This window comes from Alligator mississippiensis, chromosome 5 (genome assembly GCF_030867095.1).
Source record: "Alligator mississippiensis isolate rAllMis1 chromosome 5, rAllMis1, whole genome shotgun sequence".
Lineage (NCBI taxonomy): Eukaryota > Metazoa > Chordata > Crocodylia > Alligatoridae > Alligator > Alligator mississippiensis.
The window spans coordinates 160,539,817-160,667,701 of NC_081828.1; the positions used below are offsets into that span (position 1 = coordinate 160,539,817).

Here is a 127,885-nt window from a genome sequence, read left to right on the forward strand (position 1 = left end):
GAACTTTCTGTTTAAAGAATATGTTTTAAAGTTAAAAATGCCAACAGCCTTACACCATGCAATAACTAGAATCATAGGAACAGATCTGAAAAGCTGTAATATTTGTTACACTGCTTAATATATATATTTCCAGGGCTGTAGATGACAAGTGTAAATCACTGCACGAAACATCTATGTTTACACCATATGCGCAACTGGGCTTATGTGAATCATCTCAAGTCACCTGACAGAATCTTTCCCGTGTTGCGTATTGAGTGATAGCAGGTCTATAGCTACTCTGAAGATTATAAATCAATTAAATGGATAGTTGTAGAGACCTTGACACAAATGATCTCTAGCAACACTTGATAACTGATGATTATGGAACCATTCCATAGCCAATCCTCAATGATATGAGCCACCCAGTGGAAATGATTCAAGCCCAACGTCCAGTTGAATTATCAAAGGGAAGATTGGCAAAATACACAACTGAGTGCCACTGGGCACTTGGCAAATTAGAATCAAAGTACTAAAAATGAAAATGTAACAATGTAGTATCACGATACACACAGCTTCCCAATGATGTGCTGATACATTTTTAGTGCCCACTCATACAAATGCTAGATATTGACTTGCATCAAAGTTAAACAAAGAAAGTAAATATTGGGTTAAATCATGCATCATCCCATTGGCTTCAAAAGGAACCACCAATGAGGTGAGATTTGGCCAACAGTAAATAACTGTAGAATGACTTCATACTTGATCGCCAGGCAGGTCTCTGCTACTGTGCACAAGGCTCTATGTCTGAACTCTCCTGGCCCTGACCTCCATCAAGTCCTTCCATTCTTATATGTCCATGTACAGACTTTCCATAAAAGAGCTAAATTGTTTTTTAAATTCAGATCTTCTGTTACTTCAGAAACAAAATCTCAGCTTCTCCATCACTAGCTTTGCTTTTCAGAATCCACTCTTTTCTTGTTTTCCCCAGTCCTTTCCTTCTTCATTTTTTTGCTGTACATTAATCCATCCCTCTCTTTCTTCTCACCTCAACAAAAGGGTGAAAGTAACATAACATTTGCCAACCATTACCTTATCACTTTGCTTGCTACTCTTCCCACTACATAAGCATCTATCCATGGAGTTCCATGGGGTCCACAGATACTCAGCTGACCTCATTTTCAAATCCTTATAACTAAAAAGAAAAGCACTGGAATAAATTAGTTATTTTCAGCAAATACATTGGGCTAAGAATTTCAAACCATACTTAATGTCTAGAAATAAGTTGACCTTTAGTTACATTTTCCCCCTTAGCCATTGATTGGTATATCTGAAAACAATTATTTTTAGTAAAGTTAGCTGCTAGAATAAGGCCTAGTATAAATATTAGTTTACCATTCTGTTTTAATATAAGAAGATGCTTTAAAATATCAATTAATGCTTTAGCAAGTTAGCACTGCTACCAGCTGAGCATAACAAACAAATATAAAGCATCCAGGACTGGTTGGAAAATGAGATCTGTTTTTACTAAAAATTTGGCCAAGAAATTGCCCCTTCTTTCATTGAAAATTACAACCAGCTCTAATCGTATCTTGGTTATATTTTGAAGTTTAATGTCATAATCACTGCAAAAAAACATTTAACGTGAAGGTTAACGTTCAATAAGCTCAGGAGTATGATATGTCACCCAAGCATTCCATGTGAAACAAATATTAAAGACTTGGTTTAAAAATGACAAAAGCAAGCCTCAAGGCTTGTTGGTGACAGTTTATATGAAAAATTTTACTCTGCCAGGTATTAGAGCCTGGGTAGCAAAGTCAACAAGACAAAACTTCAGCCTTAAATCTGTGTATAACTATTTTTCAAGTCTAAATCAGTAAGAGGTAGGCATGGAAGTGGATAATGATGGTTCTTGGACATGCTTTGCTTATGCCTGGTGTTGCAAAATGCCCTTTTCCCACAGTGGGAATGTGCTTTAGGGATTATACTTATGCATAAACTGTAGACAAAATTAAAAGGAGTTAGAAAGAGGGGAGACCCTACTTTATCTCCTCCCACTTTCCAATCTTAATCTCAACAAATCAAATCAACAAAATAATATCTGCTCTTCCCCTCTGGGGCGTGCAATTAATCCTGAGGTAGAGCACCAGGGCTAGTAGAGGAGCACAACATAGGTAGCAGCCACTGAACTCAAGAAAACAAGGTGAAGGCCCTGATGGCCTTTGGTGGTGTGCAGGAACTTTCCGCTTCCTAGAGTCAATTAACCTGTTTGTTCTTCTGCAGAAGGGAGAGGGGTGGGAGGTATTGGGGAAGGAACCATCCCCGTCTTCCTAAGGAATTACCAGTTGGAATTGGTACAAGTTTTCATTTTGTTTCCCCTAATCTGTGTAGGAATAAATGCTATATAATATGCTTTGACCCTAAATTACTTGAGTTTATAATTTTGTTCTATATGAGTTATATGAGTCTGCATTCAACTATGGGGACACAAAATTACAATCAGATCTATATATAAGTCTTAGTTTAGGTAACAAACTGAGCTACATGTATCTCTGGTGTAATCCAACCAATACTCATGGTTGAACTTAACCTAGTAAGGATCAGCTTCTTAACTGGGTGACAATTTTTGCAGTTATGTTGTAAACACCTGAGAACAAGGCTGACAATCAATTTACAAAGTGACCTGAATTAAACAGGACCAGATTTTCAGTTGGTGTCAATCCATTCACTCTATCTAGTTGGTGCTTCTTTAATATGCCTAAAGGGTATCGAGAGACAAACTAGTTATAATGAGATAAAAGGAGCTGGGGAAGACTTAACACACATCAGCTGCTTCATGTAACTGTTTCCTGTGTCCAATCCTGTCCATCTCCAAGAGGAACATCCTAAAATGAAGTTAAATCAGAGCAGTTTACCCTTGAATAAAACAGTTAAGTTATCATGGCTTAGCTTCACTTAGTAAAGAACAGGAGCAGACACTCAGAACAGTTCATCAGACCATGCTGTAAACTGTCTGCTGTCCCACCCTCTCTCACTCAGTAGTGTGTGTCTGTCTGTCCATGCTACAAGATAGAAGATACTGAAAAATGGAATCTAATATTATTACAGATTTGTCTTTAATGATCAATGATTCTGCATTTGCAATTATTATGGTTAGGCTTTGTTTACCAAGTAACAGAGTGTAAAATTATTAGAAAAAAAATTATACCCATAGTTGGAAACATAAGAAATTCCTACCAACAGCAAAACTTTTTTGAAACAGAAAATATTAAATGCAGACATCATATACTTGTTTGTGCCACTAAAGAGGTCACAAATCATTTTTCCAACCAGTAACAACATTGTTGTCTCTAGCAGGAAACACTCTTCCTTGATATTTCCTCAGTTTACTGCTATGTTTCATTCTCAACTCAGAAACACCCTTCCTTCTTTTTCTTTTTTTTTTTTAAAGATACAATGGTCATCTAGCTATAAATTTTCTTTCAATCACTGCAAAGCAGTGGCTTTAGGAGTATGAAAATTCTTCAGACTAGGAGAGTGGATTAGGACTAGCAAATATATATCCGTTTTAGCGTGACTGCCTGGACAACTTTATCTCAGTTCCTAAGTTTTGTGGGAATAAAAAAATTGCACAGATGGGACTATAACTGACCATAACCTGCTCTATTGTATTTCCAACAGTCTCTAATTACAGCAACACACCAGAGGAAGAGATTTGAAAGGGCAGGTGATAGGATAGGAGAGAAACCTGTTTGACTTAAACAGCACAGGATCCCTCACCATCAGGGCTGATGTACATCAGCCTGACAGCTAATTAGGGTAGACATGAATTTTTCCAATGTAACAGATGTTCGCTAATCAGGCCAGATTTGGAGCCCTTGCGCCAGCAACATTTCATGCACAATTTAACTATCTAAAAGGAATAAACTACTTAATGCATTGTACTGGAGGCACAGCTGTTTCACAATCAGAAAATTTGCTGTCAAAGATGTTCTCTTTAAAACTGACATGTTTTTATATAACTCTGATGGGGTGTTTATAATGTATTAATAGTTGTCAGTAAGAGCTGCTGTCATCATCAAGAAGTAAAATATTTCTGAAGGTATATTAAAATGAACAGACTCCTTTCTCTTACCAAAATCTATTCACATAATTCACTCTGAATGTGGCCTGTTTAATTCTAAATGTACTTTAAACAAAGGGTTTAACATATATCTCCCAACTTATATTGATTTTAAAATATAAATGTCTACATTCTGAATATGGAATAAAACTGAAATATTTAAAATATCACTGGGCTATTCAAGCAACTGGATTTCTTTATTCCCTCTTAATGGAAATATATTTTATTTGCAAAAAAAAGATGCATACACAATAGATTGTGTTAACATAATGCGAATGTTCTCATTTCTGTTCCGAAGTATCAGGTCCCTGGTTGAAAATTTTGTTGTAATACATCCCTTCCTTTGCTGTCTGGGGGTTACATACTATACAAGGTACAGACTATACAAGGTATAGACTATACATGCTATAGGGGGCTAATTGTTGGAGGATTATGGGGTAAGTAAGTCAGAGTTTCAGTCTCTTATAAATATCATAGTCTACATCCTCAGATGGGCTAAACTAGGTTACCTTCACTGAAGTGAATGGAGCTCAGTTGATTTACACCAAGCTGGGAATCTAACCCATGTCTTCTGTCAATTCAAGGTAAAATTTCACTGCTGTATTGTTGCATTTCCTTTCTAAGGTTCCACTTTAAAAATATAGAAATAACAAAGGAACTGACATTTCTTGGGCTGGTAGGAGAGTTTAAATGGGGATTACGTATGGTACAGACCTTAATGGCATGGAATGCTGATGGAACAGGGGAGCAACTCACTTTCTCCCAATTTGGGATTTTTGTCTTCTTAGTAAAACCAGGTGGAGCTAAAGGTACTCAGCATCTTGCATGAAGGAGCTCTCTTCATGACATCACTAGACTAGTCTTGTGGACATTAATGCTGCTTATACTTCCTGTGGTCTGAGTTGCAATCCCAATGTGAGTCAACAAAATTAATCCTGTGAGTTTCTACTGGCTGATTGTGTGAAGAAGGGGTTCACAGTCTGACCCTGGAAGAAGCAAAGGTGCACAGTTATAGAATGAAAAGAAAGGTTTTTACCTTTGAAGGGAAAGGGACCTGGGGCCATAGAGGTGGGGGTCACCATTTCAGGGGATATAGTCATACACCATTTAATCTATAGAGCTCTGTGATTCCCAAAGATGTGAGGGTTGCAACTCCTCATTCTTCTTGAAGGAAATGTTACAAAGTCCTCGCCTTGGAAAAAAATCCTGCTGAAAATGTCAATGGGAGTAGAAAACAGGATCAACCATCAGTAGAAGGCAACAAAGTACAAACTCCCACCATTAAAAAGAGATATGATGAACAAGAATCAGCCAACAGAGTTTTATGAAGTGCTGCTCAAAGATCTAAGATCCAAAACAAAAAACCTGAACCTGAGCTGGAAATAGAAGGAACCAAATAAACAAAAATGCTGTGTGTGTCAGGCAAGAGTAAAAGAAAAGATAGAGAGCGAGCTGGAAAACTTGGTAAGTCAAAGGTAGCTGGAAAGGTCAAAAACTGAAGGAAAAGCTTTTATAATAACTCCACAGAGAAAGAAAGCATTAATAGTTCCATTAATACATTAGGAAGGTAAATTAAATTATGGGTGCAAAATGGCTGACTATTTAAAGATGTTATTTTTTTTTAAAAAGGGAGTCATTTGGGCAAGTTTAAAAGTAGGAAAGATCCTGTAAAAATAGCTTCCAATCAAGAACTTTGGAGGAATTACTTGGAAAAATTTGACATTTCAAACTAACTAAAAAAAATTTATTTAATGTAAAAAGTTATTAAGGGAATTCACTAATGAATACACATTTTAAGTGTTTTTTTAAAGGATGGGTAATTGGAGAAGAACCAGAGGTTCTCAAGGTTTGGAGGAAAACAGAGGTTTGGAAGAAAGCAAACTTTGTACTGATTTTCAAAGCAGGAAGTAAGAGGGACTCTATCATCCTATCATCTTGTCCTAAATAAAATAATAGCTTATATTAAGAGGGGTGGTAAGGAAGTCATTAAACATCTACAGATTAATGAACAACAAGCAATCATTAGCATTGATTTATGAAGGATATATTTTGTAAGCCAAGCATAATTATTGTTTTAAGAAAATAAAGTGACAAAAGCCAGACCCAAATCCTGCAAGCACTGACTCCGAGCATGTAAGCACATGTATGTTTGTAGCGCCAGGTCTATAAGGATGTACAGAACATGCGAGTCCACCTGGTTTTCACCAAAGCCTGTGAAGCTGCATCTCAGGAGATTTTCTTTAGAGTTTATTCAGACAGTCCACACTATTCTGTAGACTGACAACTGACTACCAGAGGGAAAACAAAGAGCGACAAAAAGAACAGCGTGTTGAGCTGAGGAAATGGTCTGGCAAGTTTTTCTGTGTAAGGAGGCTAGTTCTGGTCTTATTTAACATATTCAATAATGTGCTGAGAGAGAAAGAAGGTAAAGCGTTTGGTTAATGAATTCACAGAAAATAGTAAACTGGGAGGAGCTGCAAGTACCACTAGGAACAAACAAAAGTATAAAGAAACCTTGAGAGATTAAGAATATAGGCAAAAATACTGTAACAATACCGGGCTTGGATTGGAAGCATGCAAATTACACATGCATTTGATGACAAATACCAAATTCAATATTAGAGTTCAATATTAGAATACTCAATATAAGAGTCAGGCAGCAAATCTTAGACCTTCATTGGGAATGCAAAATTGTTGCAAAAATGGACCAATCTAAACTGCACTGACCATTCAGAGGTGTTATGGACTAGGGAGATAACAATTAGTCTTTCTACAGCACTGATACTCTGGGTGACAATGATCATGATTTGATTAGGTTCACCATCCCCCGGAAGGCTAGGATTTCAATTAGTAGAACAGAAGTCCTAGATTTCAGAAGGGCAGGCTTTGACAAACTCAAGAGTGTAGTTAGAAAGGACCTCTGAGACCAGCGACTGGACAATTTGGGAGATCAGGAGCAATGGTTCATCCTCAAGGGAGCAATCCTCACTGCTCAAAAAGAGGCCATTCCCATGTGATTAAAAAGCGAGAAAGGAGGCAAGAGACCCACTTGGCTCAACAGGTATATTAGAGAACTCTGAAAAAGGAAAAAGACACATATGAGCAATGGAAAAAAGGTTCAGCAACCAGAGAAGAGTTCACTTATATAACCAGGGTCTGCAGGTAAGAGATATGGAAAGCCAAGACAGGAATGGAGATCAAGCTGACATCTGAAATAAAGGACAACAACAAGTTCTTCTACAGGTACATGGGGATCAAGGGAAAAAAATGAGCTCGACTAACAGGGATGGATGAGGACCAATGGGCACAAACTAATAGAGGGAAGTTTTAGGCTGGATATAAGGAAGAACTTCTCCATAAGGGTAACTAGAACCTAGAACATACTCCCAGCAAAGGTTGCCATCCTTGGAGATGTTCAAGAGGAGGCTGGATAAGCACCTCATTGAGCTAGTTTGAGCTCATTAACCTCCTGCCTATGGCAGGGGCCGGACTTGATGATCTTATAGGTCCCTTTCGGTCTATGAGTCTACATCTGCCTTCTTTGAATCCTCTGTTAAGAGTTTGCTCTGGTTATTTAATAGTAGGCCCATAGCTTCCTTAGTTATTCTTTTCTGGCCAATGTATTTAAAGAACTTCTTGTTGTTGTGAACTATTTTTGTCAAGTGAAATACATTTTTTATCTTTGCCTCTGATTTTATTCTTGCAGATTCTTGCTATTTTCTAGTATGCTTCCTTGGTGACCTGTCTATTTTTCCATCACCTATTTGCCTTCCTTTTTCATTTGAGTCATCCTAGAAATTCCTTGTATAGCCACATTGGTCTCTTACCATTCTTCTTGTGCTTCCATCATGTCAGAACATTTTCTTAAATAAAGTAGAAACAAGATAATAGCCTACAAATATCTGAGCCATGTAATGACTAAAGACAGAACATTTCAGTGTCACAGGAATGTAACTATGAGGAACAGGATGAAATTAAGAGAAAATTTATACTAAACATCAGGAATTTTTTTTACACCAACATCTTAGTATGAATAAAAGGACATAGTAGGAGCTTGGAATCATTTAAAATGGATCAAGACCAACACACAAATGTTGACCTGCTGTGATGACTGCAATTCTGCTGATCAATACTCCTTCATTGTTTCCTTGGGGTTTCCCCATCTCTCTGTATGCAAAAATTCATTGTTGAGTGTCCAAAATCCTTACTGGTTCATGCAGGCTAGCACTAAGGACTTTGTGCATATAAAAAGCTATTTTTGCACATAAATTTGATACTGGGATACCCACTCAGCCACATGAACAATGTAGGTATTCATGTTTGGATTCACAGGTGACAGTTTGGCTTTAATTTGCTTCAAATACTACTCCAAATTTGAACTCAACAAGCCAAGTTCATACTATATCTTTCATTCCATGAAGTCTCAGTGCAATCAATGACATTCTATGGAATTTAATGCCACCAATAGTAGCAATGTACATAAGTAAATGGCTAAAATTGGCACTTTCATAGATATATCTTTAGAATTTTATTCTAGCAGATCTCCAAAAAACAAATGTGCTTGACTCAAATTTGGCTGACTTATTCTGAAGTTCTTCACCATGCATGTTACCGTTTAGTTCAAATGTCACTGAAATCAGTTTTGAGCAAGTAAATTAGAACTCACTTTCAGTCTAGGCTTTTGGATTTTCTTAATATTTAGCCAATTTAACTGTGACTATATGAAGTTTTAAAATGTCTCCATCTTTAGTTTTACAGACTTGAATGTCTATATATGATATTGCAAACGTCTTCACATAGAGATGTAATTACTTGCTGCCAAATCTCCATCTAATAGCTGTAGGTCAAGGCATAACTTCCTATATTACTAAATAAATTATATGATCCCTAACATGAATCTGTTAAACAAAATATGTATGTTGGCTGTAAAAATGTATTTAACAGCAGAAATATTTATATGCACCAGCACTGATCACCACAACGGTTATGAAAAGTTATCCTCCCAACAACAATCGATTGCCTGACACTTACTTTGAAAGTTTGAACAAAACATGAAACAAAAATTGTCATGAATGTTTCATGAAAGCAGTAAAGGCAAGGTACACTGGGGTCAGCCCCAGGTTGGCAGAGGGCATGGTGGGGGGGTGGGGGGGAGCAGGCGGGGGGGAAGAGGAATGCATTAGACCTCAGCTCTGGGGGGATGTGGGGAGAAGCTGGGGACATTGGTACTAGAAAATGGATCATTAGACTAATCTACTGCACAGTAATTGCTGCACATATGTTGATGCTGATGCTTTACTGTGCAGTAGATTAGTTTAATGCGCAGTAAAGGGTCTCATGTAGACACACCCAGTATTCTTTAGAATGTTGTTATATTATTCCACAATTGCTTCTGTTAGAATTACAGTAAATGCTCCAGTAACAGCACCTTACAAGCCGGCATGCTCTGTTAACTGGCATGCCAACTTGTAAGGCAAAGTAAAATTGGAAGTGCCCACCATGGCACTTCCGGTTTCTCCGAGCCCCCACAGCCTGGGGTGAAGCAGCCTGCACTGCTGAGCCCCCATGGCCTGGGGGCATAACAGGCTGCATGGGCCCCGCGGGAGAGGCAGCGATGTCCCGGATGCAGCAGAAGTGGTGGCTCAAACAGGTAAGGATGCCTGTTTGGGCGACTCTATTAACTGGCATATTTTGTTATCTGGTATCCCCTATTCCCGGGGGATGCTGGATAACAGAGCTTTTACTGTATAAACAACACCTTACCCATTGTTTTCTATATTCCTATACTTAAAAATATTATTTTAAATAGTAACTAAGGTTGTCATCTAATTTATTGTTCTTATTGCTAGTTTTTGTGAACCCTGTAGTTTCAATAAAAAACACACATTTTTTACTGGACACATTATTTGAATAAAAGTGTCAGCAGTAGTATAGAAATAGATAATGTAGCAACCATATTCATATTGCTGGTATTAACACTACTAATGTAAAGTCCAAAGGCTCTGATAGTACCTCTCAAATCTCTCAGAGTAAGCAATAGGTTTGCAGTTGATTGGCTGCTTTGCACATACTGGTGGTAAAATTTATGAGTACTCAACTCTTTGCCTGTTTGAGAACGTGTCTTATTTTGATGACAAACTACTATAAATATGAGGCATAGCAATGGTGGAGAAGAATATTCTGCTTGGGAGGGAGCACTGTGGTTTGATATGCTCCAAGTGTCTTTGTAAGCCAATAGATTTTCCAATGGGATATGGCTGCAGATCAAGTGCAATCATTTCAGCTACTTTCCAATTTATGGACAGTGTGAGTGGATGGCTTCTTTTAACATTTGGCGCTTTTTTTTGGCCAAAAAGCTTGTGTAAATTAATGACATGTATAAGTATATACTGCCACTTTGTAATGATGCAAAACAGGAGGCATTCCAGTCTGTTTGTCTTTCAGTACAAGCTCTGTTATGCTGCAGTTCAGCAGGATAGCATTTTATTTAATGTCCTGAAAGCTATTGGTTTTATTCCTATTGCATACATTTTTTTGGTTTCTTCTGCTTATGTATGTTGATCTTACAAGAACTATTATGGATTTCAGAAAACAACTCTTTTTTGTATTTTACAACTATCTAACTGAAAGGCACTGTGATGTCTTCAAAAGCCTGACAAAAAGGATATAAAACAAAGGAAATACTATCACCGACTATAGTAAAGAAAGATTTATTTGCCTTTTGTTTCATCACCTGGGGCATTATCAACAAGGAAAGGTAGTGTGGTCTCATGCACAAGGCACTGGCCTGCGAATTAGGGAGGTGTCTGCCAATGACCTGCTCTGTGACCTTGGAAATAGCTATACCTCTCTAGGCCTTTGCCTCACTTCCATCTGTTTGTATTGTCTATTCAGATTGCATTCTGTTTCTTTAGTCTCTCAATATGGCTCCGATTTAACACTTGTGTGTTATCACTTGTATTTAAACTTATGTGCTTAAAATTAGGTATATAAACAAGTATCTTGTCAAATTGTGACCGATGTTTTGTACATGGAGTCCTCTATGCACTCCTGTAATACCTTAATAGAAAGGGCAGAAATAAAACATCTACTAAAGGAGTAGTGTTCTCCAGTGGTTTTATCTGGGAGGGCAGGAGCTTCAACCTGCTACATAAACCAGGTAAAACATGTGATGTGGCCGTGCCTTTGTTCATGGATCACTAATACCTTACGTCCTGTTTAAATGGAGAAAGATAAGGGGGGAGAAAACAAAGTCCTTGTACACACATGCAGTTTCTACTGGGAGAGTTGCTGCTCTCCTATGAAAAACTACATGTGTACAGATGTTCAAGCTTTTTCTCCCAGGGTAAAAACAGCCACTCCAGGAGAAAAATGACGTGGAAACAATGAGGGTTGAATCACTCCTAAAAGAGTTTCTCCAGGGACAGAGAATGTCTGTACAGGCCATGGCTTCTCTCAGAAGAGAACATAATCCTCCAGCTTCTCCCCCTCTCCCCAAAGGAGAACACTCCCCCTTGTCAATCCCCACATTGTGCTGCATGGAAACACAGGTCAACAATGGGCAGTCTGGGTCAGCCAGTCAGGGCTGCCCTAAGTCCTACTGCAGTCAAACAAACTAAGGAAGCCTTCAGGGCATGCTGAAATGTGTGCCTAGGGCCCTCCCTTGGCTACACAATGTCAAGACTGCAAGGTCTCCATTATTCAGGGCCACAGCACATGTATGTCTGCAAATGCAGTTCTGGGTAAGTTTCTCTACCTGGAAGGCAAACCTGGGAGAATTCTCCCAGATTATTTTAAGATGTGTATGAAGCTAGTGTTATTTATTTTACAGTTCTTGTAACCCTCTTCAAGACGTTATGAGCTAAATAGCCTTACTGCAACTGAAATTAATGTGATTACCCATCATGCTTGAATTTACAACTCCAGATGTAGGAGCTAACATGAAAATACAATTTCTTACACCAATTCCAGTTTATTTCCTCATTTTGGAGTGGTGGGAAAGTGAAAGTAGAGGACATGATTCTCAGTTACACTGGGCTTGTATACATATGCATCTAATTGGGCCCAAATTTACTCTGGTGTATGCTACTCTGGAGTAAGGGTTTTTGTGTTGGCATCTGCACATGTGAGGACTAAGGAGAAAATTTGCACCAAGTTTCTTGCAGCCCTGAAATGCCCCCTGCTGCCTTCGGGGGGAGCTCCAGCTGCAGGGAGTTTCCAGCAATTGCAGTTGTGGAGCAGAAGCTGGGAGCTCCCTGCATGGGGACAGTTCATTGCCCAGCTTAGAGCTGGCTGGGACCTGCCCCTGACTGGGATGGTTCCCAGCCAGTCCCAGGGGGGCATTATCTCAACCCCAGCAGCAGCAGCCCCCTCCAGGGCAAAGAAACATCTGGGTGTTAGCCCAGGGGCTGACAGGGAGACAGATGTTTCTTTGCTGGGAACAAAATCTCAGCCTGTTCCCAGCCCCTGCTCCATTATCATGATCAGGGAGCAGGAGCTGGAAACTCCCTGCAGCTGGGGCAGTGGGACATTGCCCTACCTGGGCAAGCAGGGCAGGGGCTGGGAAGCTTGTTCCCCACCCAGCTCTGTGACCATGAATCTGGGGGGGGAAACAGGTTGGGGAGCTTGTTCCCTGCCCAGCTCTATGCTCACGGAGTTGGGTGGGGAACAAACTCCCTAGCCCCTGCCAGCAGGGAGCTCCCAGTGCCAGCACACTGACAGGAGATTATCTCCCAGCCTGAGCTCCACAGTCATAGAGTTTGGGCTGGGAGATAAGGGTCTCCCAGCCTGAGCCCCACAACCACAGAGCTAAGGCTGAGAGATATGGTCGCCCAGCCCAAGCCCCGCAACTGCAGAACTCAGGCTGGGAAATAATGATCTTCCAGCCCAAGCCCCATGACCGTGGAACTCAGGCTGGGGGACAGCAGAGTGGGGGCTGGGAGATAAGCCTGTCAGGGGAGAGGGGAGGGGAAGGGAGAGAGGGGCTGCTGGCACTCAAGATGACTGCCACCTCTGCCCCTCACCAAAGATTGGCTGTGAGGGCCCTGACTCTTGCCACTAATAGATGGCGAGGGGTGGAGTCATGTGATGGACAGCCCTCACAGTCAATCAATCATCAGTGAGGGACAGTACCACCAGGGGCCCTTGGCCAGGGATATGAGGGGGGCCCCACATTATGGCCATAAAAATGGCTGCCTGGGCCACATTCTGCATGCAAAATCAGTCGGGAGCTGCTTCAACTTTGGCAGACCACTCATAATAGGCTAGTTATAAGGCTAAAAGGTCCCGGTGATCATCAGCTACTGTAATCATCTGCGTTCCACAGGTAAAGGGATTTCTCAAATTATAATCCTTTTGAACTAGGGCATATTTTTTAGAAAAAAAAATACAATCTTGATTCAAAATTTTCCAATGATTGTATTGGAATGGTGGAGAATTCAACAGAATTCTTGTTAAGTTATTCCAGTAGCAAGTACTCACAGCTGCAAATTTGTACCTTATCACCTTATCCAGACATGCAGATGGGCAGTTTGTAGCACAGCAAACTTCTTTGTGGAACTACAAACTGCATGCCTAGCACATAAAAATGTGCCCTGTGCTGTAAATTTGTAGTGCGGGAGCAAGACTTGCTACTAGGAAATCCCAGTAGGAAAAAAAAATGCTGCAAAAAAAAGCAGTATGGTACATGTCACAGGAGCATGTGCCGGCAGACAGAGGCTTTGTCCTCCTGGGAGATGCTCTGGTTTCCAGTCAGAGTATCTCCCCTACTTTAGCTCCCCACCCTACCCTCCTGGTTCCTCCAGCATGCTGGGAGCCAGGAGGAGCAGAGAAATGGCAGTTTCCCCAAAGTGAGGCATTTTGTCCTGCACCAAAGTGCACGTGCATGGGCATGCACAGCAGCAAAAAGTAGCAGCAGAAATTTGTGCTACCTTTTTTGCTGCTGCAAGCGTATGCATGTGGGGATGCGCCCTAAGGCTGCATCCAGACAAGCATGGATATGTGGCATGTGGTGCTCCAGATGCATCTGCAGTACCACACACTGCACATGCAGGTATTCCTCAGGGTCATAAAAAACCATGCCTAAAAAAAGTGGGGCAGTGCACATGGTGACAGTGTGTGCTGTCCAAAATTGGTGCCTGGCCAGCCGCAACCATGCCCCCTGGACCTCAGGTAAGGCTGCTGGGGCTAGCACAGTTGCTTGCTCCAGCGTCCCCTACTACACCTGAGGTAACCTGCTGTGTGCTGGAGCACGCATGGCATGGGTATTCCCTGGGGACAAGTAGCAGTGGCACAAGGCTGCTACTTGTCCCTGAGGGAAACTCCTGTAGGCACATCCTGAAGAGCACACACATGCAGGGGTGTGTTTCCAGCCAGACAAATTGCAGCAACGCATATTTTCTACTGCTACTTGTCCCTGGGCATGTCCCTGCATGCGTGCTTTGCTGCATGGCCAATTGACCTGGGTAGGGTAGGGGAGGCTGGGGCCAGCACCTGTACTGGCTCCAGCAGCCTTACCTGGTGTCCTGGGGGCTTCCCAGGGCAGCAGCAGCACCTCCAAGATGGCTGCTTAGAGCCTGGCTCACAGTAAGAGTGTGGCTCTGGACAAAAAAGCTCCCTTTCTGGCAGCTCACACTGCTGCCGTGTGCACTGCACCGCTTTCTTAGCATCTTCTGGTGTCAAACAAACCCACTGTGCTGTGAATTAGCAGTGTTGTGTATGGGTGCACATGTGCTGCATACAGTTTTCAGAGCCTCAAATGGGTTTGAGGCACCACAAACAGCATGTGCGTGCTTGTTGGGACACACCCTATGGCTATGTCCAAATAAGTGTGGATGTCTGGTTTCCTCAGAGACAACTAGCCACGGGACACCTTGTGCCACTGCTAGTTGTCCCTGGGGAATACCTGTGCCATCGTCAGGTTGCCCTGGCTGGGGTAGGGGAGGCTGGTGCCAGTAACTCTGCTGGCCCCAGAAGCTTTACCTGGGATCCTGAGGGCTGGGGATGCTGCAGACACATTGTGCCTGCAGCTTGGAGCCTGGCTGACAGCCAAAGTGTGGCACCAGCTGGCCAGGCTCTGGTTTTGGGCAATGCATGCTGTCCCTGCATGTGCCGCCCCGCTGATTTTCTGCACAGGATTTTTTGACCCCTGGATCTCCAGGGGTCAAATCCCTTTCCCCATGCTGCAAGGTAGCAACACGGGAAATGTCTGAATGTGCAATATGTGGCACTGCAAACGGGTCTGCAGTGCCACATGCTGCATGGCTGCGCTCATCTGGATGTGGCCTATGAGTCTAATTTAAACTTCCATTCCTGTGATCCTGGTATGATTTGAAAGCTCCTTTATTATTAACATTTTCTTTGACACCTAAGTAATACATTCTATGGTCAAGGTACTCTTTAGTCTTCTTTCATAAACAGACTGAGCTCCCTGATCTAGCACTGAAAGGTATGGCTTCCAACTCTTTACTCATTTTTATTGCTCTTCTCCAAGCCATCTCCTATTATTCAACATCATTCTTCAACTATAAACACCTGAGGTATTTTAATGATGGTCATACCAATGCCAAATACAGAGCTACCATAACTGCTCCTGCTCCTACACAATACTTCCTAATTACACAATCAAGGATAACAGCAGTTTTAGTCACACCAAGACACTAGCTGCTCATATACAGCTGATTATCAGCCATAAATCCCAAATCTTATTTGAAGTCAGTGCTTCCCAGAATAGAGTCCTCTCCCTGTAAATCTGGCATTCCTTTGAGCTTGATAAATTTGTGAGAGGGATGAAAAACAGGATAGTCTGTGAATAGCATAGGATTGGATTATTCAGGATGTCTCTTTTTAACTCATGTTCCTAAGAATAATAGAAAAATTGTCTGGGATATTTTTTTAAAGATAAATTAAGATCTCTCACTGTAGCACATCCTCAGTAGAAATTTAGAAACAACAGGAAATAATGAGGGGTAGAGCTCAATATAGCACACAATTATGGGTGCCCTAAAAATCTGTATTTACCTAAATCCGAGACAACTTCAAATTTAAGGTGACCCCCCCCAATAATTAGATTCTATACATGGAAAATGATACATTTGTTATAATTTTTATACGTATTGAAACTAATTATTGGTGGATCACCTTAAATTCATTCCCCCCATCACCATGGCGGGAAGAGCAGTGGCAGGGGGACAAGTGATGGGGAAAGCATCAGCAGGGAGACAGGCTGTGGAGGGGCAAGTGACAGAGGGGAAGTGGTCTTCCTGTCCTTCCTTTGCCATTTGCCCCTCTCCCTACCAACACTTGCTTTGCCTCTGCTTCTGCCACTGTTCCCTGCTGATTTGGGAGTAGAGGGAGTCTCAGAACCACTTCTGACCTGCTCCTGCCCTGTGCTGCAGGAAGCAGCCATGCAGGGAGCCTGGCTCAGCAGGGGACAGCAGCAGCAACACAGGTTTCTTCTTCTAGCACGTGCTCCCTTCTCAGCTCCTGTAGCCCCCATCTCATCTGTCGGCCAGAAGCAGGTACTGGAAGGTGCCTTTGTGTGGCTGCTGCTGTCCCTGGCCAACTGGGTTCCCTGCACAGCTGCTCTCTGTAGTGCAGGGCAAGAGTAGGTCAGGAACATCTCTGGGGCTCTCCCTGCTCCCAGATCAGCTGGGGACATTTACTTCCCACAGCTCCCAGCTGGAGCAGTCCCATGTTCGATTTTAAGACAAGGCTTTGCTTTCTACATGTTGAACAGGGTTAAGGAAACCTCATGTTGGAATCAAATAAATACCATATATTTTTGTGATCAAGATTTAAAAAAAATATATTTGCACTGTTGGTAGTGCTGCATCATAGGCAATAATATCATCACTACAACTTTTCCAAGAAAAAAAATAATAGGATTGTTATTGCACAGAGTTGGTGTTAAGCTCAATTAGCGTGTGTGCTTTTTGAAATCCACAAAAGACAGATGCTTGCAAAATGCAAATTTAATCTTTTCCCCTGCCCCATACCAGAGAACTATTTTCATTTTTGTAGGTTAAAAACCTGAGGAACAAAATCTTATAATATCTGGTAAGATATAAACACCACTGCCACGAAGTTTCTTAGCCTGAAAGTTCAACTGCCAAGTTTCACTCCAGAGGAAATATGACTGAATCACATAAAGCTGCAGAAAATAGGCATTTTTAAAGGAATCACTGACAGACTTTTAACTATTGCACTGGGAACACTGCTGCTGAAACAACTGTTTGTTATGTTTTAGTTTATTATTTCCAATATTTAACTCACATTTTTTTTTAAATTTGGAAAATGGTTCATCTCACTCACACGCTATGGCTGTTGCCTCTTAAAGGTCACATACCATTATGGAAGGGTTTCATCTACTATATATTGTTGCATATTTTAGTAAATGAGAATCATAGATTATCCTGCATTTACTTTTTATATATTATGTGGCAAAATTCTTCAGTTTTTAAATGAAACTTTTCTACAGCAGAAAGGGAGGGGGAAATACAACCATAACTTGTTACATAGTAATTGAACAGTTAATAGTTCAGAACAATCTGACATTGGAAGAAAAAGTCAGAAATCAGGATACTGAAATATACTCAAAATAGGAACATTCTTCTGTGTCTAAATATAGATTGTGCTATGCTTTCAACATATACATAAATTAAATGGAGACTCAAAAGTACCACCTGAACTATTACCCACAGTGTGACTGACTATTCCTTTTAGGGTTCCCCCCATGAATTTAACAATGCAAATTTAACAATGGATTTTGTCCAATGATTGCCAATTTCAGCATTGACATTCTTGACGGAATAGCCTGATTAGAAAATAATTGTACTTCTTTTTAGCTACTGTTACCTCACCCACACTTTTCATTTCCTCTAAGGTACAGTGGCAAAACTGCATCTTTCAACTCTCCCTCTTTTATCTGATGTAGTGGATGACAGGTAATCTAGCTGAAAGTTCCTACAATTGCACCACTAGAAAAACACTGGCTGATGAAATCTGAGCAGTTATCACACTAACCATCACCTGTCAAGCCTCCTGCTTCAATTTAAGGGTGCATCAATTTTCTGAAGAGGAAATCAAGGGCAAAGAATAAAAGCGCTACAGATAAACACTGACAAAGGCCCTTTCTGCTTTTTTTTATTTATGATGGGATGTACTATCATAGGTTGCTCTGTGAGGTTTTATCAACTGTCCTGATACATCCCAGATAGCTTGGAATTCTTTGGCCATTGATGAAGTGCTATACTTGCACTTACTGAAAGGGCAGAAGATTTCTAACTGAAAATTACTTTCACTAAATACCACAAAGATATTGAAGTCAGAAAGAGCAAGGAGATGGAACAAATGACAGCTGCATATAACAATGAACCTCTCTGTTCTCTGAGCTGGCAGACAAGACTGATTAGAGTAAGAACATGAAATAATGTTTTCTTAAAGCCAGAGAGCATATTGTGTAAAGTGTCAGGTACAAAGAGTTCATATGTTCTTTGTAGTGAAATGCGAACACATTTGCTGCCAACTGTATTTGCACTGTGTTCTCTCCATACTCATAGGTAAACAATTTTACAAATGTATCTAGTTACAAATGTAAAAAAAATATAAATTACATAGGTAAAAAAAAGAAGTCTCATTAACAAATTCATGTTCAGAGCAAATGGGGTCAACTTCACCGATTTAGATGCAGAGCTATTCACTAGCATCTAATCAGATTTTAGCTTAGACAGGGCTCGTCCCCAGATATCAAAAAAGAGACTCTTCCTTCCAGGTCCCAGGTCAAATGTGGCACTTATCCCTCTGTTGGCCTTCTTATAGAGGAGAGAGGGAAAAAAGGGTCAGAAAAAGGATCAAAAGCTGCACTAGGACCAGCCAGAGAGCAATAGGCTTGAAGCCTCCTAGTAATTCCCGCGTCTTTCCTCACTGCTACAAGAGAAGCACTGATACCCACTGAACTGATTGGGAGTCCCTTTATTGATTGCAATGAATTTTGGATTGTTCCTTGTGATACTGAGAGACATGGGAGATTACAAGGCAAGGAAAACCTCTGCTTTAGCCCAGTATTTACCACAGCAAAAGCTTGGGAGTAGAGCAAAAGCATATGATGTCAAGAAATTCCAAGTATTTTGGGTGGAGAATTCTTCTCATTCTTAGCTGCTTCTTTAATGTTCTATTCTCGACATGCCATCATAAAATACAGCTGCAAACTTTGAGACATGCTGCTTGTACTCAGGAACCTGCACAAGCATGCAGCCTCCTCTACAGATGGTCTCAGTTCAACATGAGATCCAACATAGGTAAAGTCAGCAAAGTTAACTGGGAAGTATTTTTACATGTTTCTTGCCTCGTGTGGAAGGCCAGGCTGTTAGCAACCATGCCATGGGGTCAGCAATAAATTGTTCCAGCATTACTCCTGTGTAGAGTGCTTTCAACAAGGCAATTTATATTGTAAATAATATTCAACATCAGTGAAATCTGAAAATGTCCATTAACAATGAAACAACTCACTAACAAAAAGGTATCTCAACTTTCATACTTGATTAGCATGTGCTTATCAAATAATCTAATACACCATTTTCAATCTCCAAATCATTTGCAAACTTCTCTAAATGACTATTCACTATAAGGGTTTTTAAACGATATATTGCAATGTATTGTTTCTTCTAATCCTTGACTGGATTACAGAAACTTTCTATCTATGAGCAATATTTCTAACCAACCCAGCAGTATTACCAGTAACAGTATTTTACTGCAAGCCTTCTGTTGGTATTTTTTTCCTTTTCCCCCTCAGCTCTTACAATTATCTGAGTATTTGAGACTCTCAGCTTTCAAGAAATGTCCAGCCCTCATAGTCAAGAAGAAAAGCTTGAAAATGTTACCTGCATGTTACTTAAAGGCTTAAAAAACAGAAGACAAACAACTAAGAACCCAAACATTTTATTTGTTTCATACTCTCAAATTTTAAGCCAATCATGTAATCTTGGGGCCTGGCTCAGGATGTTTCAGTTCTTGGAGTTGTGATTCAACAAGACAGTGAACAAACTCATGGTATGAATTTTCATATGAATGCTCATTCGGGTTAAAACTAAGGAAATGGTCAGGATTCACCAGCCTTCTCACTAATACCTAGAGGTTACCTGCATATTTTCAAACCATAATAAACATTACATACAAAACGATAGCCTGAGATACAGAAACAGATTTAAGAATCAGGATTTTGCCTGTTCATATAGCTTTGAGTGGCAGCTACTATCTCCAAATTTTTAAAGCCAACATTGTCAGTTCTGATAATGTAATACTGTTCCATTTCAAAATTCTACTATTCATATAAAAACATGTAATGATTTGATTTTTTTTCTCTTCTTCTGAGTCACATACATGACACATTAATTAAGGCTGTGCGAAGCTTTGGTTACTGATTCATTTTGGCCTGATTCAGCAGCTGAATCTCTGAATCCGAATCTAATTAGGAGACCCTTTATTCTTTCTGAATTGAATCGGAACCCTCTGAATCAGTTCGGAGAGATTTGATGATTTGGCCATAGACACAGCTTTAAATGTTTTTTCTACATACCTCAAGGTACTGAGATGCTGGGACGGATGTAGAATCCCACAGGAGTCCGGGCAGGGGTGGGGGGCGTTCCCAGCATGCTTGGTGGTGGATCCAGAAGTGGACCAGAAGTACTTCCGGTCCACTTCCGTGTCCACTGGTGAGCATGTGGCCCTCGCCCTCACCCCCGCCCCCCCGTTCCTGTGGGATGCTCCATCTGCCCCACCATCTCAGTATTCACGAGCCATGCCTGGTACCTCGAGGTATGTAGTTTAAACATTTAAAGCTGAGTCTATGGCCGAATTGCTGATTCTCCTAATCAGCATCGAATCTTCAGATTTAGATTTGGCTGAATTGAATCCGGACAGTGATCTGAATCAACAAATTGAATCACTGTTCCCTGAATCGAGACGAATCGGAATCCGAATTGAATATGGCCCGCTTCACACACCCCTAATATTCATCACTCATTTCCATTTTTATACTGTGCAATTAATTTTCTTCTTTCTTCTGAATTTTTTTTTGATTGACTTTCATATAAGAAAATTTATACAGACTCTGATAGCTCTATCTGAACTGCCTAAGATAAGTTTATATGACTTTTATATAAAAAGTAGGGTTTATATATATATCTATCTATCTATATGTATATAGATAGAGATATATATATAGATATATATCTTGGTTAGTGGTAGTTCTGTTTGCATACAGGGTATGTTTATACTGCAGACCAGTGTAGCAATATCCAAGCTAGCTTTTAACTGAGCTAACTCAAGTAATGGAAACCATCTAACCATGGATCCACAAAGCTGTGAGCCAACTAAGTTACTTCACTTCTTATTTGGCCTATGCTGAGTTGTGTGGTTCCATATAAAAGCTAGCTTGGGTATCTCTACACCACACTGCAGAGTAGACATATAGGGTAGAGAATCTAAGTGATGAGACTGGATTAAAATTTTTTCTAAAATGAAAAATATTACCGGTTTAGCAACAAAATAAATAAATACAGTAAATACATTTAATAATTTTTTTTCTGAAAAAAGCATCAATCTATTTTGTTACAATTCATTGCGACAACTTGGGTGTATTTATCAAAGTGTTCACAAGTTTCCAAAATTTCAGGAACATTTGTTCAGATATAATTTGAGACCCAGATTCAAGAAAGCATTTATACATGTGATATTATCTTTCCTTATTCAGAAAGTCATTTAAGCATATGTTTATTTTTAAGCTGAGGGATAAGCACTTTCCTGAACAAGGATGTCTTCCTGAACCAGGGCCTTACATTTATTTTATTATTCTCCTATTTTAAAAAAATTCTCTTTAATTGGATGACTACAAAAAATATGTTAAATAACTTTATGGAAATGAAGTTCAACCTCCAAAAGCAGATTTAAATGTTGAGGTTCAAGCTGGAATCCCATTCCCCTAATGCCAATGCAGGCATGCACAGGGGCCAAGAATATCCCAAACAGATTTGTTGTTCAATGCATTATATAGATAGTGGCTAACAGTTAAATTTTGATGCAAATTCTAAATTCATTTGCTTCCTATGGATCCAGGGGGTTCCTTTGCTTTACTCTAGTATGCCTTTTTAAGATTTTAACATACACAATGAAAAACAAAAACAGACAGTAACTGTTCCCCCCTCCCCCCCAAAAAATCCTAGAGAGTAGCTTGAGAAGCATTTAAATATGCATTGTGGGAGATCTTTCAGTAAGGAAAATATGAGCAAAATCGGTCTTACCATAGCACGACTGAATAAATAATACCTTTGATATATAGTATACCACTTGGGGATTTATTCTACAGTGCTTAATCAGGGGTTTCATTGGGAGTCTTGCCAAAATAAAGACTGTAAGAAGGGGTCCTTGGTTTATGCTAAAACTATGTTCATTATTATTAAGTAATTTGCAGATGAGAGAAGTGAAGTTTTTTTAACATTATAAATTGATAACAATTAACCCACATCCAATTAGCTTTAGTTTTGTCATTTAATTGCCTAGTAGGAATAGCTATAGCTTATATTAAACACATCTGGAAAATATCTGTTATATTTTCCACTGAAATAAATGAGAAATACACAGGCAGACAAGGTTCCTTGGGTGAATTTGATATCTTTTATTAGACCAACCCAAATGGTTGGAGAATAGTTATTAAGCAAGCTTTTGGGTTTAAAAACCCTTCGTCAGGCTAAGGAAGCTTCAGCAGTTGGTGTGTGCTCTTCCTGGATGGAATGAAAAGAAATGTGAGAAATACACATGCAGTATCAACTTACCTTGACCCACTATCTCCACCTCCCCGCTCAAAACTGAAATGAACTATATGAATTAATTTAAGTGTTTTATGGAAAAAAATGTTTTTCAAACAACGTCCACTTTGGGACATATCCACCATGATGTACAACTTCCCAGCCTAGCCCCCATTTTAAATCTGAGCACAGGGTGTCTGCTTCAAATGGTTATCTTAAGAAGAATGAATGATATAATTGAAAACCATGGCAAGATTTCTGCTGACTTCAACAGGTTTAGGCTTCACATCTATAGATTAAATGACGGATAATGGGTTGCAGGATGAGCCTCTAGGGCTGTGTCCAGACATGCGGCAAGGTCTCACAAACTGCACACAGGCAACACTGTACCTAGACTCCTGGTGGCCCTGAGTGAATTTTTAGTACTGGGCCCCTCTTCACCAGAGATAATGATAATAATAAAAAAATTACCATTTTCAGGCCCCCATTCTGTCTGGGCCCTGGGCAGCCAACCAGTTTGCCCATGCCTCTATCCAGCCCTGGACACAGGGAATGTTAAAACATGCCCTGTACTGCACATTTATAGTGCAGGGCCAAAATCTGCTATTGGGAAATCCCAGTAGCAAAAAAAAGGGCCAGGGGAAAAGTGGTGAGGAGCACGTGATAGGAGTGTGTGCCAGAAGACATGGAAGCTTAGTCCTCCAGGCAGATGCTTCCCGGCATAGTATCTCCATTCTTGTGGTTGTGTCCCAGCTCCTCTGGCATGCTGGGAGCCAGGAAGAGTCAGGCAAGGGCAATTTGCCCAAAGCAGGACAATTTGTTCCTCACCAAAGTTCATGTGCAGGTTCATGCACTGTGGCAAAAAGTAACAGCACAAATTTGCACCTATTCTTGCTTCACTGTAGCACATAGTAGGCATGTCTACACACCGTAGTTACTACACATTAAGCTTAGTACTTGTATAATCAAGTACTAAATCAATGAGCACTGACTGGTGTTACTGCACAGATGCACCAGTGCATGCCTATTTATTGACACTACTGTGCAGTAGCCTAATAGTACTGCACAGTAGTGTATTAGCACTGTTTGTGCTCTGATGCACTACTGCACAGTATTATTAGGCTACTATGCAGTTAGTGTCTCGTGTAGTTGCACTTAGTTTATACATACATAGATAGTCCCCTATGAGGGTATTACTGGAGAGTACTCAGTAAATGGGCTTGTGCAGAGGTTTAACAGGAACAGAAGGCACTAAATGACTAAGTCCCATGCAAAATACTAGAATCATTATTCTAAATTAAATCTGCACTGCATGAGAAGTGAGAGAGAAAAAAAAGATAAAATAGAGAGAAAGAGGCCCATGTTTCTAAAATGGAAGAATGATAGTTAAGCATGTAAACAGATGGCTTTATTTTCAGAGTGCTGAGCACCTGACTTCTACTGGAGTCATTATTCACATGATTAACAGTTGAAAAATCAGTCCTTTAATTCTACAGGTGTCTGACAGGAGTGTGTATAGATTTCATAGGTCAATTCTTTATCTTCCCTGCTTGTTTTAAAATAAATACCAATGCTTATCTTTGAGGAGGGCTATGCTATTTCTGGGTTGTTGAATCAAGACTAGAAAATCACCCACAAAGCAAAAGAAACATGGCAAATGTTCATGCAGCATGTTGCCTTAATACATTTAAATGATTTAATGACAAGTAGGGGATTACAGGAAAACACAATGCACACCAAAGGTAGCAAAGACTGCCTGCTGACTATACTGTGAAAATCAAAATGGATTCCAGGAAGAGAACACAAAGCCAGACTGCTTTTGCTATTGCTTCTACTTCCTATACTGTTATTACTGCTCAACAGTCTTGAAGTCTGAATGACAGTGGTCTGAGCCCTTTCAAAGAACAGAAAGAAGGTCAATTTTTGTAATGAGGAAATGGAAGTGGTGGTGCAGTGGATCACTGACCCTTACAGTTTCTTGTGCAATAAAGGAGCACTGAAGTGCTCAAGCAAATTATGGTGTAGGAACACAGTGACACCACCACCATGAAACACACAACAGAACAACAACTAAAAATGCACTTAAATGTGCATAAATTTGTTGTGTGATATCAAGGCTAAGTTTACTCCTGTTTTTACTCTGCATAGAACCATTCTGTGCAACTTCCCACAGACAGGGATAAGTAGCAGACTAAAATAAAAGCAGTTAGCTCAAAAAGGCATTCTTTTGTTCTCTGTTCCTAGCTCCCAGTCAAAAATCAAATGACATATTTTGTATGAAAATTAATGCTGAAAGAACTACTATTGATATACGAAAGATGTTGAGTGTCCACAGGGGGAAAAAAATCAGTTTCCATTACTGCTTTAGTTTAGTCTATTTCAGGACTTTAAACTTTATCTGAGAATGAGAATCCAAACTGCAGAGTTCTCAGATTTTCAGACTACAGTGCAATAAGCACATCTACAGTCCACTTATATGCAATTATAACAATCCAAAACAGCTGTTTTCTACAACACCATAGTGTGTTCATGTTTGTGCACAAAGCCTCACACAAGGAACATGAAACTAAGATTTGTCAGCAACTATTTATTAGAGAGTTTTTAAAAATTAATTTGTCCCTTGGATTCAGATACTTTAATGAATTCAAAGTACTTTTGTATCTTATCCATCTCTTCTTCAACCTTCTCTTCTGCTGTAGCTCTACAAGGGGTGATGCCTAGCAACAATATTCATGTATTCAACAGCTTCACATTTTTACTTTAATTTTTGTACCTTTAGCATCCTAAGTGATTCTAATGAAAGGGAATAAACCATAGCACGTAAGGCTTACCAGAGAGATTAAAAGGGCAAGGAGGAAATCTGAAGAACAAAGAAGTGACAATATCAGATAATTAAAAAGAAATTCTGTAAGTACATCTGAAGTAGGAAGCCTGTTAGAGATCACCAGGCAGTGAAGAACTCACCACCTGAGTGTAAATAGCATAAGGAGGGTGAAGAGAAGTTAAGTGATTTCCTTGCACTGGACTTCACCTATGAAGAGGATGAAGAAACCTCAGCTTTAGGTAGCAAAGGTGAGATACTTTCAGACAGCTGTATAAAAGAATAAGCAATGGATTAACTAGAGAAACTGGAGAAATTATGTTCCCAACCAACCATTCATGGCACGCTTCCCTTTTAGTCAAGAGTTTTGAAAGAACTAATAGCAGATGCAATCAAGCTACTTAAAAGCCCTAAATTCTAGCCTTAACCACCTTAATTGAAAATGGCTTTCAGAGAAACCTCAAGACTGGTGTTGTCTTTCTTGATTTAACAGCAGCATATGATACTGTCTGGCATACCAGTCTTCTGGAGAAAATATCAGGAATCCTGTCACACTGAACCACTCATTTAGTTGAACTATTAGTATGTGGTTGATGCTTCAGAGTCCACCTGGCCAGCTGAACTAGCTTTTGGAATCATCAGATCAGTGGCCTCCCTCAGGGATCAGTATTGACAACTCTCCATTTCAACCTGTACATAAACAACCTGCCTGTGATCGGCTCACAAAAAATTGTTTATGCTTGGCCACCCAAGCTTGTGACTTTTCAAGTGTGGAACTCACATTTGATGGAGACATGAGACTGATGTCAAGAGTACTGCCTAAAATGGCACCTCAAACCAAATCTCTCAAAGACTGTCTTAAGTGTTTTTCATTTGCATAATGCCAGCGCCAATTGTGAACTCGGTATCATTTTAAATGGTCAGCCTCTCAAATCTGAAACCCACCCAGTTTATCTGGGTGTCACCTTCAACCAGGACTTTAATTTATAAATCACATCTCAATAAAACTGCTTTAAAAAAATCAAAACTGCTTTAAAAAAAAATCAAAACAAGGAATAAAAACCAAAAATCAAAAATCAAAACAAGGAATAACCTACTTGCCAAACTTGCAGGCACCACTTGGGGTGCCAATGCCTCCACGTTATGTTCATCTGCTCTTGCACTGTGTTATTGAGTTGCAGAATTCTATGCTCATTCATTGCACAGCAAGCTAGCGGACACTCAACTGCATGCTACAATGAGTCTTGTGTTAGGCACATTGTGCCCCACTGCCTGCCATGGTTACCAGTCCTCAGTAACATTGCTTCCCCTCATCTCCACCATAAAAATGCTGAAGTAAACTTACTAGCCAGACTCTGGGATAATCCTACACTGCCAGTGCACTGGGACATATTCCACCTACCAATAGCTCAGCTCCCTTCAAGATGCCCAATATGGTCCACCTTTTCAAAACTGACTTTTCCTTACTTACTCAATGGCAGGAATAATGGTCAGCACAAGCGTCAATCAATCACCACATCATCTCTGACTACAGATAGTCAGTCAACCAGGATTTAACTGGCCACACCATTATTGGGCACTTCTCCACTATTTTTAACTGGACAGAGTCACTGTGTCTCAAACCTATACCAATGGGGCCTTCGCAATGAAATTGGGATGTGGAGGGCTAGCGGGGGGGCTTGGAGAGATTGGGAGGGTAATGGAGTCCATGGGGTGGTCAGGGGGGCTAGTGGGGATGGAGGTGGGGTTAATGGGGTCTGCAGAGGCAGGGTTGGGAAGTTGGAGAGGTTGGGGAAGGGTTGCCATGATCAGGGAGCCTCTCCAATCCTGACCCCCACCTCGTTTCTCCTCCAGGCCCCCCCAATTCCCTCCCTCTTCAGTTCGGTGGCACCCCTGCCCCCCCTCCCCCCGCTGGTGCCACTGAGCTGCCCCCAATCCTAAAAAGTGCTCCCAGGGCTGGTTTTACTGATATTCACCAGTGCTAGGAGTCTGGCTGAAGTAAATTGGGATAGAGGAAAGGCAGATTGGGGGGCCTAGTGGTTCCACAGGGGGGTTTGGCAGGTTTGGTGGGGGGGTCTCCCCCTTCCCAGGGCCAGGAACTATTTTTAGCCACATGAATGTATGGCACTTTTATCTGTATTATGTCCATCAAACCATCTCTGCTGAGACTTCTTATACCATACACCAAACCTTTAAGTCATTATCAGATAACAGCCATTTTCAAAGAAAAATAAAAGGCAGCCAGCCACCAAATGATTTATTTCCAATTACATGCAGAATTTTCACCTGAAATTAGACTGGCCTGAGTGCAAAAAAAAAAGCAATATTCATTCTGTGACCAATGGCAAGTTTAAGACACAATATCTTCTGAGCTGCCAGGTTTAAGGATTAATGATTTTTTACAGCAGTGGGCAGTGGAAAATATCCCACTTCCATTGGTAAAGTCCTAAAAGACTGGCCCATAAAATCCGGACAAGAACTATAAAAATGTTATTTTAGAAATATCTAAAACATTCCTCTACCTCCAAGGCCTTTGTACTTGGGGTCATGATACTTAGACAACCTGACTTTACTAGGAAAAGAATTTGAAAAAATAAGTCTAATATATTATTTTTTAAAACCCACTAAATCTTTTCTAAATTATGTTTCTGTAAATAAGGAATGGTGTGGCATGGAGTAAATTTATTAGCATACAGTGTACAGCTATATAACTATATATAGTTAGTTAGTTAGTTAGTTATATTTTATACATTTGGAAATCAGGCCCTTTTAAAGCATCATAATTTGAGTATCCAAAACATTGAGGATCTCCAACATCGGTCCCCACGAGAATCTTTATCTATTTTTTCTAAAAAGACACCAGTACAATGTTTACATTTAGAAGGCACAGAGTCTCATAGCATTATTTAATACATTTATTCCTTTATTTAAGAGTCTCTCCCATACTTAGGGTACATGCAGACATTTGCTGCACCCAGTCTACTATTATGTGGCTCACTATAAGCCATGTGATCATAGATCAGGAGTAAATTTGTGCACACATTTGCCAGTGGCAGGAACCATGCTGGGAATCTAATCTTAGTAACTCGGGATGAGTGGAGGAACTGGAGGGAACAGGAGGGGCTACCAGTTCTTGGTTGGGGTGTTAGCAGGTTCATAGAGGGGACGTTTTATCTGGGGATGGCGGGGGGGGCGGGGGGAGGGATCCACAGGGGTAAAAATAGCCCAGTCAGGCTCAGGGAGTAGGCAGAGTGCAGCCCTGGGACAGAGGTGAGTGGCAGGGCTTTCTTAGTCCCAGAGCTGCACGCCAAATGTATACAGATGTTCACTAGATTGGGGTAGCCCATTACCAGTCAAACTTAGTTCACCACCTCAAACAAACGAATTTATATTGGGCCTGCTATTTTTTGCCCAATTTTTTGCCTGAACATCTGCACGGTTGGTCATTTAGATTGACCTAACTCTAAGGGTGAGTGAAGTGACAGGGGGAGAAATTCTTAGTTTTCTTCATGGTAAGGGTGGCCAAAATCTGGAATGGGCTTCCAAGGGAGGTGGTACTCTCCCTTACCTTGGAGGTCTTTAAGAGAAGGCTGGATAGGCATCTGGCTGGGGTCATCTGACCCCAGCACTCTTTCCTGCCTAGGCAAGGGGTCGGACTCAATTATCTGTTGAGGTCCCTTCCAACCCTAGCATCTATGAATCTATGAATATAGTTAGCTCAATCTAAATATAATATCTGCGCAGACCCTTAAACCGATTCTTAACTGGGGGAGTTCTATATGCTGATGATGGCCTGCTGCTCTTAAGGAGCAGGTAGATACTCTCTTTTTTTTCTCTAAGATGCTCTATACAAATATAAAGTAATAAAAAATGATTCCTATAGACAAAAGACTGTGACAGGAGCTGTGTGCAATTTATACATTTCATACCTGGCTCAGGTGCCAGACCTCTGCACAAAGACCAAAAGTTATACTGGCTAGGCCAAATCCAGTTCTAAAATTAGAAGACATTTATTTTGCTTTAATAATTGCATGCTTCCTTTCACATGATTCATAGATTCATAGATGTTAGGGCAGGAAGGGACCTCAATAGATCATCGAGTCTGACCCCCTGCATAGGCAGGAAAGAGTGCTGGGTCTAGATGACCCCAGCTAGATGGTTATCTAACCTCCTCTTGAAGACCCCCAGGGTAGGGAAGAGCACCACCTCCCTTGGGAGCCCATTCCAGACCTTGGCCACTCGAACTGTGAAGTTCTTCCTAATGTCCAATCTAAATCTGCTCTCTGCTAGCTTGTGGCCATTATTTCTTGTAACCCCCGGGGGCGCCTTGGTGAATAAATACTCACCAATTCCCTTCTGTGCCCCTGTGATGAACTTATAGGCAGCCACAAGGTCGCCTCTCAACCTTCTCTTGCGGAGGCTGAAAAGGTCCAGTTTCTCTAGTCTCTCCTCGTAGGGCTTGGTCTGCAGGCCCTTAACCATACGAGTGGCTCTTCTCTGGACCCTCTCCAGGTTATCCGCATCCCTCTTGAAGTGCGGCGCCCAGAATTGCACGCAGTACTCCAACTGCGGTCTGACCAGCACCCGATAGAGGGGAAGTATCACCTCCTTGGACCTATTCGTCATGCATCTGCTGATGCATGATAAAGTGCCATTGGCTTTTCTAATGGCTTCGTCACACTGCCGACTCATTTTCATCTTGGAGTCCACTAGGACTCCAAGATCCCTTTCCACCTCCGTGCCACCCAGCAGGTCATTCCCTAGGCAGTAGGTGTGCTGGACATTTTTCCTCCCTAGGTGCAGCACTTTGCATTTCTCCTTGTTGAACTGCGTTCTGTTGTTTTCTGCCCACTTATCTAACCTATCCAGGTCTGCTTGCAGCTGTTCCCTGCCCTCCGGTGTGTCCACTTCTCCCCATAGCTTTGTGTCATCTGCAAACTTGGACAGAGTACATTTCACTCCCTTGTCCAAGTCGCTGATGAAGACATTAAAGAGTATCGGTCCAAGGACCGAGCCCAGCGAGACCCCACTGCCCACACCCTTCCAGGTCGAAGCCGACCCATCCACCACGACTCTCTGGGTGCGACCCTCCAGCCAATTCGCCACCCACCGGACTGTGTAGTCATCCAAGTCACAGCCTCTTAACTTGTTCACCAGTATGGGGTGGGATACCGTATCGAAGGCCTTCCTGAAGTCTAAGTATACGACATCCACCCCTCCTTCTGTGTCCAGGCGTTTCGTAACCTGGTCATAAAAAGAGACTAGATTGGTCAGGCACGATCTGCCTGCCACGAACCCGTGCTGGTTTCCCCTCAGCATAATTTGTCCTGCTGGGCTCTCGCATATGTGAACCTTGATAATTTTTTCAAAGATTTTGCCAAGGATGGAGGTGAGACTGACTGGCCTATATTTGCCCGGGTCCTCCTTCCTCCCCTTCTTGAAAATGGGGACCACATTGGCCCTTTTCCAGTCCTCCGAGACTTGGCCCGTGCGCCACGAGCGTTCAAATATTCCCGCCAGTGGCTGTGCAATGATGTCGGCCAGTGCCTTCAGCACCCTCGGATGGAGCTCATCCGGGCCTGCCGACTTAAAGGCATCCAGTTCTTCCAAGTGACTCTGCACCATCTCAGGGTCTACACATGGAAGTCTGGCGCCTTGCTGCTGCCTCTCTACAATCCCAGTGAGAGACTTGTCGTGCCCCTCGCTTAGGAACACGGAGGCAAGGAACTCGTTGAGGAGTTCAGCCTTGTCCCCCCTGTCCATCACTAATTGTTTTTGCCCATTTAGCAGGGGTCCTATTCCTCCCTGGGCCTTCCTTTTACTCCCTATATATCTAAAAAACAATTTCTTGTTGTCCTTTACTTGGGATGCCATCCTCAGCTCCATGGTAGCTTTGGCCCGTCTAACTGCCTCCCTACAAGCACGAGCGGAGGAGGTATATTCGTCTTTGGTGATCTCTCCCTGTTTCCACTTTTTATGTGCTCCCCTTTTGGCCCTTAGGCTGCCCTGGATTTCTGCGGTCAGCCAGGGAAGCCTCCTGGCCCCTTTCCCTCTTTTACCCCGCATGGGGATCGTCTCGCTTTGTGCCCGAAGGATTGTTTCCTTAAAGCACAGCCACCCTTCTTGGGCTCCCATCATTTCAAAACTCCTACTCTGCAGTGCGTCCTTGACTAATCGCCTGAGTTCATTTAAATCAGCTTTCCTAAAGTCTAGTACTTTCACCCTACTAGTCACCTTACCCACTCGACGTCTTATGGTGAATTCTATTATTAGGTGATCACTGTCCCCCAGATGGCTACTGATCAGTAGGTGATGTTATAGAACAACAGAACAGTAGGGCTAGAAGGCCCTCTGGGGTCATATAGTCTAAACCCTTGCCAGAGGCAGGATCATCCCTATCCAGATCACCCCATACAAATCCTTTTTTAACCTATTGTTAAAACTACACAAATCAACCCTGTTACACAACTACAAGGCATAGTACCCTAACCTGACACAGATAAAACAAGGGGATAATAGCAGTCAATGTCCTGCTGCTACACAGGTTGTTAAAATACACTTGAGAGATCCAAAGAGGAGGGCCACATCCCCCATGACAGAGGAAGGCAAAAACTCCCACTGTGGGTGCATCTACATGCATGCTTTACTACAGAGTTGACTAATTAGCTCCACAGTACAGTGTCACGGTCTACGCATGCACCTGTATTAGGGCACAGTAAAATAATTACCTCCTCCATAGGATAGTACTGCCTGACACAAATACTATCCTACGACGGAGCAGGAGTTTAAATCAGTATGTTCACGCAAACACATGTGTAGACTGAGACCAGGGCTGGCTGGGGCACAAGGGTGCTACAGGTGGGGGCTATCTGCTGGCTAGGCCTGCACTGTAGCACCCTGCTGGCTCAGCCAGCTCCTCCACTGCCACTTGAGCCTGGGGCTGGCCCCTGGGCCCCCTGCTCCACCCCCAGGCCTGGCTTGAACTGCTGTAGTTCTGGGTGCATGTAAAGATGCTGCACCTAGGAGTAGCTGACTCCAGTGCAAACTGCACCAAAGTTTATTCAGGTGCATTAATCTTATGTGTACATGCACCCTGTCTGTACTAATCTGACCATGGGATAAAATTCCTTCCTTACCCCAAATGTGGTGATCATTCTGAACCTAAACAGAGAGGCAAGACTCTCTATGCAGGAACCTCCAGGGTTTAGTCCCAGCTGGAGTACTGGTACACCCCAGTCAAAATTCCCAGCCTTTACTGCAGTGAACACTCTGTGCCTCTGAGGAAGGCAGGGGGAAAAAAGCCTGACAGAAAGCAACAGGAGGGGAAGAAAATTCCTCTCCAGCCCCATGTTACAACCAGCCATGAAGCATGGGGAATACCCAGAGCAGAACAGTCATAGCTACTCCTAGATCATCCCTGACCAATGCTTATTCAAGCTCTTTTAGAACACCTCCAATGATGAACATCCTATAACTTCCCTGGGCAACCTATTCCACTACCTCCATGTTCTAACAGTGAAGAGGTTTTTCCTGTTACCCAATCTAAAATTATTTTGTTGCAACTTCAAGTCATTGGTCCTCATTCTTCTCTTTGCAGTTAGAAAAAAGACATTCTCCCTTACCTTCCTGGCAGCCCTTCACATATTTGAAAACTGCTATCATGTCCCCTCCTAGACATGTTCAGCTTGCAGAAAAGTCACTTATTTCCCTCAACCTTTCCTCATACGGCTTGCTTTCCAAGCCCTTTATTTTTGTTGGCCACCTCTGGACTCACTCCAAATTCTCCAAGTCCTTTTTAAAATGTGAAGCTCAAAATTGCACACAATACTCTAGCTAAAGTCTAACCAGTGCTGTGTAAAGAGACACTATCAGCTCCCATGTCTTGCACCTACTACTGTCATTGATGCAGTCTAAAATCACATTTATCTTTTGTGCGGCTGTATCACTGCAGACTCATATCAAGTCTGTGATGTGCCAAAACTCCTAGATCATTCTCCACAGTGATGCCATCCAGCCAGTTGTCACTCATTTTGTATTTGTGGTTTTAGTCTTCCCAAGATGTAGTACCTTGCATGTGTCAGCACTGAATTCCATTCTGCTAGCTCCAGCCCAGCTTTCCAATATGGCAGGATCCTTCTGATTTGCACTCTTGTCCTCCAGTGTGTTCACAATCTCACCCATCAGCAAATTTGCTTAAACTCACTATTCTATCATCCAAATAATTAACAAACATATTGAACAGCAGTGGGCCCAGGACAGGCTCCAGTGGTCTCATGAAAGTTTCAAAAATAATATTTCAGGAACATTTAAACTGGCATAACTCCTATGAGAATGATACAGATCTAATACAAAGAACTAGCAACCAAAGTATTGTGTTATAGTTCTATTAACTGCTAATGTGCTGTTTCTATAACACTTGTCATTACTGAGTCACTTGAAACCATAGATGGTGTTTTAGAAATAATTTATCTTCCTATTAGTGTAATTAAAATGAGGTTTCTTTGCATATATAATGGATTTGCTTTCTAGCCCCTAAGTGCACTGCCTCCCCTTCACACAGTTCAACTCTTTTCCTCGTAGACAGGATCCGGTGCTATCTTATGTACGTGACATTGTGCCATTGGGTAAAACATTCTCCGCAGCATGTGTTCTGTTAAAAGATATTAAATTAATTATTAAATTCATTGTTTCTAATAAGCCAGAATCTCACTATCTGCTCCCAGCAAGCTCAATGAGAGTTGTAAGCACTTAGCATTTACATCCAGAAACTTTTTTCTATTATTGGTATTTTTCCCCAAAACTATTACATATAGAATACTTTCTTTATTTTAAAATGATCTATTATGTGTGTGTTATTTAACAATAATTTATATTTTATAATAATGTGCAGCTAGCTATTTATTAGGTTTTAAAGCTTAATCATTTACACGGACCCATTTAGCTATCCTGTTAATTTATTTTTACTTTTTTTCTGCAGTTTTTTGCCAGTCCATATTAGGGTCACTTTGATATTTACTCAAACCAAGTATGACTGATTTCTGATAAGAATTAAGAATATTATATACTACATTTGCAAAATGAAGTTTATTCTCTACCTATGGGGACTTTTACCATCTTTAATTTTCCCTCAGCCTGAAAAAGGGCATGTGTGCTCAAAAGCTTGCAAAGATCATTTTGTTGTGATATCTTAGTTGATCTAATAAAAGGTATCATCTTTGAACCAAGAATTCTAGAGTTTTACATGCATTACATTTATAATTTCAAGAAAAAGCAAACTTGGCTTGCAAAATAAAGGAAATTGTTAGGACACTGGAATTAGAAGAGGAGCTGAGAAGTGGAAAGATACCCCTTCTGTGAGAATATGAGTAAGAAACATTGCCAGAGGAATGGGGTTACTCAGGAAGACTATTCCTGAGGTTAAGAGATCCTTCCATGTTTCCTTGGCAAATAAACAAACAAGAGTAATAAAAACTAGTATGATGAAAGTAATAATATATACTTAGCACTTTATACATTTCAATCAACTTTTAGTCATTTAACCATATAGACCTTTAAAAATACCCCACAACGGTAGTTAAGTATTATTTCCATTTAACCAATGGAGAAGACGGATGGCAAGTGATGATGTAACTAGCCCAAGACTGCACTACAAATCTGTGGTAGATGCAAGATGAACCTAGGGCCTTCCAATTCTCACACTTGGGCATCAAAGCATATTACCTATAACAACAAATGTACAGGGATTGATGGACATGAGCAGGGTGACTCCAGGTTATTTTTGTGCCATGGTGCAGAGTTTGGGTTCAAGTCCTAAATAATAGGAGGGAACCCACTAAAAATCACTGGTCTCATAAGCTGGTCTTAAAAGACTTCTGCATGATTTTTGTCTGATCTTGCCATAGTCAAAGCACTTCAGAAATTAAATATATAGAGTTTCCAAAAGTTTTCTGAACCTCAATTGACTCATTTTCCTTTTTCTTGTGTTCAAATGAGGATATAAAAATATATTGTTTCCATTTATAAATATTTCTACAATGCTGTAGATTTACATAGCTGTTCAGAAACATGGACCCACATTTTCAAAACGGATGAACAATTCTGAATGCCCATTTTTCAAGGGCCTAATTTTCACCCACTGGAAACCTGGACACTTTAAGAGGTCTCAAACTGGGCACCCAGAAATTCATGCATCCAAAAATCATCTCCTTGGAAAATTTAGAGCATTACTTCCATTAGACATAATTCTTATTGGGCTGTTGATGTTAATGTCAGGTGTATCAGACTGACAGAGTAAGATGCATCTCTTGCCCAGAAAGAAAATTTACAAACTAATTTCTATATGATGCTAAACTTTCAGTGGACATCCCCTGTCTGTTAGATCTACTGCAAGGCAGAGACACTGTATCAACAGAGAGCTAGCTTGTGCTTTGTAATTCAGGCCTGCCTTGGGGATAGGGTAGAGCTGCAATGCTCTGATGAGCAAAAATGCTCTGAACCTGCAATGTACACCAGATGCACTTGCCCTCTTGTGGAGCTACATAGCTCTATCGAGGGTGCAAACATTCACATTTTTTTTTGGATAGCTTATGTTCTAAGTAATACTAGCAGGAAGCAATCAAGACTTGAAATGTAGCTTGTCCCAGCACAGGAGGGAGTACTGTGGCATCTCTGCTGAGCAGCCAATATTCCCTGTCCTCTATGGCACATCACAGCGGCATTCTTGCTTCGAGTGTCTACAATTTCTTTTTAATGGAGGAGCAGCAGCCCCGGCCAAGACAGTGAGGAAAATCATCTGCCAATCTGGTAGAAGTGAATTAAACTTTAACAAAAGATTTGGGACACCTTGAAGACTAGCATCCTGCCTTGTTAATTTGCCCATGGAACACCAGCACAGAAGGTCTACTGAAACTGCATTGCAGCTGTGGCATTAGAGTGTATGCAGAGGACAGAAAATTCCAGCACAAAGGTTTTTTTTTCCCCCTCTCTTATTTTATGATTATTTTTTAATTACTGTAATTACATTAAATTTTATTAAGTACTGTCCTTCCAAACCAGCTTTAGTGTTTATCTACAGCTCCGAAGAGAATTATGAATGCATGATTTAATTATTTTAATAGAATATTAACATAATCTTCAAATTAAAAATACAGTGCGAGGTTCCCAGCTAATGATTCTCAGCAGAGACAGAGACATTGGAACTAATTTTATGTACATGTGGCAATGGTATCACTGGAGGTATTCATATCATTACAAATTTGCTACCACTTACTGGCAATGTTGCCCACATTCTTGAGAGATATAAAGGTCCTCCTACCCATGGGATGATTTGTGTCAAGACCAGAGATGTACCAAGAGAAAACCTGAGGGCTGCTAGGCAAAGCATGTAAATTAAAAAAAAAATGTTGGACTTCCCAGAGCCAGAGATGTAAGCTATTTCTGTATCACTCACAGCCGTTATATTATTCTAAGTGATATGATAACATGAGCAGGGGCATTTTGCTGAGAAAACAGTGTGGAGTCCTTTCTCATGTTCAAATCCTCAAGGTTTCCCTGTGGAATTTCCACAGTCTCAGCCTCTGCCTCAGCTTTGTTTCTCCATCAGGTCAAATATCAATTTTTTTTTTGTCCTGCTTAAATGAGTCAGGGACTTTTGGTTTCTGAGTGTAACATTCAGAAAATAGACTGCTTTAGCCCCACTAACAGTAGCTAATGCCCAGTGTAGTATGGTAGTGAAAGGACTATTTGCAAACTCAGTTCTAATGTACATGTCCTCATTGTATACAGTGGCATTGCACCAGTGCAGGTTGAGACAACGGGGACTGATATAGTGGTTACCATGCTGCAGGAGCCCAAGCTGTGGACATAGCAAATGCAGGCCAGGCAGGACCTCTCAACACCACTTTTCCTGAACCTGTAACATTCTAGGCTGTCAAACTGTAGATTTATTATAACCACCAAAGAGAATCTCACTCATTCAAAACCTCTTTCGGCCAGACATCTAATTAAACATCTATCTATGTGTATTTGGTCAATTAAGGAGAGCTTTAAAATAGATTCTAAGAACTATTTGTCTGATGTTTTTATTCCCCTGCTAGGTGGTGAAGAACTATTACGGTTCTTCAAAGAAAGCAGTAACGAAAAATGCTATCTCAGTTTATCAGAAGGGATATCATCAGTGCTTAGATAAAGTCTTTGTAGCTGGTGGACTAAGCTCTCTCGTACTGACTTTTGCAAGAAGAATTAGTGTAGGAGTTTATTCTCAAGCTGCATCAGTAATACACTAGCCATACAGAATAGGTGTCTCTCAGGGTTTGAGAAAAAGAAAATGACTTAACTCTTTCAGTTCTTTGAATAGGTTTCTTGTATCTGGTGCACCAAATTTCTTCAAATGGTCAAATATGCAATGATAAAAGCACTCCTAGCAATTTACATCCAACTCTCTATATTAGCATGTGCATAATTAAGGACCAAAAGCATTAAGCAGTCATAGACGGTTTTTTATTAGGTACTTGGTAGTATAACAATCAGGATAAGAGCAGATGTATAGGATTTGTACTGTATGCTGGAGTGGCAGACCAGCCTATTATTAACATTGTCCAACACTTCCCTTATAAGACTTTGTTACAAAACAAGAAAACTTAAAAGTCAGGAAATGCCAAAATTCAAGTTGCATAATGCATATCCATTATGATGCACTCCTTAATTTGGGAGATGAGTCCAGGGCTAGGGACAGAAATCACACATAAGCTGGTTTAAGTGATCAGAAACTGGTTTAAACCTGTAACAGTACAGAAGTTCAGTACACATAAACCAGTTTCAAAATGGCTGAAACTAGTTTAAGATAAACTTGGTTGAATGTAGTATCAGACTTAACTGACTGAGGTTAAACCGGTTTATGGAACTTCTGTCCCAGACACCTTCCTGGTTTAAGTTAAATCAGAGTCCCCCGCATGCTTTGCAGCCCTGAGCTGGGCTGTGCTGTCTGCTTCGGAGAGCAGAGCTCTAGCCGGAGCAGGGGTGGGGGGCATGATCAGATGCCAGCCCAGCATGGCCCCCTAAGGTAAAGGGGGCAGGGAGGGAGTTTATTTCCCCCCTTCTTCCCCAAGGGACCCCATCCAGGGTCTGTGTTGCAGGGGCATAACAGCTCCTGTCAGGCATTCTGCCCACTCGCTGCTCAAAGGACAGGGGGCATGGCCAGTCCTGGCAGCAGCCTGAAGCAAACAGGGAGATAGGGGGCAGGGGGTTAATTCTCCCCCCGCCCCATCCCACCAGCATACCCACCACTCAACCAGCACAGGGAATGGCCAGCCCTGGCAGCAGCCTGCTGCTTGAGTGGTAGTTTTGGGGGGGGTGGGGGGGGAGAGAAATGCCTGGCAGGGGCTGCTTCCCCCTTCCCTCTCCAGGCACACCCCAGCTAGGGACCATGCAGGCCAGGGTGGGTATTTAAACCCCTCCCCAATCATACTCAGCCTGGCCACCCTCCTTCTCCCCCCCTCAACTCAGCTTCCCTCCAGCTGAGGGGTCACTCTAGCACCCCCTGACTTCTAAAAATACTAACTAAAAATATTAAAAAAACCCTAAATATTAAAAAAAACTAAAAATACATGAATATTTGTGAAGCACTCTGATACTATACAAGTGCCAGAGAAAGGCACAGAATAATTTGCATTCAAAGCAGGTTTGAATAGTGAGCCATAAATAAGGCATTGGGTCATATGTTGAACAAGGAGAATATGAACCACTGAATAGCCACAAAATAACTGTTTACTGCTCCTCCTCCATTATCTAAGAAGCAGGGATCCTGTGAGAAAAAGTTTAAGTAGCAGTGGCATAACAAGCAGAGTTGCCAACTGGGGCAAACCCTCCAGGAGAGTTCTAAGAGCTGGGGATTCAGGCATGGGTTCCCAGATGTGGGGGAAAGAGCAGAAGAGGGGGCACACGTGGGTGCTAAGGAGGGTGGGGACAGAACTCTTTACTCACACTGGGAATTCCACAGTCCCACTTGAGCTGCTGCTCCCAGTGCCCATGCCCTGCCCTCCCCAGCTGCTGCAGCGGCTTTGGAGCTCCTACCACAAGAATGCTGCCAGGACACTGACTCCGCAGGGGTGGGGATGATTCTGGTGCCCCTCCTAACTTGGCATCCAGGGCTGGTGCTCCTATTGTCCACCTCTAGTTATGCTACTGTAAAAGTAGACCGACTTGCTGAATTTAATTTAAACTCAGTAAGTTACCAGTGGATGAGCCACAATAAGCCACTGCTACCATGAACGACGCATGGCAATGGTGGCTGGAGGGAGGGGGGGCATGGTGGTGGCGTAAGTGTGGCGGTGGTAAGCAGGAGCTCCTGCAGACACCACCAGTGCTGTTGGCGTGTGGGGCAGTGGCAAGCGTTGACTGGGGTCGGCGACCACCTACAGATGCCATCGGCCAGCACCCCTTTTTGTAGCGGGTGCACCACCATGATCAGGAGATGCATGTGCACCCACTACGCATCGCCCCTGAGTGCTACACTGAAACAAGAACATGCGTACAGGGTTTTAGATAGGTTTAACTTCAGTTTAAATTTACTCCTTAGGTTTACACCATTGTGAATTTCTCACACAGATGAAGCTTATAGATTGTCTCAGTCATAGTTAAAACTGACAGAACCGTTGAGAGTAGTAATAGCTGGTAGGGAAGGGGGGTAATGGGACATTTTATTTATTTTTTTATTGTGAGTATGCTCAGGCATTTACAGATTCACAGAAGTTTGGGGCTGGAAGGGACCCTGTGAGATCATCAGGTCCAGCCCCCCTGCTCTGCCTCCCTTTCTCCACAGCACGCCATAGGCAGAAGAGAGCTGACTACTACAGAAGCAAACTCACAAGAATCATGATAATTCCCCAGTTCAAAGTCAGGATTAGACTCTACCATCAGGTGCTCATGATTAAGACACTCAGGAACAGTTTGAAAGTCTAGTGGCTTGACACTCAGAAGCACTTAGCCCATGCAGACCCCACTGGCATCAGTACTAAGCCACTCTGAAAAAGACCATAGATGTGTGAAGATGTGGGAAAGCTGGGGAGAGGGGGGGAAAACAGATGCCACAGCTCTGAGTTCCTCTTAAACCTTGCTGTATAGCTACTTCCTTATGTTTGCCAGAAACTGGTAAGACAGCTGGTACTGCTCACAGTGTCTTAAAGAGGCTTCACGATAGTAAAGGGCCTAAAAATATCTCTGGTCTGTGCTCATTCAGCATGTTCCAGGATTATGTTTCTTCTTTTTAACAGAGTAGACCACTGAACACTACCTTCACATCACGCTGCGCCAATGGAGTTTTACTACACAAACAGCTCTTACACATGCACCCAGACACACCCATTAAGTTATACATAATTTTAAAACTCTTACGTTCCAGATATATTTCTGGTTCTCTGTTACCACCAATAAATTAAATTCCATTAAGTGTGACCTAATTTCCTTAATAGATAACCTGCCAACCCTAATAAATCATTGTTGTACTACACTGTGGTTGGTTTCTGATCAATGCTGCTTTTCCCTTCTAAAATGCGTGGCTGATTTACAGTAGGTTAGAGAGAAGGTATTTTAAAAGAAATTATGAATATATCTGCCACATATATACATTTATGTTAATTGCAATACACACACGCACGCTTAATGCTTAACCCAGAATCCCATGTTGTTCATATAAGGAATACTGCATGTTTTCAGTTGTTCTAATTTAGAGCTTGATCCAGAGCCCACTGCAGTTAATAAAACAACTTCTTTTTGTTTCACTGGGTTTTGACTCAGGCCCCAACTGCTTTACTATGTCCCTAAATATCTTCAGGATATTTTCTCCCAATTCAACATTTCTCCCAATGCAGGAGAAATGGGAAAACTGGTTATCACCAATGCACATCCACCATTTCCCTAAACCAGTGGTGCTCAATTTATGACCTATGAGGTTGCGTCATCCAACCCACGGGGCTCTCAGGGCTGTGGCAATTAATTCTGCCACTGCTCCCATACCACCAAATTTCCATACCCTAGGGAAGTCCCACTGGTTGGGGGTGATAGCTCCTGGCAGAACTCATTGGCACCTGGGATCTCTCCACAACCAGAGCCAGTGTGTGGGGCTAGGCTGTAGTGCCAAACCCCCTGGACTTACCCTGTCTGATGACACCATGCTGGATCCAGCCTGTGGACCAATACCCTACATTAAATCTAGCCCAAGGACCAGCCACGTCACTCATCTGGACCATGGGGCCAGAGAGTTGAATACCACCTGTTTAGACTATGTCTAACATCATAATGTGGTATATTTGGTACAGATGTGATTACGTATTTTATGCCTGTTAAATATTTTCATTTGCTCCTTTCTTTGTTTGAACAGACAAATTTGTATATTCAGTGAATTTGATACAGCTGGGAGACAATTTGTTGCCTCCTTCTGGGGTCCCTCACGACATCAATTAACTAAAAACATGGGTTCTGACAGCGCAAACACGAAGAGTTAACCCCCCATGGTTATTCTTTATATTAGTCAATCCACCCGCCTCATTCCCTCCCTACCCTCTTCATTTTCCTTTCTAATGAACAGGGACAGACACCTCTTTTTACTGAGATGCCTCCACTACAATGACAACTCTCTGGCTCTCCCCAGGTGATTTACTTCTCAAGCAGTGCCCACTTATTGATCTCCTCTGTGACAAATTTCAACATATTCACAGTCCTGGCAAACATTTCTGGAGATGAATCCCTCCTGCCACTCAAAGAGGAGAATTATTTTTATGTAGTATATTTCAATAAACAGTCCCTGGTAAGGAGTCAATCTCAACAAACTGTGTGATAATTCAGCTTGTATACAGTTATTAAAAAGCACAGCTGAACACAGTTTGCTTCTTCCTCTATTTTTTAAAAATAAAAATGGCAACTTTACCCTGTCATGCATTGGCTCTGGAGACCTCTTTTGCATCCTTTTTTAAAAGTATTAATATCAGTAAGATATATAGGAAGTTGTACTATTTTCATAGAAAATGGAAAACAGCTTTAATAGAAAAGCTCAGCTGACTAAAAAGGCTGTCTAACTAGAAGTTAGTTACAACAGACAAGAAACTGAGACCAACATTGCACCATGAGGTAAAATGCTCACAAAAAGATGTGGGACCTCATTTCAGCCATACCCAATGATGACACAGGTCCAGTTTCCATCAGTCAAGTTCAAAAGCACAAAGTAGCAAATATACATGTGACAGGAAAGTGCATTACTGGACCAGGTTTGGAAGAGGCAAATATTGGTACATGTGTTTCCACACTGGACAATACAAAAACAAATCTAAAAACATTCACCCACTTTTTAAAAAAATACTGGGTAATGATTTTTGATGAACAACTGGAAATACCTTAAGCCGTAGCACTGCCAGTCCATCATTCTCCAAGTTGAGATTGAAAACTCCTGATTCTTTACAATTCCAGGAAATATTTTGTTGGTAGTGCAGCACTCTTTAAAACCTTTAATACATGCTACTGCATGTTTTTATGATACCTTAGAAATCTCACACAAATAGATTCTGAAATTTTACTGACGGCATCAGCTCCTCCTCTCTGAAAGCCACAGCCTCTTGATCAAACTGATGCTATTTTGTGGCATTTGGAAGCAGGAGTCAGAAGTATCCCTCAAAGGGAATTTCAGCATGAACAACCCACATTGTTCATCTCCTTTACTTGACTGCTACTTCTGTGTCAAATGATATAAATGGACTGCAATATGTTCATTGCTTTCTTTGATATTATGGTACCAATGGCTGATTGGGAAGTATGACACTAAAAATAATAAAGATGTCACTTTTCTGGACATGAGAATTGGGAATGTAATGCCTCATTCTGTATTATCTCAAACTTCATTCACATTGTTTTCAGACAGACTATGTTTTTGCTTTACAGTGGAGACTACTTTTTAAATGCTCTCTGCAACCCACAAAGCTACCATTTCCCATCTGATGATAGAGGACTGGGTAGGATGATGCACCACAGCTACTCATGTCTACACTAGACTAACCCAGATTGTCAGATTCACATGCTAATCACTTGGGCTAGCTGTGCAGTAAAGACATGCCCCAATTTACATCCAAATAAGTTAAAAATATGCGACCACTGTTGCAGAAAAATGTGTTCCATTGCTTAGACATGCATCTAGACAAGCAAGAACAGTCAACATATTTAAATTAAAAAGTATAATATGTCTGGAGATAATAAGGTAGTGCAGTTCAATTAATATAATTTTCTTTCCCTCTTAGAGTTCTGAATGTTAGTTATACCTTTTATCATCTTCAGAGGTGTTCCATCTAGCCAAGACCTTCAGTGAGGTTGAAATAAGAGTCTTCAAATATAATTCTCTAAACACTTAGGAAAATGACAGTTCATTTGGCTTATTTAATGGATGAAAATACACTGGTTGTTAACAATGGTGCTCTAAAAATGTTCATAGCTTTGAAAAACCTCTTAACTCATTCTGAAACTAAGAACAACTTTCCAGACCTGTAATCTTAGTTAGAACACTGTTACTTAATAAGGCAGTTGCTGCAGGGGATAGGGGGAAAGGAAATATCAGGGGTAGGCAAAGCAAAAATTGGGGCAAGTTTCTGACCTCAGTGAAAGTGCTAGCTTCAATTAAGTCAGTCCAGCATGATAAAAGTTAACTTTTTGGCTCTTAATATGAGAAACCTCCATCAGTAGTGAAAATGAGAGGAATTTCTCTCATCTGTATACAATAAAATGAGCTTCTTGCCTCATCCAGAGCAGGATGAATAAAAATCAAACTGGATTTTTAATTAAAATTAAATAAATTTATTTTAAAAACAAGCCCTTATAAGTTTGAATTTGAAATTATGAGAACCCATTCAAACTCTAAAATTACTATAATCCTTTAAAATTTAAATAAAAATAATATTCATGTAGTTCATTCACAATTGACATTTTAAAGGAAGTCTGACCACTGAACAGGAGGAAGTTTTTGGCCAAATACTCCGCACCCAAATTGTTAAAGTAATAAACCACCTTTTGGCAGCTATTGCCTGTTCTGCAGCTGCAAAGAGCTGATTTTTCATATCAGTTTAGTTAAAAAACTTGGTAACTCAAAATCAAGAAACTATTTGGGAGTTGAAAAGATAGGAATATTGTGTTTTCTCCTTTCAATCAATGAACAAAAACTAGACTAGAAAAGTTGAGATCTACTAGTTCTAGTATCTGGAAGGACCAGCCAATCAGAAACACAGTCCAATATACTAACTACAGAAAATACTTCCTGCATTTAATAAATGAGTTAGCTTTAAATGCAAAACACGTTTAATATTTTTCCTAATGTGTCCAGCACATTTAACATAGTCTTATTTAAATACCGAGAACATTATAAATGATGATTTTATGTTTTTAATTGAATTCTAAAAGGAGTTTCAAACAATATTAAGAAATTAATTTAGTAAAAAAAGAAAATTTCATTCAACATTTTCTCAATAACAAAACATAAATATATTTATATAGATTCTGTATACGTTAAGCTGTATAACTGTTTAAATATGTATATCATTTATTCCCCTGCTTAGCCAAATGTAATATAGAATTCAATGAAAAGGTGATGTGTAGTTAATAAACAGGTTTTAATGACTACCTACCAATATAAATAGACTGTCTTTTAGAAAAAATAACTAGAGGTACAAGTGCTATATATATTCGTGTTTTTTACTTCTGATTTAAATCATAATTAAAATTCAACCCACAGAGGTCTTCACATAGCCTGCAAAAGGGAAAAAAGTGCCATGTATTTTTGAGTTGGCAAAACTATAGTGCACAAAGGGGAGAAAAGAGGAAAGAAACTGGCTTTGCCTAGTTCCCATAGCATGTTTTATTGTATATAGATTAGCATCAGTAAAATATTAGTCTGACACTTTATTTTGAAGCTTGCTAAAACACTGCAAATGCTTGTGCCAATATCAGAATGTGTTCAAAGCAAAACTTGAAGTAATTTTTTCACTGTTTCTCAAAATTGTATCCTAAACATTTTCTGGAATTTCAATACCCTCAATTATAGCTTTCATAGACTACCCCCACCTCCCCCTTGTCCCCACAAAATTTTACATTTAAAATTTAAATGAAACTGAAGAAATCCTTTAGTCTGGCTGCTATAGACAATCACTTTCTATTGCTCTGTCAGGGAATTAAGAGAGAAGAGAAAAACAATCAGGTCACTTTTGGGCTTTCAAAAGACTAAGGTTCTTTGCCCAGTGTGTGGCACAAAGGAAGCAGAAAGTAGAAGCAGAACAGCACTTTCTCCTGAGCCTATTTTACAGTCTGAGCCACTGTGTGAGACACGTGGCCTTTTGCAATAATACTTGTCCTTACAGCATGCCAATGGCAGACAGCCACGGAAATGATTTTTTTTTCCCCTCCCTTGCAGAGTTTCCTGGGAATTTTAAAAACTTATACCCATTTCCTAAATTGAGTGGAAAAAAATCCTGAGCCAGTGCCAGAACTTATTCAAAAATGCTGCAATGACATTTAAGTAAATCATTACCAGTAGGTCAAGACAGTATGAAATATTCCTATCAGGTGGAATATTCTAATTTAGGATAAGTAGAGACAGAAGCACAAGGCTGAATAGATTCAGTCTTCACAGGTTAATCTAAGATGTGTAGGTAAGCACTTGGACAGACGTTCTTTTTTTTTTCTTCTGGAAATGCATCTGCATGCCTGCAGTGACCCAGACCAGGAGCCGGAGAGTGCTAGAGTACGCATTCCGGCTTGACTGGAGCAGACAGCTTGGGCCACGTCTAGGCCACTCAACCTGCAAGTGGCCGGGGGGGGAGGGGGGTTTGCAAGGGAGATGCAAAGCATCCTGGGATGCTAGGGGACTGTGAGTTAACTTGAATCTGAAGGGGATCTGGGACAGAAGTTCAATAACTGATTTAAGTTAATTCAGCATTTCTTAACCTATCGGTTACAGCCCAGAAGTGGGTCACAAAAATATATGAAAGGGTCATGAATAAACTTTAAAAATGGATCAAACTTTAAAAAATGGATTATCCTTTAAAAGAGAAAAATGTGGGAAACCACTGCTTTTCCCTTGCAGGCTGGCAGAGTTCCCCCCTTCCCTCTGCCACTGATCGCTTCAGCCACTGACACAGGAGGGAGGGAAAAGAAGACCTCCAGACCATGTGCCTGCCCATGCAGCTCAGCACAGTCCTTACCTTTGGGGGCTCCCCCCCACCCCAGCCCAGGGTCCCCCCAGGGTGCTGAGGGGACTTCTCCTCCTGAACCCCACAGCTGCTTGCCTTACCTGCTGAGAGTGTCAGGGATAGCCCAGGGCAACCTCAGGGAGCAAGGGAAATTCTTCCACTCCCCTGCAACTAGTTTTGCCTCAGACTCACAGAAGCTGAGGCAAAACCAGCTGCAGAGGAGCAGGAGAATTTCCCTCCGCTCCCTGAGGCTGCCTGAGATTAGCAGGTGCTAAGGCAAGCAGCTCTGAGGTTCAGGAGGGGAAGAATTCCCCTCAGGCCCCTGGGGCTGCCGGATCCTGGGCTGGGATGAGGGGAAGCCTCCCAAGGCAGGGGCTTCCTGGTGCCCCCATGCTGGACTGCACAGGCAGGCACTTGGCTGGGAGGTCTCTTCTCCCTCCCTCCCTCCTGTGGCAGCTGAAATAAGCAGCAGCTGGGAAAGGAGAGGGGGGAGGGCTATTGAGGGTTGAAAAGCCCCCACCACAGGGGCTTTCCCACCCTCCATGTGCTATGTGGACTCTGGCTAAGGGACCCTGGGACTCTATTCCCCTCCCTGCTCCCCATGGGCTGACGGACGCAGGCAGGAAGTAGGCTAAGGAGCAGAGGAGTGAGGTAGTCCCTGCTCTACTGGAGTAGACAGCATAGCTCTGGGCTGCAAAGCATTCTGGGATGCTGGGGGACTGTGAATTAACTTGAATGAAAGAATCTGGGACAGAAGTTCCGTAAACCAGTTTGACCTAAATCAGTTAAGTCTGATACTACATCCAACTAGGTTTATCTTAAACCGATTTTGGCCATTTTGAAAGTGTTTTTGGCACTGAACTTCTGTGCGTATCCGTTACAGATTTGAATTGATTTCCACTGTCTTATGCCAAATTGTGTGTAATTTCTGTCCCTAGCCTTAGAGTGTTCTAAGAGCATTGCTTTGACATCACTAATGATGAATGAAAGAACTTGGGAGGCAAATTGGGCATATGTAAGTTCAGAAGTTTGATTTGGATAAATACTGTTTTATCTGAACCTTTCATTAACTTGAGTCTTTCACACAAGGAGAGAAGTTTTCATAAACAGTCTTCCTTTGGAGCTTTCTGGTGTTTCCAGTTTTCCGCCAGGCCAGAAGTACCACAAGAATGCTCTCTCTTATGGCGTGCCTTCACTACCTCTGATTCTCACTGTGTTAGCAATGACAGACATCAAAAATTCACCAAGCATTTTTCAACTTCAGATAAGCTTCAGCTTAATGTTTGAACAGGATGGCTTTGATTTTATGTGAACCATATCACCCACCCCAACCATACATTTTGATTTTGACTTGATGTGAGCTGTATCTAGGAGTGGCACAAGGAATTTTGCCACCCTCCCTTGTAACACACCTAGACTCTGGCAAGGGTGGGCACCAAACAGAGCCCCAGAGCAGTGGCTCTGCAGTGCTGGAGCTGCCCTGCTCCCTTCTGTACATGCCCAGACTCCAGAGGTGACCCTCAATAAAGATCCGTGAGGGGTGTACAAACCATTTTTGCCTCCCCCTTTAATTTGCCACCCTATGTGGCTGCCTGTACTATCTGGCCAATTATGCTGGCTCTGACAATATCACTATCCCATGCACTAGCTTTCTCTGACAGCACACCACTTTGTGTGGCAAATATCGACTAAGTGGCTGAGATAAAGTTATCGTAGAGGGGCTCTGTGATCTACATCATTCAAGTAGTCAAGTTTGTCTCCATGTTAGATGCATGTTTTGGGTTTTCACTCTTTCTCAAGGAGAATTAAGATAAACATGATGTATTCAAATGACGTTGTCCATGTTTCAAACTACAATAATCAAAGTTATGATATAATGGCTGTTACTGTGGCTATTTCCATCTCATACTGGAAATTTTGCCTCAGGCAGAAATATTGTTTTGATAGTACCATAAAATAGTACTTTGCTATTCACTCTGAAACCATACTGGGGGCCTATTACTCCACCTATTAGGCACCTGTGATCTACGCTGCTCAAATCTCTAAAAACAGTTAATGCAAAAGGTGGGAGGATCCTCCTCCCACTTACTGTATTTTGTGACTTGGTTCTAAGGCCAAGATGATGGAGTGTTACAAAAATAGGTAAGGTTCTTTGAGTAGATGTGATATCTTTTATTAGACCAACTGAGTAGTTGGAAAAAAGTTCTTAGCAAGCTTTTGAGTGTAGTCACCCTTCTTCAGGCATAGGGAGTCTCTGCTGTTCTGAGAGTCCAAGGAATGAGAGAAGCTAAATGTGTGGTAGGATGTCAGTGAAAATGTAAATAGGTAGAAATAAGCAAGACAAAAGGAAAAGCAGGGAAGGAAGGCAGAAGAGAGCAAGAAGCAAAAGTCAGAGGGAGACAGAGATAAAATACAAGGTGGAAAAGAAGCAGTCTGTGAAAAAAGGAATGGTGGAGATCAGGAAAGCAAGAAGGGGAAAAGCTAAAAGTGTGACAGGATGTCAGTGAAAGTATAAAAGGGCTGTTGCCGGGGGGAAGGGATTTTTAAATTTTTTTTAAAGAGCTGGAAACTGGGGCTGGGAATGTGGGCAGGGTATGGGGCCTGTCCGATTCGGCAGCGGCCAAATCTCCAAATCAGATTCAGCTGAATCAATTCAGGACAGTAATTCGAATCACTGAATCGAATCACTGTTCCCCAAATCAACCAAATCCGAATCCGAAGTGAATACTAGCTGCTTCGCACAGGCCTAGTGCCTACATACATTTACATGCTTAAGTGTGATCCTATTCCTCCCTATTTGAGTCCCTGTAAGACCATTCATGCCTCTTATTTTTGTAAGCTGGGTTTTTGGCTGTAGCCGTATTGCTCTAAGGACATAGGCAGGCAAGGTTCTTTGGGTAGATGTGGTATCTTTTACTAGACCAACTGTATTATTATTTCCATTGTAGTGTTTTCCCTTTGGCCTTTTTTGTCCCCTGTTTTCTTTCCCCTCCCTCCCCTGCTTTACCTTTTGTTTTCTTACTTCTACCCTTTCATATTTTCACTGGCATCCCGTCACACTTTTAGCTTCTCCCCTTCTTGCTTTCCTGATCTCCACCTATTCCCTTTTTCACAGACTGCTTCTTTTCCACCTTGTATTTTCAGCAGTGATCCCCGCTGACTCCCACTGCCCCATGCTGTATGGAGGGCTCTGCCATGAGCCCCCAGAATCCCCAATGGCCACTGCAGCAGCCTGTGAGTGGGGGCTTTTTTTTTTTTTAAGAGCCAGGAGCTGGGGCAGGTGGGGCAGCCATGGGGGGAGGGGGCTTGGAAAGCAGACGGGCATCAGGGGGCTCATGGCAGAGCCCCCCACACAGCGTGGAGCAGTGGGGGGGGCAGCAGGGATCATCAGCTCCAGCCGGTGAGTGGGGCCTTTTTGGGTTTTTTTTAAAGAGCCAGGAGCTGGGGCTGGGTGGGGCAGGCATCAGGGGATGGGGCCTGGTGGGGTTCCTCCCATGTTCCCCTCCTCCAACCCCCACCTGTCCTCTGCCCCCTACTTACCAGCATGGAGTCTGGGTCCAACTCCCTGTGGCAGCGAGCAGGGACTGCCTGAATCTCTGGAGCTCTCTGAATCAATTTGGAGAGTTTCAAATCAATTTGGACCTTTTTATTGGTCTCCTGATTCAGTTCTGATTTGGAGATTCAGCCACCGAATTGGGTTGAATTTCCCCCAAATTGAATCAGCACCCGAAACTTCACACAGCCCTAGTAGGCACCTAACAGGTACAGTATGAGTTACCCCTGCAAATTTTTAGTTCTTGCTGGGGATTCTTTTGTTTAGATATTTGATGGGAGGATATAGCTAGGGATGGTCCTGCTATGAGCAGGGGGTTGACCAGATGACCTCCTGAGGTCCCTTCTAATCCTAATTTTCATGATTCTATAATTTCCTTAGAAACCCACTCTTAACTTATTTGCTGGCAGTCTGACAATTATTTTATTAGTTGTACTATGGCAAGGCCAACACTCTAGTCATAAGCCAGGACCCCAGTGTGCTAGGTGCTGCACAGACATGGAACAAAGTGGTGTTTTTGCCCCCAAAAGCTCACAATCTAAGTGGGGGGCAGGGCTGACCAACAGTGCAAGATGATCCAAGCATTTGCTGTTCCCCAATAAAGAAAAATGCCACATAGACTTTGGATATTTTAACAACATATGCAAATGGGTTCTCAGTGAATCAGCATCTTTGTTAACTGAGGAAAATCCTGGCATCGTGGTAAATTTACTGCAAGACACTAATGGTACCATGATCCATTTTTTATTATTCCTATTTTTTAATCACTGTCACAGTTTACATTCGCTTTTTTTAGTTGTTATAGGAATGCTTTCACTGTCTTTAGTATATTTGCTCTGTAACTCTGTTTCCCATTAAAGGGTTTTTTGTTTGTTTGTCTTTGAAGGACCACAAGATTGAAACTGCTTAGAGACATAGGGTTCAGTTGTCCCTATTTTTGTTGGTATCACTAGCAGATGGCTAGTGAAATGTTCTTTAACAGTATCTTATGATCAGATTTGCCCTGAAAATAATGCAGTCTCACCCAGTGAAATACCCTGGAAAAAAATCAATTGCTTACACATGCATGCACAAGCTAAGTAGCTATTTTCCGATGATACACAGTAATGCAGATTGCATATAGAAGGGCATGATCAAGCTTTTAAGAAACCAGAAAATAAAAGCACTTAGAGGTCTTTGGTGTTTAATAGACACACACTAATCTTTTCTCTCTGACAATCAGGCTTTGGGGTTTACCATATGTGCATATAGATGGGCAATAAACAGATATTTATTCTATATGGAATTCAAAAGCAATATGGGAAATTCTCTTGTTTCTATTCTACATTGTGAACTCAATGATTCTGCCATAAAATAAACTGTATTATTACTATATAGAATGCTGCAGCAATTATAGCTATTATCCTATTTCTAAATATATCATATTTTTCCATTATTTGTAACTGATGATCTCCTCTATGAAGCATAAGCACGTTCCAGTCCCATTTCTTTAAAAATAATACAATAAGGCAGTTAAATGTTCAGATTATAGACCTTTCACTACACATGTACTTCTATCTCTGAGCACTGAGAATGAAAGCTTCTTCTTTCAATTTGAAACATTTCTCTTTCACAATGACTAATTTTGGTCTCTTAATCAAACAAGAGAGCACATTTTATCTTTTAATTTATTCTTACTGCCTGAAATGGACCAGCTGCATAATGGGAAGTTTGTTGACTTTCATCTGAATTCTTATCTTTATTAAATCACTAGTATTATTACACGAAATAAACAACTTAATAAACACACAAAATGCTTATCTAAATGTAGTTGGTAAGTTATTGAACCAGACAATTTACTCTTAATTTTCTGAAAAAGATAAAACTATACTATCTCACTTGGGTCACCAGGGAAATTAACTGCTCTGCTATCAAATCTGTTGCAAAATCCACCCCCACAGAATGAGTACTTGTAGATTTGATTATTTCCTTTCTATAGCTGCCCAGCAAAACAATGCTATGACCTTTCTATTACTTCTGCTTTAGAAATGTAGGCCACATAGGATAAAGAAAAAAACAAAACAGAAAAAAGTCATCTTCCTAACTTTCAGTTGTCCTTTACAAAATGCAAACAAGAACGCATATACATATTTTACAGTTTACAAGTTCAAATTTACTATAATCGCACCTGGATAGACAAATGCATATATTCTTATGGCATCATGGATAGGGCCTGGGGGCAGTGGGATCCAGTTCTATATATGTCCACCTGGACCCAACTCCCTTTACCTAGAACAGCTATGTGAAGATCCAACATACACTACTCCAGGATTAAAGTGGTTTCTGTGGAACAGTGCCACTATTACTCCCTGACTTCTGGATGGGACTATCTGAACTCTGCCTCATCTCCCTACCTAGAGGTTGGATTTGCTTAGGGCACAAGGATCTAGAGATTAAGCACCTGATGAAGTATTAATGTCACCATCTGCACTCTAAAGCTGAGTACCCCAAATATTTGTTTTTTTCTGAGCTTGTGGGAGGGTTTGTTTTTGTCCTTTCTCACCCCTCTCCCCCTTTTTTGCAATAACAGGTATCTCACTTTTAATTCCTTTCAACATCAACTCACAAATCAAAATTCAGATGAAAACAAAGTGCAGATTTTTCCCAGATTATTTGCATTTTACACTACAAATGAAAAAAAATGTTTCTACAAAAAAACTAAATTAAAATTTTTTCAGATTATTGAACCACTGCTTGTAGTTAGCAATAAATTTAGCAAAATATGCATAACATTTGATTGTATAAATAATTCCTTTCACCTACTGGTTAATAGTTACAGAAAAACAGAAAAAAGCCCTCTGATATTTTGCTCAAAGTTTTTCCCTAAACACAGATTTTATAAGAATAGGATTTTATAATTCTTGAAAATAATAGAACTGTTTCTATAAAAAAATGCAATCCAAGGAACAATAGTTAGTAAACAAACAGATAGTCCCCACCCAGAATACTGCATTCCTGAAAGTGGAACTGACTCAAAATGAAAGTAAAACCTAATCACAACTCCAGTAATTTTGTGTAAAAAAATTAGAAGTTCACCTCTAATACACCACCACTAAACCACAGTTCTATATTACTTAACTCTCTTTACTCTTTACAACAGTTTCTTCCAAGGAACAGGTTCAGCAACATATAGGAGAGCTAGGAACACAAGAAAAATATTTTAGCATTAACAATATTTAGTAAATTACACTAATGTAAACTCCTGGAAACTTACCTACAAGCCAAAAAGATTCCAGTGTATGAACAAACTGTCTGCAGACCTTCCTGGAAGCGTTGTCAGCTGAATCATCTACCCTTAAAGGTATAGACTAGACTTTTCTTAAAACAAAAGACTGCTTACATTCTAACCATCTAGGAGAAGAAAAGGTGGCCTAGAATCTTCTTTTAGATTAAACATTCAAGTTGCCAACATATTTTTATGTTTAAACATTGGTTAACTACTTTAAGAAGCTCTTCTTTTTTATAAAGCACACTCGAAGTAGCATATACCATAAGGTTTTTTTCTGCTATACTTGTGGATTTAAGGGTCACACTTATTTAATTCTCAAAGGAAATCAGTGGAAATCACTGACCTGGATGCACCTGCATTGAGTTAGTTTTAGTACTGGGAGCTTTGAGCCCTTTTCCTGAAACCACCTACATCCATGCTTAACTTGAAATTACTGAGTATTCCCACTGAAATAGAGAGGGATGGAGACCTTGGATTTCAGTGGGAATACTCACAGGCGTATAAATACATATGTGTATTTCTAGGATGGGAACTCACTGAGCTGTAGTAGGATGTGGATACTATATATTCACTTTAACACAGCACCTGAAGTTCTCTCTCTCTCAAAGAACAGAAGAGTTAAAGGAAAATAAAAAAAGATAGTTTGCCTTTACATCTTCCACACACTTGGTATTACAAAGTCCTTTACATGGCCTTTAGTTAGGCATTGTGTGCAATATAAATTTGTCTAATTTATTTAAACCCAAACCCTCAAATATTTCCATTTACTTATCTATAGCACATGAATATTGATGCAACAGGTACACATAGATTATTTACACAGACTGTCAAAGATGATTTTTAATCCATAATAAACAAAGAGAAGTTTTCATCGACTGAAAAGTAATGAAATTTTGTGTCAAGATAAATTTAACACATTAAATCTGCTGCAGGTTTAAATCAATGCAGATAGTGCTAAATAAAACAAAAAAACTACAAGATCACGAACATTGATCATGGCCAAAATACGCCCAAGCACTGTTAAGAGGTTTACTTCAGTAATGTCTGTGGTCATTGACTAGATCAATGAAACTCATTCTTTCAACAGCATCCAATTATCAGTTTACTGTAGAGTGAGCTTTCTAATAAATCAGTATACTTTACATAAAAGTAGACAAAGCCAAGATGAAAGTTAATAGAAAAGTATGAAAACATTTCTGTTCCAGGAAGTAGAAACTTACATTAGACTCAAGAGAAACAGCATAAATGATTAAGTCTTTTATTCAGGTCTGATCCATAGTTACTCACATTTAAGAGCAATAACTATCAGTTAGGTAGTTTATGGTTAGCCATATAATAGAGTTTGATTAAACACTCAGGACAGGTGATCAATGCATTTCTGTCATATTTACACAATTAAAAATTGGCATGTACAGTAAGTGCAAAACAACATAAATTTAGACACTATATGATTCAGAAAGAATTAATTGAGTAACATTTCCCACAACTAAGATAATGGAAAGCTTTCTTACTAATATTAAATGTCTTAGAAATGTCCTTCTAGCCTTCTGCTTACAGTCTATGAACAGCAAACCTCTAATATATTTCACTTATTGATGTTCTTTTAAAAAACAGCAATTAAATTTAGTTCTTCATTTTTATCTCAGAGGCTGTGTCTACATGAGAATCTGACTGAGCAGTAGCTCATTACTACTGTGAAGTAGTGTCATGTGGCATGAAGCGTGATGTGATGCTACTGTGCAGTAGGGCTATGCGAAGCTTCGGTCCCTTATTAGATTTGGCGGAGATTCAGCCCGATTCAGTGGCCAAATCTCCAAATCCAAATCAAATTAAATCAGGAGACCCTTTAATCTCTCTGAATCAAATTGGAACCCTCTGAATCGATTTGGAGAGATTTGATGATTTGGCCATAGACATAGCTTTAAATGTTTTTTCTACATACTTCAAGGTACCAGGTGGCTCATGAATGCTGAAATGGTGGGGAGGATGGAGTGTCCCACAGAAGCGTGGGGGGCTCCCCAGCATACTCAGCAGCAGACCCGGAAGTGGACCAGAAGTACTTCCAATCCACTTCCGGGTCCACCAGGGAATGCGCAGGGGACCCCCCCGTACACTCCCCGGCTCAGCAGCTGGTGCCTCCTGGGTCTTGGGAGGCACCTGGGGTCCCCCTGCAGCTGAGCGCCAAGCTGGAGGGTGTATGGGGGGTCCCCAGCATGCTCCCCGGTAGACCCGGAAGTGGACTGGAAGTACTTCCAGTCCATTTCCAGGTTCACCACAGAGCATGCAGGCCCCCTCCCCCCCCGCCTTCCTGTGGGAAGCTCCATGTGCCCCAGCATAGCAGAATTCATGAGCCGTGCCTAGTACCTCAAGGTATGTAGAAAAAACATTTAAAGCTGTGTTTATGACCGAATTGCTGATTCTCCGAATCAGCATTGAATCTTCAAATTCGGAATCAGCCTAATCGAATCGGGGACAGTGATCTGAATCAACTAATTGAATCACTGTCCCTGATTCAGGCTGAATTCGAATTGAATATGGCCTGTTTCGCATACCCCTACTGCACAGTCAGTAAAAAAAGCCATTCAGGGACACTGCTATGCAGTAATGCTGGTTACTGCACAGCTTGTGTATGCAATTACTAAATGACTGTGCAGTAACCAGCAGTACTGCACAGTCAGCATCTCATGTAAATGCAGCCAGTATTTCTTCTTTTTGTTTCACCAAGAGTAGCCATATAGGGGTCATGTTACAGCTGCAGGAGTTCCACGAAGGCAAACTGTAGGCAGCTTATCAGGAAGGCAAATGTATCTGTGGTACTTACCTAGCTTCCATTATTGAAGGATGGTTACCTCACAGTCATGACATTGTCCATACAACTCCCCTCAGAGATAGAAAGCAATGTTATTCCTATTTTAACATAAAGGAACTCAGGAACCAGAGTGGCTATGGCTAGACTCAAAACACGACAAAGGCACGTAAAGAGGGGCTTAGTGGAATTTAGATATGCAAGTTAAAATTGTGATCTTGATTGTGATCTCTTTCCTCATTGGTTGCCCCCCTAACCCTAAGTGCCTGAAGCAAATGCCTGGAAGTCCCTCACTCTTGAAAGAGCTGAGCATATCAGTGCCTAACTCATGCCTCAGCCTAATCTGAATCTAAAAATTAGTCCTTCTTCTATCGACTTGCAAGCGGTTGGTCTGGTAGATGATTTCAAAACATACTTACATAATTGGGGTCCCGGTAACATTCAGTGAAAGTGGACACTTTCTTTTACAAGCACAAAGCAGCTAATGCCACAAAGATCAATTTTCATCACTGCAGCAGGGAACTCAAACCTACATACCTCATCTCTCTCCAGGGTGCCCTAGCCACCAGAATAGTTCTTGCGCTGGAGTAAATACACTTTCTGCTCTTCATTTTGGAACTGCGTTACTGTTCAGAGAGAATGAAAGGCTGAAATAGTCTTTGGAGCACAAACTGGAAACTAGGATTCTCCCCTGCCAGATAAGTACCCTAATTGCTAGATTACAGAGTTATTCTCCCTCTTGTGCTGTCATTCTGGCCCCATTAATCTTGTTTTTAATTCTGCATAGTAGACCAGCTCCAATGGCAAGAGTATAAAATGTCCTTACTATAAAACAGTCTCCAGCCTGGAACCCAGGACCCTTCTGGGAAGGTGAAATATGTGAGTTTGAACTCTTTCAGACATGGGAAAGAGCCAAGTCTGTACCTTCCACACCACTGGGAGGCCACCAAGTGTTTGCATCTATTATATATAGACCCTAGCAATCTTACTAGCCTCAGAATCAGACAGAACACTGCTAAGTCTCCCATCTCCTAAGTTAATGACCAAACAACCAGACCAGTCATTTTTCTAACCATGTTCTGTTGTTCTTCAGTGTCTCCATATCAGAGGATGTGGAATTCAGTTTTGTCAGATCACAATCTGTCTTGGTCAGAACTGGATGGTGTTAAAGGAGAAGATATGGATGATTCACTCTGACTCAATATGAAAATCCTTGTGTTGAGATGTGAATGTGGTCTATAGAAGATGCTGTCTTTCAAGTTCCAGGTATGAGACAGGCAATATAATCCATTGCTTTTTTATATATAGCCTTTCAAGAATCCTGTGAAGATGATTATCTGACTGTTTGTACAGTGTCCATTGTCAATTCTGTAAGCTTGTTGTTTTCTTACCCCATTTCTGACATATATGTGGGTGTGTACCACCATAATTTTTAAATAAATTATAAGTATACTTTCTATAAGTGAAATTCACTCTTACTACTGCTACAGCAGTTAGCTAGCTCTCCAGCATGTGAGGACATTTCTACTCTTAAAATGTAAACAGTGAAGGCAGACAGATGTGTCTTTTTATCTGTTTTATTTTGTGGCCTGATTCTGCAGCCCTTCCTTCTTCAGTCAAAAATCAGAATACTGCCTTTGTATATCTAAGCTTAATTTAGGATTGTGCAAGGCCAGTTAGACAACCACAAATTCTGCCTTTATAGTTTAAGGCAGCAGAGGAACATGCATTAATCAGCCATGGGTGTGAGTATTTACTGGTTTGTACTGAGCAGAAGTGCTGCCAGATCCTATGGCCTACTTCTTCCCTACATTTAATTTCATGTGTAGCTCCAGCATATTGAGAAGCTACTGGCTATATCCTGCTAGGCATAGCACTTCCTATATCACAGCAGCACTTATGTGCACTTTGGAGAAGAGTTGGAAAATGCTAGACTTCAGCTACTAGCTGTTATTTTGTCAAGCAATTGAAGTGAATGCCAATTATTTTAAAACCCTACTGATCAATTAACATTGATTCTACTTTGCTCCCCATTGATTACTATACTGACTATAACAAGGCTCCTGCCCTGCATCTGTTATTCTTAGGTAGAACTCTCCTTGTGATACTCCAGCATACAGCTGCAGGATGCTCTTCTTAAATGGCAAATAATATGCAAATTTCTTTCTGCAGAAAGATGAGCAAAAAGTGAAACATCTCTTCAACCCCACATTTGATTGTGCTGGTGATCTCCTCTCCTGGTGTATTTCATTAAGTATGAACCACAGATAGCATATTAGAATTCTGAGTACAGCAATTCATTTGCTGTTTGGAATATAAACCAAGCTCACAAATATTTCTCAATTGACTGGTTCAGATTCTTTGAGTCAGTGAGTCACTTGTTTCATAGTCAGTTTGGGGTATTTTTTTATTTTTTGGTAACGAGTTTGAGCTGAATTTTGAGGACTAAAGAAAATCTACTGCTTTGGGAAGAGAATGCAGCCCAATTCTTTTAAAAAACAAAACAAAAACAACCAACAGATGTAAACAGTGTTACTATAGTTGTTAGGAAATATTTCATTTATTTGTGACTTAAAAGGATAAACCCTCAAAATACGAGCACATAATGTTTCATAAGAAGTCCAGCTATTTATTGGAGATATCTTAGAATGATCATTACAACTAGAGGTGAGCACTAATACGGGTACTTCAATGGCACGAAAAAAGGCTGCCATAATAAAAATGGTTAAGTTTCTGGCCTGGGAAGGCTTTTCATGAAAGCTGAAGGAATCTGAATAGAACTTGCAGATATACACACTGCCCAATAAAAACATTATGTGCCTCTACATAAGCAGGGAGGCTGCTCCAATGTGTTGTAGTTCTAGCACATCAGAGCAGACTCAATTAATCAAGTCTGCTGAAGTATGGCAATTCCCATGCTCCAGTAGCCTCTCATGTCTCATTAGGGGTGTGCAAAGCAGGCCCTATTCGTTGATTTCGGATCACCATCCCCAATTCGATTTGTTCGAATCTGAAGATTCAATGCCGATTCAGAGAATCAGCGATTTGGACATAGACACAGCTTTAAAAAAGTTTTTTCTACATACCTTGAGGTAGCAGGTGCGGCTCGTGATGCCTGCAATTCTGGGGCAAATGGAGCGTCTCACAGGAGTGCAGGGAAGGGGCTCTCCACATGCTTGGTGGCAAACCTGGAAGTGGACCAGAACTACTTCTGGTCCATTTCTGGGTCTGCCAGGGAGCCCGCTGGGGAACCCTCCCTCTCCCCCCACACCTCCTTGGCTTGGCGATTGCCTGCAGGGAGACCCTAGGTGCTCCTCCCCCAGACCCAGGAGGCACAGTCACCAAGTGGGGATGGTGCAGGGAACCCCCACCTTGGATTTCATGCAGGAGTTTATTGGAAGCTAGTACAAATATAGACCAAATTGGGCTTTGGAGGGAATTTCAGAATGCTCAGCATCTAAATACAGTCTTTTGAGTCAGTGTTTATTCAAACACTTTTCAAAATCTTAACTTAAAAACACAGTGATACAGTTCTACAAAACTAATGTTTACCTGCTGAACTACTTCATGGAGTTTAAATGGCAAACAAGGAGTGACCAAGTTAGGCTTTAATTCTATAGTAGGCTCCACTGGGAAGGATGGTACAAGATCTGGAAAGAACCAATTGCAAATGTAGAGATTTATACTTTATTCATGGAAAAAGATTTATATCAATTATACTGTAGCATTAAAACATTGATGTCCAGCTCAGGCAAAATTATTGTAACCTGAAGAGTGCCCAGCACCTTTAAACATCATCCACAGATGATCAATGAAGCAAGACACTTGAACAAGTGTAGCTTTAAAGGAGACGTGTTCTCATGCTGTATAGGAGGAGGAGGATGATACATATGCTTAACATTTTGCACATGGAATTTCATAGTAAATCGGGGTCTTATTAAAGAGAATAATTGTGGATTCAGAGCACTTTACTTCAGTACCAACATTTTAAAAAATGGCCATACACTGCTCATTTATTTCTATATTAAACTGCTTACATTTTTATATTACAGTTCGCATTTCTACACACATATCCTTGCAGCTTCTGTTTCTCCAGTTAGAAAGTCATCATTTAAAATAATATCCTTCTCTCAGTCTTGAAGCATGCTTCCAAAATATCCTCAAAACCATACTATTCTATTGCCTCTCTATATAAGATCCAGTTACACACAGATAATTAGATTCCAACACCAAACCATCTTTTACCTTGCCTGTTAAAAGTAAATTTATAACAGACTGATTAAATCTCCCCCTACAAGGTGCATACAAATAAACTCAATTGAAATTGATTTAAGTTTAGTTTAAAACCAACATCTAGATAAAACAAGGAGATAGAAAATAATGATTTGTATTTCATCTCATAGCTCCTGGTAAGAAAAGTAGTTACTAAAATGTTGATCTATGAGAGGTTTTTTCTCAGAGAAATAACAGATTTCTGTTCATTTCTGCTTCTGCATGTGGACCTTTTATATAGGAATCTATTTGATATAGGGTATTAGTCATGTATTTGGGCTTTTTGGCTTCACAGACTACAGTTCAACACTTAGCGCTTTGATTGCTAAGGAGTTATCACATCTAGAATAAAAATGTCCAGCAACCATCCTTGCAGCAAAAAAGCATAGATTAATGATATGCAGCATGTACATGCACTATAAACATTTTTTGTCAAAGGTTCTTAAGGTAATTATAAAGTTTAATAAAAAATCCTACTCTGGTAGTAACATAGATTGTAAGGACTGTGTTATAAACCTACATACAATTCCCAGGACAATGGGGCCCTGATCATAACTGGGGCATTAGGATGTGAATCCAAAATGCATTTTGAAATAATTTATAATAGACATTGTGTTAAAAAAAAATCTTACCAGTGTAGTTAGATGATATATTGGTACTGGCACCTTGTGCCCTCCTTATACTGCCATTTTTGTTCCTTCTACCACTGCTGCTAAGTAATGGTCTCAAGGTTTGTATCATAGTTATCTCCAAAGACTCAGCAATGTTTTGAAGTATTTGTGCATGCTGTTTTGGCAACCTGGCATAATTTGAGAGTCTTCTCACAGAAGCAGGACTTGAAGTACTTGAAGGGGAAAAACATTGGGACCTACAGGAAGGGCATTCCATGCCTCATCCAAATAACCAAAGTATTAATCATAATCCTTAAATCTTATGCTGAATTCATACAAGCATACATAGCATTCATGCAAGCATACATCTGACATCTGAAGAACTGGATCAAGCCTTGATTCCTTTCTGGAAACAAAAGAATTTATGTAAAAAATGCAAATTATGAGAGCTCACAGAATAAAGTATTAAAAAATGTTAATAAACAGAACTTAAGTTATCAGTTAAAATGTAACTAACCTTAGGTAGAGGCAACTTTTACACCAAACGTTTCCACATCTGGTCAGATGTGGATCACAAAGTGAACTATAAGTTGATCCATATATGTGATATTTACCTTGGAATGTCTTTAAAAATTTAACATGCATTTTTTTAAAAACCTTTTTTAGTTTATTATGAAGACAATGAGATATTATATTACCCAAAACTTACCATCCCCCACGCTACATTCATACAATAAAAGCTAGTGAAGACAAGAGTTGAAAATACTTGTATCAATACACTGAGGATACCTTGATAAAGTCAACTGTGTCTGTGCTATTAGCCAAGAACTGTGTGAATTGGTAGAAGAATCATGGGGAAGAAGAAAATCAGATTAAATAATTAGTGTCAATTAGCCCCAGCAAAATCATTCTATAAACAATTGGTCTCTAGTGCCCTGCTTAATTATGTGAGACTTCCATCGCTTCTTATCAAGTCTGCTTTGATTTATGTTAGACTCTTGAGCATCCCAGAGGTATAATTAATTATTGTCTTGTAAATAAACCCTTGGTAATTAATGGCAGCAGAAGACAATGCAGTATCTTAAAAAAGTAGTCAAGTATAGGGCTATAAATATGTGAATGACCTTTTTCTACATTTTAAGGCAAAGTGCTTCCTTTGTCAATATGAAGGGAAGGTAACAGTAACTAAAGGCCAGCTTAATAAAAGCAGCACAGCCTTAGCTGTCATTAAATTTAGCAGTTCATGTTCCTTACTATAACATTTGTATTCCATTGATACCATTATAATTTAGTCTTTGCTTTAATTAAAATAGATGTTCAAATCTCATGTTTAAAACAATAAAATAAGTTGGGGGGTTTTTTTTAGTTACAAACAAATTCACTTTTTACAGAAGAAATATATAACTGAAGTTAAAATAAAATTAATGCATGCTTTGAAAGTTCTGGAATGTGCTCTGTACTTCTTAATTAAATAGGACAGCAACTTATATAATCCTAGTGAAAAAAAAGCAAACAAGAGAATAGGAGGGAAATAGAAAGTGATCCCAATAGAACAAAGAGGATATTTTGCACATAAAATTAACAATGTTACTTGCACTTGTAAATTTGCTCCTTGTAAATCATTTGTGTCTGAACTGCTTTTATTTTAGAGCTTGTTCACACACAGAAAAATGAGGACAATATCTTTTGCCTGGTCTATGTTAGAAAAATTAGTATTCGTGTTACAGTTACTACCAGCACTGTCAGTAAGTTAATTAGTACCAGCAATGGCAGTTAGAAAGGGATGAAAAATTGCAGCTGTTGAAAATGCATGTGCCAATTTTTTCTGAAAGGCAATGGTAGTAAAATATTGGTAAACTAATGCAGGGAAGTGTTGTATTTTAACTTAGTGTAAATGCACTATTTTGTCATTACATTTTTTCTGAAAAATGTCTCACTACCAACACAGCTTTGGTGTTCTAGCTTTGGAGAATTAGAACAAGGAACTGGGTTACAGATCAGCAAAATGACAGCTCAAACCCTGCTGAGGGCCATTTACAGATGTAATCCAGGTGGCAGCCCAATAGTTGCCATCCCTGCCCAATATCAGGGATGGTGTGGTGAAAGTGGGGCAGGGTTTCCAGCCAGCACCAATTTAGAGCAGCCCATGGTCCAAAGAAGGTCTAACACTTACCTGATTTAACTATTAAACATGATATACAAAACATGATAGGAGATGCATACAGGCTGCACGACTCCGTGATAATCTGGTGGTCCATTAATTCCTGTAAGTGTTTCCTTACCTCCCCCTCCATCTCCGCTAGAGGGATTCATCAAGACCTTTCTCTAAAAGGCTGGGTGTCACTGAGGTGAATATGATGTTCCACCCCTTTGGCTTTACCGGCATTCCAGTCACTCAGGAAGAATACATTGGCCCGCGTCTTTAGCTGATTCTGTAACTGAACCTTCCATGCGTTTCAATACTGACAAGTGCAGGGTGCTGCACTTGGGCAGTAGTAACCGGCAGCTCACTTATAAAATGGGAAATTCCCTTCATGAGAGCACGGAGGCAGAAAGGGATCTTGGAGTCATCATTGATCCCAAGATGAACATGGGCTGACAATGCGAGGTCATGGTCGGCAGGGCTAACTGGACCCTATCGTGCATCCACAGGTGCATCTCAAGTAGAGCCAAGGAGGTGATCCTCCCCCTCTACGCGACACTGGTCAGGCCACAGCTGGAGTACTGTGTCCAGTTCTGGCAGGGTTGGACTTGAAGATCTACAAGGTCCCTTCCAACCCTACTTCTATGATTCTATGATTCTATGAGTGTGGCACAGGGGAATCCTCCGGATTGATACAACCAACCCCCGCCAAGAAGGGAGGCCTAATCTCACCCTCAATCTCCCCAGTCATGGCCACTGCCTGTCCAGGGTAGACCACTTGTACGTAGGCCAAAGGATTCACAACTAATATGGATAAAGCCTCCTGGTTCCCTCCATGGAGGTTCACTACGCCATCCAGAATATGTAGCTTTGGGGCACCCTTTTTCCAGGCATGCCATTTGATAATACCCCACTGAAGAACTTGGGAATCTTTTTCCCACTGACACCGAGTAGGCAGGGCCCAGTACTGCCCTGCAGGAATGGTTAGAGGCTTGAGGCTTAACCCCAGAGTACTGCAAGACACCACGAATTTCAGGGCAGGGATCGCTACAGTCCTGCTCCCACCTTTCATAAGCCCATGCACACAGCGCATGCATTTTCAAGGTGTTCCAATATTAGGGCCCTGCCAGCCACTGGCAGTACTGTCCCAGCACCTGGAACAGACTGGAATTCATCCCCACAATGAGGGCAGTCCCCTTTGCCCCAACAGTATCGGGACACACTAATGCCACAGTGGTTATCTCATGGTCAATGCCCACAACCTGAGCTGGGAAATTTATTTGTATCCGCACATACCCCTGATACGGGTAGGGATTTTGACTTGGCCCATACAATCCCAATCCCTTGAGTGGACGCAGAAGCAAGTGCCTCAAATGCTCTTCATAGAAGGATTTAAACAAGATGGCCACCTGTGACCCACTGTCCAGAATATCATGGCACCACGGCAGGTACCTCAGCCCAAGGCCCAACTAATCCTCTGGGCAATGGGGCGCTGGGGCATTCCTCCTGGGGGCCTGGCTGAATCCAGAGTGTAACCACCCCCCTTGCCACACTGCTTCCCTGTTTCCCGCTGAACCCCCTGTTTCCTTTAGCTGCTAGAACACAAGATTAGGGTTCTCAAGGTTAGAACAGTCTTGGGCCAGATGCCCCTTTTTCCCACATGGGTAGCAAAACCCTGTTACTTGGGGCCTACCCTTCCTCTTGTGACCCATGGGGGTCCCAGTCCCTGTCCAGGGCCCTTGTCGGGCAGGGACTGTCCTCACAGCTGCTACTAAAGGAGGGGTTTCCTTGTCACCCTTGGTATCCCTAGGGCCTTCCTTCTCCTAAGTGGAGGCAGCCAAAGCCTGAGCCACCCCACTCGTTTTGGGCATGGTCCCACTGGAGTTCCATAGAGCCTCCTTGACTTGGTGCACCTCCTCCTCTTCTCTAATCTTTCAAATCAGAAATCAAAAGTCTGGCGGGTTATCTTTATACCCAACCAGATTTAGTTCCTGGATCAAAGTAGAACTATATTGTGCCCTGATCTGTGTTTGCCTCAAGCAGACATGATTTGCTTCTTCAGAGCCAAACCCCTCTAATTCTACCACCTGCTGTATTATCCCTTCCAACCATACCACATAAGTTGACAGGGCTTCCCCCTTTTGCTGAAAGGTGCTGTACAACTCATAAACTAGAGAGCTGCTGCGTGAGGGCTGCCCAAAGGCATCCTGCAAAGCCTCCAAAGCCTGCAAAGCATTGCTTCTCCTCATCTCGGGACTTCCAGGTCATAAGGGTTTCCTGCATATGCGATAGCCAAGTTTCAAAGTCATCCTCACCGGTGGGCCTGGGAATGCTCCCTGAAAAAACCCTCAGTCCTTTGCAAACTGCCTTCTCAAAGCAGGCCTGAGTCATCTCTTGCAGTACTTTCTCCAAAATGCAGACCCACTCAGAGGTTGTTTGAGAGGTACCAGGTCCTCCCTCTGCCTGACCGCTTTCCCCTGGGGCAACCTCACCCCCTCCTCAGGAAGACCCAGGTTGTTCCTCATTAGACATGGTGGGAACACCCTGGGGTCACTTCCCTCTGGAGTGGACCAATCAATTTTCTTGGGTATGGTCTGCTCTGTTGGGGACCACATACCCCCAAAACTTGGGGTTAACCCTCACACCAATCCCGGATGAGCCCCCAAATGCAACCCGGGTAGTGGCCCAATAGTTGCCACCCCTGCCCAATATCAGGGATGGTGTAGTGAAAGTGGGGCAGGGCTTCCAGCCAGCACAAATTTACTTTCCAGCCAGCCCCTGTTCCCCACAGAACAGCCCATGGTCCAAAGAAGGTCTAACACTTACCTGATTTAACTATTTACACTTTATTTACAAAACAAGAATAATAGGAAAGGTTATTTACAAGTGAACGTAAATGGCATAACCAGAATCACAAAACAAACCAGAATGCATTAGTCAATCCTTGACTCAAGAACCACAGGTAGGGGAACTGGCAGCATTCAGCCACTGCTGAGATGCTACCACAAGGAAGCAAGGTGGTCACTCCCAGCAACTCCAACAGGCTTCCCAATAAACGACAGACTGCAACAGGTTAAGCTCTTCTGGTCTGCAGCAATCAAACTGTATCAAACCCCAACCCCCCGAAGAGGGTGAAGGGTGACCCTCCGTGGCAATGAAAAAGGCAAGCAACAAGCAACAGAGTAGGCTCCTGCAGCAATCAGCATGACCCAAGCACAAAGCTAAGGGACTCCATCCGATGACATTCAGCTGCAGAATAAGGGACAGGACTGAGTCCCCTCTGAGGCAGTCAGTGGCAGAGGGTCAGCAGCACAGGCAGCTCCCAGGGGTCATTGCTCTAAACTCCTGCTCCAGATGACTGGCTGGGCACCCCACACACCTCGCAGCTCGCCAATCCCACTCCGAGTGCCGGCCTGTGCACCTAGGTCCCAGGAACCCTCGTCCTGGTGCCCTGCTGCTCCTCAGGATCTCAATGCCTTGCCTGCTGCTGTCCTGCTTCCCCAGGGAAGGGAAGGGTTTTCCTCAACTCACCAGACCAGCTCCCTGCTGTGGATAAGGATGCCACCTATGCTCCTGGCCGCTGCTTCTTCTCTGCAGTTGAGTGGGGGGCCGACTGCCACCCCTAGCCTCTGGGATGCCCAGCACATCCAGCACACTGCGATGGGGCCTTGGGGCACCAGCTATCTGTCCTAAGCCCTGGCCACTGCTCCCTCTCTGCTGCAGGGCTGGAGGCATGGCCAACTGCCACTGCCTTCTTCTCCCAGGGCCTTCGAGGCTCTTCAGAGGGGTCTCTCTGCTCCCTCTGCTGGGTCAGCTCACCCCAGCTCTTCTTAGGCCTCCTGCATCATTTCCTGGAGTCACTGTCAGCAGCCCCCCACACGCCAGTTCAGCTGCTGCTTTTATTCCCTCCGGCAGTCCCTCCCTGGCTTACAAACCAGACAACCAGGGCCCAGGGTGGCTGGCCCGCTACTCTGGCCATCCCCCTTCCATGCGAATGAGGAGATTGAAAACTCCTTCTTTTGACTGGCTTCTCCTTTTCCACAGGGCAGGGCTCCCCTGCTCCACCCTTGGGGTCACTCAGGGTTCACTAGCACTGTTTCTAGCCCAGGGTAAGAATCTCAAGCCAATCTGGTGAGGCCACATTGGCAGTCTGTTACACAGAGATATTGAGGTCCACCTGAACGCATGCACAGTGTTGCCCACTCGCCAAATTCCAAAGTCATTGATATTACTCTGGCAGGCTGCATGCAGACTGGGACTACACATTCTGCACCCCCAGCCTAGATCCTCTAAATTACGTAGTCACTTCAATCTCACTGCAACCAGTGGGAGCTAGATATTTCTGTGTATTCTAGAGGATTTGAACCTAACCTTTAAACACTGGAGCCTCATAGTAAGCACTGTACACACTCCTGGGATTTACCACATGGTAAAACTAATGTGTAAAACTTTATCCGAAGGTAGTACATGTGCCTGAAAATTACCCTGAGTTGAAAGAACAAAGAAACACACACTTTTTTAGCAGATGTGGGCAAGACAGTGGTCGATAAGACAGGAACTAGCAGTATTTTGTCTGTACTGACATTCCAATAAGTTTTGTGTGTATGCTTTTGTTAAATCGGCATGGACTCAAACCTCAGTGTGTTTAAAATTTTAAACTTGCCACTGAGTATTGGACTAAACCTAGATGCCTTGTTCCTAGGTCATTATATTGCCCTCATCAACAAGTATATAGAGAGGTAAGTAGTCACATTAGTCTGAAGTCAGGTAGGGCAAGGCAGGGTAACACCTTAAAAATGAGAGACACAAAAGCTATTGTGTCAGCAACTGATGATGTAGATTGTTACCTATGGTAGTTTAGGCTTTTCCGAAGCAGTTAGTATTTAAGGTGTCCTGTATTTAAGTATTTCCTGCCCTGCCTTCTCCATCAACAAGTACATAAGTCTGATACACAAAGGTATTTAAATGTCTTTGAAATATTCTCAAAATCTTTACAGCATTTAGCCTTACAACACTGTCCCCCCCCACCCTGCATAATGACTGTTGAATGTAAGACTCGCGCAATTCTTGGTGGAAGTCACTAACCACACTAATTCCAGCTTCTTGTTCTCTTTCTTTCTCTTGCCCAATGAATATTCAGGTATTAAATGCAAAATGGAACAGCTTCACCAGGAAGGACTGAAACTACTACTCCACTGAGAATAGTTTGTGGCCTGGTGGTTAGGGCCCCCTCCAAAGGAATGAGGGTTTGGATCCCCTGTTGGCTAACTCTAGTGGCTCTTTGTTCAGCTATTTACTTTTGTGAATTGCATCCTAAGGCACTCAGTTCTTCCTATGTGTTGCACAGGGAACTAGACATCGAAGTCAGGGCTCCTGATTCCTCTACTGTGGCAAAATGATTCAAAACTAAATGCTGCAACTAAATCCTTTTGTGGACTTGGACCCAAGTGCTATATGGACACCTTTAGGTGCCTACATGAAAATCTGGCCTTGAGTGACTCACCTCAGGGTGGGCAACAAGTCCATACCAAAACAAGGTATCAGATTCAGGCTTCCAAATCCACTGGACCATCATTCCTTTCAGTTATTTTTTACCCTTAATAGATGCTCTGGGTTTGTTTATACTGATGCAATGGCAGGTCCTAGTAAGGACTGAGGACTGAATATGTCCCACCTACCTGTGTCTGACAGTGTCCTCACTCTCTGCTCTTGAGCCCCCTGTTTCTAATGGGCCTGAGAGCCCAGAGCACTGGTGAGCTTCTTGGTCTGGAGTACGTCAGTGGGGAGAGGTGGGTGGGGCATGTTCAATCCCATCCTTGATGGGACCCATAAACTCTTTGCTGTGCTCTTAGCATTCAATCCAATAAAGGAGTTAAGGTATTAGATCACCTGAATTGTAGGCTCCTACCTACAGGCACATCTGTCCACTTGGAATCCTTCTCCTGCATGCAGATGTCTACATCCATTCTTTACAAGAGGTGAGCTGGACTCATACTTTTCTTTAAAATGGTAGTGACAATGGTAACCTATATACCAGAGGTGGGCAAAGCCTGGCCCCGCAAGCCAGATTGGGTCCCTGACAGACTCCATTTCCCAGAAGCTCCTGCCCACGTGGCTGCAGCTGGTTTCCATGGAGACCCCAGTAGCGGCAGCACCATGACAGCGCAGGGCCAGGGTTTCTATGGAGACTGGCCCCAGCAGCGCTGGCAGGGCACATGGATGGGTGGAGAGCTGCTCCAGGCCCGGGTCTGGGATCTTGCAGCAGTGACAGTGACAGGGCTGCAAGGTCCCAGCCCTGGCTGCGAAGCAAGCTCTCCACCCAGCCGCATGCCCTGGCAGTGGAAACCCTGGCCCTGCAATGTCACGGTGCCACCGCTACTGGGGTCTCCATGGAAACCGGCCACTGTGACATGAGCAGGGGCTGCTGGGAAATGGAATCCAGCTGCCAGCTGGATCTGCCATTTTGTCCACCCCTGCTTCACACAATAGCCTAACTGCCTCGAGCTCACAGCCAGAAAAGTGGGAGACCAGGTTTTTATTTCTTCATCAACCTAAAGGGATTCTCCCACTTCCTTTAGTCACCAAGCTATAGGCATTCCCACCCATCCTCTTGAGGCTATGTCACTGTGCAGAAAGTACAAGACTTGTAGGGCCAAAGACAGAACAAGCAAGAGCAAACATGGCTCTGTGAGGAGGGTGCTTTTGGCACAGTCCTTTATTTTGGTCCCTGCTGGCAAGACAATTTTACAGTAAGCTACCATGTATAAAACAGCCCTTACTAATCAGGCCCCATAGGAGATTTCAGCCGAGAAGTTCAGAAAGTAAATGTCCCTTTCTGGAGCTTAAGCAGGAGACAGGAGTTAAGCAGATCAGATTGGGACAATTAACAGAGTTCATAGAAGCAGAATACTAAGCACTTAAGAAACTTCACAGTCCAAAAGACAGGTGCCTAAACTCATTCAAAACTTCTAGGCTTAGGCAGCAGCTAAGCAAAATTTCTTGGATAGTAATTTTGGATGTAGATATTTTAAATGTACCCATTTCCTGCCTTGGGCACCTGTGTCTTTTACTGGATTCAGCCCTTAGTTGCTGAGAGACTTCAGAATAGGTTGAAATTTATCCCACAGACCTAGACTACAAATGATGGTGGAGAAACGAAGAACTGATCCTGATTTTTAGACTCATAGCTGAGTTCACAGGATTGACATCAGAAAAAAAGAGGTTTTACTTGTAAATAAGAAGAATTAACCTGGAAATAATAAATTGCCATTTCATTACATAATCTTGTTATCTAGTCACATTTCAGAAGGTACTAGTATCAGGCTATTGTTTCCTGTATCCAATGGCATACAAAGGTAATAGATCACTACCTCTCACCTGAATGAATAGCTACCCATTTACAGTGGATTGACTAGCACAGCCTTCCACTGGAGTCCAGAGCAAGCTTTGAACTCACTTCTCTGGAGATTACTTTAACCTCAGAGGTAAGGCTCTTTTACCTCAGCCTGATTTTAAAATGTAGAGCTGAATCTTTAATAGCTCTGACAGAAGTGCAGCTCTAACTGAGAACTCTTTGCAGGGAGTGTTCTGAGTTACAATGATCCCACAGACCAAACAGAAGTTCATGGTTGGTTCCAGAGGGGAGGGAAATCTAGTTGCTGGCTGCAGCCTACAGCTGGTTTCTCTTAGCAAAAGCTGCTCCTCTCTCCCAACCTGTTTCTATTTCAGAATGGAAGGGGGAAAGGGAAGAAAGCGGGCTTGTTCTAGGGGTTCCACAGCCAGCACTGGAGGGTGGGGTGGGCATATTGGAGCCCCCCCCGAAGTGGTGTATTGGATGGCTCCAATATGCCAGCCCCACCCTCCAGTGAGGGCTGAACAAAGCTGACCGAGCTCTCTCCATTCCCTTTCTCCCCTTCCGTTATGAAAACAGTGACAGGCTGGGAGGCCTTACAGAAGATGCTCCGTTTTGAAACACCTTCATTTCTCCCCTCTTGCAGTGAAGGTTCAGATTTTCACCCAATCAGCCGTTAAATGGTCTGTAGCCATTCATGTGTGTTTGGGCATGGCTACAAGCCACTTTCTGTGGCCAGATCAGGTGAAAATTGTCACTTCTGTCTGCACCCTTAATGAAGGTCACACGACAGGTTTGTCTTACTACCGATGGGTGTAAAATAACTTTACACCTTGTCTACCCATAAACTTTTGGGAATGTAGATTTACAACAGATTGTGCTTGAAGTCAATCTTTCCTACCCATCTATGTTAAGTAATGAAATAATGCTAGTGCAGTGGCTTCTGAAGATCACAGAAAATCTTCCTTTTCATAATTCACTTCTGCCTGAGATGGCAGGCTCCTTAATAAACCTAATGCAGAGGTTTCTTTCAGCACTATCCATACCATAGGACATCATCAAGAATATTCTGGCACAAGGCACAAACCAACAATATTATAAATTCAGATTTTATGGCACAGTAGAGAAAAAAGGAATGGAAAAAAATAACTCCCATCAATTTAAAACACCTGCTAAATATGTTTCCTTCACTTCCTTTTGCAGGTAATTTACAATATGAATGTTAAAATACAATGCATATTTAACACATGGAACTTTGTCTCATGACAGTGAAGAGTTTAGTAGAGGTAAAAGAAAAGGCATATACAGTTATATGAATGCTTATTCTCAGTTACTTAAAACAGAATGCATAAGGGATATAAAACTTTATGTTTGGGGTAGGAATCAAGCTTTAGGAAGGAACTTCCCACCTAAGGTAATTTTTTTCATAAAACTGTCCAATATGAGGTTTCTTTCAGTTCTTCTAATCTGAAGCATCTGGAGGATCTTGGTCACTGTTGTGCAGGATGCTGATCTAAACGGACAATTAGCCTGAACCAATTTGGTAATTCTACTGTTCCTATTACCTTCTTCATACTTCCTTTTATATTCTTCCCATACACAGGCCAAGAATCATCCACGAAGGTAATTTCACGAATGGAAGTGGAGTTAAGTTACACCAAAGAAGAATTTGTTCAGCTATATCAAATTCAGCAAATCCCATTTATTATTTGGCAAGTAATAAGGACTTGATTCATACTTCTCAATTATTTTCAGTGGCAGTGGAGACAATTGATCATCTCACAGAATCACAACCTAACTCCCTAAGATCTGGATACCTTGGAGAAAATTTTTCAGTCCCTATATTTGACTTTTCAAATTGCAGAAACTCCTAAAAAAAATCAGTGTGAACATGAAGGATCTTGACAACAGAGCATGTATCCTATGTGTGTCTAATGTAATTCTTAGTGTCCATTTAAATGACACACAAAATTAACAAATTATGGGGATTACTAGTGTTCTTTAAAAACAAACAAAACGCACACTTGAAAAAGAAGTGACAAAAAATTAAAAGGTCAACCCAACTATGATGAACTCTGGGAAGCAAAACTCCAAGTGGTAAACTGAGACAACTTTAGAACACTGTGTTGTGTAGAGAGTTAAAGCAGACAGCAGGCACAATGACATGTTAAATTACCCACATGATGTATAGCTTAATGAACCCCCTTGTGTTGATCACGCTTGGCATTAATCAAGAGCCATGAACAGATTCCCTTATTTTCTCAATGCTGCTCTGATAAACTGCAATTTCATTTAACCTTGGACAGGAACTTTAATAGCTTCCACGGGACAACTGTCAATACTTTCCTGGGTATACAGTGATTAAACTGCAACACAAGATGCATGTCATGAATTTTCTTCATTTGAAATTAGAATTTTCATTTTTAACAACTATTTGCATAAAATATGCTGAAAATATGGAAATATATAAAGATTTACGCATACTTTAGGCAGAAGTACACTAAAACAGACTTTAAAAAATATTAATTAATAACATAGTAATTAATATATTGACAGTGCTAAGTATCCTTTTGGTGTGAAACCAGACAATAAAAGCAAAGGCTGACAATATGTCCATATGTTAGTCCATTATGCATCAGATGTTTGACAATGGTGCCTGCTTCTCCAACCTCTCTGCAATACTTAGAGGTCAAGGGATTGTCAAGAATGGGTAAACACTGTAGGTCTCACCTTCTGTGTTTTTTACATAGGTCTTTGGGTTCCTTTCTTTTTTAAGCTTGCTTTCTGCCTTGTAGTAATCTTCTTGCCTATTCGTTTTGCCCATTATGGTTGTTTGACAGTTCTTGGCACATGTGAATCTTGCCCAAGACAAACTGAAGACATGAGTTCAATGCCTTTCCTCAGCAATCTGCATAAGAGAAGTTTCTATGTTTCCACTCCCATATCTGTAATTTTAGACCTTCCCTCACCTGGTATCGCCACTGTCCTAGCAGATTAGTAGAGCCACAGATGGTTTACGAAATAGGTCACCTCTGAGGAATGGAAATATTTCTCATGAATTGCAACTGGAGAGATAGTAGACCTAAAAAAAAATGCAGAGGGCATGATTTGAGGGGTCATTCATTCTTGAATCCCTTTTTTCCTGTATTTTCTTTCACAAAAAATTAACCAATCTTTAAAAAGGAAAAGAAACCTAACTTTTCCCAGGGTTATCATAACTACCCTAGTGGAAAACAATGAGCTGTGAGTCTGTCTACACACTTAGGACATTTGAAATAAACAAACAAATAAAAAACTACCCTCCCTACCATTGCAAATACAAGTTCAATTCTACCAGTGTTAGCAAAGGTCAAAACACTAGCACAGAGAGCCTGGCACTTAGTTCTTAAGCACTGCTAGACTTTCTAATAGGGCTGCATGACAATGTTAAAGTCACTAGTTACATCCAGGCCCCATGAAAGAAATTTGGGGTCCTGGTACGTCCTGGTAGTAGGACTTTCCTGCCCCCCATTTTTTAAACAAATGAGAACTATTGCCAAGAGAAATATGAGAAATATTTCCAAATGCTTGCAATTCAAGTAGGCAAGACAGAAAAAATGAGTGAAAGCAGAAACAGAGACACAGAGTAATTCACTCACGATCAGACAGCTGGTGTTAGGCAGGCTGTGGCCTCAAACCTGGGGCCTCAGCCTACCTGGCACAACCACTCAGCAGTCAGCCACTAAAAAGCGCTAGGGTAGACACAAGTGGCCAGAACTCTCCGGCTGGGTCTAATCACATGCCACTCTCTGTCACTGAAGTAGCCAGCCAAGGTCAGCTGATCCTTTGCCCCTTACAATATAAAACCCTGACCCAAAAGAGGAAGTGTGTTGGCAACAGGTCTTAACCTTGTGCTTAAGTTGCTGCACCCTTGGATTCTCTGGATACCTGACCTGGCTTGCCCAAAGACCCCTGAATTTGGCCTAACCCTTTGGCTCCCTGACTTGACTGGTTTGATCTCCTGGATATGCGACCTGGCTAGCCTCCTGACTCTACGCTCAACCCATCCCTCTGGATCTCTAACTTCTTTCCACGGGCAGGTCTTCTGACTTTTGGCTTCCCTATGCATGTACTCTGTGCTCTTGTTAGATCTTGGCTGCTTCTCCTGACTCGGGTTGACCCCTAGACCTTGCTGTTCACAGCCCTCTGTGACAGTCACTGGCAAAGCTAGAAATAAAAACCAGGTCTTCCAGCTTACAGCCCAGTGCCCTACTCACCACACAGAGCTCAGATCACAGCCAAAGATACAGAAGAACAGAATAATGTTTCAGAAGTGGTTCTATATTTGAGAGATCATGGTGGGAGTCTGGGATTGAAAACCAAGTTCATTTGTGCCATAAACAGTGGTGTAAATTACTCAGTGGCAGGCAAGTGTTATTAACACAACAGTGGGTGGAACAATGGAAAATAGCAAGGAAAGCTGGGGAGCAAGCTTTATCCTGCTCTTTCTGGTTAACTGCTATACATTGCTCCAGTTTGGTACTTACAGGACTATTATCACCTTGGTAGCAAATTTGGTGCAGTGTCTGCCATCTCATTTATTCTCTGTACACATTTTAGTGTAGCATTATGCTGCCTCCTGTGCTTAGGAGGAATTCTTGATAAGTATCTACAAATCACTTAATTGTTCTTTTTTCCAAGCTCTCCTTAAAACTCTGATGCTGTGATTTCTACAAAAATATTTGATAATATGTTGTTGGGCTGAGTCAATGGCTTGTCCTTGTGCCAACACTGACCATTGTTTCCTTGTTCTCCTCTGTCTTTCTGTATCTATATGTTGTTTCTTGTTGTACATTATGAATTCTTCAAGGCAAGGATTGTCTCTTTGTTTTCTGCTTGATCAGTGGTGAGCATGATGGGTCCTAGTCCACGGCTAGGGCTAAACATAAATAATAAACTATAAGATGTACCAATACCTTTATCCAAATGAAAGCAGATGTTTGAGGAAAAGTTAGTTATGAAATAAAAAGTGTAATTAATTTTATCATTCTGCCTTCCAGCATAGTGAGAGAGAAATCATTGTGCCAGCCCCTTTGGCTGGTTCCCCATTACTTGATCCTTGAACAGTGTAATTCTGCAGCTGACCAAAAAACATCTATGGAACCTTTCTGGAAGTTCTTCCTTATATCCAACCCCTGCTGCAATTTAAGACCATTTCTCATGGTCTTATCCCCTGCACAGAGAATAGTCTATATTACCATCTACTCGATAACCATCCTTCAGATATTTGAAGTCAAGTATCAGATATCAAATATCAGGGGATTAAGAGAAACTGAAGTAGGATAAAAAGGAATTTACGTAGTAGAAGAAAGGGATGACAATTTAGTACGCTACATGAATGAGATCTTGCAGGGGCAGATCTAGGGAGGGTGCAGCACTGCAATTGCACCCTGCTTTGTCTGTGCACCACATGCACAGTGAGCTTTCTGATCTCACTGGCATGTCAGCAAAAGCTCCTACTGGAGCTCTGTATATGCCATAAGCTTTACGTTAACCAGCTGATTGGTGCAGGATGTGGCTCGAGCCCTAGCTTTCATGCAGTTCCAGAGCCCAGGAGATGAGTGCTTCTATTCTTTGCCCTTTCCCTCCCTGCCCCCCTCACCCACTGAATTCAGTGGCAGGGAAAGAGGGGATGAGCAGATGAAGAGCACTGGGCTCCAGAGCCATGTGAAAGCAAGGGCTCCAGGCAGACCCCACACTGTCCAAATGGTGAGCTCATAGCTTATGGCACCTTCAGGGCTTGGGCTGGGGCTATGCCGATATTGCCAGTGCATTCAGAGAGCTCACTGGCCACAACCCTTCAGGGGTGTGTGTGTGTGTGTGTGTGTGTGTGTGTGTAGTGCATGAACACTTTGTGCAGTGAGTCCCCATCACTGCACATGTGCTACAGAGCTGAAGGGGATGGCAACACCCTCCTCGCTGCAATCCTACATTCACCCATGAGATTGTGTAATGTTTTGGGGCGGGGGGGGGGGGGGTTTGAGGGCCAGCAGCACACCAACCCCTCCAAGTTGACTGAAGGATCTCTACCATTATTCAATTTCCCCCCTGTACTTTATCTATAAAAGGATCTTTAAAATCTTAAACTATTTCATGAGATGGTTAAACTGTTTCATTAAATTAATCAATTCATTGTTTCAAATCAGTTAAGTGGGTTTGAGATCTGACTTTGAATTTTCAAGTTCTATGTGCAAGTTATGTCTAGAGAAATCCTTTAGTAAAAGAACATTAAGCTTTCAAAAAAATCAAGCATGTAAAAAGTTGAAAATGTCAGAATGAATCCAGCCTTTACAACCCTAATGCAGCCCTCCTATACATATACATTGTTTTGTTACTTAATGTCATAGTATTTTTATCCTTAGGATTCATTTATTGCAAATAAAGGACAATGCTTGCTTCAGGAATAGCTTCCCAATATTCCCTTTGCTCCACAGTCAGTGTGTTATGTCATAATTTAGTTATTTGACAATATCCAAACCTTGCTCAAAATCCAGATTTATTATTTTCCTTAGGGTTTTTCTATTATTCTAATCACAAGACTATCTCAGTACTTCACAATTGTTGTTTAATGCACCTTCACAACATCCTTGTGACAGGCAACTTGGGTTCAGAGATATTAAGGTTAAAATACCTGCTAATTTTGAGAAAAATGAGGACCTGACTTTCAGAGTTCTTATAATATACATGTTCAAAGAATAGCCCTCATTAACTTCATCTGTAAGCATGGGGGCTGAACACTTCTACTGTTCAAACACCATGGTATCAAGCTAGACACTCACAAAATGAGAAACATTTAGCAACCACTTGTGAGCTGTTTGGTTTAAGTACTTTTCTGACATCTTACTCTGAACTCTGTGGCAAAGGCAGAGACAGAATTCAATTTTCCATGGCAGTGTTCAACAGCCTTCCTAAAACTACTTACCTTATATACTACATGGCTCCTTTTCTCACAAACAAACAAGAGTCCTACAGATAAGTCTCCTTTACTTCACAGTGAGGACAGTTGTTTCATACACTGAATGAAGCAGGGGTTCTGCATAAAGAAATGTATAACCTTGTAATTAATTTCACAATGTAGGAGCGTAGCCATTTACCATCTTCTGAGATCTTGACCTTAATAGATCCTAGGTCCTTTGTGTTAGAACTTGGCCAGATTCTTATAAGGATAACAAAGGCACATTCTGGGTAAAAAGCAAAAACCAATTTTCAGTTATTTGCCCAAGAGCATGGGATATACACAATGAGCAGTCATAGAAAAGGTCACAAATACTTTTAACATGGGCAAAACCACTGTATTTGTCCTAGCCCCTTTCCTGAAAAAAGCTGAACCATTTTTATGGAAGTAAAAAAATAAATAAATAAAACGAGCTTGTTCACAAGGGAGATACCCCATATGGAAAATTTAAGCCTAAGTTAGTTCGGCAAAGTTGTACCTGAAAATGGGGTTTTGTGGGAACTGTCAAGCATGATCGCCTCTTAGTGAAACTGGCCAATTGTTGCCTTGGGTCCTCCACGATCCACTGGCTGGAAAATTGGCTCCGTGGTCGGACCCAGAGGGTAGTAATTGATGGAAGTCACTCATCATGGTGTCCTGTGACCAGTGGGGTCCCCCAAGGCTCTGTCCTTGGACCCATATTGTTCAACATCTTCATTAATGATGTGGACACTGGAGTCAGAAGCAGACTGGCCAAGTTCACCGATGACACCAATCTTTGGGGCAAAGCATCCACACCAGAACAGGCGGGTGATCCAGGCTGACCTGGACAGGCTCAGCAAGTGGGTGGACGAGAATCTGATGGTGTTCAACGCTGATAAATGCAAGGTTCTCCACCTTGGGAAGAAAAACCCGCAGCATTCTTATAGGCTCGGCAGTGCTATGCTGGCTAACACTATGGAAGAAAGAGACTTGGGGGTCATCATTGACCACAAGATGAACATGAGCCTGCAGTGCGATGCTGCGGCTAGTAAAGCGATCAAAACGCTGGCTTGCATCCATGGATGCTTCTCAAGCAAATCCTAGGACGTCATTCTCCCCTTGTACTTGGCCTTAGTGAGGCCACAGCTGGAGTACTGCGTCCAGTTTTGGGCTCCACAATTCAAAAAGGATGTGGAGAAGCTTGAGAGAGTCCAGAGAAGAGCCACGCGCATGATCAGAGGTCAGGGAAGCAGACCCTACGATGATAGGCTGAGAGCCCTGGGGCTCTTTAGCCTGGAAAAGCGCAGGCTCAGGGGTGATCTGATGGCCACCTATAAGTTTATCAGGGGTGACCACCAGTATCTGGGGGAACGTTTGTTCACCAGAGCGCCCCAAGGGATGACGACTAGGTTGAACAGTCATAAACTACTACAAGATCGTTTCAGGCTGGACATAAGGAAGAATTTATTTACTATCCGAGCCCCCAAGGTCTGGAACAGCCTGCCACCGGAGGTGGTTCAAGCGCCTACATTGAACACCTTCAAGAGCAAACTGGATGCTTATCTTGCTGGGATCCTATGACCCCAGCTGACTTCCTGCCCTTTGGGCAGGGGGATAGACTCGATGATCTTCCGAGGTCCCTTCCAGCCCTAATGTCTATGAAATCTATGAAATCTTTAATAATAGGGGGAGCTACCAGCCCCATCTGTAGCTACACCAACCCTGCAGCTGGCTTAGGTGCTGGACACAATATAATCATGGAAGCTCATAGTTCCGCACAGACTAATTTATCCTATTTCTCTAGTGATTTAATAGCTAGTTCCAAGTCCAGTAAAACTAGGAATAAATATGTAGAAGTTTTCATTTCAAAAGAGCAGCATGAGACTTGAACGCTGATTTAACAGTTACTGCCAAGTTCAATCACCTGATGCTAAGTTGGAAAAGATCTCCTTGGTGCTACACAAACATACAGTTGGCTAGAAAACTAAAGCAGAATGAGTGATGCTAGATAAACTATACACTGAGAAAGCTAAGCTCCCTAACGTCAACCTTATTTGACAAGCCTTAATGAAAAGAGCTAAACAAAAAGAACAATCACTGAGCAATCTGAATTTTGTAAATTAGATTAATAAAAGAAATACACTCACTCTTGTGCTGCATTCTTAACAATCTATCTTTAAAAATGACATGTTTATTTGTTTTACTATTAAGTCAAACTATATTCTGGACATTCCTGTAGCCTACAAGGAAGTCAGGTGCCTATCAAAAAAAATTGGCCAAGAAAAATCCAGTGCCTGGAATCCTCCTCAAGGCATTGAAGGTATTATAAAAGAATATATTTTTTGATCTTTGACCTCACCTATAAGGCTCTTCCCGTTAATTTGGAAAGCTAGCTTTTTAAAATTTCTCCTTAAAACTCTTTTCTGCCATGATGCCTAGAGATCCCTTCTACAGGTAGGCAAGTGGCAGACTGGTTTCCCCTTTCCCACTTCCATTTCCTTTTCTATTTGTGTATACCTACACTGTAGTCTCATGATTTTTTAAATACAGCTGACAGCTTTTAACTGGCTACCAGTAGCTGTAGCAATGTAGTTATGTCAGTAAGGAGCTCATTGCAGGTTTTACAGCCTGTGTTGAGTTCTCTGCTGGAACTGCTATTCTCTGCTATCAATACTAGCCATTTTAAGTCTAGTTCAGTATATCTACACCACATTGCAGTGCTATGTTACTCTCACAATTGCCCCATCCTGAACTCTAATCTTGATTAAAAAGTAAAACAAAAACACTCCAGAAAAAATACACAGAACTAAAAACTTCTAGTCCATTGTCATGTTGACTGCTTATAATTATATTCTTTTCCTAAAGTTATGACTTTTAGGCCCCTGGCAGACTGTAAGTGAAGACAGGATGGGATCTGATGCCGGATCCCCATAATTGCACTTCCTGCCATGCCACACATTCATGGCAGGAGGCATGACTGTGGGATCCAGCATCAGATCCCATTATACCTTATAGCCAGCTCAGGGAGAGTCTGGGATCACAATCCCAGGCTTCTCCTCCACTGGCAAGTAGCAAGCTCCTACAGCTGGGAGCCCTGTCAGTTGGTGGGGCTTGTAGTTGTGCAGATGCATCATGTGATCCTGCCACTGAGAGCCCCCATCTGATCTGGGCTCCCAGCTAGGAGCTCAAATCAGCTGACAGGGCTCCCAGCCTGGCCACATGTTCAATTAATAGCATGATAAAAACCAGCCACCAAGTTGACACATTTTTTGTGGAATTACTTTGTGGCTTATTCCTTGTTTCATCATGTCATTAATAATAATAAGTAATAACTTAAGATGTGATTAACTGGTTAATCACATCTTAAGTGAAACGTGTGCCGGGGCCTTAGGTCCTGATCCTGAAAACACACTGCCCTGTAAGATAACAAGTCAGTGAAAGTACTCATGTACTACATTTTAAGCACAGGCATCGGGACTGTAAGCCAATAGGCTTCAGTCTTGCAACATGAAGCATACAAATGAGCTGTGGCATCCACAGAAAATAAGTCTATTCTGCTTCCATGGCACTCTGAAGTACACTGCCAAGGAGCAAGTTTTGTGCACCCACTTCTTTTCTGTTCCCCTGTGACAGGGGACAACTTTCAGGGCCAGATCGCATGCCGGCTTGTCCACCTGTCTCTACAGGCAATTTGCCCAGTCTCACCTGCAACGACTTTGTTGTTTGATAAACTGGTGGTAAATGTGGGAGACTGCCCATTACATGCCCTGATGCCAGGGGGCACTATCTGCAGCTCCGACCTCTCCTAGACTACAGCCCATGCCTCACAGATGGTATCACAGTTCTTACCATTTCTGACCCCACACTGTGCCCCATAATCCTCCAATCTGGACCCCAACTGGATCCTTCCAATCAGGCGGCCTACTCCGCCCTCATCCTGGACTGCCTAGCTCCCTGAACTCTTCCCCCTCTCAGGCATGCCCCTTTCCCTGAACCTTTGGCCACACAGGCCCTGGCCTCACCTCCAAGGCCAGTCGGAACCCCAGGCCCCCAGCTCTGGGCATCCCTCATGGTGGGCCCCTGGCCCTTTTGACCCTTCTGGTCCTGGCCCCAGCATTGACCAGTCGAGGGTACCTCAAGTCAGGCTTCTGAGCCTCTAGCCCACTCTCAAACACAGGTCTGCATGAGAACAGTAGAGGCATACCTGGAGAGTCCAATTATGGACTTACACATGAACAAGAGCATGCTTGTGTGCAACAGGTTACAGCAGAGCTGTCAAAGATATGGTCTGTGGGCCAGATAAGACCTGCAGAGCCATATCATTCAGCTCCCAGTTCTGCCCTTGGAACTCCGAGCAGCCTTCAGGCAGTGTGCAGAATACACTAGATGGCTCTGCATAGCGCCCACAGCAAATGCTCCAGCTCAGGTCCAGCTCAGGTCCCCAAAAAGTGGAGCAGCTGCTGTGTATGGGAAAGCCCCAGAGTTGCTGTGTGCTGCTCCAGGGCTGTCCTGCATGCAACGGCCACTCCAAGGCTTCAGAGCTATGCCACACAGCCCTGCAGTGATGGCTTTGTGGCTTTGGAGCCGTGCAGCACAGCCTCATGGCAGCAGTTCTAGGGCATGCAGCACAGCCCTGGAGTGGCCATCACATGCAGCACAGCTCTGGAGCAGCCAGAGCAGGACCAGGCAGTACTGGGCCCACTGCAGCCTCTCTAGGTCATGCGTTAGATCCAGAATGTAGATCCAGTCTGGTCTACGGGGCTGAATGAATTTGACGCCCCTTGGTTACAGGATTGTAGCCTTATATTGTAAATACTTGGGAGCAGGGATTACCTATATCTATGTTCAACACCATCCTAGTGTGGGCCGGACCCAGATTGGAGCCTTTAAGTGTTACCATACTATCATATATTTGTCAAGAACAATAAATGAATGTGGCCACATTCACTTATTTTTGTTCTTTTGAGGGAGTCAATAGAGTCACATTGATGCAACAGAGAACATAATTCTTTCAGTGTCACCAAATAAATAATAGTGCTTTCTTCTACGAGGCTGTGAATGTTCATTAAATAAAGCATTTTTATTAGCAAGTGAAAGGATAGCTGTCAAAAATATTTTGCTAAAATAATTTTATATTTTCTTTAATTCCAAATGTTTGGTATCCAAAAAGGCTTTTTTTCTGTGGGAGAGGAGTTATATTACTAAGTTTAGTAAAAGGAAAGTTATAGGCTACAACTCCCCACTGAGTCTCATTTTACTGAGAGTGATTGCTGAAGGGACGGAGTTTAGTGGGGTAAGATGAAGAAGCTGTATAATACCCCCAAATCTAATTAGCTAGGCTCCTAAAATGTAAAAGGACATGAACTGCATTCAGCTAGGCTACAGATTCCCATACTGTTGAAAGAGACAAGTATAAGAAATATAAGGAAAGATTTATCACAAAGTTATGCTGGGTTTCACTTGTCTACATCCAGAAGTGTCTTAGGGTGCTTGTACACATGACAGGGGTTTAGTCCTCAGGGTTTTATTCTATGCCCCCTAAATTGAAATGCTGGGTTTTTAATTGAAACTCACCATTTCAACTTTTCTGTCACATTATGGAGATGGGTCCGATCTATTTTGTTTTGTTTTTTGTCAGAGCTGGAGCCTGCTTGTGGCTGGGGGTGAGCTGCCAGCAGGCCGAGCAGTCCCTGACCTGCAGAGGGGCCCGGTCCTTCCTTCTATGGTAGCAGCACCCCTCTACCCACAGCAGGGGGTAAGCTGCTAGTGGGCTAGGTGCTGCCCTAGCTTGAAGGCAGCACCCAGTCCAATCCAACTGTTCCCCATGCCCGCCTGGGGAGCAGTGCCTAATGGGCTTCCAGTGGGCGGGCTCAAGGAACATTTGGATCAGGCCAGATGCTGCCTTTGGGCTGGGGTGGCACCCAGCCTGCTAGCAGCTCACCCAGGTGACCCTGGGGGGGCACTGATGCCATGAAGGGAAGGACTGGGGTCCCCTGCAGCTCAGGGACCACTTGGCCCAGCAGCAGCCCCCCCCTCCCCCCCCGCACCTCCCCCAGCCACGGGAGAGGCAGGCAGGCTCCGTCAAAAGGAAAAAAAAGGACTGGGCCCCTCACTAATTCCACCTTCAGCAGGTGCCTGCTGAAGGCAGAAGCAATGAAGGGCCCAATCCTTTTTTTTCTGCAGAGCCTGCCCACCTCTCCTACTGCCAGGGGTGAGACCAAGCTGAATCATTGCAATTTGCAGTGTTGCAAACTAAACTACATCTGGATGTAATTTAGCATGCAGCAATGCAAACTCATCTACCCCCCCCCCCCAAAACTGGAGCACATGTAATGTGTGATGACATTAAGCCACACAAATGACATTGTCATCATGTATACATTGTGATAAGCATTACATGTACAAGTACCCTCAGAGTCCACATCCAGAGAGGTCTACAGTGTCCCAGAGGTAGCAACAAGTGGCCATTACCTCTTCTTCTCCAGACTGCATGAACCCAGAGCCTTTGTGACCAGAACACTGAGTGCTCCTGGTTAGAACCTGGAGAGGGATGGGGGATGAGGTACGGATTTGATCATGAGGTTTCCCTCACATGATCTCAGTCTCCTCCAAGCATTAGGTCCCTGGCTGGCAAATAGATGTATAAGCTTCCTATGACCAGAGTATGATTTTAGTCCATGGAGTATGAATTTAGCCCAGAAGTATGCTGGTTTCATTCCACCCCTGACTTTAATTTTTTCGCACCCACTTATTGCAGCACAGAATTACCAATAGGTGGACAGACTATTTACTTCATCATATTAACACTATTATTAGTTTTGTTCATATGTACATAACAATGATATAAAGCATTATATTATTGGTAGATAAAGATTTTAATGCAAAGGAAACAGACTGACCTGTATAAACTAGGCTTTGAAATTACATTTATGCTGAGTTTATTTTTAGTAGTAAAGTAACATTTTGAAACTGCAGCTGTACATGCATTAACTAGATGGTTATGTAAAGCTCTACTGCAGCAGAGAGTAGAAACATATGATTGCCTAAAAGAAAAAAAATAGTGAAACAAGAATTCATCTATTTAGGTATGCTAGCACTGTGTCTTATTACCAGTCAAATGTCATTGAGTAACAGGGATATTAAGGCAAACTATTCCTGAAAATGTAAACAGAATCAGCAATCCAGTCGTCAGATGCAAATTACTAAGTCATTTATACAAACAGATGTTTGGAATAGCTTTTTACAGGAGACATGTTTAGGTATGAAAGTGTCTAAACTGAAATTACTTAAGTCAATCTGGTTCCTATTTAACAATGTACTTTAAAGATTAAGTATTTTGATGAGTAAAATATTGGTAAAATACATTTATATAGCCCTAGTAATCCAGAAGATTCAGAGCACAAGGTGATTTAAAAATTATGGGCCTGCTCCTGCTCCCAGAAACTCTGACAACACCCATACACATAACTGAACAGGTAGTTGGATGCCGGTTGATGTTTCACTGCTGACTTCAGGTAGAACAAGATCCTATTCTATGTAAATATTAATATAACACATAAATAATATTTATTATTACTAAGGGGGTAGATGGACAGGAAGAGGTTATGATGAAAGCTGGTGCTCAGGTTGAACTATAGTTTATATTTCCACAGTAAAAGTTAATTCACAAATTGGTAGTGTTTATTTAGGAGTGGGCAGAGGTATGGAAAGCAATACAATTGTAACTAGCCTGAGTTCAATATATGAAGTGTAAATATTCTAGAATCTTCCTTTTAAAATATGGGCCATATAATATTATAAATTGGTCAGGCCTAACAAACAATATATCTATAGGCATGGAAACATGGACAACTCACCAAGGAGGCATATCAGGAAATAGCAAGAATTTGCAGGGACAAAATCAGGAAGGCAAAGGTAAAAAATGAACTTCACCTGCCAAGGGAAGTTAGTGACAACAAGGAGAGGTTCCATAAATACACTGGCCAGAAAAGAATGACTAAGGAAGCTGTGAGGCCACTATTAAATAGCCAGGGCAAACTCTTAACAGAAGATGCAAAGAATGCAGATCTGTTCAACAATAACTTTGCCTGAGTCTTCACACACACACACACACACACACACACACACACACAAAAACTAGACTGCAACCAGACAACTAACAAGGAGTATTTGAATCAGGAAGGGAACAATCTGAGGAATGAAATAACAAAAAAAAAACAGTCAGAGAGCTTTGGTTGGGTCTGAATGAATCCAGGTCAGCAGGGCCTGGTGGACTTTATCCTAAGGTATGGAAGGAACTGGCAGAGGAGATCTCAGAGCTTTTGACAATACTATTCACAGCATCATGGGAGATGGGCAAGGTACAAGATGCCTTGGTTGGAAAAGGCCCAACATAACGCAACAAAAATGGCAAAACTATAGATTACATAGCCTCACCTTGATAACTGGGAAGTTCCTGGAGCATATTGTAAGGTTGTCCATTTGCAAGCATCTGGAAGAGAAAAGCTTAATCCTGAGCAGCCAGCATGGATTTACTATGAACAAATTGTGTCAAACAAACTTGCTCTCCTTTTTCAATAAGATAACTAGTTGGTTGCATGAAGGGAATGCTGTGGATATAGTCTGTCTGGATTTCAGCTAAACTTTTAACAAAGTTTCACATGACAGTCTCATAAACAAATTTGAAAAATGTGGGCTGGACAAAGCTAGTGTTAGGTGGATAGGCTCTACTGGCTCAGTAGCTGCAAGTAAAGGGTAAGTATAATTGGATCTATGTTGGAATGGCAGAAGGTTTTCAAGTGGAGTCCCAGAAGAGTCCATCTGAGCCTGATGCTATTCAACATGCTTATTAACAATTTGGATACTAGAATAGAGAGGTTCTTGAGCAAATCTGCAAATGACAAAATTGGAGAGGATTGTGAACACACAGGAGGACAGGAGTACAACATAGAAGGCTCTTGATAAATTGGAAATTTGGGCTGGACCTAACTGGATACAATTCCGTGCTGATAAATGCAAAGTGTTGCACCTCGGGAAGAATAATTGAAAGCACAAATATGAAATGGGTGAAAACTGTCAGACTGGAAACATCACAAAAAATGGATCCAAGTGTCTTGGTGGATCACAGGCTTAATATGAGTCTGAAGTGTGATGCAGTCACACAAAAGGACAAATGTGGTTTGGGCTGCATCAATAGGAACCTGGGTACCTATACACATACAGCGTGCTGTAATTATGATTAATCGAGTCTGCTGGAGCATGGTAATTAATGAACTTCTGCAGATGCCAGCATCATGTATATCAGTGTCCCTGTGCTGAAAAAATGGTGGCAGTGGCACTTTAATTAAAGCTCTTTTGGCAAGCTTTAGTTAAAGTGCTCCTGCCACCATTTTTCAGCACGGGGATGGTGATATATGTGATGCTCCATGCGCTTTAATTCAAGTGGCTCTCAGAGCTGCTCTAATTAAAGCGCACTCCCCAACCACCCACCCAACCACAAACACACACGCGCATACTCCCAGAACACATGCTTTGGCTTTCATGACCACAGCCCGCTCTTTGGCGAGAGAGGCAGCGAGCTGCTGGGAAGAGATGGTCTCCACCTCTCTCCCCTAGGGAGGAGGCTCTTCTCAGCCAGACTGGCTGACCTGCTCCACCGGGCTTTAAACTAAGCCCGCTGGGGGACGGGGGCACGACCACCACTGCTGGCCCGCTGAGCAAATCTTGCAAAGCCAGCGGATCATGGCACTCAAGGGAGCCCGCCCCAGCCCCAGCCCTGGTAAAATCTGTGGGCAAGGAAGGAGCCCCCCAGGGGGCGCTTGCCTGCCTGTACACAAATGCCAGGAGCTTGGGGAATAAGCAGGAGGAGCTCATCCTCCTGCTCAGTGCAAACAATTACGATGTCATAGGGATCACGGAGACCTGGTGGGACTCCACCCATGACTGGACCACGGGGATAGATGGCTATACCCTGTACAGGAGGGATCGTGTAGAGAAAAGGGGCGGGGGTGTAGCTCTCTATGTTAAGGAAAGCTACGTGTCCCTGCAAGCCGATATTGGCAACCAGGGTGGACGGCTGGAGACCCTCTGGGTTAAAATCTGTGGGGAACACGGCACAGGGGACACAATGGTGGGAGTCTATTACAGACCTCCCACCCAAAGTCCTGAGCTAGACCAGGAGTTTGCCCAGGAACTGGCTGAGGCAGCTTGCTCCAGGACCATGGCTGTCATGGGTGACTTCAATTACCCAGACATCTCATGGGAGGATCGCTCAGCAAAATCTGAGCGGTCGCAGAGCTTCCTCTCGTGCGTGGATGACCTCTACCTGACTCAAGAAGTCTATGGGCCAACGAGAGGCAAAGCGCTGCTCGACCTGGTGCTGGCTACTGGGGAGGACCTAGTCGGCGACCTAGTGATCGATGGGAAGCTGGGTGACAGCGACCACGAGCTGATCACCTTCACCATCTGCCGAAAAGCTGGCAAGTCGGTCAGCAACACGCAAGTCCTTGACTTCAGGAAAGCCGACTTTGACAAGCTCAGGAGGCTTGTCAGTGAGGCCCTAAGGGACTGTGAACGCAGGGAGAGGGGAGTTCAAGAAGAGTGGTTGCTCCTCAAGGGAGCGATCCTCAATGCACAAACTAAGTCTATTCCATCTCGGAGGAAAGGCAGTAAGAGGGCACAGCAGCCCCCCTGGCTCTCCAGGGACCTAGCAGACCTCCTGAGGCTAAAAAGAAAGGCCTACAAAGGATGGAGGATGGGAGTCACCTCCAAGGAGGATTATTCTGCACTGGTCCGGTCCTGTAGGGAGCAGACCAGGAAAGCCAAGGCTGCAACTGAACTCCAGCTAGCTTTGAGCATCAAGGACAATAAAAAGTCCTTTTTCAGATATGTGGGGAGCCGGAGGAAAAGCAGGGGCAACGTTGGACCCCTGCTGAACCAGATGGGGCAACTGACAACTGACGCCCAGGAAAAAGCCAACCTATTAAATAGGTACTTTGCGTCGGTCTTTCATCAGCCCCATGGGACGCCTGTGCCCGCTACAGGGCCGGGAAGTCCGGGTGAGGGTGATCCCCTGCCCTCCATTAATGCTGACTTTGTGAAGGAACATCTTGAGAAGCTGGATACCTTCAAGTCAGCCGGCCCTGACAATCTTCACCCCAGGGTACTCAAGGAGCTGGCGAGCATCATAGCCCAGCCTCTAGCGCGGATCTTTGAAAACTCTTGGCGCTCTGGTGTAGTGCCCGAAGACTGGAAGAAGGCCAACGTGGTGCCTATCTTCAAGAAAGGGAGGAAAGTGGATCCGGCTAACTATAGGCCCATCAGCCTGACTTCTATCCCGGGGAAGATCTTAGAAAAGTTTATTAAGGAGGCCATCCTTAATGGACTGGCCGACGCCAATATCTTAAGGGATAGCCAGCACGGGTTTGTTGCGGGTAGGTCTTGCTTGACCAATCTCATTTCCTTCTACGACCAGGTGACCTATCACCTGGACAAGGGAGATGAGATTGCTGTCATATATCTTGACTTCAAAAAAGCCTTCGATCTGGTGTCCCATGATCATCTCTTGGAGAAACTGGCCAATTGTCGCCTTGGGTCCCCCACGATCCACTGGCTGGAAAATTGGCTCCGGGGTCGGACCCAGAGGGTAGTAATTGATGGAAGTCACTCATCGTGGTGTCCTGTGACCAGTGGGGTCCCCCAGGGCTCTGTCCTTGGACCCATACTGTTCAACATCTTCATTAACGATGTGGACACTGGAGTCAGAAGCGGACTGGCCAAGTTTGCCGATGACACCAAACTTTGGGGCAAAGCATCCACGCCAGAAGACAGGCGGGTGATCCAGGCTGACCTGGACAGGCTCAGCAAGTGGGCGGATGAGAATCTGATGGTGTTCAATGCTGATAAATGCAAGGTTCTCCACCTTGGGAAAAAAAACGCGCAGCATCCTTATAGGCTCGGCAGTGCTATGTTGGTTAGCACTATGGAAGAAAGAGACTTGGGGGTCATCATTGACCACAAGATGAACATGAGCCTGCAATGCAATGCTGCGGCTAGTAAAGCGACCAAAACGCTGGCTTGCATCCATAGATGCTTCTCAAGCAAATCCCGGGACGTCATTCTCCCCCTGTACTCAGCCTTAGTGAGGCCGCAGCTGGAGTACTGCGTCCAGTTTTGGGCTCCACAATTCAAAAAGGATGTGGAGAAGCTTGAGAGAGTCCAGAGAAGAGCCACGCGCATGATCAGGGGTCAGGGAAGCAGTCCCTACGATGACAGGCTGAGAGCCCTGGGGCTCTTTAGCCTGGAAAAGCGCAGGCTCAGGGGTGATCTGATGGCCACCTACAAGTTTATCAGGGGTGATCACCAGTATCTGGGGGAACGTTTGTTCACCAGAGCGCCCCAAGGGATGACGAGGACGAATGGTCACAAACTACTACAAGATCGTTTCAGGCTGGACATAAGGAAGAATTTCTTTACTGTCCGAGCCCCCAAGGTCTGGAACAGCCTGCCGCCGGAGGTTGTTCAAGCGCCTTCATTGAACACCTTCAAGATGAAACTGGATGCTTATCTTGCTGGGATCCTATGACCCCAGCTGACGTCCTGCCCTTTGGGCGGGGGGCTGGACTCGATGATCTTCCGAGGTCCCTTCCAGCCCTAATGTCTATGAAATCTATGAAATCTATGAAATGTATAAATGCCCATTAGGTGCAAGCCATGAGATGTGATAGTGCCTTTTTACTTGGCACTGGTTAGGCATATTTTAGAGTACTATGAACAGTTTGGGTCTCATTTTAAAAAGGATGTTGAGAAATTAGAGAGGGTCCAGAGGTGGCTGACAAAAAAGATCAAGGGCTTGGAAGGTAAGCTATATGAGGAGAGATTGAAGGAAATAGGCATATTCATCTTACAGAAAAGGTGCTTAAGAGGAGACATAATAGCAGTCTTCAAGTATCTGAAGGGCTGCCATAAAAATGAGGGAGAATGCCTTTTCTCTAGCTGCAGAAAGCAGGATGTAGACCAACTGCTTGAAGTTTTCCCTGATATCCAGTATTTATATTGGATATCTGGAAAAAACATTTCCACAATGAGGCAGAGAAATAGACTGACAAGAGAATTTGTAGAATCTTCATTATTAGAGGTTGGACAAGCATTGGTCAGGGATGATCTAGTAGTAGCTATGCTTTTCTGTGGGTTTTTAGAATGTTTCTGGGCTTTGCTGATTGCTGTGTGGGCCAAGAAGGAGTTTTTTCCCCTTCCAGTTCCTACATGGTTTTTTTTTCACCTTCCTCAGAAGTAATGGGTGTTGGCTGCAGGCAAGGCTAGGGATTTTGACTGGGGGGGGGGTTCCGATTCTCTGGCTGAGACTAAACCCCAAAGGTTCCTGGGTAGAGGGTCTTGCTGTTCTGTTCAGGGTCAGACCAATTGCCATGTTTGGTGTCAGAAAGGAATTTTATTCCATAGTTAGATTGGTACAGACCCTGCGGGTTTATGCCTTCTTCTGTAGCGGAGGTTGTGGCCCTCTTCCTTGGATCTCTGAAGCATATCTTAGCAACCCTTGCAGCAGCAACACATTGGCCACTGTTATCCCCCTCTTTTACCTGTGGCAGATTAGGGTAGTATACTTTTTGGTTCTGTAGCAGGGTTGTCTATGTCATTTTAGAAATAGGTTAGACATGGATTTGTATGGATGGTCTGGATAGGGATGATCCTACCTCAGACAGGGGGTTAGATTAGATGACCTTCAGAGGTCTTTTTCAGCACTACTTTTCTATGATTCTGTGATTCTAACTCTTTAATTTATCACAGATGGTCACCAGACAATCAGAAGTCAGAGTGGACAAAATAGTTTAGTTTTCCAATTCTCTTCTCTAAGCATAAGAATAAACTGATCACAAGTAAGAGCCTCACCTTTTTAATAGACGTGTTGTGAGTTTGAATTAATACTTATGAAGCTGGGGTCATCTGACCCCAGCGCTCTTTCCTGCCTAGGCAGGGGGTTGGACTCTATGATCTGTTGAGGTCCCTTCTGACCCTAGCATCTATGAATCTATGAATCTATAAATGCTTTTTAATCCTTAGGTAACATAGAGCAAAGCATCATTAACAAAGTGCAACAAAATGAAATATAATATTTTGATTCCATTGTTAAAACTGTAAAAACTAAAATATTACAGGGTGCATTCTTGAAATATGATCCTTTCTGCAACAGTACTAGAACAGTATTTGAAAGACATCTTATGGAAGGTTTATATTTCAAATACTCCTTTGGGGTTATTATATAGTCTTATTACTTTTTTCCTCTAAACCTAAAATTGAGCTAAAATTCACTCTCAGTCACCCCAGTGAAACCAGTGAAAATATTTGCATTCCCTCCAGTATAACAAAGAACAGTAACATTGGAAATTATCATGCTTCTGCACCTAGGATACACTTTATATATATAAATATCTAAGGTATTTCATCTCTTTAACCTGAAGAGATGCACATGGCCTGTTACCTCACTGAAAATAATTGTAAGTTAACTGGAATGCCCAGTTTATTTTCCAGATTGTATTAACTTCTCAGATCTTTAGTAAATGTCCTAAATTGAACCCTAAGATACCGAGTTCCAATCACACCCAAATCATGTTACTTATTATTCCTGCTATGAAAATCATCAAATACAGTAGGTAAAGATTTATTGTATCTCTTTAAGGGATAAATAATTCATTGAATACATTAGATGGAGTATTGTAGACTTTTAAAAATCAAAAAGATAGCTATTTCTTGCAGCTTATGTGGTTTAGAATACTTTTAATCTTGTAGCAGATAATAAGTTATGCATCTGAAAAAGAAAAAAAAGACAAAAAGGGAAATTATGTAAAAAAAAATGAACACTATGTTCTGGAAAGCATTCATATGCAGGAAAGTAATTAAGTACATGCTTAAATGAATTAAATTTAAGATGTAAATTCTTTCTTGACTAAGTATGGACTTAAGCATGGTCTTCTCTGAACTAGAGCCTAAAATAGCATATGGACAACCTCATGGCAGAACTAGGACTGTGCTGATATGGAACAACTGAATATGTTATTAAATCCATTTAACTTATTATAAATTGGAAAAGAAAAAATTGTGGAATAGGGAAAGGCAGATATTTTAATTGTATTTTTTTTCCAGTTAAAAAAAGAAATTAAATATGCATTCTTATCTTCTGTGGCATTTACACAGTTAAAGGAGATAACATTTTATGTCTCATTTGAAATGACCACATTGTGGTTAATAGAGGACTACAATGTTCACTGATTGCTCTAGGTCATTATTAAAATCCAAGCTATTGGTCTCTAATCTAAACACAGATGACATCCTAAAAATAGACCTATATTCCCCATGTGACATCCAATGAGGCAGTGATCTTATTTTCTCTCATAGAGGTCTTATAAATTATTTGACTAGAATCCTGCAATCATATCTAGGAATCTGGCAGTAATTCAAAGCAGATTATTTAGTCAGGACTATCCATTTGGATCAGGTAGAATTTCTGAAAGATTAATTTTGGATCCAAAGATATGCTCAGTCAGTTTAATCTAACATCTGTGTCTTAGAATTTGATTGTTGTGGTTCTTGCCATTTCATTGTAAATGAGAAAGGTATTCAGTCATGCTGAATGGGGATATTTATATGTAAATACAGGAATTTCTGCTTTGGCAATAACTTCATTCCTGGGACTGAAGTTGATACGATTCTCCAAATGCTACATTAACCACCAAAAATCCTGACACAAAGTAAAGCCAAAAAAACAGGTCTGTTACTCTGTCCCTGGAACATGATTTAGGTTTGACTTCTACCCAACAGCCAGTATAAAACTATGTAATGAGGCTAAGATGGTGAAAGCTAAATTCATTCCTGGTGTAATTCCAGTGAAAACCAATGGAGTAGTACCCAGAATTAATTTGGCTGCATTAAATGACAGGTCACTGGGTTCGCAAAGACATAAAACTTCTTTCTTACCACAAAGGAAATATTAAGGTATATCCATTTCTACATAAAAAAAAATTAATGCTGAAAAGTCAAACATTTTAGTTAGGAAATAGCAGAATGAAACTTGCCTGTGCAACCTTTATTTAGCCCCCTTTTACCATGCATTATGAGGAAGTCTTTAACAACATGGTCATGTGCTATTGTTTTCACAGGACCCCTGCATAATTCAGTACATATGATAGGCATTACTCATTGAGTGAGCAGCTGTTCAATATTTCTTATCTGCATCATTCAGTGTATAATTCTATGCTTTATTTACTGCACATCATTCAAACCCTGCTCTGAATATTCAATTATTAATATCTTTGTGGTTCTTCCTATGGTGCTCACACTATTGTTTCTGAGTACTTCACAAACACTAATACATTAAGTAGCTCTGTGGTGCTCAACCTATCCAGCCTTACAGGTTGGGCATGCAATACAAGACCTGATGCAGTGAGTCAGCACACATGTTCAGATGTGTTCCAGCACTCCAGTCTGGCCTTGGGCACTGGATTCAGCTGTGGATCAACCCCATGTACCGGCCCAACCCTACATGCCAAATCCAGCTGCAGCCTGACCCTATGTGCTGGTGCAAATATGGTGTATGGGGTCATGTCATCTGGTCCTCAGGGCTCTACATAGCTCTAAAAATTTGGCAGCAGGGGAGCAGTAGCAGTATTAATTGCTGCTGCTCATGAACAGCAGAGGTTAATGCTGCTGCTGCTCTCCTGCTGTCAAATTTCTGGACCCATGGCCAACCCTACAGGCTTGATGATATGGGTTGGCCAGTTGGATCTGGCCATAGGCTGTAGACTGAGTACTGCCAATTAGCTAGTTAATATTTACACTTGTGAAATAAGATAGTATTATTACACCCACCATACAAATGAAGAACCATTACACCCACTATACAAATGAAGAACCAAACCTTAGAGATATTATGGCTAAGCCTGATAAGTGTAGGTGCCCAAGTTGATTTGCCTGAAGCCTGATTTTTCAGGATAGTTAGTACTTGTATAGCACATTTTAGAGAATACTTTATAATATGTTCAGAGCCCAGCTCCCACTGCCTGCCATTGCAGCTGTGAGCAATCAGCCCTTCTGGAAACCAGGTCCAAGTGTCTTAAGTTTTGCACTCAGAAATGGAGAACACATTGTGAGTGGTTACCTGTGAAACATTTGCTTTAAGTGACTTCTCCATACTCACATAAAGACTGGGGCAGAGGCAAAGATAGAATTCAGCTCTTCCAACTGTCTTATTCATGCTTACTTCTTCATATCCCTGTTTAACTCTCTATTCCTTCCAGCTCCCTCAGCACCTGACACTTAGGTCCTACCATGTCAGTTGCTAGGATGTCTCTGATGCTTTACAACCTTGATTTGTTCCTTGATCACAACCTTTCCTGTGAACTGAGCAAAGCAGGAAAAGCTGAAAAGTTAGCATGTGGCTGTGTAATTATAAATATTCTCTTAATACAAATGCACCAGAAGGGCATATTAAAATTCACCAGCAAGTCTGATTCTGTTATTTTCTAACTGCTAGTGCTTGAAGTTGCAACATTAACATTCTTTTAGGTTGTAATGCATGTTTTAATTTCCTAAGTTTGTTTAAAAAAATAAAACCAGAACCATACTGATTCATGTGGACCACACCAATTCCTCAGATGGTTCCACAGCACAAAGTTGGGTTACAGCCCAGAATTTCATCAGTCAAGCTAACGGATCAACAGCAGGAGTGGTAGGATATTAATCTCTAAGGGGATCATCCACAGGAGGATGAGACATTTTACCAGCAGGTTTCACAACTATTTACTAAACAGGAGAATAATGTTGAGACAAGAATGTTAAATACTATTCTAGATTCTGAAGGGACACTTTCCACACCCTTTCCCTCCCTGCCCTGTAGGATGTCATCTCCGCTCCCTTTTCCCTCTCAGTCTTCCATTGCTTTCTTCACTTCTCAGCCTGCCCTTTCTTACCTCTGTATTTGAATTTAGCTGCTGCCTACCTTACTGTCAAGCAACCAACAGAGAGAGCATTGAGGATACAAGAGAGTAATCTTCCTGCCCTTTGTCAAGATGCTGCAAGCCACTGTGGTCCAATAGATGGGATAAGCAACTATAGAAAAACTCCTACTTAATGCAGATGGATTCTTCAGAGAACTTAACTTGGAAGCTCTGCACAGCTGTTACTGACCATGTACAAGCAACTATTTTCAGTGACCTATAACTTGCAAAATTTCAGATAGATTTCTGCAGAAACTGCTCGTAGGGAAAGTACCCATTAAATGTTGAGTCCCTGTTTCAAAGCTAGATTTTCTCAGCAAAAGAAATGTAAGGGTTGGGTTTTGGGGGGGGGGGGGGGGGGGGTTTAGATCAGGTATGTGTTTGTGCCTAATTTCATTCTCAGAACTGGTGGAATCATTTTTGCTGTAACTTTGCAAAAAATGCTCAGCCTTTGGGTGAACAGCCAGCATGGAAAATTTCAGCCTGAAAATTAAAGTTTCACGTGGTTATAAACAACTAAAAGTCTTACAATGGAAAGTATTAGGCAGCCTTACCTGCAGGTGACACTATGAGCTCAACTTGTATTTTTTTTAATGACAAGATCTATATTCTTGGCCTTATTCTGTGGTTGTTCTGATGGCCTTTCAATTTGTTGTTATACCTTATTTTTTTACCCTGTTATTCTTATCCTCTGGTTAGATCCCCTGGTTAGACCAGGATTGAGCTATTTTGATCTATCACCTTTGTTTTTGTGATAGATTCTCTTTATGACTGGCCATGCTTGTTTGGCTGATTGGCCACTGTTATTTTGTTTTGTATTGGGTTTTATTATATGGTACTTACAAGCCTTGCAATAAACCCCCTCAACATGGATTAAATATTATGCATTTTACTTCTATTCAGAGAGCCAGTCTTCGGTCAGATAAATTTTGGCAGCTGCAGTGACTGTACATGGCTCCTTAGCAGCCTGTTGAAGCTCTAATGACTGATCTAATAAGCCAGAAGTATTAGAAGGTCAGAGTGAACAACATTGCTCAGTTTGACCTTCCATTATTTATGGTTTGTCGGATCAGCCATCAAAGCTCCAAGTGAGTAGCTGATAAGAAGCAGAATCAGCAGCACAATCATGATACTGCAAAATTCTCACATTGCATGAATGGTGTCCCTTGCTTTCTGGTGACCTGTGCAGCCACCCATGTCACATACCTCTAAAGCTGGCCCCTGCCCATTGACTATTTCATAAATAAATGGCTTTACTAAACATCAGGATTCAAAATACAGTTGGAAAACTGGTTGTTATTCTGCCATTCACTTAAATGTTCCTGTTTCTTAAAAGGCTCACAGAATTCTTCATGCTCATATCGTCACCTTTTTTAATTACCCTATTTTTGTACTTTCCGATCCATTATCTAATTTATATTATGTTAAAATCTTGAATGCATTATAGAATGTAAAGGATAAATATCTATCCTTTGCACCTAAACCATGGCTGAGGTTTCTCATGGACAGCAGAACTGCTGTGGCAGGGATGGATTTAAGGGTGTGCATTCATATCATGAATGTAATCCTGCCCTGTGTATCAGTTGACAGGGAGATATAGCAGGTTGGCCTTCATAGTATACAGAAGGACCTAGACAATTTAGTGTATGAATCCCTCAGCCCTCATTCTTTCCCCATGGCAGGAATACGCTGAGGCTGCAGAGGGCTAATTCAGACTGTAGGGGATTGGCTCTACAGTTGCTGTATGACCCAGGAGCAAGGATTTATTTTTTTATTTTTTTTGCCCCTGTGTTCAGATAACCAGTGCATATTCTGCTACCCACCTTGGACATTAGTCTCAGTTGGCCCTCTGATTACTGGGTGTTCTTATTTTGCTAGTATATAGATTACTGTAATCATGCTAATGGGGTTGTTTGTTTTGATACACTTATATTTATAAACATTTAAGCATCTAGCTACTTAGTAACATAACATGAGGTATGATTAAATGTGATGCTTTTCTTACCATATATTTTTCTATGATCATACAATTGAGAATATGTTTGTCTTTATTGTAAAAGATTTACTAATTACTACAATCTTAGTGCAGTTTAAAAAAGATATAGCTCAGAAAGTTGATTCCAATATATGCAAAATATTTAATAACATTTTAAGGACAGTTCTCTCATTGAAACCAATAGAATTTTTGCTACTTACTCCTGTAGTGATAGGATAAGTTCCTAAAGAGGCTGTCTATCAAAGCTGTGATGTTGGTCAAATCTTCAAGAATTATGGCATTACCTCTTGTGTCTCATAACTTGATGAATCCTGAAAATGAGTCTTCAAATGTGTCCAGTCAGCACAACCTGCAAGTCAGAAATTATAGGGAGTCTAAATGTGATTGCTTTTCATGAGATAAATGCAAACACTCTCTAATGATCTTATTTGGCTTACTGACTTTCAGAGTCTGGTTTCCTGTTAGGACTTTGCAGATGTCCTAAGTCATCTTTACCAGGAGCCAACTGCAGTGCTACCAACTTTTATGATTTTACTGACCTTCATAATTTTTTGGTGTTTCTCATAAAGTCATAACTCCCAGAGTTAGATGAATATATGCTTAGTTTACCTTTAAGAATCTTAGTTTTCCTTTAAGAAAAATTCTACACATCCTGATTTTAGATTAATACTTGAAAAAATGTCTACAACACTTCCTTACAGTGCAGCTGCTACTCACTCAAAAACCAAAAGGCAATAGAAAGAACCCTCACTACTATTACTATTACTATTATTACTATTACTACTACTATTATTACTATTACTATTTAAAATCTCATTATTTTAGGTGCAATTCATAATTTTATGAATGGATTGCTAGTACTGCATGCTGCCTTATGGACCATGGCATGATGATAGCCATTCAATGTAAAAATAAAACTGGAACCAGCTATCTCAACAAGAGTCATCTCACAGCAACAGGAGACAGAATCAAAACAGCAGCACCCAGAACACTAACATCATTAACTTATCACAACATTTCCTGTCCCACTCTGAAATGTCTGTGCTCTCTGAAGTCTTGAACTTCTGCCTAGATAAACAATCTGATAAAATATTAACATGGGGAGAATAATCAGAATTCTTCTGCAGAGTTCATTTATCATGGTCCATGGAAATTTCTATAGATTGCAATAATTATATATCAAGCTGAGTTTTCTTGAGACCACATTGTCAAAATAGGGGTTGTGTGTAAGTCTTCCCCCTGTGGTTTGATTCAGTCACCCCTCCATGCTCCACCTCCAGCCTTTCAGTATTTATTTTTCCATCTGCCACAGCTGTCATATCTTCTAGGACTTCCTCTGCAGACAGCAGTCCCATCCAAACTTTTTTTACAACAAGCAGCAGACACTTCTTTTTTTTCAGCCTAGTCACTTGATAGATCCCATGCTTAATTTTAGAAGATTCCTTCGCAGATCTACTTTTTCCCTTCCTGTCCCTTTAGGATACATGTTCCATAGTTTTGGCCTTAAATTGAGGAGTCTCCATAATATTGTGTTTGGTTTGCTAGATCCTTAAATAATCAGCATGTGAATAGATGTCCAGAACATTTTGGATGGCATTTAGTATCTTGTTATTTGACTACCCATTTATATGTACATTATTTTTTTTTAAATTCTTCATGTGCCTCAAAGAGAGGAGGAAAAAATACAGCACATGAGGTACATGAAACTATTTTTCATTAAGGTTCTGTACATGAAATGAGGATTTGGGCAATGGACCCAAAACAAGCCCACTGTCCAAATTAAAGTCCATTTAACTTTATTTTGTGTAGCCTTCTATTTTGCTTTGAATTTCACCATCAGCTATTGTAATGGCTGAACAAAATATAAATGAGCAGGAGATTAGGTTAAATCAAATGAAATGTTCTTCTCATTTACATTAGTGTTAGCGGGCGCACCTACATGTACAATTAGGGTGACTGAATACCAGCATGGTTTGCTCTGGAGTTTATTGCTCCCAGGTGTGCCATGAGACCAAAGCACATTGCGCTGGGGCAGAGCAGCCCTAACTGGCAGGAGGCCCCAGGGATCAGCCTGCCAGCCTGTGGCTACTCCAACCCAGCTCAATGTGCTGCAGAGGGGCTGGCTGGAGTGGTACAGTTAGAGCCAACCAGAGCAGGGTGCGGGGCCTGGGGTAAATAAGCCCATATGGGGCCCCACCCCTGTTCTGACCCCATGAGTCCTGGACCCGAAGAAGCTGCCGCTGCCATCGGTAGTGATGGTGGCAGCGGGACTGTGTGTGGTGGGAGTGGGGAGCAAGCGACTGGACACGAAGCTGGCGGCAGCAGCACAGAGGCACCATGGCCACTCCACAGGGCCTCCCAAAGTGCAAGGCCTGCGGTGGTTGCCCCCATTCGCCTCCCCAAGGACAGCCCTGGGTACAGCGCAGGGCTAGCTCGCAGGCAATCCCCACACTGAAGCACCCTCATGCTCCAGCTCAGTGTCTCTATGTGTGATGTGGCAAAGTAAATAATGCTGCCATAGGATAGTACTAGTGTTGGGCAGTACTACCCTATAGTGATGTTTATTAGTTTTCTGCGGCCTAATAGCGCCCTACTTACAGATGCTGACACTTTACTGCAGAGCTAATTAATCAGCACCATAGTAAACATCTCATGTAGATGCACCCAGTGATGAGTAACTCCACTGAAGTGAAAGATCTGGAGCCATATTTTTAAAGGTATTTGGGTGCCTAAAAATGCAGATAGCTATCTAACAAGATTTTCAAAAGCACCTATCCCCACAGTGATTTTAAGAGATTGCTCCAAGCATTTGCCATCTAGTTGAGAACTTGTAATAAGGGAAATGCTTGTATAAAAAGTTGTAAATTAGCTTTCAGTCTGTTCTTTAAAAAAAAGGGGGGGGCAGGGGGAGGACAGAATATTTACTGTTGGAAAATAAGTTTTTCCTGTTTCAAATTTACAATGCTCTCAGTGATCATTACATAAGTAGAAGCAAGATTCTTGACAAAAGATTTTTTTTCTGTGCTCTGTGCTGGTAAATTATGTTAAAATTGCTGCTCAGCTGCTGCATATGTTTCTCCATGTATAAAACTACCTAAGTGCTGACAGCACTGAATCCTTCCTCACATTTAAACCCCAAAGGAATTTTCAAGCTACCTATTTTCCCATCTATGCTACATATGGGGTCCAATCCAATAAGTGTTCTTAGAGTGCACCTTCAAACTTAGACCCAGCATAAAATAGCATAGATAAAATGAAGTGTGCATCCCTCCTCCACCCAGTTATACCAAAGATGCTTAGTTTGGAAGCAGACATATTTTCATATCCCTGCTATGTGATTGGAACCCAGAATCACCAAGCTATTGAGTATTCTAGAGTGGAGTGTTCCCAAACCCCTTGTGGGTCCTGTTTTACTATTTAACTAATACATATTTGTTAGAAGAGATAAAAAATAATTGAGAGACTGACTCTAAAGCCTACTGGTTATGGCAATCACCCAGAAGGTGGGAAAGATGTCTCAAATCCCTGCTGGAATAAATATGTATTTATTTATGTAAAATGGAGACACTTTGACAGTAGAAACTAACAGATTCTCATCCTTGAATATTGAGCAATCTTGTGGTTAGGACTCTCTTAAGATAAAAGAGACCTAGGTCCTCATTAGGCAGGGCAAGGATTTGAAAACAAATTTTTCATGTCCAAGTTGAGTGCCCTAACAATTGTGTATGATGGCATCAGGATCTCTGCCTAATTTGTTGTGAGAAAGGGCTGATCTGGGTAAACACCAAATTTTGAGGGGAGAGAGTAACTTTGGTGGCTTCTGCAAATCTCTTCCTGAGGGAACTCTCCCCATGCATTATACAGATAATCTGGGCACCAAACTCAAGGTTGAATTCCTCATTGCAGCAGGGCAATTAAGAGCTTGGCACTACAATATCCGTCCCTTTGTGGATTCAGCCCTTGGTGACACTTGCAACATTCTTGGATTGTGAAGGCCATGACTTAAGAGTTAGCAGTATTGCCAACTTTCATGATTTTTGGCATTGTTCTTAAAGTCTGCATTTCTGGAATGTGAAAAACTTAGCTCTCTCTTTTATCTATATATGAAAATATAAATATAGATAAAAGAAAGAGATGAGTTTTTCATATTCCTGAAGTGTAGACTTTAAGAACAACACCAAAAGTCATGAGAGTTGGCAACACTGAGTTAGCGAGCTGGCTAATGCTTAAACACGTACTAACAGGTAATAGTCTGAGGTTTATCATAGTAACTTTCATTATCTTAACAACTGCAGCCCATAACTTGAATGAACTCTTTGTTTACCTATATATGTTGTGATGCTAGCAATTATATTAAACAATTTTATTTTTCATTTAACTTCATTTCATTTCATAGCTTTTGAGTACTGAGAAAGGTATTTTAATTTACGGACTTTCATATTTCTGGGCTGAGCAAAATGTTTACATATTTCTTTTGTGTGACAACCTATTTATTTTCCCCCAGTACATGTAAATTTAAAAGTTGTTATTTAGTTTTTACTTACGTGGAATGAGATAATGTTAGTGACAACTTTCTCATCAGCACTCAGGTGTTGAGGTCTAATTCCAAACCTGTAAGAATAAGTAATATTTTCTGCTTTATACACATTGTATAAATCTGTAATTTATGTGCACATGTGCACGTGCCTAAATATAAATTATTGCTGACAATTTTAAATTCAATTAAAATGTGTTTTATTAACAAATGCAAGTTCAGGCTAAACTAATTAGATAGAGAGAAACACATAGTAGAATCAGCATTCCAAAGACCCTTTAAACTGCAAATTCTACTATTCAAGCAGTGGGAAAACAATGCAATTACATGCAAGGGCTTGTAGAGGCTTGCTTAATGCATGATGAACATGCTGACCAAATACTCAATTCTCCTACCTCTCTATCCCAGAAGTATCTGAAAGAAACAGGACAGCTGTAGTCTCACTGATTTTGGGCCACACTAGTGAATGGGATGACAGATGTAGAGCTACTCTTTCAAAGAAGGCAGGAACTCCTCTCTGTCAAACAAAGAAGATTGACAGTCTCAGGGTCCAATTTATTTGTATAAAAAGCCAGCTGCTTCTTAACAGTTGTAGGCAGTATTCCTAGTGTAGCAGAAAGTAGATGAATAAATTAATAACTACGAACATGATGTTATCTGTTGAATGACTTTAAGGACAAGCAGTAATCCCACAAGAATCTATAGTAGGTTAATGCCAGTTTCCCCCACAGAATAATAAAAATGTCTTTATAGCTACTGAACAAATCAGAATCCTAAATTTGAATTGCCTTCAAATACTGTGTACCTAATTAGCAACCACCACTAACACACAAAATAGAGCCTCTCTTTATATAAGTGACTGTATCTGGTACAAAAAAATAATTTTACATTTTCCGACTAAAAGACAGATTGGTATATGTAAACAATGCTTTTGAAACAATTTTGCTAACATATTCAATATCTATTTTATTTACTTTTAATATAGCATGATACAAACCTATATTTAAAGAGTACTTCTTTATGGTACATTTCAATTTTTGATCAGCCAAGGATGTCTGGGAAGAAATAGAACACATCCTGCAAAATGTATTGGATGAAAAGTAGATTTTAAAGGGCAGTACATGAAAAAATACAGACACCAAAATACAGGCAAATTATGCTGTTTTTTTTAATCAGAAACATGTATTTAATAAGTAATTATTAAGACTGCAGTCTTGTTTTACTTTAAAATCTTTGGACTGAAAACAGCATAACTGGAGCTGGGTTGGGGTAGATTGCTTAATGTCTTGCTGATTTATTGTTTAACTTGTAGGAATTCCTCTCCTTACTTTGTGTTTTAAAAATAAAATTTAGGGGAGACTGTTTTTTTTAGTTTTAAATTAAAAAATGTGAAAGTGCAATTGTATATTGCATTAATTTAATTAAACCACCAGACACTCTGAGCTCAGAAGGTAAATGCATTTATGAAATTTATATTTTACCTTGGGCCTGATTCAAAGACCACTGAAGTAGATGGGAGCCTTTCAATTGACTTTACTGGGCTCTAGAGATAGCCTATAAAGCAACAGCAACTTTGGAACTAACAAATTGCCAGTGGCCTTTTGCATTTAAGAATCTGTTGAGTTCTCCATACTGTTAAAGTAAAAGCTTGTAGGACTGTGCATAACAAAAATAATAATTAAAATGATGCTGAATGTCAGGGATCAGACACAAGAACTATCTGTATATTAAGTAATTCTGCATTCTAAAAGAATATTGTATAAAACCCACACTGTTTTTTATTGTAATTATCCACTAGTGTGAGTGTGATACTGTAGCCTCATGGTCCAGAAATTATGCAAGGCAAGGATTTCTTAGGGTGACAGCTTTTATTGAACCAACTATTGCAACTATGCAATGGTCCAATAAAATATATCACCCTAAGAAATCTTTGCCTCATAATTCTTAATAATTCATAATTCTTAATAAGGTTTACTATATGTAATTCATAAATACTTTTGTAAGTCATTTAAACTGTGATACATGCATAATAATATGTTGGCAACTGTGAACTATTAAAACATTAAATGCAGGACAGATGGGGAGAGCGGGAGGTTGCCATGTCATGTCTTAAACAACACCAAAAAGACCAGAGTCTCAGTTACTACTCACTTTACTCCACACATAGACCCACTTGTCTCAGTGGGACATTCCCGGGATAAAGTGTTATTTAGCATAACACGGCTACAACCTACACCCCCATTTAGCAGAATGGGGTGTCTGAATCTAACGGGTACGTTGAAGTGTCCTGGGTTATATTTAAAGTCCAGTTTGAGTTCTGTGGCTCATAATGATGCAGAACTCAGTATTAAAGACATGAAACAGGACGGACTGAGTGTCTTTTCCAGTCTGAGAGGCTCATCAGCTGCAATCAGCCCAGTGCCAGGGGAATGGGATGAAGCTCCGGGCAGGAAAGGGTGCACTGAGCAGTGCTGTAGCAAAGGTGGGCAGCCGCCTCCCCTCCTCCCTGCCAGCCTGAGGCAAATGGATGGCAAGTTGCAGCCACCCCTAGCAGTTTGCAGGAACTTTCCTCGAAAGCAATTGCCCGCTAGTTGCCAAAGGCATTCGAGGCGGCGGGAGAGGAGCTGCTCCATGCAGCCTGAGCCCTGAGGAAGGAGGGAGACATGAAGTGTGTGGCTGGGGAGGTGAGGCGTTCCCTCCCCCCGCCCCCCGTCCGCTCCTCTCACAAGAGGCCAGCGCGCCTCCCCCGCGGCTTTCCCCCCATTCATAACATCCCTGTTGCACCTGCCAGCAGAACAAGTGGCAAACACATGGGCTCGGGGCCTAATACCCCGAGTGTGAAAGCAGCATTCAGAGCGGAGCGAGGGATCAGCGCGCGCGCACACACCGAGGCAGCAGTCCCGGCTCGCGCTCAATGCGAGGGCGCTGCTCACACCGAGGGGGCGGAGCGGGGCGGGCGCCGGCGGAGGGTGGGATCGAGGGGGCGGAGGGGGGCCGGCCAGGGTGGGATCCTCCGTGCCGAGCTCGCCGCTGCCTTTTGTACTTTACCCTCCCAGCCTGTCAGTGCTCAGGGCCGCAGTGATTGAGAGGGAGGGTGTGTTAGGATTTGGGGGAGTGTGCGGGGGTGGGGGCTGGCTCCTGGGAATCCTCTTGGGAGTGTGTGTATGTCTATGTGTATGCGTGTGTGCTGGGATGGGGGAGTGGGTTAGCTCTGGGTAATCGTGTGTGTGTGTGTGTGTGTGTGTGTGTGTGTGTGTGTGTGGTGGGCTCGGGTGGAGTGGGCTGGGGTGGGCTGGGGTGGGGGAGTGGGTTAGCTCCGGGTAATCGTGTGTGTGTGTGTGTGTGTGCGCGCGCGCGCTCTTATGTGCGTGTGTGTGTGGTGTGTGCGCTGGGATGGGGGGGAGTGAGTTAGCTCTGGGTAATCCTGTGTGTGTGTGTGTGTGTGTGTGTGTGTGTGTGCGTGTGTGTGCGTGCGTGCGTGCTGGGGTGGGGTGGGGTAGTGGGTTAGCTAGGGCTAATCGTATGTGTGTGTGCACGCGCGCGCGTGTGTCTATGTGTGCTGCGATGGGGGGATGAGTTAGCTCTGGGTAATCGTGTGTGTGTGTGTGGGGGGGTGCTGGGATGTGGGAGTGGGTTAGCTCTGGATAATCCTGTGTGTGTGTGTGTGTGTGTGTGTGTGTGTGTGTGTGTGTGTGTGTGTACTGGGGTCGGGTGGGGTGGGGTGGGGTGGGGAAGTGGGTTAGCTCTGGGTAATCCTGTGTGTGCATGCGTGCGGGTGTGGTGGGGAGTGTGTTAGCTCCGGGTAATCCTGTGGGGAGGTCGGTGGTGCACACCCGGCACAGCGGAGCGGGACGCATTCATTTTGGGGAATCTTAGCGGACGGGAACTGGGGGTGCATCTCCGTGCGTGTCAGGGCTAAAGTGTTAGATGCACGGGAACCGCGTGTGCGCATGTGAGAGAGGGACTGCGCGTGGGTGAGGGCATTAGACCTGGGGGCGCTCTGAAGGGGGTGATGACTACGAAAGCCCCCTGAAAAGTCAAGGCAGGGTCCCAGCCGAGCTCGGAAGCGTGTGACAAGGAGCCGCCCTCCCCGCGGTTGCCGGGGTGTCTGTCCTGCTGGCAGAGGTGCGACCCCGCGAGGAGTTTCCTTGGCGAACCGGCGGCGCGCTGCGTGCGGGGAAGCCACGTCCCTGCTGCACAATGGGCGGGGGGCTGTCAAGGGGGGAGGGGGCGCACGAGGGGAGAAAGCTCCGTGCTTCACTCCCCCTGCGCCCGCCTCACGGAGGGTCATTCCGCCCTTTTATCTCGCAGCTCTCGTGCAGGACGGTTGTTAGACAATTAGCCCCGGCATTGGCCTCTCCTTGCACAGGCCTAAACGCTGCGGAGACTGGCGGTGGCAGGCCGTTTGCAATTGAACTCTGGCGCTTCTGACTTCCACCCGCGTTAAGCATGGCGGGGAAAGCCAGTGCCACACACTCTTGAACTTAAAAAAAATCACTGCGTCAAATATAAGTCCCTCTTGAAGCTGCCATAGCCAGAGGGAGAAGCAGCGCTCAAGCGTGCCTGGAGGGAGGAGAGCCTCCGCTTTGCACAACAAACCCTGCAACAATGAGCTCTCTTGAGAGGGGCCCTCTCCGTAGTCACTGCTCTGTCCACCTCGGGTCAACAGGACTTCAGCCCGCTTCAAACGATGTCTCACTACCCCATCCATCACCAGAGATCTCTGCATATGGTCTCAGGTTGCAGCAAGGGAAGTTTAGGTTGGGTATTGAGGAAAGAAAAACTTTCTCACTAGGAGGGTAGTAAAGCACTGGAACAGGTTGCGGACTTTCCACCCTTAGAGTTTTTTAAGAGCAGGATAGACACTTGGCTGTGAAAAGCTGGCCCAGCTCTGCGTAGGGGGTTGGACTAGATGACCTCATGAGGTCCCTTCCAAACCTCATTTTCTATGTTTTTATATATTTAGCAACTTTGCTGATTCACACCTAAAAAAAAATCGACGTTTTCCCCCTCTCCGTTTCAATGGAGAGAAGGGAATGCTCCAGTTCTCTGCTGTGTTTTCCTGGGATGCTCGGGTCGACCTGGGGTTCCCGCTTGTGAGGCACCCTCATCGGCGTCTGTTCACCGACGGGTAAATCAGTAACAAATTCACACAATACAGATTAACCAATAAATTGTTGGTGGACCGCAGGCAAACAGGAACCTAACATTTGGTAACATATCCAAGATGCAGAAAAGGAGGAAAGAAGAGAGGAAGAAAGGTCCCCTTTCCATCATACGCCTGTAATGGGTCCATTACAAAGGTTTTCTCACAAATGCAATCCTAGGGAGCATCTCTCTGTTCCGTAAACTGAGGGGGGGGGACGTGTTGGCTAGACCCATTTTACTATGATTATTACAGAATACATATTTTAAAGCCAGTCCAATTCATCTGCTCTGTACCACCAATCCTATCCCGCTTATAATACTTTTGGAAGTAGGGATGAAATGAAAACCCAGTTGATTCTTAAGGATGCGACTAGTTCTCCGGCAGCAGGGAAAACAAGAAAGCTGGAAATCCTAGATGCCACACTCCAGCACCAAACCTCCAAACACATTTCAAGCGTCTCTGAAAATACGACAGATAAGTCAGAACCGAAAGTTTGTGGGGACGGGCGCACATCGGATACCCCAGGGTCCCCGTGTGAGCTAGATGTGACATGTCTGTACAAGGCACGGGGCGGCGTATAAAAATACCTGTGAACTTTTAGCAAAGACAGCAGTTCTGTCCCTGAAACCCCGCTCAACACGAGAGTTTCGCCCAAGTAAGGTTTCAGGATCGGGCCCGGGGGGGGGGGTGGCATTAGAGGGGAGGGGGTCCCAGGAAGCGCTTGGCGCAGAGCTCTAGCTCTTGATTTCCAATCTTTGTGTACAGGAAGGCTCGAGGAGCCTTTACTTCTTCTCCCCCACCCTGTTATTTAGGTCCGCCATTTGCCATTTAACACTGTTAAAATAAATACAGAGCTTGACTCCCTAGAATCCCCTTTGAAGCTGTTTACCCAAAGTGACGTTACTATTGCAGCGTTTTATTGCAATATAATACAGTACGGGAAAGGAATAGGGGGAGTTCATTATTGTGCTTGATAAACATAGGAAAAGCAAATGTCTGACCTTTGATTTGTACAATTAATTATTCCAGCTAGAAAAGAAAATGAGTCTTAATTGTGTGCAGCTTCCTGGAAGATCAGCTCCATCTCCCCCTGCAAGTCCTTTGAATAAGGCTGTGAAGTTCTCACTGAGCTTTCTGACTGTCCACTGGGAAAAAAGGAAGATCGTTGTATTTTTTTTCCAACGGAAAAAAAACAATCGAAGGAAACTAAAGAACTCCTTAAATAACTCAGCAGACTTTTATTTTTCTCCAACTCTACAGCACAGAGTCGCAGAATGACTTTTTCAGTGATATCCTGCACCTGCAGATAGAAATTAATATATATATTTTTTAAAATACAACAAGCCTCTACAGAGTTCCGCAGTTAGCTAAATCCAGTGACTTAAACCCAGCGCGCTGTATCTTTACATCTTTGGCTGTCAAATCACGTTAATAGCAGTGGGTGGTCATGGTTGGAAATTGACTTCCTAAGTCTCACATTAGTATCTAAGTGATGCACCGTACATGGGAATCCGTAGGGGGTTACTTATTGTGTCCTCATGCAAGATTCTCAGTATCCAAAGTCATCTCGAAAACAAACCTTTTTGCTTAGTGATTAGGTTACCGGGGGCCACGGGGGAGCGCATCACAGACTGCGAGAAAGAGATGACACAGTCCTGCCTGAGCCGGAGGATGTGGACAACACATCCCCCGGTGGGGGAATTAGTTTGGGATTGGTCATATAACCCAGCACAGGCCAAATCCTGCTCTCCTTCCTGAGGACATATTCCCATTGAAGACACAGGGCTGAGGGCAAAGGGAGTTCTGCCTCATTCTGAGCACCGCAGAACATGTCCCTGGGTGACATAGGGATGAATTATTAACACCTAGCAGGACTGAAGGTAGAGGCCCACCTCGCGTGAGCAAAGCAGGCAGGAGTTGATGCTCTGCATGTAATAGCCAAAAAATAAGTGAAGGACCAAATTCAGCCCTGGGAATCTGGAGGAAGTCCACATAGGTCAATTGAGTTACTGAGGATTTACACGGTTCAAATACAGAGGAGAATCCGGTCCGGTTTGTGCTACTTTATTGATATCAGTGTTTAATCTCTACATCACAGAGGGACACATTGGGTGTTCCTTAGTAGAGCAAAACGCCCATTGACTTCTATTCCATTGACTTCAATGAGAGTTTCGCTCCATTAAAGACTGCAGAATTTGGCCTAAAGTGACCGCAATAATTCTGCTACCGGTAATGGAGCTTCAAAGCTAGCTCTAATTAGCAGACAAGTAAGATCGTTAAGCCCGGGTACAGTTTAAGTGTACGGGAGCTGTGAAACAGTTAAACGCTCCTCATTTCAATCTTGCGTTATTACAGAACTCTACCCCGTGCCTATAATCCTTCAAAACGTTACTTATAGACAAAACTCTTCATAAAGGATTTCTAGTTTCAGAACTGAAATGTTACTGTTACAGAAAGGAATCATAAATTACTGGAAAATTATGGAAAGTTTCAACATAAACTGATCTCCTCCTCCCCCCCCAGCTTTAAAGCAATAATAACATAGCATGGCTTTATACATATAAAACACACACCCAGTCGCTTCTGTTTGCACGCAATCCAGATGACTCCAAAAGGGTTCTGTTAATTCTGATCACGATTTGTTCACACTGGATCGCCACCTTTCTACGTAGCTCTTTTCCTAACAACTTTCTGACTACTGAAGGAAGCAAAAGGAAAGTACAGAACAATATAAGTGTTAGCAGGACACGCCATGACAAAATTACACTGTAAATCAACCCTGGTTACATCACAAGGGAACCGTGTACAGCCCCTTTGCATGCCCATCTCTATATGTCCTTGCTAAATTCCAGAACTGAACTTTCACCAGGCGTTTAAATGGTGTTATTAAATAGCCTGCTACTTTGATTCCTGCCTAAATATTTTCCCCTCTGAAAAAAAAAATCTCCCCTGAACTAGAATTAATTTTGGAAAGACCAGTTTCACCTTGCCATAAATCAGTCTTACTACTGAGAACCGCGCAAGGATGTTTCTTTCTATTGTCCTGTGTGAAATACAGCAAAGAAAGTAGATAGGAAAGTCAAAAACTTTTTTTTTTTAAAGGACACTCGCATAACCAAACAATAAGTAATCCTCTTGAAATCCATCCGGCACGACAATAAACTGAAATGGTCCCAAATCTTGAGTCGTACACAGTACAATACCCATCTAAAATAAATAAATAAATAAGTAAATAATTAAATAAATCCTAAATTTTGGTCAGTATTCTAGGCAAAATATGCTCAACAGATGATAGTAGAGATGCAGCCAGAAAACAACTCCAGCTATTTAAACTGCCAAATGAGACATAAAGCCGCATTGTAAAAATCATCTGGAAAACAGGTTTTCCTATTGAAGTCGCTATGTGTTAATTACTGTGATCTGGAAGAGCTCTGTATCTAAACGCCTGGAAGCCGACTTTCACCCCGCATATGTAAATGAAGAAAGTGCTGAATCGAAGCCAGAGGGTTCATGTTCGGATTCATTTCCATGCATGCCTAGACATTAATATGTGTTCATGTAGGGTTCGTACAGTACGAGGTGTTATTTCCTTATAAAGAAACACCAGGTCTCGCTTTCCATTCTCCTTACAAAATTATTCGCATTATTTATGCTACATTGAGCGATCTAATTTCTTCGTGATAGTCAGCTAATTGCTCTGGCAGGTAATTAGAAGCGGTTTACAACGAAGAGGGATTTTGCAGTGCCCCTCGGATTATGAAGTTGCTCTGTAAATTATACCATATTTGCTGAAGGGAGGGGAGAATAACGATCTTTTTCCCCCCCTTTTCTTTTTAAAAGAAGTTCTCCTGCGATCACAGATCCAATACTTTAAAAATGGAAAGAGGGGTGGATATGGGGGGGCGGGGGGGAGCATTTCCTGGACTCAGAGTCGAATTATTCTAAAGCACGCGATCTGAAGCCCATTTTGTTCGTGCTCACTGGTCCAGAATAACTTGGCCATTATGGCCGGGAATGGGCCAGGTTTGAAGCGAGCTTCCTGCGCGATGGCAATCTCCAGCAGGCATGTGGGAAAAGAATGGCTTAAATGGGGACATCTGTTCAGTGTTGCTCATCTCACTCCTGCAGCCAGGTCAGGTTAAGGGAGTAACCTGTTCGCCACCTTTTTTCCCCCCTCCCCCCTCTCTGGTTAATAAGGCTGCTGGAGAGAGGAAAAGCTAATTGCTGTGCCATCTTGGCAAATAAGGACAGAGACGATGGCAGCTATATTGTAAGGGGAAAGCTCGGTGTATCAATATTGGGCTTTCTCTCGAGGCTAGTCGAGTGGCTTCTGCCTATTTAGGTGATCTCGTAATCCATAGGCAGACAATCTGAGAGATCCATTTTACTGCTCAGGGGAGGCAGCTTTATTTGAGGATCAAGGGATTCTTGCACTTATTAGACAACAAGGCTGGGGAAGGGGACGGTTATTTTCAGGTTGTTCTAGCTCCAGCTCTGTAGTTGGCAGAAAATAAAAACCGTGGAAACGTTTCAATTGCTTTTTTATTTCCATTGTAAGTATTCTGCACAGCCTGACTGGTGCTGTGATGCGGGAGGCTGATGCAAAGCCTCATGCGGGAGGCTTTAAAAAATATTATTATTATTATTATCATTTTTTCAGAACCCCCGCCCCCCCCCCCCCCAATATTTTCAGGGCATGACCCAGCTTTAAACAATCACCATCAATGGGAACGTCACCTCTTGCCCACCGATTTTTTCCAATCGTTTACTGTACCTTGTCACACATTTGTGAAGCTTGTACAATGAGGTGAACACGTGTGGTTAAACCCTCGGACCCAGAGCAGCTCCTAGATTATTTGTAATTAAACACAGTTCTCAAAGTAACATTTATCTTCCCGAAACTGCGATTGCAATTGTCAAGCCCCTGGAGGAGGCGCGGGGTGATGGGAAGCTTTCCCTCCTTCACCAGCGGAGCAGAATGAGAAGAAATCGATAGTGCTGAGGAGAAGAATTTAGGAGTTTTTAACTCTTAAGTGGTAGCTGGGAGGACGTGAGCTACAGCAGAAGCACAGAAAAAAAAAACGGCGCTAAGCAAATCGAGGCGAAGTAAAACCGAAGCGACCTACTGTATTGCAGGGAGCAAGGTCTATCTCACGCGATCTCGCTGTCCCTTTCTGTCTCTCTCTCCCCCTCCGCGTGACAAGTTCCCACCAGCGAGCAGCACCGGAGCCGGCTGTGCCCCCAGCGCTGCTGCCGCCGCGAACCGGCCGGCTCGAGCCCCGGGCGCCCCGCGACCTGCCATGTGCGAGCGCGCTGCTCCGAGCCGGCGCCTCCAACACACGCCGCGAGGCGAGCACTGAGGGTGCGAGTGGACATCTCACTCCAGGCAGGAGCACAAGCAAATGTACAGGGTGCACGCACGGACTGTGTGCATATACACATCCATAGATATACACTACACACATGCATGTGTGTGTGTGTGTGTGTATAATTATATATATATATGTGTGTGTGTGTGTATGTATGTATACATATATATGTATATACGTATATGCATATATGTATGCGTACAAATATATGTATATTTATATGCATGTGTGTATATGTGCACACACACATATATACATATAGGTATATATATATATGCACATACACACATATATATGCATACATATTACACACACAAATATACATAATATATGTGTATACACACACACACACACACGTGTATGGTGTATATTTATGGATGTGTATGCGCACTCAGTCCGTGCGTGCACCCTGAACATCTGCTTGTGCTTATGCCCGGAGTGATTATATATTCTTTTAAATTTCCTCGACTCAAGGTATGTAAAGAGGTCAGCCTGTGCCTTAATAACCTGAGTCAATGATGAACCCAGTGTTTGTCTGGAGTGAAGCCCCTTTCGAGACGAGAAAGCCTCTGAGTTTAAAGCCTCTGGAGTTATAAAAGTTGTGCTGCCTCTTGCGTTCCCAGAACAGGAGGGGGTGGGGGATGACCCAGTGTTTGCAGGTACCACCTGAGGCAAAAAAATAAGGACGTTTCAGTGCAAAAAATAAGCAAGGTTGGGGGGAGGGGGGATACAGTTTCGGCTTTGCAACAGTCCCCAGCAGAGCGCAGGAGCTCATGGCACAGCTGCAGCCAACGAATTTACTTAAGGAGCAATGAGACAAGCGGCCAGGAGCAGCCAGGGCGATGATAAGGTGTGCAAGACAATGAAGTAATAACATTCATCAGTATTCTTGTTCAATGGTCGCCGTTAATAACAACCCAGGCCTTTTGGGACGGTGGATCCAGTGGGTCCCCCCGCCCTCCTTCCTGAGTTGAGCCCAGGCAGACTGGGGGAGAGTTTGATGTCAGCGCTGAGTAAATCATCAGACAACCTCCAGGTGAAAATGGCTGCCGGCAGGATCGGGAAAGGGGGTGCCCCGCTGCCTTCGTGGGCACTCGGAGGGCAACACCTGAAGGGACTTTGCCCAGGAACCCGAGAGGCTCAGAGACGCGTGAGCCCAGAGCCCGGGATGCCCCGCTCCCACCAGGCTCCCACCCGCCAGGGGTATTTACCAGCCTCCCAGCAAAGCGCCAGGAGTGTCCCGTGCCCGGGAGGAGGGCAGGCGTCCGCATCAAGAAGAACTGAACCCAGTTCCGTTTAAACAACCGGACTTAGCTCCCAGCTTCAGCGCGTTCACTCCGGGCAGATGAAGCAGTGAGAGCCCTTTCTGGGACTCTGCCTTACTTCACCGTCCACGCGTTAGCACCGACACGGAGCTCAGATACGCAATACACATCACCCTAGCACAAAAAAAAAGTCCTGGGCTCAACATTACTATTTACTTGCAAACGTAGTGCTGGTTCATTATCTAGCTCTTCAGTCCTTCCCAACTCTTTCCATTTAAAAGAGCCGGAGAGGAATGATCTTTCCATTTTATCAGAAAGAGCCACCCCCCGTTAAAGCCCACGTTTATTTCTCAGGACACCGGTCACCGCACAGGGCCATTGTTTTGCTCCAAGGAAAAGAAAGGTTCCCGAAAGCTTCTCATTGCAGCTCGGCTTCTGAGCAGGCTGCTGTATATTGCAGGCACAAGGTGTAAGGTATACTTGAGCAAGTTCTTCCCAGGATGTAAATTAGGTCCCAAAAGCTGTTGTCCAAATCGAAGAAACAGAGAAATTAATCTGGGAGACTATCCATCATAGCCTGTAATAAAGGGAGCGACATGGATGAGACAGATGATATGATTAAGGAGCTGTGGTCGTTTTAATTAACTTTTTGCTGTCCTGTAATGATCAAACTGGTCAACAGACCCGGTCAATAAGCATGTTAATATCAAACAAATAAAACCAGGGATGATTAAAAACCTCCTGGTTTATTAAATTTGAAATTCAAATGAAATTTATGCTGCAGATGCATACAGAATGCTAATAGATTTTAGCTTTATTGAGAGTGGATCCCACAGGTTTTCAAGAAATAGCACGGACATTTATCTACCTCAGTACATTAAACTTCAAATGGGGGAAAAAAAGTTTTAATTAATTTCGGAAAAACCTTTCCTTGCTAGCTTTTGCTCCGTCCCCCACCAACCTGTATACTCCCTTGATGTAATATACCCTTAAGTGCAGTGGTCAATAAAGCAAATGCAAACCAAACTGTACGGTTTCTCCACTCCTCTGCCCAGCAGGCAACATCTACAAAGGGGGAAGGTTACAGATGTTTCTGGGGTGAATTCAGCAATGATCAGCAAACTTCTCCCAAAGTTCAGAGCCGCTGCTGTTTTAGTTTCACTGAAACTATCAGGACAACGGGACGATGCCACGCACCGTGTTCTTGTCCTTTCTGTTTGGTTAGGTGGTGTTTGCCTGGATTTTTTCCTTGAAGCTTTCTGTCCAATTCCCCTCTAACGACTGCCCGCACGCTATTTGGTCATCGAGGTTTTCAGGATTTCCAATTCGACCGTCTCGCTGCTTTTTTAAAAAGCGGAAAACTGGACTGAAAAACGCAAAACTTTCCGAATAAAATTAAAAGAGCTAGGAAGAGCCTCAGGGACAAAAAAAGAAAAAACTTCCTGCAGGAGCTCAGTTCATGCCACGTGCAGACAAACTGGGATGCGAACTAAAGACTTGAGTCGAGAGGCTATTTTTAAAAGACACAGAACTGAAGCACTTCATTCATCCGCTGTAAAATAGATGGACGATCTCACACTGGAGGTAATGCAAACCCAACTTTATGCGCGAAGTGGTATGCTAGGGAAGGCGACTTTTTTGAGCCGCTTATAAAGCATATAGCTTAAAATGCCTGTTTTGCTCTTAAGCTTTCTGATCTATGTCTTAATAGTTACCCTCCAAATCCAAGAGATAAAGGAAGTAGAGATAAAAGTTAATAAGCATTCATACAGAGGAGTCTCTCGAAGAAGGCTTTTCCCCCTTTGCGGGTGATAGTATTGATTAGAATTAAACCCGAAATTTAAACAAGTGTGCATTAGGTCTGTAAAATGAATATCATTATAGAAGGAGACCAAAGCAATGAAGTTAATTCTTTTTTATTTGTTAAACGGAGTTCCCTCCTTCCCCCACCCCTTCCTCCTTCTGGGCTGGCCTGTCACGCCTTCTCAACAGGCTAAAATCATTCAGAGCAGCTCGCAGAGAGAAACACGACATTTATGGTAACCGTCAGCCTTCAGAGAAAGCAAGCAGTTCATTAATTTACTTCACTCTTACTTCAAAGTATGATAATGCACGTTACCCCTTGAATCAATAGATATGATGTACAGTCAATATCCCCACGACGCCAACACGGGTTAAACACACGCACACACACGCAACAAGCAGAGATCCAAGCCGGCTTTGCTGCATGGAACTTACACAAGTGACAGAATGTCGGTCAGAGACAGCTGGATTTCTCTGAGTCTTGGGAAGCTCAGATGCATTTAAGGAGTTTCTTTAAAAAGAAAAAAAAAACAAACAAACCCCAACTATGCCAGTCAAAACAGCAGTCTCCTTTGTTTACGGTGCTAATCACTTCTACCTTTTCATTTAGCTGAGATCACCAGTTGGAGAAGGGCAGGCGAGGAAATAAAACTGCGTGTTTTCCATACGTAGGGTGGAAGAGCTGTTCTTCGTTTCTCGGTATGAAATACTGGCTATTATATATATAGCTTTTGTGTGATGACAACTTCACTTCTAGGGGTGAGTCGAAGGGGTGTGTGTGTATGTATATATGTATATGCATATACATTGTACACATACATTGTACATATATTGTAATGTACATATATATAAAATATATATACATGCACATACATATACATTGTACAAGCTATATATATATATATATATATATATATTACCCAATCTATATGTTGGTTATATATAATATATAATAGCCAGTATTTCATATTGCCAGTATTTCAGGTAAATATATTATATAAAATATAGTATAGTATATATATATATATATATATATATATATATATATATATATATATATATATATTACCCGTTGTAGCATTGGCAAAACTCTGGAAAAGTGTACAGAGCCCACACCACACAAACTGTCCCTACCCTAGCTCACCTATGCTTGGTAAGATTCATTTTGGTGTGTCAAAAAATCCACAAACATCCAGCTGCAGAGACAGATCCGGACAGAAATGTACCTAGATTTGAGGGGGCAGGGTTCTGGGGGGGGGGTCCCCCATTAAAAAATATGAGGCTTTCGCATCCACCCAAAGGAAAAAGAAACCCCCCTAACCAGTCCATCAGAAGACACAATCCACAATTTGCAGACACAAAAACCTGTTGTCGGATTATGTATACATGTCTCCAGCAGGAAACGGAGAGAGAGAGAGCGAGCGGGGGGAGAGGGAGAGGCAGGGGATTAGCCAGCTTTACCAAGGAATGGACTGCGTGACAGTCACTAAAAAGGAAAATGCTGTGGAGAGTTTATAAGTAAAAAAAGGGGGCACTGGGAAGGGAGAAGGCACAGCTGCGTTGGAGGCGACGCCTGTGCATTTGCCCACCCTCCCTTCCAGCGGCAGCGCTGCTCCCGGCCGCACTCCCGCCGCCGCGCGCCCTCCCGGGGAGCCGCCGCGGCTGCCGAGCGCGCGGAGCGGGGCTGATGACCTCACGCAGCAGCGTATGGGAGCGGGCCGGCGAGGCCGCAGATTGGCTGGCGGGGACTCAGCGGCACTTCAAAGCCGGAGAGGGAGCTACAATTGTGGTGGAATGGGCGGAACTGATCATTGTATTGCACACCTCTAAAAAACGCTGCCTCTGATTTATCAATATAAAAAAGATCCTCTGAGAGGAGGGCACTTTTGTGTGATGGCAACTTCACTTCTAGGGGTGAGTCGAAGGGGTTGATTTTTTTTTCCTTCCTCTCTTGCTGGTTTCATTAGTTTCTTTTTCACTGGCGATTGCAGCGCGGTGAAGCAGCCCTGCCTCGGCCGGGGCGATCAGTCTCCTCTCTTGAGGGCTTTTTTTTTTTTTCTCTCCCCCCTCCCCCCTCCCGCCCTCCTAGTACAAGGGAGTTTAGGAGAAAAGAAAGAGCGAGGGGGGAAGAGGGGGCAGAGTCACTCTTCAGCGTGCACCAAAGGGCTCGAAGGGCATTTGTAGCAGCCACCTCCAGCGCCCCGGCTGCCTCCCCGGAGAACTGGCCTCTCTCCTCTCCATGTGACCGCTTCGGAGGTGGGGGTGTGGGAGGCAGCGCCGCTTTGCTGCCCCGGGCCAGTCCCCGTCTGCAACACACTGTGCTTGGGGGTGGGGGGGGGGTGTTTTTTTTTCTTTTCCTTTTTTATGATTCCCCTTTAAAGTCCCTGCGCCCGGCGCGTCCGGCAGGTCCGCTGAACTTGGAGCCGGTGTCTGTGTGTGCGGGTACGTAGCCGAGACTCTGCGAGCTGCTGCTGCTGCTGCTGCTTTTTGGCTTCCGCAGCTCGGCCCTTGCGGCCCGAGGGAAGCAGCGTGCGGAGCCGGGGCTGGAGGAGGCTGGGGGGGGAATGGGGCAAAGGAGCTCTCACTTAGTTTTTCTAGGCTTGCTTGTCCGCTCCCGGGCGGGGCAAGGGCAGGGGCAGCCCGGGCCGGGCCGGGCCGGGCCGGAGGAGTGACCCCGGCGGGGCCGCGGGGCGGGCGGGGCGGGGCGGGGAGGGAGAGGAGAGGAGGGGAGGGGAGGAGAGCGGGGTCCAGCCGGAGCTGACGCCCGTGTCGCGGCCGTGTCCCCCGTGTCCGCAGGAGGAACCGAGGTTGGGCTCCACTCCCCTGGCCATGCTCGCCGCCACCTGCAACAAGATCGGCAGCCCCAGCCCGTCGCCCTCTGCCCTGTCGGACAGCGCGTCGTCCTTCGGCAAGGGCTTCCACCCCTGGAAGCGCTCCTCGTCCTCCTCGTCGTCCTCAGGCAGCTGCGGCGCGGCGGGCTCCGGCCTGCCCGGCTTCGGCGTCTCGGGCTCGGGCCGCGGCGGCTCGTCGTCGGCGGCGGCGGCGGCCGCGGCGGCGGCGGCGGCGGCGGCCGCGCTGGTGTCGGACTCGTTCAGCTGCGGCGGGGCGCCGGGCTCCAGCGCCTTCTCGCTCACGTCGAGCGGCGCCGCGGCCGGCTCGCCCTTCGCCAACGACTACGCCGTGTTCCAGGCGCCGGGCGGCGCGGGCGGCGGCCCGGGCGGCGGCGGCCCCGGCGGCGGCCCCGGCGGCGGGACAGGCTCGGCGCAGGAGGCGGCGCCGCAGCCCGTCTTCCTGTCCAAGGTGCACGCGTCGGTGGACGGGCTGCAGGGCATCTACCCGCGCGTGGGCATGGCGCACCCCTACGAGTCCTGGTTCAAGCCGTCGCACCCGGGGCTGGGCGCGGGCGACGTGGGCTCGGCCGGCGCCTCAGGCTGGTGGGACGTGGGCGCGGGCTGGATCGACGTGCAGAGCCCCGGCGGCGTGCCCGGCTCCCTGCACCCGGCCGCCGGCGGGCTCCAGACCTCGCTGCACTCGCCGCTGGGCGGCTACAACTCGGATTACTCGGGCCTGGGCCACTCGGCCTTCAGCAGCGGCGCCTCCTCGCACCTGCTCAGCCCCGCCGGGCAGCACCTCATGGACGGATTTAAGCCCGTGCTGCCGGGCTCCTACCCGGACTCGGCGCCGTCGCCGTTGGGCGGCGCCGCGGGCGGCCCCATGCTCAGCGCCGGCCCCAGCGGCTCTCCGCGCTCCTCGGCGCGACGCTACGCGGGCCGCGCCACGTGTGACTGCCCCAATTGCCAGGAGGCCGAGCGGCTCGGGCCGGCCGGCGCCAGCCTGCGGCGCAAGGGGCTGCACAGCTGCCACATCCCGGGCTGCGGCAAGGTGTACGGCAAGACGTCGCACCTGAAGGCGCACCTGCGCTGGCACACGGGCGAGCGGCCCTTCGTCTGCAACTGGCTCTTCTGCGGCAAGCGCTTCACGCGCTCGGACGAGCTGCAGCGGCACCTGCGCACCCACACGGGCGAGAAGCGCTTCGCTTGCCCCGTCTGCAACAAGCGCTTCATGCGCAGCGACCACCTCAGCAAGCACGTCAAGACCCACAGCGGCGGCGGCGGCGGCGGAGGCGGCGGCGGCGCGGGCGGCCCGGCGGGCGGAGGCGCGGGCGGCCCGGCGGGCAACAAGAAGGGCAGCGACACGGAGAGCGAGCCCAGCGCCGCGGGCAGCCCGCCCTGCCACTCGCCGGACCTGCTGCCGCCCCCCGAGCCCGGCCACAGGAACGGCCTCGAGTGATGAACCCCGCGCCCCCGCCCGCCAGCCCGCCCGCCGCGCCGCGCCGCGCCGCGCCGCGCCGGGGGACGCGGACATGTAAGTAACCCGAGCTGCTGCACCGCCCCGCTTTCTGCAGGGAGCCCGCGCCCGGCCCGGCCCGGCCCTGGCACCGAGGCAGCGCCGCGCCCGGGCCGGATCCTGACCCCGACAACCTGTACCCTCCCCAAAGCCTCTGGCGCGGGACGCTTCCGGGGGTGCCTGTGCGGGGCTGGGGCCGGACGCGCGGCATCTCTCGCCGTGCTCATGTCGCTCGCCGAGGCCGGTGGCGCAGGAAGCCCCGCTTCCCAGCCAGCCCCCGGGGGGCTGCCCTCCGCCGGCCTCTGCCCTTTTGTTCTCGGCCCTTTCCAAACCGGCTTGTGTTGGCCAGGCCGCCCGGAGAGTGCCTGCCGCTCTCCAGCCAGAAGAGAGCATTAGGGTCAAACATCACCCCCCCCCCGGCCCCCACCAACCCCGACTTGTGTTTTAAAGTTTAAAGGAAGTGGAGAAGCATCGATGGGTTCAAGCGAATGCCAAAAATAAATACATAAATAAAAGGGGGAGGGGGATAGGAAAATTGAAAATATTTGTACAATTCCGCTCAACTTGCTGGTTTATACAGCGGGGGAATCCTACCCAGCCAATACAACTCCACCAGCCTCTCTGTGAGGTGCAGTTGTCCAGGAGACGATTTTGTATAGTATTTTTCTTGTACATTAATTCCAGTAAATATTTGAAAATATATTGAAGTACATTGGAGCTTTTTAAAATTTTTTTTCCTCCTTTTGTCACGAGAAAATCTTAAGCGTTATTGTTGCAGTCCTAGTTAACTGCATTTTTTTTTCCTGGACTCTTTCCTCCAAGTGCATAGCAAATGGCACTTCGGGATCTAGTTTTTTGGCTTGAATATTAATTTAGATAGGCATAAAACTGTAATTAAGCAACACTATTTGATAAATGTTGAATGACATTTAATTTAATGGAGCATGTACTTATTTGCATTTGCTGGCAGTTCAGATATAGTTAAAGTGAGAGTTCTCCTATATTTCATAAAGTGGGTCCGTCCAAACCCATGTATTAAATAAACTGTCCAAGTGAACCTGAACTAACGTTGGCTTATGTGTATTTCCTGAAAATAATATTGATAAATGTTAATGAACACTCCTGAAACACTACATTAGCGGTTTGCAAATGCTGCAAACTAATTGTCTCATTGTAATGTTGAAATAATTTGGATATTTCACATTGAAATGGAAAGCCCTTCGCTGGAACATTTTAGATTTGCATTTTAAATGCATGAAATGTATTTGATTTTTATCTGTAATATTTTAAATGGTATTAATAAACTCCAGATGAAACATTGGCTCTTAGGTCAGTCAGTTTTCTTTGAACGCAGTGCCAGCAGGTGACGATTTAACTTAAGCTCGCACAGTCTGAATCATTCTCTGGAGTCGATGTTAAAGCCTAATTTTAAACGCTCACACACCTATCCCGCGATCTACACGTGTGGCACTAAAATTGATGGTTAGTTAATAGTTAGGCTGTGTAAAAACTCTGTTTGGTACCAAAAGGGGAAAATGACTGCATAGACAAAACATTTGTTGTTTACCCAGTCTCTCTCTCCCCCCCCCCCCCCCCATTAATTAAAAGTAGTAATGTAATGTACTGACTTCTTGAAAATACCATCTCTGTATTATCTGAGTTGCTTTTTCTTCCCCCCGCCCTTCCCCCCTGTAGATAGCAACCGGTCCGGTCCGTTCATGGTAGCGTGTAATCCCGAAGACAATTGTTTCTTTTAAAACCTAATGTAAAAAGTGTTTGGGGTGTATATGATGGACCTTCCGTGCGGCCGGGGGTTATGGCATTATGCTAATCAACATGATGAACTCGACTCCAGCTTGATTTAGGCGCCGGGAGTGGCGGGCGGAGGATTCAGTATGCGGTGGTTCAGGAATAAGTACCTATCTCGACAGGGAGTATTTTCCTTCGGTTAATTCCAGGGACTTAAAAAGCCCGGGAAGACTAAAACTGTTGATCTATTGCTCAAGTATTATCCTTAGGTGTCACCGAGCGACTTTTGAAAATATCATTACGAGGGTTTCCTAGAGCCTAATGCCCCTCGCTAACGTTGAAAAAATAGTTTTGGCACAGTGTGCACCTTAAATCTTGGCGAAAAGTTATGTCGCTCTTTTTTTCTTCTCTCTTTGAAGCCCATGGAATCTTTTTTTTCCCCCCTTTATTCTGTAGAGGACATGCAGTCTGTCCAGATCCTTGCACCCCTGCGACATTCACTAACTCCATAAATATGTACTTGGAAGAGACTTTCTGAGTGCTCTTTATGCATCCGTGTAACTGGCACCTCTTAGCAATTGCGACGGAGCAAAGCAGAATAGCCTCTTCGCTGGGCACTCAGGAACTCGATTCCACACGTTTAGGATTATAATTGGCATCTAAAACATGCTGCAAGCGTTATTCTGGTTAAACTTTTTTTCTAAATTAAATTTCCAAGCCACCTTAGAACAAATGCAGTGATTCAAGCCCTGCGAAGTTTTCTCTGGCATCAAAGCAACAGTTTGCTGTGCATCTTCTGGTGGGCGCTAAATGGGATCACTGGAATAAAGCGCTGGTGACATACTCTGGGTAACAGCGAGCGCTGTTGTTTTAAGTACATGCTGAGGGCCATGACTGTGAAAGCAGATTTAAACGTAGCTGCAGGTACGAGATTACTAGCAAATGGCAGGCTGAAAAAGCAAGGAAAAGGAAGCTGAAGTGGAAAGCTTGTGCCCCGAGCTGGCACTGGGGTAGGCTTTCAGGGGGATTGGCATCATCCTGCTTTCCCAAGGTGTGTGCACCGGGCTCCCCTTCCTTCTCTGCCCCGTTAGTTCGCGGTTCCTTCGGGAGCAAACCCAGCAGTTGAAACTGCCTAGTCCTTTTCTGTAACTTGATTTACTTTTACTAAATCTTTCCAGATAAGGGCATTGAGTTGTTTTGAGGGGATGCGGGAACTTGTCTGGCGGCGTGCAGATCAAGGTAGAGCTAAACTAGTTGCTGACCCTCGGGTCAAACCGGTGTCCATCAACTCACCTTCCAAGTGCCTTGAAGTGATTGTGGCCCTTCCCGGTTGCTCTCTGACCTTTTAAGTCCCTGCTCTCCGAGCTTGTAGTGATGTCTATCAAATTTCATGTGCTACTTTTCCTCTCACCCCCGGTTTTATTGTCATTTTTCTCAGCTTAACTTTTTTTCCCCCCTAGAGGATAGTGCTGGGAGGTGCCTGCAGTTGAGTTGGCTGAAAACATTTCCGATTTCTCACTCTCCTTTCATGCCTTCCCACCTTCCTTCGCCCGCATCTGATGATAACAAGCAGTTTCTTGCTTGCATTAAGTCTAGACCCCCCCCTCCCTCTCCCCCCAATTCTGGGCAGAGAAGGTGGAAAGGAAGCCAAATGCCAACGCTCGTGCTATGTAGATGGACAGTGCAGCCACCAGCAACTCCGCCCTGCAAGAACAGGCGATGGGAATATACGAAATGTGTCACTGGACAGGAGTGTGCCCTCATTTTCCGTAAAGCTTCGTGAAGCATCTCTGATTTGGCCTTGAAAAGAAACAATATGAAAAAAAGTGCGAACATATTAAGTGTGTGTGTGTGTTGGGGGGCGTATAAACTGTTGCCCTCCAGAGATTAAGCAGCTCTGCTAAAACGAGGAAACACTTCCACTGTTTCAAAGTAGCCTCCTCTTCCCGCACACACCACGGTCGAGCTGCTTCATCAGCTAGTTTCATCCCACTTTTTACTATAGTCGAGAGCCTCTTTCAAAATCCAAGCTGGCTTCCTCCTTCTCTCCCTCCGAAAGGTGTTTGTGAATTACCCACTTCACTTTGCTACTGTCGTCTGCGTTTTCTGTCTTTTGTCTTTCTCCAGGCGACCTGGCTAATTCGCTCGGAGCCCGGCCGAGCAGGCGTGACACCAGGAGAGCCGAGCTGCGGCGCCCAGCCCCACGGAGCGGCTGGGTTCACTCCGGTTGCAGGTCGCCACTTTTTGTTTTCTGCCTTCTTCTAAGTGAGGCCCCGGCAGCAGGAGCAGGGCCCGGCGCCAGTCCGCCCGTGGCTGCGGAGCAGCGCCTCGTGGGTCCCACGTCGCAAGGCGCCAGACTCTCCTGCCAGCCGGACTTGCCCCGCATGAGCCCCTGCCCGTGGGCGCTGCTGCTGGGGGAGCCGGCGGGGCGGGCTTGCTCTTCGCCTCTTGTGCTCATCCGACGGGATCTCTGAACATAGCGGCCTGTGTCGGGCAGGGCCCGGCGGCCTCACCCGGCCCACAGCGGCAGCCGGAGCCTTGTCCCAGCTCCGGGCGGGGACCGGGGCGGGGGCCCGGGCCACTGGGCTCCAGTCCTGCCGCCTGCTCCGGCCTTGCCCCGGGCACTCGGGGAACGCTGGAGCGCCTCCAGCTGCAGCTCCGACCGGGGGGGGCGGGGGGAACCCGGGTCTCCCGCGGCCGCCAAGGCCGGGCCTGGCCGCACGGGCTGCCCGGAGTCCCCTGGTGCGTGCCAACAGCGCCACCCCGCGCCGCCGCGCCGCCCGCTCCGGGCACCTCGGGCCGGGCCGGGGCCGTGCGGGGGCATCCCGCGGGGGTGGCACCAGGCCTGCTCTACTCCCGCTGCCCCCCGGAGCCGGCTGCCCCCGCAGGCACCCCCTTGGCGAGGCGGTTCCCGGCCACGGCTGCCTCCTCGACGGCCTGACCCGCGGAACCGCCCCGGGGCAGGGCGGCCCTTCCCGGGCCCGGGGCAGCGAGCAGGCTCGGCCCGCTCTCAGCTGCGGCGCCGCGCCGCGCCGGGCTGCTGGGTCGGGCACGCCGCCGCGGGAGGGCCCCGGGCAGCCCGGCCGCACGCGCCTGCCCCGCTCGCTCGCTTCAGGCCGGCGCAGCCCCCCCGCCCGGCTCTGCCCCGCAGCCTCCTGTCCTCTCTCTCCTCTCCAAGTCACCCGCACGGGCCTGAGACACGGACTCTAAGCGGCGTTTCCCGCTCCCTGAGCTCGCCCTGTCGCAACGGGTCTCGGGGGTCCCGCCCGGCGCCGTGCCAGCAGCTGCACGTTTCAGTGCAACATCTCCCCTGGTTGACACGTCCTAATGGGCCTCAGAAGGTGGATAATTATGCGCTACCATTTCATGGCTTGTTGGAGTGGGAATTCCCACTGAGCTGTCACCACGGAGCAGAATCCCCCTGGTGCTCTCCAGGCTAAATGAGGCTTCACAAGTAGCAGCCGCAAGTGGCTTTCAGCTCTCCCTTTTGCAGGAGATCATAGCCAGGTCCCTCCCTCCCCCTTAGGATGTCTTCTTTTCCCATAAGGGTTTATTGGCAGCTTTCCCCCTTAGAGTTTAATCCTCCCCCCTCCCCTTTAAAGTGTGAGAGAGAAATAGCCTCTGCTCTGGGGTGTAAAACTTCCTTCCCCAGGGAGGAGACCAGCTACCCCCACTGCTTTTGCCAGAGACATTCAACAAACAAGTCCCCATAGCTTTACCTTAAGCATCTGGATCCAGAAGGTCTCCTCCCTTAAGAAGCTGTTCAAGTGTCAATCCAACCAGGGGGCTGCAAAGATGGGCACTGAGCTCTGGGGTTGCTGTGAGGGCGGGAAGCGATCAGGTAACAAATAGCAGTTAGGGATTTCCAGGCCCCACATCTCATTCTCTCCGAAGGGGTGAAGCCAAAAGAGCGGGTGTGTGTGTTTTCTCTCAGCTCCTAGGAAAGCAAAACATTATTTTGTCACAAATCAAAGCACAGTCAAAAGCTGAGACTCGTGAGACGTTGGCGGCAGCCAAGCAGTGTTTTGAAAATGGCTTTTATTTAGGTTTTTTTTCCTTCCCTCTGCTGTATTTCAAAGCAGGTAGAAGAAAATTGATAGTGTGGGGTTAGATTTGGATATTAACAGCTTATGTATTTTTTTAACTTTGCATCAGCGAGATGTTCAAAATTGTACTTGGGAGACTTGGCTCCCAAAAGAGCACTTGACAGTACTTAGCAGTGTTTGAAACTTGAATTCTTCTGCCACTAGGTCAGGTTGAATATTTTCTTGATCTAGTGGTGTGTTTCTGTTTATGTGTAGGGGACTATTCTTCCTCTTTTAAGTTACTCCATGTATCAGCTCACTAGCCCCATGGTCATAGAGAGCTCTCTTATTTTAATCAAAGGGCAGAGTATACTATTAAGTTCTTACAGTTCTATTGGCAACTGATTTGAAAGGGTCTGAACAAGGAGATTATCAACGTTACACCAATTCTATCCAGGGCTCTATAAAATGCTGATACATGTTTCTGCTTGTGAGGCTGGTCCTTCACATTCCCTAGGGAAAAATGAAGTCTCCCATAGACAAGTAGTGAGGTCCAAATTTTCCAGAGACTACTATGGAATTTTGATGGAAGAAAGACTACAGGATACAGCACGTAGTGGCAATGACTGACAAAGAAACTACCTTCAAGCATGCAAATGAACTGCGTAATGAATCTGAACCAAAAAAAAAAAAAATCACATAGCCTAATTGAATGCTCTAAGTCCATGTAACCTGTGTTCAGCTACTTCAGGGAAGTTTTACTGCTCACAAATGACTGCTTGGTACCATACCTGTCTCCTCCAGTTGGACTCTCTCATGCTTTTAATGGCTCTTTCCCCCCACCTCAGCCTTCAATTTCTAGGGGTAAGTGAATTTTTTTTTATTATTTTCAACAGATCTTTGCCAGAAATTTTAGATCACCATAACACACACACAGAAATATAAACCAGCCAAGCCCTTGGCTTGTACAGAGTCAGAGAAAAACGGGGCAGGAATAGACTTCAAAAGTTATTTAGTCTAACATCCTGCTCTAGGTCAGATCATTTGTCTAAGCCATCCTGGACAAATGCTGGTCTAACTTGACACAATCATAGAAAGATGGAGCTTGTTAGCAGGGTCAGCTCCTTCCCCTTCTTCTTAAAAATACATATACCTCAAAGCAGCTGGAACAGAGCCCCGGGGATTGTATTGCTGCTACATATTTAGATGGACAATGACAGTGGGATTTCACAAGGGACAATTTGCCATGTGGAGAAGAGTGGCAGTACAAAAGGCACCAATAAAAATGTTTATGTAACAGTTTGCTAGGTGTGCTGACTTTGTTTAATATAGCTTTACTAATCTGAATGCCTACAGGCAACTCTTAAGAGTTTTAATGTATTACTATATTGATGTAGTCTGAAGGAAGGAAGCTTCAGCATGAAAGCAGTTGACAAATCTGTTTTAAAAACTAGCCATTTGTTAGGAGGAGGAGCCTGAGCCTTTACTTTTCTGCTTATGTCGTCACACCTCACTTATCTCCTCACATCTCTGGCACTTTTCAAAGGATCTCATGGCACCCCAGGATACCACAGAACCTTGCTTAAGAATCACTGCTCTAGGGTTTCTGCAAGCCCCTCCTTACCTGAATTCTTTGCTCAGTAGCCAATACGTGCTCTGGTTATAAGCAGGAGCAACACAGTAGTCTGATGAGTCCAATGTGCAAATCCAGAATTGAAAGCTAGAGATTCCTGTGTTCTGATCTCATCTCTG

The 127,885-nt window shown here is 43.4% G+C and overlaps 1 protein-coding gene and 2 long non-coding RNA genes across 5 annotated transcripts; 1 reads left to right on the forward strand and 2 right to left on the reverse strand.

Moving 5' to 3' along the window:
• Nucleotides 1-61,845: 61,845 nt before the first annotated feature.
• Nucleotides 61,846-116,846, reverse strand: LOC132250922 (uncharacterized). Of its 2 annotated transcripts, none has more exons than XR_009462632.1 (8): nucleotides 116,611-116,846; nucleotides 102,822-102,943; nucleotides 102,437-102,503; nucleotides 98,093-98,241; nucleotides 86,328-86,382; nucleotides 77,898-78,008; nucleotides 75,712-75,854; nucleotides 61,846-74,018 (listed from the first exon to the last, which is right to left on the reverse strand). It is a non-coding gene; the product is annotated as an uncharacterized LOC132250922 (long non-coding RNA). The 2 variants fall into 2 exon arrangements; XR_009462631.1 differs by lacking the exon at nucleotides 116,611-116,846 and adding an exon at nucleotides 112,702-112,950.
• Nucleotides 108,471-112,224, reverse strand: LOC132250923 (uncharacterized). Its single transcript, XR_009462633.1, has 2 exons — nucleotides 110,149-112,224; nucleotides 108,471-108,875 (listed from the first exon to the last, which is right to left on the reverse strand). It is a non-coding gene; the product is annotated as an uncharacterized LOC132250923 (long non-coding RNA).
• Nucleotides 116,847-117,639: 793 nt separating the features above from the next.
• On the forward strand, nucleotides 117,640-121,680 carry SP8 (Sp8 transcription factor). Of its 2 annotated transcripts, XM_059728939.1 has the most exons (3): nucleotides 117,642-117,926; nucleotides 118,394-118,454; nucleotides 118,809-121,680. In XM_059728939.1, the coding sequence occupies exon 3, from the start codon at nucleotides 118,842-118,844 to the stop codon at nucleotides 120,300-120,302; it is 1,461 nt and encodes a 486-aa protein (XP_059584922.1). In that variant the 5' UTR covers nucleotides 117,642-117,926; nucleotides 118,394-118,454; nucleotides 118,809-118,841; the 3' UTR covers nucleotides 120,303-121,680. The 2 variants fall into 2 exon arrangements, with proteins under 2 accessions (XP_059584921.1, XP_059584922.1); XM_059728938.1 differs by lacking the exon at nucleotides 118,394-118,454 and having other exon boundaries at nucleotides 117,640-117,926.
• The last annotated feature ends 6,205 nt before the right edge of the window (nucleotides 121,681-127,885 follow it).

What these genes read in the sequence shown, in the direction of transcription:
- SP8 (XM_059728938.1), top strand. Translation starts at nt 117,906, where the DNA reads ATGGCAACTTCACTTCTAGGG. An exon ending in TGGCAACTTCACTTCTAGGG is followed by an intron (nt 117,927 to 118,808) that starts GTGAGTCGAAGG and finishes CCGTGTCCGCAG; the next exon opens with GAGGAACCGAGGTTGGGCTC.